The 144,179-nt window shown below is 44.0% G+C and overlaps 1 protein-coding gene across 1 annotated transcript; it reads right to left on the bottom strand.

Annotated features, from left to right (window-relative positions):
- Window positions 1-56,159: 56,159 nt before the first annotated feature.
- On the bottom strand, window positions 56,160-140,918 carry NFATC2 (nuclear factor of activated T cells 2). The gene is made up of 11 exons (XM_068416191.1): window positions 140,768-140,918; window positions 131,581-132,607; window positions 130,298-130,466; window positions 115,612-115,814; window positions 113,326-113,498; window positions 102,614-102,754; window positions 87,431-87,486; window positions 86,370-86,496; window positions 84,094-84,789; window positions 60,615-60,702; window positions 56,160-56,237 (listed from the first exon to the last, which is right to left on the bottom strand). Exons 1-10 carry the CDS (start codon window positions 140,916-140,918, stop codon window positions 60,659-60,661), a joined length of 2,787 nt encoding a protein of 928 aa, XP_068272292.1. The 3' UTR covers window positions 56,160-56,237; window positions 60,615-60,658.
- Window positions 140,919-144,179: the final 3,261 nt, after the last annotated feature.

Below are 144,179 nucleotides of genomic sequence, written 5' to 3'. Positions count from 1 at the left end.
ATTTAATAAAATCTTGGAGAACTTTCAACCCTGCACAACTCCTGATTTTTAATGAAAACTGATGAAAGAGATTAGAGATCTATGCGCTTTTAAATCTCTTTCATAAAGTGAATAGTTTTCTACACATCAGAAACTGCTCCTGCATAAAAATGCCTATGAAAGGCAATTTTTACAGAAATCCCCGTAATGTTTATTCTTGTTTTATTGGATGTAAAGCTGCTAAATCTAATACTTTCTGGATGTTCTTGGGTTCACATTTACACTGGAAAACAGAGATTGTCAAGGCATCTGTCTTCATTTTCTGACTGCCATTGACTTGCTGTAGGCTGTCCCCCTGCTATGAGAACAGCATTACCTCTCTGTGCCGTGTACTTTGAGTCTCTGTAGCACTGAGATACTACTCGGCTATCGCACAGCGCGCTGCAGCCAGGGGTGCTCAGGTCTGTGAAGCACTTTGAGCTCCACAGATTTCAAATGGGTCTGTGGTACAAAGCTACTAGCATCTGTTTTGCAAGTACTTGTTGGTTTGAAGGGGACGAGGAAGTCAGACTGTGGTGTTAGTCCATGGTAAATGTGTATAAACATATTTTCCCCACTTGTAGCTTGGGAAAAGTAGTGTTTATTTAGTCCTCACTGCCCCATCAGTGGTGCTTAGCAACGTCCCTGGGAAGAGCCCTGGCCACGTGCACTGCCTGCCCATGCAGTGCTGCCTGTTCCTAGTGAAACTTCCCTGCTGCACTCTGGACTCCACAGAGTCCTCACATACCTCACTCCTTTCCTATCCTTATGGGTATGAAGTTCCAGGGCCACCTCCCTTTGCTGCGGGCTGCACAGTGGCCCTGGCTACCCATGTGCAGTGAGTCCATGTCCTCTTAAGCATGTTGCAGCTACTTGCAGCAAGGCTTTGCTTTAGCTGGTGTACAGCAAGCGTGGACATGTGTGCTGAAAAGCACTGGAGACACTGCTCCTGCAGCAGCCCGGGGGTTAGAAATGGGCCATACGCAGCGTTTCCAGCCTGCCTATTTCCAGTTCTGTTACTTTCGACAGCTCCAACATCCCAAAGGCAGCTGCAATGTGAAGGTGTCTGTTTCTTGACAGATTCCCAATATGTACAGCAAATTTCTGTCTTTTGAGAAACCTTACTGTGGTTTTAGGCTTAAAAATACATATCATGTCAACTAGTCTTAGCGTAGGCTGAGCTCCTGTAGTGTCTCCATGAGGTACTGCTCTGTACGGGCATTAAAACTTGGCTATTTGTGGAGGGCTTCCTCACACGTGAAGGCTACTGCACAGAGGCAAGGTTTCATCTGGAAGCATGACCTCCCAGATGAGCCATCTCTAGTGATGTGTCTCTGCTCATTGCTGCTGTCCGTACCCAAAGCCCCCAGAAGGCTGGAGGTGAGTTCCCATCTCTGTTGGAGTCAGTGGGAGTTCTGTCATCAACTCCATCATCATTTGTGGAGAAGGACACTTAGCTGTTGTAATAATGACAAAATACATGTCAGAGGCCCTGTTTCATGTCCTTCAGTATCTAAGAGGGTATATGTCATCCAGCATGATGACTCCTGGAACAAGATGTTACTCAGAGTGAGGATGGCAGGCTGAAACCTTACATCATTTTACACTGTTTGATGTCAGTGCTTATGGCTGGCCATCAAGTTTAATTGAAAGCACTTGGCACACTCCTAAATAAAATATTAAAGCTTAAGGCTGAGAGGCAGAAGCACATAAGTGATGTATGAAAATGCTGATTGCCAATTTCCATGTTCCAGGTGTGATTCATGGGGATGCTGCCTGGGAAGCGTTTATATCCAGCCGTAACAAACATAAACAGAATGACACGGTTTATTAAGCCAGAGGCAAATGTAAATGATGAAAGGCTGCTGTGTAAAACCACATTAAACATGTCCCATTACATGATGTAAACCACATTTTGTAGCTGCTTAAACATAATGCTCCTTTCATTCCTTTAATTCCTTGGTGATTTAAATGTCTATATTTTATGAGATAGGAAAATAATAAAATATGAATTGTACTTTGTGCATGCTAATGTTCTGTTATCAACGTAAAAATAAGAGATAAAATAATGAGAGGAATAATGTTGTCAGGAAAGGAGAATCATTTTGCACCCAGAGCTGAATGAGGGGGACTAACCACACCTTCCTGCTTGTAGATGGCAATCATACACACGGGCTTCTCAGGACTGAGGCACAAATGTGGACAGAGAGGGTAAAACTGAACCAGCAGAAGGCTGGGACACTGGAAGGTCAAAAATACACCTCTCAAACTAAACCCATGCTAGTGCATTGCAGGTTTTTGTGTTCTGAGGTAGTTTCGCTGCTTGCAATAAGAGAAGAGGAAAGGAGGTGTCACCAAGTACCAGTTCAGCTGACAAGAACAACTGTGCAGTTGTTTTCTAAGTGCACTAGAGATATCTTTGAACCCCTACAGACGCATGTAGTTTCAATAACATGAACTAGCATCTATTATGGACGCAGCTATGTTTTTCCTGGGGTGGGCTGGACAGCCCAGCAAAGATCACCGTGATCAGTGTTTAAGGGTTTCTTTCTAAGAGCTCTTGCTGTTGAAAGTCCCTGGACCTGTTTTGACCTGCATCAACTCGCAATTTCTTGGTGGACACATGCGATACCAAATACAGAGTGTGACCTTTAGCTGTTCTCAGTGGGCTGCCACAGCAGTCCTACCTGAAAGTTTAATGCCATAAACCCAGGAATGTGAGAAATGCTCAGAGTGCCTTGGATTTTAGCAGAGTAATTTCACTCTTCTGCCATTTAAGGGTTATTGAAAATATTTTGCATAGAGGATTCATCTTTTCTGGTGCAAGGGAATTTAAATGCATTTAACAATTCACTGAGCTTTCACTGATGTTGCACAAAGGGCATGTAGTAGATTTGTTCCACAAACTTTGCTTTCTTAAAGAAATGTTTTTTTCCAGTTTATGGAGAGCTGACAATTTGGAGTCAGATTTTTTCAGAATTTAATGTACGATTCTGAATGCAGAAATCATCCTTGAGTGTGCACGGGGCACTGCCAGGCACCCACTGTGTGTGCCAGTGGGCCTGGTTTGGGTGGGACTGATGGCCTTCTGGGTTCACCCATGCCAGGGAGTGATGGGTGCTTTAGCTTTCTCTACTGCCTTGCTCTCTCCTTGTAGGCAGGTGGCTGGACTGTTGTAGAAAGGAGAAGAGTCTTGTGCCGTTACCTTGTTATTTCTCATTTTTAATGCATATCTGAATTGCGGTTATTGCGAGGTGTAGAGTAAGAGAAACCTCTAAAAGCATGAAGGGGAAGCATTTAGTAGGTGGTTTTGTTCTGACTTGCTGTTTAAAAATGGAGTTGGGAAGGAAATTGATTTCCCATCCTGAAAGAATATTTTTACTTTGGCATAAAAACTATTTGAGCTGTGCTGTAGAGTGAGGCTGAAAGCCTTTCAAAACTTTGATGGAGACCACCCGCTTGGCAAGAGGCAGCATCCCAGAGCGTAGGGCACTCATTTAGGTTGATCCAGCAAGGAAAGGAACGTAGATCAGAATTCCAGACACCCCTGGCTAGCAAAGCAAACATCTCCCACCCCTGGGTTTCTCTGAAAGTCCTCCTGGGGTCTAAAATGTTTCCAGATGAAAACTTTTAAAAAATTTATACATTACTCTGCTTTTTGCGAAATTGGTGTTTTCTGAGGGTTTTTTTTTTCTTCTAGATAGGCTGAAGACAATCAAATTCTGTTGTCAAGCCACAGAGGGGAGAGACTAATTTTGAGGAAAGATATATTACTGCTGTAGTGAAAAGTATTCCCATTTATTCTACAGTATTTATTGTCCTCTCGTATCCCAGTTCTTGTTAGTGTGCGTTCAGTGGAAACCATCAGCCAGTTTCAGTGATAAACTACTGATTTCAAAACATACGCAGTGCACAGCACAAGCAGCATTAAACATAATTCATAGCACCAATTAAAAATATTTACAGTACTATATTTCCTATATAAATTTTAAATATAACTTTTTCATCTTTTTAGAATTCTGTTTTGCATAAATTTGATTACAATCTGCAGTTCACAAATGTGGGGAATAGCAATGTTGTCTAGAATGTGATATAAGGGATTTGGAGGCATCGCAGGTCACTGCTACTCATTTGCCCAAATCTGTTCTTACCCCACTCTCTTATTTTTCAAGCATTTGGGCTCTGTTTGTAAGTAAATGCTGTCAGATGTGGTGGGAAGGACCTGTCCTACCCAGCAACGCACTTGCTGATTACCACGGTACTGCTTGCGTTCTTCATGCATGAGAAAGAGCATTATTTAGGGTTCAGGAATGGCAGAAGGGAGACTGAAGGAGAATGAGGTGCATCCATCTCTCCCTTTTTGTGGGAAGCTCGACTGGGTCTCGTGACAAAATGGATTTTAAAGAGAATTGTCTCAGAAATGGAAGAATTAAATGCATCACAGACAAGATGATGCAGCCTTAGAGAAGAACCACTATATTCATGGTACTTGCAGCTCATGTTTTAAACCAAGGCTGTTTTCTCAAGGATGAATAAAGGGGGGGGGGGGTGTCTTTTCTTTCAAGCATCCCCCGCTCTGACTGCTAAAGACAAGGTATTCTCAGCCACTCAGGAGTCCTGACCTGAGCAGAAAGGTTTAGGACAAAGCCAGTCAATGAGATTTTGGTTTCACACACCCTTGTATTTTGAGAGTTCTTCTTTTAAGATTTCAGCCCAAAATGTCAGAAGTGTTTCCAAGAACAGGTAACCTGAAGTGGTTTTCATAACCTTGGATGATACAATTTGTAACAGAAATTTCCTAGGATTTTTAGCAACAGCTAAACGAATTTACAGGCAGTGCTTCTTATAGCATTTGGCTACATCAAGATCAGACTTGGAAAATAAACTTCCTTTCACTTTAATCCCCGGTCCCTCTTATTATGTGAGTCACGCGCAGGGGTGTTTCATTCATGGTTGTGCAGCACCTCTCCTGGCACCTGACTCACTTGGCTTTGTGGGACTGAGGAGCATCTCGGAGGAGAGGCAGCGATACCAGCTCCAGGAGAACTTTGCTGCCTCTGTGACTTCTTTGCTATCTTTGCCCGCAAGACATAATGAGGGGTCCAGGAGATGTTATGCTTGGAGAAATTTTCAGAAGCTGATTTTGCTTGGCTTCTTTTTCAGTGAGTATTTTTATGCACCTCCCATTATAGTCATTAGAGTTGCGTGGCTGTTCAACCCCTACACGCTCCACGTTTGTGTTTTCCTCCTACCTTTTTAAAAATAGGTATTTCAGCGTTCTGCAGCATCACATTTGTTGCTGTGGAGACAATTGTGATGTTGCCAATGGAGATATGACTTCACTGACAACCTCTGAAGGAGGACAGAAACACGAAGATGTGGTGTGGCTTTATTTCTCTCTTGCTGCCCATTTCCTAATAACCCTGTTCTGCTATTCCCTCCTCCTGTGCTTCTGTGTGCTGCATCCTGAACTTCAACTGATGCACAAATCTCTCTTCTTTCTTAACCTGGGCTATATTTTGGCCTAAATATATACATGTAGCAGATGCAAATTGCCTATAATTAGAGGGTAGAACACGGTAGTGGCATAACGATTTGTTGATTCTTGTGGCACTCCCAATCTGAGCTGCACTGCTGTCTCTTCCTATCAACACCCTTTGGGCTGTAATTCTGTAGGAAGAATCTACCGAAAGTAGCGCACGGAGAAATTGTCTAATATTCAGGGAAAATGAAAGTAATTTCCTAGTTCTTTGCGTGGGCAATCTCAAAGAAAAGTGACAGGTTGGAGGGAGGGAAGGAAAAAGAGATGGGCAGAGTGACAAGCCATTATTGCTCATGCTGCTTATGTTGAACGTCTGGCAAAAATATAAACGTCGTTCCCCACTCTGCTGCTACCCTGTGGTGTTTCTAAAGAAAATTGGTGGGCTTGTGAGAACAGGTTTGACTTAAAGATGAAAGAAAGCCAGGAGAGAGCAGGATTTGGATCTGCAGGGTGCAGGTAGGGTATGGGTAGGGCCATGTGGGTTGTTCTTCTGCAGGAGGCCAGGGGCAAGCTCCCTCCTGCGGTGGAAAGGTTTATGTTTTGGTGATGCTGTAACATAGTGTCATGGTCAATGTCAAATTAAAGTTCTCTGAAAAGGAAAAATCCAGCTTCATCGACTGGTCCAAACCCTGTATAACGGTCCGTGTAGTTTTTAGTTTGTACGAAGTTTTGTAGAAAATTCCCAAACTGTGTAAACAAATGAGCTGCATTTGCCACTGGGGAAAATCAGCGCGTTAGAAATACAGCGGTATTTCTTCCTGGCAGTCTGAGAGTCCGCACCAGAAGTGGTTTGTGCTGTGATGGTAATTGGGTTTCAGCTGATTGCAGCAAAACTATGAATCAACTGCAGCCCGTTTTTAATAATGAAGAACTGAAATATAATCATAAATATATTCACAGTGCTAAAGCTTTCAGTGATTATGTGCAGCAACTGGTGCCTGCAGCCTCTCTTTGGACTCGGATTCTCTTTCTTGCCTTTTTTTTTTTTTAGAAAAAAATCCAATATTTAGAGCAGTTGATTTGGCATGAGAGGGAACAGAATGCAAGAATTAATATTGCTCTTTTCTGTGCTCCAGTGCAGTCTTATTTCTGATGCGCGCTGTTGGAGGAGAGCTCCCTTTCCCTGCGCCTACCCCAGGCCAAAGGAATCAGTGGGCATCACCGGTAGCGCAGAATTTGGCAAGCCGTGACGTGCTTTTGAAATAATTTGTGAAAATGGTGCAGTAACCTTGAGTGCTGATGATGGAAACCTGTATTTTACGCCTCTTGAATAAAGGGATATATCGTGTAGTATTGACAGAAGGATAAGTTACTATGGTGATAGAGGCTATATAAACAGATGGAAATAAATATATGTATAGTGCCTTTTAGGTATGATCTCACAAGAAGATTGTGCCCTATTTCCGTGGGACTTCATGGAGCAATGGAGTGTGTTCACATTGATACTTTATGGAAGTTAGAAGTGATCTATGAGAGACCTTGTTTTCTGTCAGAAAAACACTGCAAGGACTTTGTGTGGTAGAGCAGCGCCTACTGAACCTCAAATTTCTCCCATATTTGCTGCAGGCCTTGTACCCCCTCACCTCCAGTTCTGAGGGCTGTGGTTAACAATTCCTCCATTCTTTTTTTTGTATTCTGCCTATGGACTCTGGGCTTTGCTCACGTCAGCTCACCTTAATAGGGTTCTTCCCTCTGTGACCTTCTTCCTCAGTCACTGCAGACAAAGCTCCAAAACTGATAAATTTCTGGCCTTTGTCCTTTCTCAGATCCTGATATTTCTTTTGTTTTGACTCTGCTGCGCAATGTTCATTCTGATTGGGATGCAAAGTTGCCTCGACTGTAAGCAGGAGGGTATGATACGCTATCACCAGGAGATGGAAAGGCAGGGGATGTTTCTGGTATAGAGGCTCCTGCAGAATAGCAAGGCCAAGCCAAAACCCTGCACAAAACCATGTCCCGGGCCTCAGCTGGGTTTGTAACTGCAGCTTTGCAGACTCTCAGGGGCTCTGGGCGTAGCTTACTTGAACAGGCCAAATAAATGCCATGAAAATAGAAGAGAGGGGAGGACTTTTTTTAATCCCAAAAGATGCAACTTTGCATTTTTTTGGTTTGATATTTTTTCTCCCTGCCCCTCCTTGTCTGGATGCTTAGGTTTCAAGGTAGACAAACATTTTGGGTGGGGGCAAAAAAAAAAAAGTATTCAGTTGTTTCCCCTGCTTTCTCCCTTTCCCAGATCACTGGATCATTTTCAGCTAACCCTCAGTATTGTTTGGCTTTTCTCCTCCCATATCCCCACCTCTAGGCTAAGGTAGTTTGGCCACTTGGACTCTTTATGCCCCTTATCTTTGTCTGTAAAATGCCAAAGTGAGTTATAGGAAGGATTTAGGCAGCACTGATGGTAATGTGATGATTACTTAGATTAATTTTAAAGCCTTTTTGGCTTTCAGAATTTTGCTCGTGACTCATGTCTGTTTACAAGATATGATTATAGAAGTTTTTAGAGCAATGACATGTGTGCAGCTTTGGAAGGCTTGTTGTGTTGATTTAAAGGAGACCTCTCAAATGAGAAGGTAAAAATCAAGCCTCAGATGAGACATCAGGACTTGATTTTTCTACCAGCTGGTATTTGTTTGTCTGCATCTGCCATTCCTCGGGAAAAGCTACTGGCAGCGAGAGCTGTGCTGTGTCTTCGTGATGCACGCAGGGGAATCTGCTCCCTGTGTTGGTTCTGCAGTGCTGAGAAGGTGGAAAACTTGCTTTTGTCAATAAAATAAAAAGATATGACTCAAACAGTGAAACAGGAGCTGAGTAAGGCTGTTCTGCTCTATCACTGTCAGAGCAAGATTTAGAGTGGGCTGTGACAGAGCAGTGAGCGACCGCCGTGCATTTGCAGCCCCCTCGCACCCAGTCCTCTGCCTCACACCCCACTTGCCTGCTCGACTTCCCACAGCTCCCCATGGAAAAAACAACCACAGGTCACTTTTCCAAAAAGTGGGTGGTTGAAAGGGGACACATCAGCTCCCAAAGTGGCTGAAGTCCAGCCCTGCTGATCCAAGTCCAATACCCAACCTAAGGGCACATATTTATCTCTGCATATAATCCGTGTTTCATCTCCCCATTCCGAGTTTTCTGTTCTCACAGAAATGCTCCTGGTATTCTGTGCAACCAACTTTTTATTTGTGTGCTTCAGCCTCACCGAAGGTACCTTCTGCCATAGCTGGTGGCACCAGCTGTCTTTCCACTTGCACCCAGCTCTTCTGGGACCCCCGGCAGAGCTTGATTTTCACATCTCGCTTCCTGCTGGTGTCTGATTCCTGATAGATGCACTATTTGAACCCAGTTTCATGCAAGACTCCCGAATGCCAGAAGGGTTCTCACCAGCCCCGTGCTGAACCTTGGCAAACTGTTCCGTGAACCCAAGGCAAGGTTTTGATTTTAAGACAGAAGACGGCACCAGGCATTCAGCTTTCTTTTTCAATAGTACAGAGCCTGATTCGATAGAAGGTGTTTATTCAATTGTGCGTGCAGAGGGTGTGATTACGTACATGGACTGGTCAGCAGTTGGTGTTTTGGCTGCCTTGTAGCTGCTTTGGCCTGAGCCAATTAACTGATTTATTCCTGCACCAGCAGTCACTGGGCATATGAATCAGATGCATATTTGCATTTCCTAAATTTAGCATGTGCATCTCTGTATCCAATCTGTATGCACAGTTTGGGCCTGCTTTCATCTGCATTTGATCACGTTTAAGGGAGGGAGGTTTGGACCACTCTGAGTTGAGCAGGACCTCCAGTGGGCTGCTATGTCAAACCACTGGTGTTCCCACACCCTTCAACCCTCTCTGGAGGGCTGGCCTGCAAGGGAAGACTTCTCCAGTCATGCAAATAAAGTTAAGTCCACGAAAATATCCCTATTACATGGAGGTTTATACATCAGGTACCTTCACGGAAGGCTGCTTTGGTGTAATCATATCGGCTTGAATTTACGAATCAACCAGTATAATTACCCCGTAAGTAGCCTTCAGCTATCTCTAATACTGTGTTTCCAAAATATCTATCAGTAGTTTGTTCCCATATCTTCCATTAAATGTACTTAATATTGAACAGATGATGTACTATATAGCCATCTAGTGCCCTCCCATGGAGTCACCCATATATGTTGAGAGGTCTGGACCAGTGCGGTGCTGTACCCGCACTGATGAACCCTGCCACATGTGCATTGCTTGCCATACAGTTTTTTGGTGTTCCCATCGCCACTCAGGTCCCAGGTCTGTAACCCCACTGTTTGTTGCTGCACTCCCATGAAGTGGAGCCAAATTTGGCTTTCATGCTGTAAGCACAAGGGATGCCTAGGAGGAAAGCAGAACAGGGTGGGGGCAGTCAAATCTTGGAGCTCTTATTTCCATTTTTATAGACTTTTTTCTGAGTATGTGATTTCATTTGCACCCCTTAGAGTAGGGGAAAGCTCATAGGGGTCTGGGTTGTTTTTGAGGAAATTAATACACAATTACATCCACATTCACTGCTGTGGAAGCTGTTTAAGCAAAGGCAGAATAAATGGCAATGTTTGGGTTCAACAGGAATTTACTCCACTAAAACAAAAGCTACACTTTGGAGTTTAGTTCCAAATTGGGGCAAAGCAAGTTATTTTACTGTGGTTGGCTCTTGATGCTTGTTGTGTTCCCCAGTTTTATTCTCTGATGGAAGGAACTAAGGAGTGGCAGGGTGTTTGGCACACGTCTAGGAGGCTGGGAAGCATCACTCTATCCTACTACTGAGGCACTAGACCTTAAAGAAGATGCTAATGAAGCTTGAAATCACATTTGCATTGCAAATGCCACAATTTGTTCTGCCTTTATACAGAATTAATTTGAACTGTTTGTTGTTTTGTTCCAATTGTGCAGCTGAATAATGCTGCTGCTTTAGGTGGCTCAGTGCCGTAAACATCTTATTCGTAAACGAGGCAGGGTAAATTAAAAATGTGCTACGTTGGACAGATCATCTATTCAACTTTCTGACATTCATTTGTCAACCATCTTCAAATTATCAAGCAACAGAGGAGTCCTGTTCTCCCTCCAAGTCTGAAGAATTGATGATGATTTGTTCAGTTACAGGCAGATTTTTAATTACAACTACTTTAGTTGATCACCCTAAAGGGTTAAACCACCTCCTAAAGTGGTTTCATTAGCTCTTTCAAGTCAACAGAACATAGGAAAGTGTGAGTTTTATTTAGTAACTGATTAACACCAAGTGGCAGGTCTTAGAGGACACAAGTGCAGGGTTCATAGCAACCCCTTTCAGGACTGCCTGATTGCTTGGGCCACCTCGGCAAGAGCTTTTGAGGACCTTTGTGTAGCAATAGCAGGCAGCCAAGCCTATATTTACTTAGTCCAGAGGGAAGAAGAGAGTCTATCCACATCCAGTGACCTTGTTACAAGTCTGTCTGACTGAGAATCACGCTAAGTCCCCATCACTTCGCTGAGCCTGTGAACCTAAGAGTGTGCTCAGGTATATCCGAGAGCTGGGAGACCACAGCATCTCTCTGGGGTCCCACACTGGGTGGCTAACAAGGTCATGGGCAGACAGGTAGTTTCACCTTGGCAGCTATGGCCGCTGTGAAGGTGTTTCCTTGCACGGGCAATCCCCATGTCAGCATCACCTTGCTGCGGGTTTCAGGCTGCAGCCCCCCACGAGAGCTGCGTGCAGCTTGTGAATCCCAGGCTGCGTATCCCGGCTGTACTACCTTAGTGCCTCCCATCCAGGTTTAGTCCAGTCCATTTGAAGGCAGGACTGCTGTAATTAGAATGTAATTTCTTTGTAAATGAGTCCAGAGGCAGGGAAAGCCCTGCAAACTGGCCTTGAAACGCTTCTTGCCCATGTTGCAGGATGTGAATATTGCAAGGCAGAGGCGTTTGAGCAGGTTTTCCCTAGTGCAGTGCACAGGCAAAGCAGCTCCTGTCTGGTTCTTCTCAAATACTGTAACTTCATGACAAATATTTTTCTGGCATGTAGAAAAACTAAGGATGTTTTTTTGTATTATTGCACCTTACATTGCTGAAAAGGTTGCAAGTCTTGGAAACGTGACTGCTCTTCTGTGTAGTGAAATCCCAGGTGAGTGTGGGTGAAAAGAGAGTTTGGAAACCCAGGATCAAATCCTGATCCTGTTGCTTTTATTTCAGAACACATTTGAAATCTCAAGATTGTATTTTCTAGGCCTACCGTGTTTATGCACCCGTTTGGATGCAGTGTTTGTGCGGCAGTGATGAAGGCTGCAGCTGAAGCCCTTTGTGGGTAGTTCACTGCCCAAACAGCAGTGGTAAATGTAAGTGGCCTGGTCAGAAGAAGAGAACAAACCCGAGACCTGGTGCATTGTTGGTGCTTGAGGGTCCCTCTGAATCATGGAGAGATGATTCTCTCCAGTGGTAGATTTAGCAGGCGCACTGCAATGACTTTAGTCCACCTTTTAAATGCTGTTTTATACTCTCCTCATAAATTCAGATATCTTCATCCATTTGCGCATGTTAGAAGAACGTATCCTTAGACAGTGTCCTTCCTAAAAGTGGTGTATCTCTGGCTCAATTGGCATTTCCTGTATTTTCTGAAGAGATTTTTGGATAAGTGTAGAGTGGTTCAGCTTCATCTGCGTGCAGAGACATATCTTTTTTTTTTGGCTCTCTGCAAACAGAGGCTTCAGAACAGTCACATCTACAAATTATTTGACTTTCAAATGCTCATTAAATCTTTGGCTCCTTCTGCAGGCTGTGCAAGTGCCACATACAAAATTCTGGAAGCGAGGTGGGAGGAGGAACAGGATAAAAATTGCTTTTCCTTCTCGCTGTTATTACCCTGCGATGCATTACTGTCTGGCCATGCACTGTCACTCATCTGAAGTGTCCTGTGCAGTGCCCAGGGAGTGCTGTAGCGTGTAACAGCACCCCATAATTAAGTTCATAACAAAGCTTGACTACCAGAAAGGTTGGGCAACGCTAACGAGGAATTTCAATCAACTTCCTAAGTTTTGTTTGCATCAGAGCAGTCTGAAAGGAGGCTGATGCCCTAATATGCTTGTGTGCCTCACGTGGCTAAAGCAAGGAGAATTAGTGCGGTGTCTGATTTAAACCACAATTTTCACCGTCTAAATCTTTTTTTATTCCCGCTGCATAGTTTTAGCAAGAGAAGCGAGTGAAAAATTGCTGTTATAAAAGACTCATCTGCTTTCCATTATACTGACATTTAAGGATTGCACACATTAAAATTCTCCTATGTGCTACAGAGAGTGACAGAAAAAACAGGAGGCTGAAATTTATAACAAATGAGAGATTTTGTAATTCAACCGCCCTGGGGTGGGTGTGGAACCAGGACTGGGAAACGATAAAGATCTCCCTGCACCTAACCCTTCCCATCCCTCCCTACATCTGCATGGCAGGGAATTGCAATTGCATTGCTGTGCATAGGAAAATGTTTTCTCAAAACACCCTTTACTCTCTGTCTGCTTCAGATAAAAAAAAATAGTAGTATTGATATTTTCAGCCCAAAGTCAGTGTGTTGTACTTCCTGCAGTCATAACCCTGAAGTCAGTGATTTAATGTGATCTGGTTTATCAGTGGGTTTTGGTCTGCACTGGAATGCAATTTTTAAGAAGCTATTTCTTTGAATTAGGAAAGCCAATTCCTCCTTTCCTTCTGGGCAGCTTCCAGCCGCTGATATCTTTCGGTTTCTCACAAGTTGAGCAGCATTTTTTGTGAGTGAGATTTCTAAAAATACTGGTTGTTTTATAAGCCAGTGGCAGACAAACAGCTCTGCATTCCTCTCCATGGCAGAGCTGAGGGGTGTCTCTCCGGGTACAGGAGCATTAGCGTGGAGTAAAATATAATCTTACAAACCTGCCTTCCCAGGCATCTTCAGGTGACTCCCTGAAACCACAAGGAAAGTTTGAAAGTCTTGGTTTTATAATAACATCTCATATCTATCTTAGCTTTTGAACCACATAGTACAAGTCCAAGCCTGAGAGTTTTGATTGCAATTCTGAGTGATTTTCCTTCAGATCTCTTTCTCAAAGTTTCAGATAATCATAAAACATCTAAAAGCTATTTTTAAAAAGTTTATTATGATCAAAACACGGAGTGTAAAAGCCCAACACTAGGCTTCTGTCTCTTATTCTTCAGCTGCCATTTCTGTATCAAATTTATTCAGTTTACAAGTCAAAACCATTTTTTCCCCTCTCTCCGACTTCCTGCTCAGCCTGTTTCTTGTAACTTAAGCTGTGTTTGCTCTGTTTCGTGTAACGCTCCTGCTAGCAGTAAACCTGGGCTGGGGCTGTGCCTGGCTTGGGGGTGCTGCTGCCTGAGAGTGAAGAGAAATGCTTGCTCTCCTACTAGTGTATCACTTGTCTTTCCAAATAGAGTAATACCTTAACTTTGTTAGTAAATTATATGTTTTATCTTGAGACAGAAACTAGAAAGAGACACTAACAGGTTTTATAGGATTCGGCTTGCACTGTTTTTTCTGACCCCTAGGAATCTTTAGCATCAGTTTAGCTTTGTATCAAATCCTGATCTTTGGTGTTTGGCAGTTACCCAACCTCAGGTTTCAAAAAGGATGTGTTTATTGATTCGTAGCAAAGAACAAAATAACTAAAAATCCACGTTTGAAAGAAAATATTTCAGCTTCTCATAGAAATAGAGCTGCGTGGTTCTAATTTCCAGCTCCCATCTACTTTTCAGAGTTGAACATCTCTATCCATGCTAAGGCACATTGCAGTAAAGAAATGAATTGTCTTAGGCTCTCTGAAGACAGTCACTCATTGACCCATAAAATCCTACATCTAAAGGCTGAGGAGAGCTGATTCACTGTCTAAGTAACTTGAAGTAATATACAATATAAAGTAGAAATTAGGCAAAGTTCTGCACAGCAGTATCTAATATCAAATCCCAGCCTACATTTCTGTGAGTGAACTTTTGCATCTGCAAATGATGATGCTCCAATTTATCACCCCATATAAATGATGGGTTCAAACACATACCACTGAATTTATGGCTCTGAAAACCTTACAGTGGGTAGCAGGAGGATGTGGAGGAGGGGAAAGCAAGATTTCACAGTAAAAGTGAAAGGAATGAACACTTTCACTGAACCACAAATTGTTGGCCCTTTGTGTCTTGCTGATGCATTAACGATCAATACCAGCTTCCTCCTTATAGCCTGTATCACTCTATGCTGTTGCTTTGCTTGCCCTGTTTTCTGAGGCTGCACAACAGGAGCTCCTGACAGGGGCACAGGGAACCAGAATCAAAATTGAGCCAGAGGATGAGCTGTGGCAATCTAGAAGAGGGTGAACAGCAAGCTCTAACTTTTTCATTGTAAAAAAAAAAAAAAACCCGAAACCCCAACAAATAGTCCTACTTCATCAAAGCATTGATTGTATGCCGCTCATTACACAGGCAGGTAGGTTTGTTGGCTTCAGTGAATCCTAGTGTTTAATATTTTAAGCACATTCCTAACTTGGACGTATCTGGGCACAATGAGATAAGTGAAAATATCTTTGCAGTATCTTTACTGTCATTAATCTTTATAAACAATGTAATAAGACCTTATACTTAGATAAATGGAGAAAATCAAACAGGGAAAAAGCATGTTTTTAAGTGTGCTACCAAAAAAAAGTATTGTTTTTCTAGTTTGGGGTGAGTTCAGGTAAAACTTGGTATGTAGGTTAGTCTTTAAACTGCACAGGAGATCAAGGGTCCTAATTCTAAGTTTGGGAGTAATCTCAATGAATTAATGCAGTGCAAGCCTGATGTGGCATGAAAGGTGTAGATTTCAGTTATTTTGTGCTTGAAGAGGTTTTCAGTGAAGGAAGTGCTACTTTAACCGTTTGACAGAGACTGTGCTAGCAGGTTTTTGCAGGTTTAATGAGTTTCTCCAATGAGAACGTTCTCAAAAAACATTTTTTCCTGAACTCTGACTTCACCTCTCTAGAAGGCTTTGAGGAGCTGTGCTGGCATCCCTTAATGGAGCACTATGGTGTTTTTGTGAGTGGGGTCATTTGCAATTCTCCCATTGTACAGGTTGCATTTGTTGCCCAGAACATCAATTTCAGAGCTCTGAATGGGTTTGCTTCCCAACAAAGCAGGGTGTTTTGGAAATTGTTTATTCTCTCTTTCCCTAGCAGCAATGCTTGCTGCATCATTGCAGTGGATATTGCTTGTTCTAAATGAGTTAGTTATAGAGGCAGGATAGAGACTCTCTTCTGGCCTTTTTGTTGTAACAGGTTCCTCTTGTATCCCTATCATCACAGGGCTCAATATTGGCAATCTAATGTAGCCTGTATATAAAATTCAAATATATATGGAAATTGTGTAACTCTAAAACACATGGACATCAGTTTCAGGGTTTTGGACACAGGATGGCTTGGAATAAATAACATGTTCTCCACGGAAAGGGTTTTTTTATTATTTTATTTGTTTTTATCCACACCATCAAGGTGAAAAAAATAATTTTTTTTGGAAAAATATCCTATGTTAAATGTTTGAGGGTACCTCAAGGTTTCACAGTAAGTAATAGTGTGCATATTGCTACTGCTATTTAAATACTAATTGCTAAGACTTATTGCAGAACTGTAAATGTTAAAGGCCAAATTTGTCCTGTCTCACACCATGCAAGTCTCATTAAATCTGTGATCAGAATCTAACCCAATAAAAAGACTTTTGTCCAGTGATCCTAACCACAGCTTTTAAGACAATTAACTTGACTCAGCATTCTGATTTGATCTTAAACAAGAACCATATTGCTTTGAAAAGGATTTTTTGCATCCATTTGAGTCAATAATGCTGTTAAAAGAACAGTGGGAAAGAAAACTGAAGATATGACTGAGGTAAATCAATGAAAAAAGATAGTAAATTTTATAGAAAAAAATGAGGCAAAATTGACAGTCAAAATCTTAGCCAAGGACTCAGTTCTGGTGCAAAGATGGATAGTGTAAGTGTTTAATCAAAGCAGCTGAAAATCTCCTGCAAGACATAGATCACAGTCATGTGTGAGAGGAGGCAGTGAGGGGAAGGAAATCTCTTGACAGCACACACTGCACTTAAAGGCATTCAGAAGCTAACAGCCTCACTGCTGAAAATATTTATAAAATGTGATAGTGAAGGTCTGAGAACAGAGGCTCCTGTGGCAGACAGACACATCTTCTTTGGGATCCTGCCTCAGCAGTGGAAGAGGTGACAGTCCCCAGTGCTTGTCACTGCCTTTCGCTGCCAGCCCTGTCCCCATTGCTCCCTCTGAGCCTGCAGATTGCTTCAGCTGGGGATCAGCAAGAGGGAAAAGATAAAAAGGGAGGGAGAGGAGGAAAAACACCCCTAGGAGACAGCGACAGGCAGCTCTGGTGTGGCTACGCTGGGGGATAATCGTGGTTAGAGGTGCAACCTAAGAAGGAGGACACATGGTTCAGGTCTGGGGCTTTGCCTTTAGCTCTGCTGCTGCCGACTAGATGGGCAAATTATTTCCCCTAGCAGTGAAATTTTCCTACTCCTTGAAAATGTTAGTAATAATCGTGACTAGTGTGTGGAGTTGTTTAAACTGTGGATGAAAAGCCTCATATATGAGCAGTGAGATGGCATTATTTTTTATTGTTAATAATTACATGCCAGAGTGATCACACTTGCCGTCAGTTATTACTAACAGCCGCTTGGACCCCAAGTCCTCGTCCCTGCGAGTGCCTGCTCTGCAAGGTCCTGCTGTAATGAAGCAAATCTTGGTGACTCGCTGCACACTCTTGCCAAACTCCAGCTCATAGTCAAGAGGCACCAAACAGGATAAAACCTCCAAGATTTGGTTCAGTAATAAAGTTTTGCAATTCCCTAGCCCCAGGCATCCAAAGGCTTCACAGCGCTTGAGTTGTTTGGGTTTGAAAACCCTCTGGATTCAATTGAAGTCCTCTTGATTTCCTTAGCTTATAATTCTGGGCACGTCAGAGGGGCAGGGAACCATGAGTGGACTGTGTGGAGCCTGGCTGGCGGCGGTGGCCACTTCATTAGGAGAAGAGGGATGTGTAACATCTCAGAGTACTTAACTCCAATTAACTGATTAGCTTGAGGTAAAATCCTGGCAAACACAAGGCTGTTTGACATTTTGAAGGCAAAGACTGCCAGCCGTCTTCTGTTTGGAATACAAACTGTCTTTGGGGTTTTTTTGGTGTAGTTTTTGACATGGCTGAGGAGGAAATCCTGCGTTCAGCCTGGCCAGGGCACCAAGTGCTCTGGATTGTGTCCAGGGAAGCTGCTGCACTAGAAGTGACAGCAGATCTGCAAGGGCCACATTCCCACCTTGCCGGTGACTTGTGTGCCTGAGGGTGGGTGCGTATCTCGAGGGAGCTCAAAGAGCCTTCTCTTGTGTTTAGAAGGAAAAAAGTTGGAAAAGAAAACAAGTCTGGTTGGACTTTGTGCCTGGCTATGCCACAGACCTCTCGTTTGACTCCAGATGGGAATATTGTAATTTCAGGGTATAAGGTGTTAAATTGAAGCTGCAAAGATTATAATTCTGATCTTCGTTTTCTGGGGTTTTTTGTAAACTCCTGAGGTTGTGACTCCACAACATTGCCATCCAGCTCAACTGTTTCACAGTTCCAAGTGCTCCTTCACATAATTTGTGCTGACTCATGTGTATTATCAGTAAAAACTGTTGCTCATTTTGATACACAATTAGAGATAGACTCTGAAATTACTTACACCAAAGCATTAATACGATAGGACTAAATTCTGACTTTGAAGATAAATATCACATCTCCTGTTGACTTCAAGAGCATGGCTTGTGAGCCTCTGGATGAGATCCACAGCATGGAATTAGTGTAGTGTAAGCAAAGGATAATTTTTACAGTATTAATTTTACCTGAGTAAATAAACAATCAAATTCAGGTGTTTCTGACAGTTTTTCCAATCACCTGTTTTGTTTCCTTATTCTATTTTCATTTTTTTCCTGTTTTTCCTACCACACTGTGTTGTTAGCGTGGAAAATCTCTTTAACGCTGTCAGTGCCATGTTGCTGCTGTGCATTGTGTGTGCGGGATGGGGGCACCTGCATCCTCCTGTGCACATCTTCCCTGCATCCCTGCTTGCTTAGTGAGCTAAAATAAAGCCGCCTCCCTTCCATCAGAGGAACACTTGCCTTCATGCGAACTCTTGAAAAGGTGGTGAGAAAAGGCAACAGCTGATTTCTGTGGATGGTGGTTTTCCAATTAGTCAGAGTGTCAGACAGCAGGCTGTGCAGCGCAGTCCTGGGGGTGAAAAAGGTGGTGATAATGTTTTTTCCGTGCAGCAGTTTCACTGTCCGAGGGCAGCGTGGGGATGGGAGGGCAGGGCAGGACACTGGCGGTCCCACAGAGCCCTCGGCGGAACAGTCCCCCCGCTCCCTTCCTCTGATGCTCACACAGACTGACACGCACACAGGCGATGCCCACCTGCTCTGTGCCATGGTCTGAAATCCTCTGTACGTCTGCAGCTCTTTCTGAGGCTGGTGAATTTTTTTATGAAGACCGAATTATTTCAGAAATATAAAAAGAATGGAAATAGGTACAAATACGCCAATTTGTGCATTTAGCTCTCCCCTAGCATTTTTGGGTTTGTTCTTCTTCTTTCTCCCACCCCCTTGAGCAACTCATGGTTGTAATATTTCATTTAAAATCTGAACGTGTGGTGAATTCTTCCAGTAGAACGGCCTCACAAATTCTACTTTGGTTCTTCCTAGGCATGACAGGTTTTTAAGTGCAGCATATGGGTTTATCCTTATTTAACCACCCATCTCACAATTTTTGATCTCTGAAGATTGAGATTTTTATATTAAGTGTGATTATAAACCCTTGGTTTTATGATGTTTCGAAAGCCCCGATATAATTGTTGCCTTACTGCTCATTGCATCGAGATCTACAACTTCCCAACAGCCTATGACAAAATGCACGCTTGCAAATGGTAATTAGAGGCACAATTTTATTTTATGAGCCACATGAATTCAAATGTCTGTGCTTACACCAACCCTTAAGTCGCCGAACAGCGGAGGGCTGGTGATAACCTCTGATGAATTCCAGCCGGGCTGCGAGCTCCATCTGCGATCTCCAGCCGGCTCAGCCGTGCGGGGATTGTGCTTTGGGGGTCTGGTGTTCCTAGGCAGAAGGCAAAGCCAATTCACTGATTGCATACTGGTCTGGGGTGCTTTGTGTTTTTCTGTTCCCAGATAAAATACTGTCCAAGTACGGGTATTATATAAACAGTTTCTAACCAGAGAGATCTGCTGTTTTTTCTTTGTTTTCTATAATCTGCCTCACAAATGAGAAATTCTGGAGATCACAGTTCTTTTTGAAGATCAGCTCACTTCTGAATCCAAGAATGTTGCTCTACCAGTTCTTTCAGAACTGGTTCTTTCATAAAACTTTATTTCTAGAATCGTTTTTTCACCTTGAGTCCTAGTAAGATGTTTTAGTCAGCTGCATTTTAATCTTTATCATTAATTAATTTGGTAAAGTATAAAGTAGCGGAAGCAGGGATGACAATATTATTGAAAGTAATAAAAACAGATTAATGACTAAATACAAAGAAACAGAACCCCAGCCTCCCTGCAGGCATGGACATTAATGAGGTTGCCTTTGTTTCTCTCCGAGGGTGGGCAGTTTCTCCCACCCCACTAATCTCTGCGAGTGCCAAAGGGTTTGTTTACCTTGTGCCTGGTTCCATTAGGGCCACAGGCAGAAACTGGTAAATACAGTGAAATATTGTTAGAAGCAGGAATTTCTCACCTGACGGTTAATGTGACAAACCAGCAATCTTAATGGGATTTTTTTTTTCTTGAGTTGACCAAAGAGGAGAGAAGGGCAGCTTTGCTTTTGGGTATTTATGCAAACAGGAGCTCTGAGATTGATTTGCTTGGGTAGGAAAGACAGGCATACAGTTTTCCAGCATCTACCCAACCTATTAGGGGAATTTAAATACATAGAAATGGACGAAGGGAAGGAGGTGAATTAGCGGGATCTGCCACACCAGCTGCTGGCTTGTTTGTCTGCTCAAATAAATAGGATCAACAAGTGTCTTGAGGGCAAATTAAATAGAATCTTGAGTTAGCAATGCATGTAAAACTGCTGCTGGATATTTGGCACTCTGTTTTTTCCTTATGTCTCATAGTTTGTTCCCTCACTTGATTTCGACAGGCAAAACATAGACAAGCCACAGCCTCTTACAGTGATGGTGGGGCATAATATCTCAATGTTGGTCTGCCTGGAGCCTTTGAAAGAAAGTGATGATGGACTGAAAATTAAAAAAAACACTGTAGTGTATATTTCTGTGTCCATGTCTGCGTCCTGCTTAGGGAAGCAAAGAAGGTTGATTTGCAAATTCCTTCTGTTAATGAGTTGTGATCCTGCAGCAAACTCAATTTGTATCCATAATGAAACATTATAATGTTAGTGGCAGTATTAATATCAGTGTAATTAATAATACTATTTATATCATCAAGAGACAGTCACTGATTATGCAGAAGGATTGATATCTAACAGCAGATTAACCTCCTCTCACTAGGCAACAGCTTGAACTTCTTGTCACCCAAGTAACTCCTTGGGGGAGATGCTCAGAAGCGTTGCCACGGGGGGGAGAGAGCTGCTGCAGAAGGGCAGCTGCAATCTGGTCATCATCAACGTGCAGCATCGTGAGGTGGGCAAAGTCTTAGGGCCAAGGTTTCCATAAATAAAGTTACACTTCTAAATAAAGCTCTGTCATGCCTCTAAAAGGAGACCTGTTTTTCAGGAGTAAATCGGTGTCTGACCAGCACATTTGTATTTGGAACAGTTCTTTCTGTTTGAGTTTGTCTGGAGCTGGGTCACTCCTCAGTTATCTCGTATGTAAGGTCGTAGGAAATAGTGGGCACTATGGTAAAGAAAAAATACTGTTCATAAAACCAGAAGGAAGAGGTTCAGTCATTCCCAGCAAAGATATTTCTCTTGATGAGGTGGACTCCACGGGGTGAAAAGCATGTGAACTTTTTTGATTTTTTTTTTTTTTTTCAGTTCCATTACTACATTGATACTTGTTTAAAGAAGTCTCAAACATTTTAACTTGTTAAATTCATTCTCTTTGTCTTTTTTTTTTTTTGTATCAGGTCCTTTGACTGTAGAACTGGTAGGATGATGAAGCAAGAAATACTGTGCAAATAAAGGCTGATCCACGGTGAGGATGACAACTTTTTTCAAACTATTTGAAGCTCTTTGTTTTTTCTTAGTGCTACTTTAACTCAGACTTCTGAGAAACTCTGAGGCATAAGATGTCTTTTAAAATGCAGTACTTCTTTCCCTTTATTTAAAGAAGGATAAATAAGAGTCTGAATCAGAGACTGCTGATGAGTTATATGGGAAGGTCAGAATTGATAGCAGCTGTAAAGAAGAATCAAACCACTTTAAAACCACATCCCTTTCTGGTGATAAATAAAGGACATGTTCTCAATTATTTTTCTCTTCTATGGGCCTGTTTCAAGCGAAGGTTTTTTGTTATATGCAGTTTCTTCTCTGAAAACAAAGTAAATTGGCAATAAAAAATAGTTCTTCCTTTGGGTAAGCTTTAATCCATGAACTCTGACAACCCAGCAACCAAGGCTTGTTTCTTTATCCGTAGGCTTATGGTTTATACTGCACAAAGGGTTGTACATGTGCAGCGCACAGCCAGAGCGATGTCCCACGCCCGTTTGCTATATAAAAATGATGTTGTGGTAAGAAGGCAACGAGGTTCCCAATGAGAGGTTGGAAAGCTGTCAAAACAGCTGCTGAGTCGGCCTTTGCTAGGAGCTGGCTTTCTGAAGGCTGCTTAAACTGCTTCAGATAATTTATGCTCTTGAAATTTCAGTCAGTGAAAACTAGAGGTCTCAGCTATTTCCCCACTGACAGCCAGCCGTGCCTTACCTTGGTCTCTCTAGCAGCCAACAGTGTATATTAAAAGGTAACGGGCTTTGTATTAGATAGTCGTGGTGGAGGCAGTATCACCTGAGACCCGTCACAGCTTGATTCGGACTATTGTAGAGAGATCTATTAGTGCTAGATCGGTGCTCAGTGCTCTATAGAGAATAGCCTTGCACAAAGGCAGAGTGAGAGATGAAAATCCCATTGTATCCCTTCTGGTACTACATGTTCTCTGATTTTTTTACTGAGCTTATCGAATGTTATGGTAACATAACTGCTCTCTGACTCCGCAGCTTCGGGAGGGAGCAGGGAAATGGGAGGAGAGAGAAAAGCTGTCCTTGAAATCAAGAGGTTGAATTGTAAGTAGAATAAAGGGATATAGTACCCAGATACTCACACTACAGCTCTTGAACAGCCAGCAGATAATCCCATTACAGGGACATGCAGGGACATAGCTGGAGTGAAAACACTACCAGCCAAATTCAGCCCTGACACAACCAGAGGCAGTAAATTCATGCCTGGAGCCTCCCTAGACCTTTCCAGAGGTTTATGGTCCCTCACTCTGCCATGTTAACCTCTGCCTGGCTCCACAGAGGACGGATGGGTGCACAAACAGCGGGAGGCACGTTGTCCCTCCCTTGACCCAGCTCCTGGGGACGGTGCAGAGCTTCGAGTGCTTCCCAAGGACTGGCGGCAGCTCTCAGCCGAGCGGTACCTGCAGCCCCTGCTGCTGCCTCTGCTTCGCGGGAGCCTGCTCAAGTAGTGCTTGATTTGATTTGAGGGTTTCAATTTTCAAGGAAAATAGACTGCTCTTTTGTAGCTGGAAAGAAACGTGTTTGCAGAGTGACTAGTACCCAGCGCAGGATCAGACTCTTGCTGCTCTTCATCCTGAGAGACTGAGCTTAGGCTTGTTCGGAGACACAGGCACAATTTTGGGGAACACTAATGTCAAGCTGTGTCGTCTTCTATTCAGAAAATAAAGACATATCTGAGTTGCAGTCTATTGAATTAGAAAAACAATGTAGCTCACGCTTTCCTTCCTTCTTTAATGTTTCATGTTTTCTATTCGTACCTTGGAGCAACTTTCATCTCTCATCTCAGGCCTTAGTTTCACATTCTCCTGGGCAGCTGGTAGTCACCATTAAATCCTCCTTCGCCTCCCTCTGGCTGAGGGTATTGGCCCTGCAGCAGGGAAGGCTCGCGCAGTCTGCGCTGCCTGCTGGATGAAGTTGGGCAGGAATTTCCTGAGGCTTCCTACAACAAGCGGATGATTTTTTAAAATAAGGTGAGCTTGCAGACAGTGGCAGAGTAATGCTTGTGTTTCTAGTTCCCAGCCTTGCAAGCTCCCTCTGACCTGAACCTCAAGTTTTGGGTTTGAGCCTGTGCTGGTTTTAGCTGGGCATCAGCCTTCCTTTGCCACCCAGCTTCTCTCCAAAGGGCCACCCCAGCACCTTCATGGGGTCCAGGATGGGCACAGAATTTGCCGGCTAACCCTGCCACCAAAGGCCACGGTGGATCCTCCAGTGATGCTGGGGCTTAGTGTCTGGGAGCCCATCCGCAGCGGTGGTCAGCTGAGGGCTGGTCCAAGCTCTCTGTGGTCAATGGAGAGATTTAGGTGACCCTGGTGGGTACGGATCCAGCCCTGACTCATTAACACTCAACAAAAGAAAAACATCTGCTCATTGGTGAGTCTCACTCACCAAATAATTAACCTGGCCACGTAAGAGAAGAACAACATGCACAATAAACTGCCGAGGTTTAATAGCAGTTGTGACATTTGAGTCTACAATTAACAAGCTCCCAGTCTACAGCAAGCCCAGACTTTGTCACTGAAGATTTGACTTCAAATTATTTGGCCTTTCAGCAGCAGCCTGTGGATTCCCCCAGTGACCATAACATGCTGAATAACAGCGCGGGTTTTACACGCGCTCTCACATGAGGGAGGAAAAGCACTGCAGACTTCTATATAAATTAATTTTTCATGTAAAAGCCCTAGAACAATGAGTCTTCAACATGCATGTAGAAATAATTAGCGCGGTTATAACTTGGCTGGTTTCTTTTTAATTGACTGTATGTATGTATTTATTGACTTTGGAAATGATGCCAAACTTTTCTGCTAAATCAAAGGAGCTGACTTTCCCTCTTGCAATGGTTTCCATGTGCTGAGGAGTTTATTAACGGCCTTTCCCTGAGTTACAGAAGGAAAAGGCTCCCCTCTTGTGGCTGCCAGGGAAAATGACATCTTCTGCACTATGTTCTTTTTTAGTTATAGAGAAATGTAAATAAGTTGTAAAATTCCTGTCATCTTCCCCTCATAGCACAGGATAGAGCTTTGCCACTTCTGGTGTGCTGTAGCAGTGATTTAGCTGTCTCTTCAGTAGCTGCTGCGTTTGCTTCAGGGTAAAGGGAAACATTTGGGGGGGACTGATTTAGGTAATTTAAGCTATAACTTAAAGTAATGATCTATATCAACAGTCAGGAACGTTTGATTTAAAGAAACGCTGTTTTGCATTTGTATTTTTAAAATACTTTCTTAGTAAATGTTGATTTTTCTGTGTTGGATTTATTTTGCTTGTTCTGTCTGCTCTCGGAGAGAAGACTTTATAGATAAAAGTTTAGACCGTTCTGTAACTCAGGAGGCATTCATTCGGATTATCAGTTTTTCTATTTTTATTACATTAGAAATTTACAGGATGGATGATTTCATTTCCACTTGGTATGAAACTGCTTTTGAATAAAACCTGAAATTTAATTTAAAAGTCACTAAAGCAGCAGCTTACAATTATGAGTTAAAAGCTGCCTTTAAATACTTCGGATGCATCAGAAAGAAAAGCAGTAAGTTTACGCAAGCATGTTTGACAATTGAAATGAATGCATTTATGAACGAAGGGAAGTTTTTCTTAAAGTTAGTAAGCTGAAGCACTTGTCTATGTGTCTGCCCAAGTTTTGGAGTTGACAGGACTCAGCCTCTCACACCTCGTTTTTGTGTATAAATTGGAAGAAGAAAACAAACTTCCTTGCTTTTTCAACTCCTAGCTGGTTTCTCAATGTGGAATGACCTACTCATTGAACAGAGGTATACTGAAACTCAAATACACTGAATTTTCTTTTCTCTGTGTTCCTACAGAAGAAACAATTACTACCCAAAGCAGAGCTCACTTATTTAACTGTCCAGCTCCTGGGAAAATAACTTCCTTTAGGCCACTTACTTCACTTTCTTTACAATATTAGCAGCAAAGATGTGCTATTTGAAAAAGTATATAAATAGTTTATATAAGATTAAAAATAGGTGATATTAAATTTATGCCTCAATATAAGTTGTTATTATTTCAGATTTACTTCTTAAATTTGTTTGTTTTTAAGAGAAACACCCACATTAAATAATATGCTTTTTTTTTCTTAAATCTTTATTTCATCTATTGTAGAGGTACTGAAATTCCAGGAAATAATTTGATTCTGTGATTTGAACTGGACCTACAAGAAAACAGTAAAAGTTTTGGATTCACGGCTATGATCTTGGACAACTCTCAAAAGGAAATATAGAAAAATGTAGCTTAGGAAAAAGGCAGCCTGAAATTAGAACTGTTGTTAATACAAATATAGTAGAACAGATTTAGTTTTTAGTTTTAACCCTGGTGCTATTTTTATGCTATAAAGCAGCTAAAATGGGAAGTCTTTTATGTAATGAAAATCCAAATATAAACAATTCCTTTTTGATTTCTAAAGTAGATTTTTCTATTGAGGAAGACTTATGATTTTCAAATATTCTGCATCTTTATTGTTATTATTATTATGTTTTACTAGTAATGAATTATCTTTAAAATGAGATGCATTTGGCCCAATACTCTGGCACATATAGTAGAACTGTTCACTTTTAATTATTAGTCTGTGGAACTAAACCCTGTCATTTTCCCTGTGTTGAGCAGATCTATTCAAAAAGACATAAAAACGGGATGGGAGTGGAATTGATCTATGAGTTAGGGCAAGAACAGAAGTCGTCACAGCACTTGGGTGAGTACCAGTTCTCATACCTGATGAGAATACGGGTTGCTCTATTTTTGTGCCCCGTCTGCACAACGTCCTGCATGGTACCGTTTTGTACCACAGTGCCATCGATACCGTTTGGACTTTCATTGGTGTCTGTCTGGAGCTGAGGTACCTTCACAGGGCAGTGCCACAGGGGAACGGAGCATTCCTGTTCATTTGCAGAACAGAAAAAACCTGCAGCTTCTGGAGCTGGAAGTATCCCCAAATTCATAGGATGTGTTTGGTCCACATGCATCACGCACATCCTTAGCCACACTGAGGGCTTCTCGGGAGATGCAGCTATAACCACAGTGTAGTCAACTATTTATTCTTCCCACTTATAAAGAAATAGATTCCAGAGAAGGCAATTTCAGCCTGCTGCCTGTGGACTCTCCGCCTGATCTGAGCAAACACTCCACAAGGAGTGAAGGACACTTGAGGGCTCTGTCTGTGCGGTTTGCAGCTCACCAGAGAGCTGTGAAGTTCCCGTGTTAATCCCCTGCCATCCAGATCAAGAGCTTTTCAGATCCTTTGCAGAGGTTAAAATGAGGTCTGTGCTCTTTCCTTGCTCTGTGCAGGGAAGAGCTCGTACACAGACCACCCTTGCAGAGCAGGTCCCTCCCCACCCGTTCCTGTTGCTCAGCATCCACTTCAAAAGCTTTTTTGGGGGGGTAAGCTCGTGTATTTAAACCTTCCAGCTTGGAAGTTTGGTGTATGCCATTTCCATAAGTTAAATAGATTCTGAAGAAACTTCCAGACAATTAATATGTAAGGATGTAGGAGGTGATAGCTGCAGGAGGTGATGGCAGCTGCATGATAACCTTTATCCCTTTGTCCCTCTCCATCGTGTCCTGCCTACATGTTGCTCTCGCTCTGACTCAGTGCCGCTTCTCCCAGCTCACACTGGGCTTTAGCACGAGCCGTGAGTTAGCCAAAACCTGAGCAGGAGTTGGGGGAACAGACACCGAGTGCCGGTGGCTTCAATGAAACTGCTGCCTGGGACTGCAGGGAGGCCTGAGGCTGGCGTGGTTTGGGGAAGTCGGCTTTAAGCCTCTTGATGCTTTACAAAGAGTAGAAGCCGTGCGTGCTTGCTATCTCATTATTGTGCATGAGATAACTGGGGCTCCTCTGGGTGAAAGGAGCTTCAGAAATGCATGCTGCTTTTCTGCTCTACATTTAAGCAATAATAATTTATGAATCTAATTATGCTCTGGTTTGCAAGAATGATGAATATTCACATTCTAAATAGCTGAGAAATATTAAAAATGTATGACAGCTTTATTTGTTCCAGCCCTGAGGATTGTGGGTGAACATTTTCCTGAACGTGCTGAGCTTTCTCAGCATCATTCAAGTGGTGAACTAAGAAAAAAGGCCGTTCAGCCTGATGCGGGGCTGCACCTGCCAGGCTGACCTGCGTGCAGGGCCCTGCAAACGCGGCCGATGTGCCTGTTCCAGAGGTAGCAGCAACAAAATTGCGGCACTGTGGATTTTAGAGTCTCTGACAACTTGTTTCATTGCCATAGCTAATACCCAAGTCATTTTCTAGTATGAGTATTTTTAGGAACTGGATTTCTTAAAAGTGAAGTTAAGAATAATGTTTTCCTGATAACCTCCCCTTATTTCTTACCTTACTGGTAACTTTGGAATTTGTGTATTTGAGCTGGAAGGATTTGGTAACTCCTTTTGCATTTCACCTTTAATTTTGTACCTTTTGCTCTGGACTCCTCTGCAATAATGAAAGCAGATGATCAGCAGTCTTGCTGCCCTTAATGAGGTGTTTAATTTACAAATTCTAAGTTGCCTACAGAGCTTCACATTGTAGGGGAAGTATGTCATTTAGTTTTTTTATCTCTTTCTAATTACTTTCTATATTTTGCTTTGCTAGCACAAGGGTACAGTATTTGATTTGCTTGTGTTGCAGCGATCTTTACATAAGACCTAAACATGATTTTACCATCTAAATGACTAGTCAAGACTAAATTAATACCATCAGCTGAACACTGGTCTGTTGGAGAGCCCATCATGTGAGAATTTAATTTTGAACGCATGTTTGTATTGGGGGTTTTTTTGTGGTTTTTTTTTGGTGTGCTTTTTTTGTTGATATCTATGTAAGTGTCAGGCTCAAGGAACTGAGAAAAAGAGATAGAAACATCTTCTGTAGTCTATTGTTCTGTAGGGATTACTCTTTTTTTTACATTGCTATTGAGTTTGGGGCACAGCTCACACTGAGGTCCCATTATCTGTCATGCTAAATTACCAACTAGTGTATCTGTGGTCAGCCAGGATATAAAAGTCTCTATGTCATGATGCAGTCAGGTTTCTTTGGATGGGATTTGGTTTCCAGTAATTACTTGTGTATATAGGAAAGAAAAACAAATATTTATGCCTTGCAGCTCATCAGCTGGGCAGTACAGAATCAGCACCCTGGGAACTGTGAGCCTACTATTTATGAATGAAAATTAGATCAGACAACCTAGAACTCAGCATTTATAAATTTTAAATACCTTGGACTAAAAAACTGACAGTTGTGGAAACTACCTATCTGCAACTTGAAAACAGAAAAAAACCCTCTACTTTTCCATTTACTGTGTTGTTTTCTATGCTAAATGTACATAGGGCTGAGGTTCTGGATACATTTAAGAAAATTTTATATTTTACTGGCTTTGTCCATTGTATGAACCACTTTCTCTCACAATAGCAATTTCCTCACACTATGGCAGCTTCACTTTGACACTCTGGTAGGGATGCAGCAGCGTTCCTATTAAAAACTGCCTTTCCAGTGTGACACAACTGGTAGCAAGCCCTTTGCATGACAGAGCTTGGTTTATAGGGTCTCAACCTGGAGCAAGATGCCCCCTCCAAAAGGGCTGAGCAATCTCCAAAAGACATGTTATGTTGGACAAATGGTGTTCCAAACTGACCAGGTCCTACTTGGCTGGTCGACACAGGCTGGTTAGTGTCTATGAAAGGACAGGCTCTGATCTGGTGGATTTTTTACCTAACTGGATCCGACAGACAAAATGGGAGCGTGAGGAAGGGTCATTATCCCTGTTCCATGGACTGCAAAATCAAGACACTCACTCATTGAAAGTCACACAATAGATGCATGGGTGCCAGATGCTGTAGATGCCAGAGATGGGATTTAAACCCAGATGTCCTGAGTGCCAGCCCACCGCACTAAATTCATAGTTATCCATCCTCACTAAAATCCAAGAAGGCTTTCTGATTGATTCAGTATTTAGAAAATTTTGGCTGCCATAAAGTCAGTTCAGAGAACCCTCCAATTTACTAATGTAAAAGACTATTTTTATTACCCCATTCATCTCCTTTAGGAATGAATGATTTCAGCCTTCTATAAGGTAAGAGAATAACAATTAGAACAACTTTTCAGAAGTGGATGTTATGAAGTGACTTGCCAATAACACCTGAGAAGTCTATGTTAGAAGAAATAATTCTGATTCCATTCTGTACTGCAGTGATTTTCAGGTATCCTCCATCAATATTTCGTTCCTCAGTTTTCCTCCATTCTCTGATGCATTTTTTAGCTTTGCAGATCATTAAAATTGTATCATTTTCAGACTGATAAAAACACTTCCTTATGCCAGAATAAATGGAGCATCTCTGGTGGATACAATTGATTTACTAGCAAATCAAACAACAAAGGAATACAATTTAACAAGGAAGCCACTACCTTCAAAAAAAATGGGGGAAAAAAAATCTGTAATTCTGAAGACTGCAAGTTTTGGAGTGTATATGATAATGGAAGTTTATGGAGCCTTTTGGATTAAACCAAAGGCCAGCTCCATTAAACCAAATGGAGCATTCCTAATCTGATATGTTGACAAGGACACCCCTGCCTATTCCAAAAGGGAGTTTCAAATGAATCCAGATTTATCTTATGTTCCCAACAGGGGCTGGTCTGGCTCCAAAGGAAGTTATCCAGGCCAAAAATAAACAAGATACACATGAAGCAGTTTGTGCCACCAGGAAACCTTCCAGGGAATATGCAGAGAGGAGAAGGAAAGCCAGCAGAATCACGGCTTAAGATGTCTTTCCTCTCTTTATGTCCTGTCTCTCTTTCTTCAGAGAATGTAAATCAAAATTTCTTTACCGTCACAGCCCTTGCCCCTATATTCACTTTCCTCCTCCTTGCTTCCCCAAGAAGACGGCTCCATGTGCTGCTTCTCCCCAGCACTCAACTCCTCCCTGTCCTGCAGTCGCAAGGCAGCAGCTACAGAGATGCTCAGCGCCGAAGTGCTGAGCCTGCATCTGCTAACGTTCATACTCGGTTATTAACTTCGTCAAGAGCAGGCTGGAGCCGAACAGCCGTCCTTTTCCCAGGAGCGTGTGTACATAACATGAATTATGTAATTCTAAAAAGCAAATTTAACCTTTTCCAACTCCTTCTACTGTGGCAGACACATAGTCACAGTAATTGCAAGTATCAGGACAAGCACCTTTTGCATTTACATTTTGTCAAACTGGGACCAAACTTTTAATTTGCTAAGAGACCCCAGGAGAGCCGTCCTGGTGGCATATGTTGTTCGCTGCACCGTGTCTGACCAGAGTCTGACATGGGCTTTATAATTTGCTGGAGCAGAGTCACTAAATTACATGCTACTATGAGATATATAACCCCACGAGACACAGAACAGCTCCTTAATACAACAGCCTTCGAAGAGGCATGAGCTCAAATACCTCTGCAGAGAACAAAGCTTCCCAGTGTTAGATACAATATTAGAAGTTCTACCTTGTGAAATATTATAGACTCCGTTTTCAGAGGAAATCCAAATTTGTGCCCATGATAATAGTGTGTTCAGAACTTCCTGCCAGAGAAAAAGTCTGTCTAGCTACGTATAGACAAGCTTCAGTGCACGCAAAAAGGAAGGTTGCAGAGTGTCTCCTTTACAAATGCAACCCCAGGGTTTCAGAAGTGCAGGCTGTACGCATGCAGGATGGAGACGGTTATAAGATGTTTGGCAGTGAGGGCCAGAGTATAGAATATGAGTCTCAGAAGATTGTTTTATAGCCTGAACTGTAGATTTTGCAGCAGCCTTAGTATTCTGTTAGCTGTATTTTGGAAGTCAGAAATCTGTTCCAGAGATGCCTGTTGCCTTCCATCTAGTATTAACATTTAAATTTTGTGCGTGAATCTCTTGTCATCAAAATGACAGCAGTCCTGTTTGTCTGTGAATTGTGTCATTTACTGTCCCCAGTGATAACTGGATGATAATGGCCATATTCTTGTAGAGTCTGACACTCAAAGGAAATATGCTAGCAGAATTAAATGTGAAAAATAGATTATTAGTGTCACTTGCAGCAGTGAAACTTTTGCAAAGAGATGGTGTAGTACATTGCTACAGTACAGAAATTTGTTGACACACTGCACATAAAATAGGTAAGTGATGATCAATAACTGTATGTGTGTATTCACCAGAGTCATACTGACTTTAATAGCAGTTGTATGTACACAACCAAGGAAGATTTTTTAATTGTGTGTGTATATATATAAATTGATATATCTGGATCTATCTATATGCATAGATAGATGTGTGTGCATATATGTACAAAACCACAGCTGCTTGGCCTTGTCCTTTTGCTATAATGTTTAAAAAGTCTGATAGAGATTTATTCTGATAATATTATGGTATATTTGCCACATGTACCAAGGCTTTTTTTTTGTTTGTTTGGGTTTTTTTGTAGTTACTGGGAAGGTAATAGGTAGCTGCGTTTTGGGATTCAAGAAGATGCAAAAATCTGAGGCTGGCCAGATCAAGACTTCAGCTTGAGAAGTGTGAAATATATAGATAGATCACTCCAGCAGTTCTAGTGCAATGATTTTGTTCTTGTCTGTCTGTAAGATGTCTTTCGACTTGCTCTCCATCATGGCAAGAAGCTCACATTTGAGGCTTTGTCTCTCCTTCCAAGGAGGAATGAGGCCAATACGGACACTTGAATCTCCCAGTCCTCATAAAACTGATAAAATTATGGGCAAGTTCCATTAAATGATCCTGGAGAGTTTTGTTTTTAAAATTACTTAGAACTAGGTCGTGCATGTGGGACTCAAGCTGGGCATCCCAGAGGGTAAGGAACTTGTGTGCCGGGGTGAGCTACCTGCTGGGTTGGAGATGGGGGGACACCACCCTACACACACTGTCTGCAGCCCAGGGTTTACAAACTGCTGCGAGCTTTGGCCAGCAACATGTTAGCCTCTCCCTGGGGAAGGGTGATGACTCAGAGCGGTGTCTGAATCATCGGGGCTTCCCCTGGGCGAGGCAGGACTCGGGCACACCGCCCTGCTGCATGTCCAGGCAGGGGGGTGGATGGGGAAGGAACTGCTAGCTCCATAGGTCTGCAGCCCCAGGGACAATCCTCCTCCTGAAGGACCCTACACCTGTAGAGTAGCCACAGGTGAGAAACGGGATCAAGGTGGCACATGGCACTTGTAAAAGTCATTTCTATGACTTTTTTTATGTGTATTTGCTTTCACGGTCTGTTTTCAGTTCGTCAGGGCTACAAACTACGGCAGCTTCCCTGCGAAGTCTGCAATAATGTGAAAACAGAAATCAGCGGTGAGTGGCTGTTGCAAACTACCCTGGCCTCCTGGCATTTTCGGCTGTTTTCCACCCACCCTTGAAAATCATCTCTGGCCCAAAATGGAGCTGCGAGCTGTACCACATGCTCTAAATGAAGTGCTAATTAAATACTTCTACTTAATGTAGGCAACATTTCTTTGAAAGGACTGTAATGTATTGCAGATGTCATGAATTCCCTTAGAGAATGATGAAGGGAGCAACATACACATTGCATCCCTCTCTAGGAGGTAGGGATGTAGCCCAAGTGGTTACCACTGATACGGCCTAATGCTGAAACAGCATTTGTCTGATCCAAATTTCCACGCACGTTCTCTCACGGTGAACCTGGTATCAGGAATACTGCAGGTGTTTGCATCTGGATGCACACTTTGATACGTGGGAGATAAATGGTGGAGCCATGGAGCTTGATAGATAGACAGAGTCTAAAAGAAAACAGGTAAGAACTGGCCGATGTTGCAGAAAAGGACCTAAATCTCTCTGGGTGGAGGCCCCAGCCATGCTAGAGGAGCTGGCAAGGGGTTTTTGGCTCAGGCTGTCCCAGTGCAGGACAGAGCTTCACAGCAAAGGAACTGAAGGGCTTTGGGTTTAGCACATTCACTAATGTCCTTTCTGGCAACAGGAGAAAGGCTGAAAATCCAGCTCCGGAATCGCTGGAAGGCTCTGCTGAAGTTATTGCCATTGAAGTCATGGTTGATCTTTAGGCTTCAGGGTCAACAGCCATCAAGCTCAGAAGAGCCAGATCACCCAGCTTTTGGGATATGCTTATGCTGTTAATGGACCATATGTTCAAGTTCATTTCCAAGTCCAGACTTGCCCATGAGCAGCTTGCTTTCATGCAAGCTCTGGCGCAGGCTCAAATCCAGCTCTAGATTGTCTTGAGGGAAGAGTTTGAGCAAAATGGGTGTCTTTGTGCAGACCCAGGCTTTCATCAGTGCAGCCTGGATGGGTTAGACAAAAGCAAGGCTGTGCGTACAGGAGTTCAGCTTTCCAGCATGAATCCCAAACTTGGATTGAAACACTTTGTATGTATACCAGACCCAAATTACCACCAGGCCAATAGCTAGCCAAAGGGACAGAAACTTGTGTGTCATGGAGCTTGTTCCCCCGTGCCTGTGCTCATCACACACACAGCCTCTGTCTGCAGGCAGGCTCTGAGATCAAGCCCTCTTGGGTCATCTTTTGAGGGAGAAGATTTTTCCCATAATCCACAGGATTAGAAATCCAGACTGTCCTTTCTATGACAGTTTAAACCCTTGGGTATCTGAGGGGCTACCTGTGAGACACTGGCACTTTGCCTGAGCTTCAGGGATGGGTCAGCAAGAGGCCCCCACTGCGTGCAGTGGGGCAGGAAAGGGGGCTTGTGGGGTATTTCAGCTGCAATGGTCTGAATACACCCCACACACAAATGAAGCAAATAAGACAGAAAGAATAAACTAGGAAATCCAGTTTTCATGCAGTCATGGTTACTTACAGGGCTGGGAAAGATCTCTGATACTCCGGTGTCAGGATGGGGGAAAGAGCCTGATTAGGCAGAGGTTCTGACACGTTTTCCTTTGAACTGTGGCCAGTGTGAACCACCTCTGCCCTGATCCAGCAGTACCTCCTCACTGCGCTCATGGAGCTTTTCTCCCCGGGACTGTGTCCGGCAGGTCTCCCCAGCAGAAACGAAACTGGGTTTTCATAGATCCCTAACTGCAAATTGAGCTCCCTCTCCTTTTCTTTTGAAGATTTCAGGCTTGTAAAGATCTGAAGCTGGTTTAGAAACTGTTCTCTGCAGCAGGATTGTGCTTATTGTGCAATGTTAAAACAGTTATTTTTATTACAAGACTGAAGCCAGCATGTTTCCTTGCTGGTGGAAGGACCAACGTGGACCATGCTGTGCTGATTCTCTGCCTGCAGTGCCCAAAGTCTGCAGGCAAAATTGAGTCGAAGGGTGCAGAGGAGGATGTCTGGTCACCTTGGCAGTGCTGCTCACAGCACCTTCCACCTGCTGTCCCTGGCCTGTCCCCACCTCAGCAGCTCTTCCACGCCAGACAGTTACCTCTCAGCTATCTCCATGTCCACTTTCACCTTCTCATTTCCAGGTACCATGTGGGAAAAGATGTGTCCTTGTGCCATTGACAGCAGCTAGTAGAAGGCACGGACAACCTTGTATCCTGATGAGGGGAGCAAACCAACCTCTGGGAGCCCCACACTTGGGGCACAGGGAGCAAATTGCTCCTTCACAGGAGATCTGGGGATCTGGGCAGTTTCCAAACAAATGACTTGAAAAGTCCCTCGTGGCTCAAGTGAAGAATTAAGGGTACAACCACTGTAATCAGTATTTTGGAGTAGCACAATTCATTTATTATTCACCTCATGTGGGTGGGAAGGAAGTTTCAAGGTGGGATGTGAGCACACAGAGGGGTCAGAGTTGCTTTGGTAGCTGCAGTACACACGAGCATGAGCCCGCAGGGAGCTGGGGCTCTCGCAGTCATACTGTGTGAAGATATTCTAGGAGATATTCACAGAGATATTCCAGGAGTCAAAAGTAAATAAAATCTTAGTTTTCAGAGTGAGACAGCAATTAATTAGTGCTATCTTTATTCTTCTTTTGCTGGGGCTGATAACAGTGATGGCTGAACAGTATGGAGATAGCTTCAAAGAATTTCTTTATGATAAGAAATATGCAGCATCTTACTGTGTAGAGTATGAAAGCTGCTCCTGTAAAAATTCACAGAATATTTCCACATTTCTTTCAAGATGGTTCTGCAATGTTGTGAGTGCTCTTTGGGGTTGGATACTCTCTTGGGAGAAAAAGGAGGTAGGAATCCAAGATGATGAAGAAACAAGAAAAAGGGGGAAGAGAAAGCAGATGGCTAGGTGGAGAGCTTTGCACGTTGAGGATGTGAATTCAATTGCCTGTTGCTATTTATCGTGACCACATAAAATTCAAAGTACTTTGGTATTTAAATAGTTATAGATTCAGAGGTGACTCATGAAGCAGAGCTGATATTTTATCCGTGGCCATGTTGGTGAATGGTTTTCTAATGCGAGGATCTTATTTCCACTCTCTAATGCTATGTCTGTTCTCAGATTTTTTTTTTGTTGTAGATAAATGAGACAAAATGAAGAAAACAAATGCTTCGGGGGCTATCTATTCTTGCAAACTTAATCATTTTCTTAAAACCCCCCACACTGCTACACAGTGTTGCAGAGATATTCCAAGTTCTCAGTTTCCAGAGAGAATTAATCAAGAAAGAGAGTTACCTTCTGGCTCTGCTTCCATAGGAAACTTTGAGGGAAATTTTTGCTGCTGTTGGTGAGCAGGTCTCTGAGTCAGATCTCATTTTCGGCATCTTTTTGCCAACAGACAATGTGTTATTTGTGTGATAGCCACTGCAAGCATCCCGCACAAGGGAGTGAGTGTTTGGGAGTGCAGGAGAGTGTATCCAGTGACATGAACTTAAAAAATGAATCCTGCAAAGTTCAATTCTGCATGTGGAAATGGATATGATTTTCAATTTTTCAAGTTTCATTCTCTTAGTATTTCTGGGTATGGCAAACTAGAATAGGCTGAAATTTTTACAATAAATAGGATCATTCACAGGAAATTTATTTTGATACAAAATGTCCTCTCTTGCCCAGAAGACAACCAGCTACTCAAGCAGCCCCTCTGCCCCTGAAGGAATTTGTAATGGTGCAGTGGTAGTTTTCTCTTCCCCCAAAAGAAGAGTTAAGTTGGAGAGAAGACAGATCCTTGTCCCAAGGAAAGTGTTGCTGATGTTAGAGTCGGGGACCCCAAACAGAGGCCGCTTTCGGAAGATGCATGTTGAGGATTGTTAATGCTGGAGAGGGAACTGACTCATCACATCATCAATTCGGCTCCTCTGCCAGTACAGCACAAAACATCTTTTATCATCACACTCTCTCTTTCTTCTTCATTTCTTTTTTAAATTAAAGGAGTTTAAAAGTGCTTAGTGTTCTTGTCTTCCCCTTTTCCAAAGGGAAGACTGGCTGGTGGTTACAATTTGGGGTGATGGAGCCTCCATTTGCCCTGGGCAGGAGGACTCTTCCCATCCAGGCATTGTCAGGGACAAGCCAGAGGATGAATTTCTTGGCTTGTGCTTTCACTCCTAGCACCGAGTTGCACACACACCCCTTAGCTGTAAGAAAACTAAGCTTTCCCATCTGAGTCCTTTTTTCTTTTTGCTTGCTGTAATCCCTCCTTTCTCTTTGTTGCGGAAAGGGCTGTTTATCTTGACGGGGACAGCAAGAATGCTCTGGCCACGTAATTGCCACGAAGGCTACAGCGTGCTCCAGACGGTACCAGTTCGCACTGATATTTTTCTGGAGCATGCCAACAACAAGCGGCTGCTGTGAGAGCTGAAATTGCTGCTTTTTTTCTGTTCACATCTGCATTTGATTTTCAATCAAGACTTGGTTGGTGAAAAGCCAACTAATCTACAGTGCTTAGGGTTTTTTTATTTAAGAGGCTGGTTTGAGCCAAGTTGAGTACCACAGAACTAGTTTTTAATAGATTTTTTTTCCCCCTGAATTATAAGTAGTTTTGGATACAGACTATTTCAAATGGATCTTATGGGAAAATTATTATTCACCATTATTTCTTTGTACTAGTATCTTGTGTATGACTGTTATAAAGGGCCAAGACCTTTCTGTGCCAGGTGCATTACAGTGCACAACAAAATGGCAAATCACATACCCAGGCCCTCGTGGTGTTGGGGGAGCTGCTGGGGAGATGGGTGCCTACAGCTTCGTGCTCTGGAGCCAAAGGTTTGTCTTTCATGAGAACTAGAGGAGGAATTTCCACAGGTTTTGCATGAAACCTCTGGCATTTTGTTTAGGCTGGCGTCACATCCTCTTCCATTTGCTGCTGTTGTGGCGGATGAAGAATTGGTTTTGTATTGAAGATACATGAAAAGTCACTGTTTAATCAGAAACTTCAAAGGAACTGGAAAAGGATCCATCTGCGATTCGGCCACTGTAAGCTTTGGGGAACAAGAAGAGGAGGAAAAGGTCTTGGATCACAGAGATTTCACTCTTTTATGGCAATTTTTCTGTGAATTACAGTAACAGAAAGCACTGACCTGTGACTAACATAGTCTACAGAAGGACTTCTAGTATTGCTTGCTGTCCTTTATTTATCTAAGGCTCCACTTGATACATAATACACTTTTAATGGAATTTTTTAAGCTGAACATAACAGTTACTGTTGAAAGGTGCTGAACGAGTAACCCTCTGAAACTACAGTTTCCTCTTAACATGGGGAAAATTGGTTGGGGCACTGGCTGGATGGGGAATAGAGCAAAGTAATCATACTGACAAAGAAAAAAAATTAAAGGTAAAAGCAACTAATAGAACACAGCAGCAGTAGTGTGAACTGTTAACACATCTTGGGGCTGCTGCGGGGTCTGCGGGATCCTTACGGGCCCGCTCCCTATAGCAGCCTCTTTTCCACAGGATTAATTCAACCTTTCAGCCTGGAGAAGTTATACTTTTTTTTTTTATTGTTTTATGCGTATTTTCTATAGCCAGTGATTTTCCGACTAAAGGCGCAGGCTTTAGTGATGAGAATCCATGAGTCCCATCCCTCCTCTGCCTTCCTCTGCTAGCAGGCGTGATGTGTTTGCTGCAATAGTTTTGGCTTGTTAGAGAACCAGTTTAAATAGTTGAAAATACGAAATGACCGTGTGGTGGTAGGGAAAGTACCACCTACCACCTCCAGCAGTCTGTGCTTTCTTCTGCTATACGGCAAAAGCCGAAAGGTCCCGCAGTAATGGACAGCCCAGAGCCAAACTCCCTCAACCTGTTCTGGTTAGCTGTCTTATAGCCAGTGAAGACATGAACTACAGGCTCTGTACGGAAGACCTGCTAATTCATCACCTACCTTCAATTCTCTGGGTCAGTCCCAGTGGACTAGATGTTTAGAAACATGTGATAGTTGGAGGCTGAGTACATGGCTGTGGTGTTTTTGGTTAGCCAGTCAGCTGATGCAAGCTGGCAGCCTGGTTTGTTCGGGGTGTTGAATACCGAGGGGAGCTGGATGCGCCCGCCGATGCCGCCAGCAGCAGTGGCTGTGCGTGCTTGGGGCTGCCACCGTCCTGCGGAGTGACGGGCTCTTCTCTGCCTTACGTGGGAAGTAGAGCACACAGAATTTTAAATCTCTACCTGTTTCAGTCTTTGGGGGCATTTTTAGGGAGCTTGAATAGCTTGATCTGCCTTCTGCAGTGCACAGAGTGCCATCTATTGCTGCCTCCCCTGCAGCACCTAAAAACCTTCCTCTTGCTGTGGTTTGTGCTTACGTCCAGTATATTTGCCTCCATATCTGACCTAGGCACCAATGTAGGATGAGCAATTTTAGGTTTTGAATTGAAATTTCTTTCCTTCCTCCATTCTTGGCCTTCAGAAAGTGGTTTTCTATTTTTTTTTTCTGGAAGGAAGGAAGGAAAAGCGTTGAACTTCTGTTTTCCTCATTTTGTTTGAACAGAGCCCTGTGTGTTAACCTTCCTCCGCACAATGAAACTCTGTACAGTGAAAATTGGCTGAGTGGGTCCTTATTCAGGATCATTTATCACCATGGCACAGCCTCGTGCATACATGGCAGATTTACATCAGTGAAACTGAGGAAGAAAAACAAAAGGCCCATGATCTGAAGGAAGGGCTGGCGTTATTTATGAATTGCCAGTGATGTGCTGAGGACTAGATGAAGATCTAATCAGCCAAGGGTGCTGGTGGCAGGGTGACACGCTGCCGAACGCTGCAGCGGGGAGGACAATGTGTTTGGCATCTCAGGGCTCCTTAAAGCCACGTCGTGGTGTGCATTCTGCTTACTAGACTCTCCCCTTCGGAAGATGGGGCATGCGTATGGGAAGTAAGTCTAATGGCGAATACAGGCAGTAAAATTAGTTAAAGGAAATAGTGTTCCTGTTGCACTTGCTTGTTTGAAGCCTCAGGACCTTCGCCGGGCCAGGAAGCCACAGTGATAGTTTCAGATCCCACTTTGCTCATTTTGTCCAAGCAAAATATATGCTAACAAATATCAGAGGGGATGCAGAGATAAATGGAGAACGTGCTCCTTGGGGTCAGCAGTTCGTCCTCCTTGAGGGCCTCAAATATTTACCTTCCCTCTTGTCCCTTTGCTGTATTTCAGTGAGGGACCAGCAGCAGCTCTGAAGTTGTTACCCAGGAGCCCAAGCCCACAAGCCAGGCTCAGGCCAACTGATCAAAAGCATCGTTAGGATGCTGCTGGGCTGGGTGCAGGGTGCCCGGTGTCAACTGGCACCCGCTGCCCATTCACAAATTCTCAGCTTTCTCGTAGCAATGGCAATACTTGCTCAACAGCCAGCTGCCAGGCCGCGAGGAAGCCTTCTGCTCCCTGTATCTTGGTGGTTTTTGTTAAAGGAGAAATTGCATCTCTTGGCACTGGTCGAGATGAGAGTTGTTCTGGTTTCCGAGGCATTGCTTTTCGGTGAGTGTCTCCAGCTGCTGCACAACCCTTCACTCGGGGCACTGACTCATGTTTTTTGCCATCACAATAAGTCTGTTTTCATAAACAAAATTAAGTGCGCTGTGTTTATTCATTAGGGAGATTCAAAGTCTCTCAGCAACCAAGAAATATGCTTCGTGGGATGAAATCCCCTCCCTCTTCTCCCCTTTTTTAACAGCTAAGGGAAAAAAAAGGTTTAGGAAAACACTGGCCTGATGCTATCAGTGGGCTGATTTGGTGCCTGCTGATGTGCAACACCATGACTGAGACGATAGTATTGACTGTTCATCTGGGGTTTGTACATCTCAGACTCAGTGCTCTGGAGAGGGATGGTTAAAATTGCAAAGATGAACAGGAAAAACCAGGACAGGTTAAGGAACTAGGCTTTAAACAATGCTCCAAGCAAGCCAGTGCAGATAAGGGGTCCCAGCCTGACAGCCAGAGAGAGAAGCTTGTCTGGCATGTGGATGGCTCCATGCCAGTGGCTCTCTTACAGATGGTTTTGGGCAGAGCCAAGCAAGGCAGGTTGCCCAGTGCCCCAGTGCCTGTGCCAGAGGCTGGGTGGCACAGCTGGTCCTGCTGCTGTTCTCCTTGTTGTGTCATCTCACCTCCAGCCTTCTCCTCTCCTTCCCACAGTGGGAACTCAGCTGGACCCAGCCCCTTGTCCTAAGTGGGACAAAATTCAATTTGCCTACAGTGCTGATAGGTTTTGAGCTGGATGTACAACAAGGTGAGAGGCTCGAGCAGCCTCACCATGCCAAGACTCCCTGCTTTTGGGTGTCACTCCTCCCCGCTGCCAGGGCTCCTGCAATTGCTGCCAGCTGGGATTACTGATGTATTGGTGATATTGATGTTTCTTCATTAAGGACTGGACTAATGCCCACAGTATAATTTGAGAAAAAAGAAAAATCTTCAAATGGTTAAGCCTGAAATAAATAAATCAGAAACTGTATGAGTGAGTTCATGGCAACAGGATGGATAAAATGGTGGGACTGAAACAACCCCTGTGCTCTCACTTAGAACAGGTGTAGAGGCAAGTAGCAACCAAGAGATGGCATTAAGCATGTGAAGAGTCAGAATCCAGTTAAACTAATACATAAGCCCCTGTCATTCATCCGAGTTTTAACTCAAGCATCCAGATCAACAGATTCTGCACCTTGCTCAGCTGCAGTACTGCAGAGGGAGAAAGGTAAAAGGCCAAGCTGTGGAGCACTATTAAGATAGATAAATTCTCATGTGAGATACAGAAAATGGACTGGGTCAGAATCAGGAAGTCTGTATAAGGACGTGTCTTGCTCATATCAGCCCACCAATACAGACTTACTCCCTAATGTATGTTGCTTATTACCAGTGTGCCCGTGTGATGGGGTACCCCCTGCTCCCTTCAAAATTTGGTCTATGGTATGGAAGCCAAATCAGAGACCTCCAAAGCATCTCCCATATTGAGCTTGTGCTTCCATTCAGACAGCTTTAATCCTGCAGAAGAGAATTTAGAAGAAATAAGTAATCCCCGAGCCAGTGGGAGGAGCAGGGGAAGCAGTTCATTCGGCCAGGTATAAAGTCAGTATACATGGAGTGTAATCCCAGCCTCAAAACAGCGAGATCTGGGATTGAACATTGATTATTGAAACTATACTATTACAGGATGGAAAATATACCTTGAATTTCTACTCATAACAACTGCCCAGTGACTTCTTTATTAGTATGCAAATTTTGTACCCATTGGAGAGAAATAAATGTGGAATTTGCTGCCTTTGCAGCAAATTTAGAAGGTATTTTGGCCATTCTTGAAATCCGACTCTCTACCACATACCATAACTGAAGTGAATACCTTTCAGTTGTACTTTAGAGGGATCCATAAATCTGAAACAAAGGACAGCAGAATAACAGGGTGGTGTTTCTCCTTCTAGAGCACCAGATACCCTGTGCCAACAGCAACAATGTCAACGTGATCTGTGGTTTCCGTGCCAGACGATTCTGTGGGACCTGAGCGCGGCGGTTGCTTACCTTCCGGTGCATAGAGCCAGCCCTTGCTTGCCAGCACCCAGTCTTCCTTAGGGGTCATTCCTCAGTAAGAGATGCTGACAACCACCTCAAACCATGAATTTGGGGGAGTGGCAGCCATGTGTGTTGATCTGGGCTCAGGCTTTTGATAACCGGATTCTGTCCCCAGTTATCATCGCAGTTGCTGGAGCTGGGACTTTGGATGAGTCCCTTCCCCGTGCCTCAGTTTCACCATCTGTACAAACAAAGTTATAATACGTCCTTGAGAAATTTGTGCTGTGTGGGTGAAAAAACACTGGCTAAACCCAAGGAATTTTGTAATTTTAAAATGTTTGAAATTTTGGAATGTTTTGATTTCTCTGTGATTGACAGCGAATGCAGGGGGTCTTCTGGCTTAGGTTCCCACACGGAAAACTGGATACACTGATATGTATAGGAGTTTATTGGCTAGAAAAGTACCATGCCTTCAAAAGCATAACCAGACGGACTGTCCTGCTAAATAGTCACAAGCGTGTGACTGGGCATAATCCTTCAAAGGAGACATCTTAACCTGCAGCCACTCTCTCATTGGTGTGTCTACAAATACTCTTTCAGTACTCTTCTAGTTCTGTTGCTCTTGGATTCTTTCACCCCTGAAAAATGTTCTGCATAAAGTGATGGGCAGGCAGAATGGGTAAGTCTAATTTTCAGCTCCTGCCAGGTCAGCCTCTGGCTCTGATTGCTTATAAAACACCTGACAGATGAATCTCATGAAGAAGTGAACTGTCCTCTTCATCACCTTCAGGTGGTTCTGCTCCTCAACCTGTACTTCCTCCTGAGAGACGGTGCCAGTGAGCCATCATTGGGTGCTGCTCTTTGCAAACTAGAGGTGTGTGGGTCTCGAAGGACTCTAACACCTTCTCTAAAAAGTCCTGGCTCATTTCAAATTTGCTTATTTCAGAAACTGAAAAAAAACCCCACATACATAAAAGAGATCTCATCAAACACATGATGGGCTCCAAGTCCACAAATAGGTCTGCAGCTGTGTTAGGGGTAGGTTCAAAGGTTTTCACCAGCCAAAGCTTCCAGCACCTTCAGATGCAGTGCCTTGAAGGGTCAGTCTCTAAAAAAAATCGCATTCAAGCTCAAACCCATGTGTCACTTATTTGAACCACCCAGGTTTGGTGGAGAGAGAAGCTTCATGGTTATTTCTGTCGCTGCATTTCTTTCCGACTGAGTCATGATGCTTATCAGGCATCGTTGCTCAAAAAACCCAAACCAACCCAAAACACCCTTGTCCTCAGATTTTTCTTTTCATCCACCAAATCCCTCTTATTTCCTTAAGTTCTCCTGATGGAAAATCTCACTATGGGTAAGAAAAATAAAACAGCTAAGCCTTCATCATTAGTCTTATTTCAGAGGGCTTCAGGTTGGCCAGAAAGATCTGGGTTTGTCTGATACAACTTTAGGAAAATGAATTAGTCCTGGACTGTAACCAACAGAAAATGGATCTTGTTTAGATTTAGCTCCTTAGTTATAAAAAGTACATATTTAGCTTAACCTGTCTCTAAAGAATGGAGGGATAATTTAAAAATGGTTAATTGTTGCCAGACCCACTATGTGCTGTGTGAAACAGAGAAATTGTAGGGGCTGCAGTCAGAGAGTATCAATTTGTGTAGGGTACGACGACTCCATCCTTCCTCTGGTTTCCATACCACCTCTGTAGGCCTGGGCTGGTCCCCAGCCAGATGGTCATCTGCTGTTAGCCAGGTAGGTTTGGTGTGTTTTTTCCAGCTGTGAAATGGGGCGATTGGCTCTTAGAGACTAACGGGAGTGTGCTGTGTTGGGGAACGAAGAAAAAGGCTGGGAAGTCGCGTAGCCATCACAGCAGCTGTGCAAACACTGGTTTAATACAGAGCTGCTGTGATTAATAGAAAAGACGTCATCTATGATCATCACCCGCTGTCCGGCGCGTGAAACACAGGGGCAGAGATCAGCCCAGCAAAACTCTCTGCTTCCTTATGAGGGAACTAGTCAGCACAAGGTGAACCAAGCTGCGTGGAAGACTGGAAAAACAAGGTTTTTCCAGACAAAACAGTTTTCACAATCATGAAGCACTTCCTAGTCTTGGCGTAGCCTTGCCAGAGCTGGGGAGAGAGGGCTGGGAAGCCCCGGAGGTGAGGGCGGGGGTGTCTGCCTGCCTTTGTGTCGGTCTCAGAAAGGCTGGCCAAGTCGCCCCATGCTTGGAAAAGCGTGTGTGTGTGTGTCTGTCTGTCTGTTGAGGGGGTAACTGCTTCGGCTGGCAGCGCTTCTTGCTGTCTTTTGCTGTCAGAGTGGGAGGATTAGGGGAGGCAGCAAACTCCTCCGGCAGCCAACGCAGCCTGGTCACAGGCCAACAGTGCAGCGTGCGAGGGTGTGTGTGCAAGCAAGTGGCGTGCAAGGGTGCAGTGCACGAAGGTGCAACATGTTCCCCCTGTACTCGGCACTGGTGAGGCCGCACCTTGAGTGCTGTGTCCAGTTCTGGGCCCCTCGCTTCAAGAAAGACATTGAGATGCTGGAGCGAGTCCAGAGGAGGGCAACAAAGCTGGTGAAGGGTCTGGAGGGTCTGACCTATGAGGAGCGGCTGGGGGAGGTGGGATTGTTTAGCCTGGAGAAGAGGAGGCTCAGAGGTGACCTTATTGCTCTCTACAACTACCTGAAGGGAGGTTGTAGCGGGGTGGGGGTTGGCCTCTTCTCCCAGGCAGCTAGCAACAGGACTAGAGGATACAGCCTCAAGCTGCACCAGGGAAGGTTCAGGTTACACATTAGGAAAAATTTCTTCACAGAAAGAGTCATTAGACATTGGAGCGGGCTGCCCAGGGAGGTGGTGGAATCACCATTCTTGGAGGTGTTTAAGCAAAGACTGGATGTGGCACTTAGTGCCGTGGTCTAGTTGACACAGTGGTGTTAGGTCAAAGGTTGGACTTGATGATCCCAGAGGTCTCTTCCAACCTGATTGATTCTGTGATTCTGTGTGTGAGGATGTGATGTGCGAAGGCGTGACATGGGAGGGTGCAGAGTGCGAAGGTGCACCAGGTCTGCTGCCAGCGGGGCTCCTGCCCCCCCTCCCCTGACTGCTGAACCCACCAGGGAAGGGTTTTCCATGGCCAGGACATTTCACGCTGCTTCTGGGGCTGCAGCTGTGCCCCACTGGTGCAGGGGTCTCTGTGGGATGAGCTCCCACGGGGGCCATGGGGAGGGTTGCAGGGTCCAGCGGCCAGCGCCCCTCCCCTGCAGATGGCAGTGATATTCTGTGCTGCAGCAAACCCATCGCTGTATTTCCCCATACTTTTTTTTCTTGCTAAGGGAAAAAAAAAACCAAACCCAACCCTCCACGCAGCCTGAAGAGCAAATTACATATAAACTCTGCTTTAGTCCCAGCCTGCAGCCTAGAGGGAACAGTGCCATTGTGAAGCAAAGTATTATATAGCCCATTCCCATATAAAAGCCTAGACAATGTGAGATATGTGGGCATGGTTCAATTACATTTCTTCCTTCCTTTTTTTTCTTATATGGCCTTTTTTAAAGGTAAATGAAGCCAAAACGGTTTCTTGCAAGAGCCCTGTATACAGAGCCAGCACAAATGCTGATTTCTAGAACTGTTTGAGTTTAGAACTGGGAAAAAGACAAAGTGTAAGGGAAGAAAGGCACTCCTGAGCTACTCACTGGAGACTTCAACTGAAAAAAATAAAGGTCTGTCCGCCCCTTTTCCTTTAGTGAAGCCTAACATGAAAAAGCTTAGACATTAACCATCTGTTGGGGTTAGATTTCAGTGGCTTGCTCGTGCTGATATAATCAGGCATTGGAGAAGGCTTTCATGTTACTACTTGTCTTTTAATAAGGTTATATAAAGGGTCCATGAAAATATACTCAGGCCAACCTAAACCTTCAGGGCTATCCGCCTCACCAGTGACCCAGCCCTACCAAGTATTTGATGTATCAAGAGTGTCTACAGGGAGCAGTTCAAAGCTGAGACCTTAGTATCACTCTTAGGGAAAATAACCTGCCAGTCAATGAAGCTTCGCTTTGACTGAGTCGTAGCCAGGGGCATAGAAAATACATGAATTCCTGTCACTGCCATGTTCATGTGCTCTTGCCTAGCACGGCACAGAGCTTGTATGGCCAATCTGTCACACATCGTGGGGCCCAACAGCTGTGCTGCTGTTGAGTCCCCGTACAAGTCCTGAGCTGAGCGCGGTGCTGCTGGCTAGAGACAGTAGAAACGCCTGTGCTGTGAAGCCACTTTATAAATAAGCCTGAAAGCTTTGGGAGTTCACAGTAACACACTCCACAGCTTTCTGTAAGTAAAGTGCACTAATGAAGCCCTGTTTCCCATGGATGTTTTTCTTATTCTGGAAATCCTTTAATTTTAATTTGGGATGGGGAAAGTTTGCTGGTAGATGCAGTAAGCCTGCAACGCAGTCATCCTTCCTGCACACGCTACCCGAGAACAGATGAAAGCTTAGTCCAGCTCCTTCACTTCACTCCAGTTATCACCACTGACTTCTTGTCCTGCCTCAGCCAATTTGTATTTTTTCTTTTAGCTAGAAGAAGATATGTATTTTGGTATATAAAGGGCAGTGTTAAAGTAAGTGGCTTCAGATGCTGGAGTATACGGCAAATGTTGCAACGAATTAGGCAGTAAGATGTGAGGAGGTATGTTGTCATATGGTTGGGGGGGGGGGTTGACACACACTTCTGATTCTTTGATGGCTTTTGATGCCTTAAGTTCACCTGGTGTGAAAAGTCAAGGCACATATTGGTTTGTGACAATTTCTGACATAGCAAAAACTCAGAATTGGCTTCTGTGATTACTCCTAGGCTATTATCATTAAAGGCCTGCCACAAAAAACCACAGTATTCATCTCTCTTCTGCTCTGCAAGGACAGAGGCTGTCATCTTTTCCCCTCGGCTGTGCTGCTTGCTGCTATGCTGATGGCTCCCACCAAGGGCCAGGAGGGCACGTCGGTGCAGGCTGTCACTGCGGCTTTGCTGGAGGGAGCTTTCCAAAAGCAGCCGTCCCAATCCACTCTAAACCTTCAGCAGTATTTTGGAACAGGCATTCTTGGTTGCTGCTTTCAGCTAGAGGTGGCGGATGGACCAGACTGCTCCTGGGGTGACCTTTCAGTCATATTTTGACTGCTCTTTCCTCACGGTGCTGCTGGAGGAGAGGGCTCGGAGCAGCGGCGGGGCTCCCTGCACAGATCCCACTGTCTCTCGCCTCCGCTGGAGGCAGAGAGCCCCGCTATGTCCAGTGTAAAGCCCAGAGGTCTGAGGAGTTGTGCTGTGGTTTCTTACCGCCAGGCACTACCTAGAGCCCGAGGTGCAGCCTAGTCCTTAGGCCAGTTAATATCACCTACAAATAACTTCTTTAATTGCATACAGTTGTGCATAAATGCTGCAATCGCCCGAGGAAGGTTTGTTATGCTTTTTAGCTTGGTTTCTGAAGAAAACAAGGCTGGTATGGTGAACGCTGGCTGTTTGCTCCCTATCCCTGGCCTGAAAGTCCATTTCATCCAAAAATCCCTGAGCAGAGCTGAGCTCTCACAGGTAGCTGGACAGCTAACAGACTGCAATGCTCAAAAAGTTACATCCTTTTACTATTTCTGTTTCTCTATATCTGAGCAACAGATAGAGATTGTTTTTATTTTACGTGCCTGCCTTCCTTGCTCTTCTCTGCCTCCGTGCTCTCCTGCTTGATTTCAGCTTCAGCTTCGGTTGTGCTGACTACTGAATAAAGGGGTGCCTTTGTGCTGCAGTCACCTCTAGTGCCTGGATTTGGCCAATTCGTGTGCAGTGCAGCTCCTGCCAGCCTCCCTCTTCCCCTGGGCTTTTAGGTTAAGTGGTGCCTCACAACCTCAGCAATTTTGCTGTGCCAGCAGCCTTGCCCTTCAGTTTAGCAGGAGCTCAAATCCTGTGCTGTGGCCTTCCCTTCCCCGAATAAAAACAATCCAAGCCCCTCTACAACAGGAATTCACTGGGGCAATAGCTGCTTGCAGGCACAGACAGTCCAACCAAGGCACAGGAGGTGAGCAGGGCTCAGGAAGAGGGGGACAGTGCTGGGTGGGAGCTCATCTTTCCTGTGAAGCTCCCTTAGCAGCAGCCCAGTTGAGCGTGGCCACCTGAGCAAGCCAGTGATGATGTATTTAGAAAAGAATCTGGTATGAAGCTGAAAGGCAGCTTCTTAAATGGAGTAAATTACAGTTGTATTTAAAAAAAAAAAAAAAAGGAACTTGTAAATCGCATATTTACACAATGGAGCACGCGAGCAAGTGAGTTCTCATACGAAACCCAGATGTTCATTAGAAACATGAATTTTTTTTTTTTTTTTTCCTTGCTGCTACCATGAAAAGTAAAACTGGGGGAAAAAAAAAGTCAGCTATGTTGAAGGAGTATAAAGGAGTGAGTCAAGTCTACAAAATCCAGGAAATTTCCCGTTAAGACTAAAAATCTGGGGTACTGTTGTAGTCTTTTAATTTGGACCCAAGATATAAATTAAAGCCAGAGTATCAGGTAGGTGCTTAAGTTCTCAGCCCTTAGCTGTGGAATTTCCAGGTTAAATTTTCCTGTTGCTGAATAAAGCTAAAAAAAAAATCCTGTGTGCCATATATTTGCTCATCATAAAATGTTCTCTCCTAGCCAGTAACAGCTTCTTTGTTGGCGAAGCCTGTCTGGTTTATGAGCTTCCCAGCCTTTGTACAGTGTGCAGGAGTTAAGAACTTCCACATGGCGCTTGCTCTGAGGCTTTTGTGCATAAGCAAAGTAAAGCGCTTGCTCTATGTTCAACAAATGCATCAAATATGGTTTGAATTCTCTGTTTTTAAATGCAAAGGATAATATTGATTTTGTTAAGGTAAATGTCTTTAATTGTAAGCTATATAAACTCAACTCTTACTGAGACATAATGGGCTCTGGGCATTCTTCCAGCACAGCAGTATGAAAATGTATCTTTTAGTGTCTCCAGTAGAGAAAGGCAGAATTAAGATTTAGGTGAACAAAAATTAAATGGAGTACATCCCCAGTCTCTAAAAAGCATACACTGATGCAGAAGGACATTTACACAGATGGAAGTTAATGCTGTATAAAGGCAAAGACTCTGTGAGTACCTGTTGCTGTGGATTGTTTAGTGCTTTTTATTGGGATGGTGCTGGTGGGAATAGAAAATTAAATGAGGAAAAATAGACAATAAGAGAAAAATGAAGCAGTTGTTCATAAAATTGTCACTGTATGAATCAATGTGTATTTCATCTACAAAAACTGAACGGGAGCTTGATGCAAAGGAGTACTAGGCATCTCATTCACAAAGAACTACTCCATACTCTGAAATCCTTAGGCACATCCCGTTTGTGAGTACGTAGGAGGGTGATGAGGACGACACAACTATTGAGTGGGTGACTCACCCACTTGATATCAGTTTATCAAAGGCGAAAAGGTATTTAAGAATAGACCAAACACTCATGCAGCAGATGATAGCCTTTCATTTATTGCTAAACTACCATAGTACAGGCAATATATAAAAATATTTTACAGAGAGCAAAAAATCATTACATTGGAGGCTAACAATGTTGTTGTAGGAATGTGAATGATATAAACCCCTTTTCAATTCTTAAATTTAGGCTTTTGAACAAACAGTTTGATTAGAAAGATATCTGTTAGGATGATTTGAGTGACAATTGCTCACTCGTGTATCTATTAACATACGGTTTTACCTGAACATGCAGGGTGGTTTACCTGAACAAGCAAGGAGGCTTGGACTTCGGGGAGGGGGGAAATCACTTCATAATTACATGCACTCACTCACTCACTCACGCATGCACACACACACACAAAAAAATAAGTAAGTCCCAATTAGGCCACCATTAGTAAGACTGAACTGTACCTTGATTCTCTGTTCCCAGGTCTCACCACACTACCTGTGTAGTAAGGTACGGCTCAGCATCAGTAAAATGATGGCAGTTCAATCCTGGAATAATTATTCCAACACCACCACATCTGTGGATTTCTGGGCTATTACAAACACATAAATCATTATTCATTTTTCTGACTCAGTCATTCTAAAACTTTCTACCCAATTTTGCTATTTTATGAGAGTTATTGAAAAGAAACTCAAAGTACTACCTTTTCCTCAGGTAACCACTCGTTTGCAGCCTATATGATCTTTTACAGCAGCAGCACCATCATTTGAAATTTATTACAACGTGGGTCAGGTACCAATTTATTTTTTTTTTGTACACCAGGAACAATGAAAATAGCTAAACAAATCTTAAACAGACTGTAGATGCTGATTGGTAGTTCAACAAATTGCTATCAGCTGTCACCTGCTGCAGCTATAAAGTAGCAGACATTAAAAAGGACAGATGTCAATCTTATGTCAAATGTTCAAGAAGGTGGATTATTCATTCTGAACTGAGATGAATAAAGAATTATAACTTTCCATGTGTGATGGCAGATAGATGCCTTACATTTACAGGTAAGAAATCACTGCAATGTAAATGATGAGGAAACCAATTGATTTCTGGAGAATTCGCAATTCACCCATTCTAAATCCAACATTGGCATCTCTTCCTATTGCACAGGAATACGTAATATAAATATCAACACTAAGAACTGCAGCTAAACTGGAACATCAGATGATTTTAAGTGGTGCAAAATTTATGAAGATCTGAATCAATTCAAGATTTGAAATTAAGACAGTAATTTTCTTGAATCCCATCTGGCAGATAATTGTTCCCTATTATGTAGCAATTTGGAAAGAAATGCAGGGGAAAAAGTCAGATTGAAATATTTAGAAACATATTTCTGAAGTGTTTAAAGCTGTCTTTGAAGTCTTTGGAAAATGTATCAAATACATGTTTTTTAGGACAATAACAATTCAACAACAATTGCATAGAAAATTAATACACTCAGAAAATGAAAATTCATCCTTTATAAATACTATCCTTAATCCAAAAGGTGTTGCATATTTAGTTAGACAAAAAGCACAGACGCTTTTTTTGTAAAGATATGGATTACAAAATATACTTTAAAAAAACATGCTAGCTAATTTGAGAACTGTTTTAGCTATGTTATTAAGCAGCAGCATTTTATACAATAGAGAATAACATAGTGCTGGTTTTGGAAATATTCTACATTCAGAAAATGCTGTATTCCTACAAGAAGAATGGAAGTGATACATATTTACATGGATACAAATAAAGCAAGTGCAAAAACCATGGCTCTTCTACATTCTTTCTTCCAATAAAAACACATACATTAGCCACTTTCATTCCATCGCTGTTGTTCAGGTCTTACATTTTGCTCATTCTCATGGAGAAAAACAAAAATGGGACTTCATATTTCATTGCATGTATCTTCGCGAGCAGTTACTCTCCTGGCAAACTGTACTTCCAACACTCATAACTGACAAAAAAAAAAATCTTCCTGGTCTGTCCACTCCCATTCCACTCTCAGACTGTTTACATATCATGAATGATGATTTTATTCTATGTATTCATATATTTGATGCAGAAGTTTATAGAAGCTCATCCTGTATTTGCAGCCAAAGCTTGGATGGAAAAATGGAAGTTTAAAAAAAAAAAATGCACACACACGCAAAAATGAGAGAGATGAACTTTTGTGTTCCAACAAGCCCCATGTACTTCTCATGGTATAACTTTGATGGAAAAATGCATTTGAGTTGTTCACCCTGTAGACGATATATTTGGAGGCCTTTGGTACAATGGCAGGAAGGCACTGTGGTGAAACATTCAGATAACTGAGGAAAGACAGAACTTCCTCATGTGCAAATATGGCTATCTTCCAGATAAAGTGAGAACAAATTACTCACAAAATGGTATTAAGGTTAAGCTAATGCTTCTACAGAAAGAGAGCAAGTTGTATTAAGTAACAAAATATTAATACTGGAAAAACACTGCTCAGCAAGAACAGGAAATAATTTAGTACTGTATATTTTGAAGTTCTTCAGCCTAGCTATATAATTTTAACATATTGGTTTTCTTCTTAACAAGAGACAACAATGCGTAACGCTATGTCTGAGGAGACTCCTTTTCTCCAGAAATAAATATAAAGTTGGTTAAAGCTGTATTATTTAACTAACAGTTGCATGTAAAAGCAGACAGAGTAGCACAGCCTGACCTCATGTAGCTGTAAGTAAAAACCACTAAAATGTAGTCTATATTATGTACATCTTGTGAGCCCTCGATCCAGTAGCTGGCTTCATGTGCCTGCATAGGTCTGGCTGACCAGAGCCAATTACAGGATCGTGACCCAGGTTTGTAATGGAGGGTTTGTGTGTGTTCATATATAATAATATGTATATAATATATCCATACATATATATATATGGTTATATTATATAAATATACATGTATATGTACTTATACAAACACACACATACAGATTAATAGCTATGCATTTAAAAAAAAAAATGAGGAAGGAATACAGCTAATGCAAGCATGAGTAAAGCACTTGTAGAACATTTTTTTGAAAAATCCTCTCCCCCTCTCTGCAGCAAGTGCCTGAAGGAACCCATAAGAGCAGTGGAAATCTTGTCTTTCAGTTAAAGAGCGCATGTTTCATGGGTGCATCCTGCAAAGGAGCTTCAATGGAGCATTGCGGGGGCTCCGGGGTCTGCCTGGGTCCCTTTGAAGGACGAAAAGCCTTTGCTATGAGTCCACATTTTTCTTACCTGCTTTATACATTTATGCATTATAGTAAAAAGGGGAGAGGGATGCTTAAATGATCAACGGGGGATAGTGGCAAAAAAATAAAAATATCAGTCCACATCATGAACATGCATACTGCAATGGCTTGGTGCAGGAGAAGGTTGCTAGTGGATTTGGTGCACGGTTATCTGACTTCGAGATCAGCCATTTCTCTGTATACAGAGGACTATTGATAAGCAGTTGCTATGGACAATCACCAAATAAGCAGCAACATTTTTAGACTACGTCAGTGCGTCTCCAGATTTGAAAAGAAGTTCATGTTCTTCTTTGATATTCTGTTTAAAATGCAGCAAGAGAAAAGTTTCTGTCAGTTATTTGGGGATTTTTGGGTTTCTGTGAATGGGTTTTTTTTTTTTTTTTAAATTTCTCCTATACTTTACAGGTTGGATCAGGGAAAATAAATGGTCATTTTTGGTACTTCCAAGAATGAATTCTGTGAAACCGGGAGACATGTTTGGTCTGTTCTTTCACTCAGCTGCAGCAAAGAACTTCTGACAGGCAACTTTTGGCCTAAGGAATTTTTCAAAATTGTCCAAAATGTCAGACTGCATTAAAAATCCATAAGATACGTCAGATTCTGGCAAACTCGCAGTTTTAAACCAATCCAAAATAGCTTATTTGAGGCATGTGAGCCACTCAAAGTACTATACAAGTGCTGTTATGATCAATAATTCCCCTGCGCAGAAGTCATTTCAGCTAGTCCAAGCCTCAGTTTTGGTTCTGTAAGTCAGTAATAAAAAGGCCATTTTCACCTCTGCAGGTAACAGGCTGAGGCTTGGCTATCTCAGCATTCGTACTGATGCAAGATGTGGAGCATACAACATGAGCACCAGAATGAGGCATCCCCAGCCAGTGACTTTTTGGTGTTGCTGAAATGGGATACAGGGAGTCATTTCTTGACAAAAGAGTTGAATCTCACAAAGTGGACCAACGCCTGCTACCACTTACCATCTCGCACCAGCGCTGCCGCTGTGTGTTAGCAGTACTTCAAGGGGAAAAAGAAGCAAACTCCCCAAGCTGTGTTATTAATGCCAGTTTGGGATTTGCAATCGGGAGGGGCTTTGCTCTGGTTCTGGATCTAGGCTGGGTTGAATCCAGAGCTTAGAGTTGCTCCTGTGAAATTCAGATTTTCAATCTAAAATCAGATCCAAGACTATAGGTGAGACCTAGGCCAGGTGTTCTGGGAAGTCTAATGCTTCTCTCTCTAAAACTGAAGACCTTGCAGAGTTTAAAGGCCAGCTTTTACTGGCAGAAAATATATTTGTCTCAGTACTCCTTAAAAGACTGCTGTTGAACTGAGCACATACTCTGCAGGGTTTGTGCAAGATCTTTCTTGCGCTATTGGGGAACCAATTAAGCAGCTGCTTTGCTGGTCTGCTGTATTCAGATAACCTAATTCCTGCTGTGAGCATGTGGACACATTGGTATTCAGCAATGTTTACTGTGAAACAACCGAGAACAGGACAGATTCACTGTGTTTTCTAGAATAGAGCTCAGGCTCTGCACTCCTAAAAATATTAGCATTCCTCATTTACAAAACCAGGAAAGATTACTATATATTTCCTACAAGATTATGGCTACCTTTTACTGTACATTGATTATCCACACATGATGCCTTTTTATCACACTGTGGTAGCAATGACACCAAAATGTTATAAACTTGCTAGCTGTACAACTGCAGATGGCAGCGGTTACCTCTTATCGTGATAAGCCTGTGTCAGTACTGTATATTCTAACACATGAAGCAAAACATAACAAACATACTAACTCACGTGGAAATTTAACCTTTCCAGAAATTGCTGGTAGCTTTGCAAAGCTAAAAAGAGAAGGTGAATATAAGTATGTGTATACTTTTTCTCGAACATATGGCTTCTCTAAGATGCAATTATTTCCTTCTGCAGCTTGTGTGGTTAAATGTTACAGCTGCTAAATGAGATAAGTTACAAGCCAATAGCAGGTTCTATATGAAAAGAAACAGCAACAATTTAGTAGAGAGAAAATATCTAAGATGTGTTCATACTCTGCCTAAGTATTAATAAGGATCAATCATAAAATCTTTGGATTTACTGGGACTCCTATATATTAGTCTCTGTTTTATCTGGGTTTATTTTACCTTGGGACAGGTGTTACAACTGCTGAATTGCTCTTTTCACTGGTTCTCTGTGAGCATCCTTCTCCTTCAAATTCCTATCCAGCCTGACAAGAAAAATGAAGAAAACTCCTGGATTCAGCTGACATCTACTGTTTGAAATACTGATCACAGTGCTCAGAGTCAGAAAAAAAAACGGCTTTTGATCCCAGGTCGGATAAAGGCCAAGCAAGCTTGGGTTGCCTCAGTTTCCTACAACAATAAAATTTCTCAAAAGGGCTTTGAGACCTGGAGGGCAAGTCATTGTTAGTGAACCGCAAAATGTCATTATTCTTTTATGGAATATATTACTCTTTCCTCCCCCGTTTCCCACCCCGCCCAAATAAGCACTAATATATAACCTCCCTTGCTTTGTGCGGTGTTCAGGAGCGACATCTCACTTCTCCCTTGTTACTAAGATAGATCGATACATAGGTAGATATTTTGCAGCAGTCTTGAAGAGTTTCCTCAGTCAGATGCTCTGTTATACAAGAACAATACGATCTTTGGACAAAAGGAAGGGTGTCCTTTTCGATGTTTACAGAGAGAGGTGGTGAGTTGCTTAGTCAAGGCTGTCAGCTTGATGCCAATACATTGTTCCTTGCATTGAATTGGTGTCTTGAGATGAACAGTTAAGGAAGCAGGAGGTTGCAGGGGCATTGGAAGGATCTAAGAGGTCAGTTATGGAAGGATTTGGTAAAAGTTGTCTCAGAAATCTCTTCTTCTATGTCTGATTTCTGGCAGGGAGTCCAGAAAATTCCTTCCTGATAATTTCATTAACTGTGAAATAAAAGAAGAAGAAATACGTTAGAGCACTTTCAAAATCATGAGAAGTAAAAGCAATCCTTGGGCAATTTGCTGTTAAGCTGAAAACGTCCCCTGCATATTCATAACATAATTTTATTAAAACTTAAGACTTTTAGCCTGATTAGCCAGACTACATATTTTTGAAAGGCAAGGGGGAAGGAGCGGAGAGAGGGGGTTTACACTGTGCTCAGCATGCTTCAAGTACCATAAAAACACAACTGACAAGTTAGACCATGTGTCCAGTACACGCTACATCCCTTACGTTCCCTCTTCCACAGACATTTCCTTTACCCAGGTTAAAAAAATAATGATCTGTAAGTATCTGAGCATTTCAACATTTTCACTAGGCTGAAATAAGAACATTTTGAAAAGAGAAAGGCCAGATTTGGAAGAAATATAGTGGACAGTGCTGAAAACACAGATTGCAATTCAGGTGAAAAAGTGCTGGCTTTTTTGTGTTTTGGTTTGGCTTTTTTTAAATCTCACTGTAGACTCTATTTGCTCTAAATTTTTGTTATAGTTTGTAGATTGTAGCGTAAGCAAACTTCCACATACCACTATGATACTCTAGGAGGCTGGGACAGGCTTGTTAGTAAAGCTCAAGAGAAGACACTGAAGAACTTTGTTCTCTGTTTAAAAAATCAGAACTATATTACATGTTATACATAACAGCCATCCTCTCCTGTCTACCTTTCACACTTCTTTGCCTAAAGCACCCTTTGGTACCTCCTGGAACAACAACTCTCTCTCTGGGCTGCACTTTCATTAGGAGAGATCTAAAATAGGAGCATTTTGGTGCAAAACTCCAGAACTGCCTGTTTTGGGGCTCCATTTCACATGCAGCTCCTTGGTGCTGTATTCACCAAGGGGGTCCACAGTTCAGAAACTGTTTATTGACTTTAACAAATTTGCCTTAAAACCAAAAGACCAAATGTTCTAAGGTTTCAGAACCCAGATCTAAATGATTCCTGCCCGTTGATATTTAAGGGCTAAGACAAGGACTAAGAGAAGACCCTCACCCAAGACTCATTAATCCTCAGGTATGCAGTTGTAAGACTCCCCCATATTTAGGCCCGTTTCTAACAAAGGTTTATGAAAAATTTTAATTAACATTGTATTCCACCACTTCCCAACAATTAAAAAAAAAATTGTGCCCGATCTCTTATTGTCTCTGGGAAGGGGAACATGTATTAATTTTTAGCAGTTATGACTAGTAGTTTGAAAGCTCCCTCCACTCTACATGCAATGGAATTTATCTCTGAGAAAGTAAAATCTATGTTTTATGCAAAGCTCCATCTTATTACTGTACGGATGTCTGCTGTGGGGGGCTATACTCCTCAAGGACTAAGTATTCACATAGAGCATGGCACAAGTTCTTGATGGGAGAAGCAGAGAGTCAGCCCTCTGCATATCCAGGTACAGTAAATTCTCCTGAGGGGTCCCCATAGCCTGAGCCACACAAGGCAGGTTTCATCCCCCTGTGCTCAAAAATCCCACCATTAACAGTGCAGAGTTTAGTTCTTTCTAATTCCAGCCAGGAAATGCCTGATTTCAACCAGATTGGTGCCTCTTGGAGAGGGCATGGGCAAAAAAGCAGGGCTGACAGCAGATCTTCTGTCCTCTCCTCCTTCCCAACTTTCTACCTGCCACTGTCACCTGCTGGCTTCTACCAGCCTTTTGGGTGAATTCTTGCAAATAAAGCACATTTGTGGGGTATTTGGCATGTTGGTGCTCTGCAGTGCAAGCAAGCAACCAGTGGGAGGTGAGGTTGGTCCACTTTCAGGCAAAAAACCTCCCTCAGCTCAGTTAGAAGAGCTTCCTGTTTGCTCTACCCAGGAAATGAGAGGAGCAGGTCTTCAATGGAAATTTTTCACAGCCTCAACTAAAAATAGCAGTGAGGTAAAAGAAGTGGGCACCCACTCGTACAGGGTCATTTCCTTTCTAAAAACAAGTGGGCTGAAACTGCAGGCCGATTTATTTATCGACACGTTTGTTTGAGCAGCCAGCGTACCAAAAATACCAGGTATGAGTTTCCTTTCATTTAATACAGCCACCACTTATGGAAATATTGAAGCCAACAGTCATCTTCATCTAGGAAGGGTTAAATATTAAGTGAAAAATGAGCATATAATTAAATAGAGTTTACTAAACATACAGTCTTTTGTGGGGTCCATTTTTGGTTCTGTTTCCCAGCCGGAGCTTTAGGCAAAGTGAAACCCATCGTGCAGTACCAGCAGACCACAAGCCTGGGGGCTGGCCAGCATGGGGACTTCTGCTTGCCAGCTCCGTGCAGGTTGGATGGTGCGGTAAAGGGCTTAGTCAGCCTGCAAACTTCACTTTCCCTCCTGTGTGCTGCATGGGAGGTCAGCAGTGGGTTTTGTGGGCTGAGGTTATAGGGGGACTACAATCTGAAAAGAGCTAAAAAGTTGCAGGGGAACAGTATGAAACTCCCACAGACGGGCTGCAGGACCATGCTCAGGCACAGTTGGGCTCTCTCTGTGAGAGCTCTTACAGATGGCAAATTGGATTTTTGTTGTAAGCATCTGAATGACAAGGGAGCTTCCTTATCAGTTGACCTGAACGTCCTGCAGTCACCCTGAATTTCACCTAAATCCATGTGGTGAGGGGACTTAGGTTCAGTTTAAGCTGGGCAACACTAGTCTGGGTGCTCTAAGGGAAGGATGTGTAAGTCAATGATTGTCCCAGCACAAAAAGTCCTAATCTACAACCAGAGCCCCTAAATCTAATGAATATATAAACATAACAGGAATGGATCCCAAGGCAAGTATCTATCTCCCAGCATGGAGTCACCTCCAGTCTGAGCCTAGTGAAATTACACATCTTTGGTGATCTGCTCCAGATTTGGGAGCACATGGATCCCAATCCAGGTGTAATCTCAGTGACTTGGGTTTCAATAGTAGGTTGAACAAAATCAGCAAACTGAGACATATCTAAACTTCAGAGGAAGCTGAGATCATGTGCTGAACGTGCTATTCTGAACTCCCATCTATCTTTTTCTGGTACCATGGTTAAAATGTATCTCAAGTATCGGTTCTCATTATTTGCTCATTTCTAGCCGAGAGGAAATGGAGATGATGTGATTAATGAATAAAATATTGTTATTTAAGGTGCCTGGCATGTGGCAGCTCTGGAGCACACTGCTATTGATCCATTTAATGAGAGAGAACTGATTAAATGGGGACATGAGGACGTATGCAAAGATAATGAAAGATTAAATCATAAAAAAGAGATCTTGAAATTACAGTTGACGTCAGCCATCCAGAGCAAGGAAATGCCTAGTTAGGCCTGAATCCCTTCAGCGTATACTCTGTTAGACACTGCTGTTGTACAAGTATTACAACAGCCCTGGTGCTTGAAGATCCCCGAGTTAGCCAAATGCGAGAGGCTGGCTGAAATCATGGGAGAATGTCTGCGTTCTTCTAATCACTCAGCTTTGATGGGTTAGAGTCAGTCTCTCAGGCTCCAGTCCTCAAAGACATTTAAGACTCTAATTCACATCCTCTCAGATAGAAATCTGGAGTGTATTCATTTGCGGGATGATAGTGGGTTGTATTAAATACCGAGCTCCAACTAGTAGTCCAGAGACAGAAAACAGTCCCAATTTTAGCTGGCAATGAGTCAGGCTCCTTGTAATTGATTATATACATGCACACACACTCATATGCATGCGTGCGCACACATTCACACATGCATCAGAATAACTTTACTAGCGTTATTCCATGTATATGTCTGGAATAACACCAATGAAGTTGATGTTGTCACAGCATTATAGCTGTGGCAGTGACTGAGCTCTTGTGCCCTCTGGGGATCCTGCAAGAGTGAGGGTCTCACCAGAGGAGGCAAAGCTCAGCTCCAGTGGGCTCCTCCCTGCACCGCGCAGGGATCCCGCACGTTCCCTGTTTGCTCCATTGTCGCGGCCAAGAGGCATTTTACATGCGAAGCCAACACAAGACACGCAGGGAGGAACCGATGGCATAACAGAGGCTGGGGAGGAAAGTTGAACGCTGAACTTCTAGTGTGCCCTCAAAATGTGTCCAGGCAGACCATGGTCCTAACATGGCTGTAGCTGCTGCCTGGGAATGACAGGGTGTTTTAGCCCAGCATGCACAACCCCATCTCTCCTTCCCTGCCCACCAGGCCCCAGCTACTTCAGGACAGCTCTGTGGTACACAAGTGGGGAAGAAAAAGAATGAAAAAAAAATTAAATTAAATTAAATAAGCTTTTAAACCCTCTAAACCCAATAAAAAGGGACATGACTTTCTAACTGAAAAAAAAAAAAGGTCAAGAGAAACACACAGCTGGAGAAAAGGCAGAAAAATACCAATTACCTTTCTTTTTGATTGCTTGGATCAAAGATCACAGTCATTCTTTTTCATATAATGTTTTGTATCCAGCTAAGGTGTGTATCTATCAGCTCTGAAAAAGATTTGCAAAACCATTTTTGAGAAAAAAAAAGTAACTTTTGACCTATGTTGCAAGGCCAAATGTTACAGTTTTCAGCTACTCTTTCATTTTGTGATTTAATTTATTATAAGGACATTTCAGCATATACAATACATAAGGCAGAACTTAACCACTGACCTTTCTGTTTGCTCAGATCCAGCACTAGATTTTACTTTTTTCCCCACTCTTTTCTCAACTGATATTATCTAAAACTAAGTATGCAAAAAATGACACTCCTAAATTGATCACAAAACATATGCAAAACGCTGATGATTTGATCTGAGACTTCAGAGGCACAGGAGGTCCATGCGTCTTGTAAGTCAGGTCAAAGACTAGTCACTGCCTTTTGCAAAATTCAGTTACATTATCATCTTAGTGGCCCAAATAAAACATGATACACTTATGCCAGATCCAAAGTCAGTCCCTTTTAAATAAGAGATCTAACCACAGTGGCCGTGTAAATTAGACTTTGCCTTAATTGTAAAGAACAGGAAAGATGCGCGCAAAGAAATTATGAAAGTTACGGTCTTTGCTTCAAACACAAATAAGGTGAATTTTTTTCTCATAAAATGGCAATATTTAAAATTCTGTTTCTTTTTTTTCTGTCCGATCTTTTTAGATTTCCTTTGAATTCATCAAGAAAGCATTTGGCACTTCTGCAAAACTATGTGGAAATTTAAAAAAAATTGTAATATTAAGGAGGAAAAAGTGCTTCTTAAAAACTAAGTTAGTTTTGAGCGTAAGATTCAGAAGTGTCTCTGCTGCTGGATTTCAGGTGACTATATATAGAAAAGAAATATTTTACTTGGCTGCCTAAGATTGTGCAGCCACGTATCATACACTGGAACCTACCACTCAGTACACAGCCTATTTTATATTCTGCATCCTGGAAAATCAGCTTTTGCATATGCAAGCAGAGCAACTAATTGACTGGTAAATACAAACTTAGGTGTATCAGGCACAAGGAGCCCAAACCCAACAAACTGTGTTGGCGAAAAATACTGGGGGGGGGGGCAGGGTGTTTAATAGACCAACAGCAATGAATGGCTTTTTTTCTGGAAAATGGGGATACATAACTACTAAGAGGTTCTTAGCTGTAAAGCTTTACTTTAATCACACGTTAAAAAAAGGTTTTACTCCTTATTGAAATAATGCCAATAGACGCACCCTGCAACTTTTTTTCCTTGTCCTGTTTGTAATCTATGGAGTTTGTGTAAACTATAAACCTCTTCAATGCCATTGAGCCCAACAGCAATCAGGTCATCTCCATTAATTAAGCCAACTCTTGGAAGAAGTTACTGATCTCAAACTAAGTGGCAATTCAAGTCCATGATGCATTTTTGCAATAATAGTTTCAATAGACTCAAAACCCATCAGCATCTTTCATGAATTTAACATCATAATATAGATATCTGATGGAAAACAGAATCTAAATAAAATGCGTATTTTTGGCTAAAGCCTGTCCCAACTGAAATCAATACCTAAACTCCTTGTGATTCACAGGATATGGATTTCACTCATGACATTTAAATATCTTTCCCTTATATTTCAATATAGTTCCAGAGTGAGGTGCAAAAATAAAACAATCAGTATGTATGGTACTATCCTACCCAAAACCTTTAACAGGAAGCTGGGTGTGCCTGTCTGAAAAGAGAAGAAAACAAAGACAGCATTTCTGCTAAAAAAAAAATTAAGTGTCCTAAACGCACTAGACATCAAAACTATCAAGACGGAAATACTCAAAACACAAATCTGTCTGTGACACTACCCTAGAAATTTTAAGGATTTTCTATGTACTTTCATTATTGTCAGTGGGCTCCCAGAAAAGATTGACAGCCTACCACTACAAAACAACTGCGTTAAAACTGTCAGGAAAAAGCATGACCTAGTGGTTAAAGCAGAAGACTGGACAGTGGGACTCCAGCGCCTGGACCTCTGCTATAGCATCATCTTGCCATATGGCCCTGGCCAAGTCCAAAGTATGCCTGAAGGACCAGATTTATTACAGGTTTGCTTTGTTCTGAAAAATGCAAAAAGACTGTGAAGGTCACACTCAGGGAACTTAAATAATATATGCCCAGCTAATAGAAAAAAGCCTGAAATAATGATGACCTGCATAGAATGAGCCTATACTAAGTGTGTGGATGTAGTAGAGAGCAATCATTTTCAAAAGTCCCTACAGGGATGTTTTAGAGTCCTCAGGTAGTTTAGATCTCAAACTACCAAAGGCATGAGGTGCTGAGCTCACTTAGATTCTCTAAAAATCCTAATAGGCAACAATTTAAGTTACCAACCTAAAACCTTTAAACCTATAAATGTCAGTCAAAGTTGGAGTGCTCAATACCTCTAAAAATTAGGTCCTAAGTATTTCTATTAGGAAATTGAGCCACCATAGGTAACGGAGAGCACTTTAAAGACAGTGACATGTTCCGACTTTGCTGTATAGCATCTAAAGTCAGGAGACTAAGGAGCATCCCTCAGCCCTGGAGATGCCTTGTCCTGGGAGACACTGGGGTACCACTTGTAGAAGCTGCACAGATGCTCTCTCCACTGACTGTGTGGAAGTCTGAGACTGGTGTCCCCAGACAGTTGGTAGCCTGAACAATTACTTTTAGACAAGCAACCCTTTGCTTTTGCTTATTCATGCATTATCCTCAGACAGAAGCTGTTACTCTGCAGTTCGCTCCAGCCAAGTTTTCGTCAGTGATACAAAGCAAAGTGACCAGTTACAAGGGAAGGAAAACAGAGTAGTTCGCAGCAGTGGAGATAATGTGAAACCTGTGCTGCTCTCCCTGTGCTACCTGCCGTGCACGGACCTGTTGGGTGCTTGTCCTATTTTGCCATGCTTCACTTCAGCTTGTTACACAAATGGTTACAATCTTGTAAATCAGTAATAAGTTGCACCTGAACCTGTAAGTGATTAGTAAAAAATCATTACACTTCCATGGCCAGAGGACTTTCACACAGTTAATCAGTTAAGAAAAAAACTGGGTGTTAACTGGTTGTTTAATTCCCTGGAAGACCAGTTTATTGAGACCCCATAGCAAGAGGACTGAAATCTGAAGTGCAAACAATATATGGGAGACTTATATTGCTTACAAATGACATACTCTCCTGGAGAAACAGGTGCCAAATGTTGCCCTGAAGTGAGCTGAAGGGAGGAATTCCAAGGCTGAGCAGGTGCCATTTGTGGTGCTTTCAGTTATTTAATCCATCTGATCCCTGTTTGAATCTATTGGAAATCAATGAGTTAAGATTTCTAGCACCTTCTGCATGAACCAGGAAACTAGGATTATGTGATATTTGCAGGACATACATGCACACACACATGAGCTTTCTCATCCTGGGTTGTTGACTGGAACAGCAAGAGAAATAGCAATTTTTGCTCCAGAGTGTGATTTCCTGTTTGCTTGATGGATTTCAGTACTTAGTCATCAATTTTTTATCAGAAGATTCTAAGATAGGCGCAAACCCTGCCTACGCACCGACTGGAGGAAGAATCCACATCAGCTGGCAATCTGGAAAGTGCACCTTCAGACACAGTTCATGCCCTTTCCCTCCTGCCCTGTTAGGCTTCAGCATATCACTGTGGGAAGCTCTTGGAGCTCATCTGCAGGGTCAGTCCCCAACATGTAAAAAACCCTTAATTTAGAGGGGTTGCATCTTAGTCACTGCATGAGTACAATGGGAAGAGGCACCCCATCAAACTGGGGGGTTTCTTTAAATCTCATTCTCAGCACCCTTTTTCTGCCCAGTCCACAGCGCTGCACATATTGAAACCGAACCTGAGGGATGGCGTGCAGGGTGGCACCCAGTGCTAGGCGCTGCCAATCTCATTCACAGGTTACCTGACATATGACTGGCTCTGAATATTAATGCTGACACTGCTGGGAACTATATGAATATGAAGCAAAAACTCTTGTATTATTAAATTTGCTAAGATGATAAATATCCTGTTTATTTATTAGATAAACCCTTATAGTCTGTTTAGTCACTACACGTAAGGCATAAAGGGACTGCAACAAGATGTGAGAGCTTTGTGCAGTTGTTCTACGAGTGTCAGCAGCCACTTTGGGAAGCGTACCTTGAAAGTGGAAAACTAGATCAGCCTGAGTGTGATGAGGAACCCCAGGCCACCGTGGATTTGGTTTGTAGTAGCTTTCCATAACAAAGTCTTTTTTTAACTGACTTTCTTTCTGCTCACATATATTTAGATATGACTTTCGTTCTGCAGTACTCTCATGCCAGATAGTTTTGGCTGAAATTGTAAGGGAAGGGACATGTGTTTGAGTCATGCGGTTGGCTCTTTCTAGTTGATAGTTAGCAAGTTACTGAGAAAAGATGAAGTTTGTATTTAGTTTTAGTTAACATGCAATGAGACCAAGTAAAATATTCCAAGTGGAATACGCACATAGTAAATAAATATACAAAAACTTATACCAGAAGGGGATGGAGATAATTTTCTTAAACCACATTAGTTGCCTAAACCAATACAGAAATATTAGGCTGATGGACTGAAGCTTAAGAAACACAAGGCAAGAGTCTTCATTTTTTCACTCCTAACTCTTGATGTAACTCTGTGGCAGCTGCCGCTGCTGCAAAGCACAAGGGTGAACTGTGCTCGTATCTATTTTTGTGTGCGTGGTTTGGACCTTATGAATTTGCTACATAACTGCTGAGAGAAGCAGTACCATTTGGTATTAAGACGTATTTCTTTTAGATTAAAAACAGCAAAACCAAAGGAGGTTGGTGATTATTTTTTCCTACAGTAGCTTGCACCTCACAGTTTAAAAGCTTATGAAATTGGTAATAAATACCACAATGCCTCTAAAATAGTAACTGCCGGCAGGAAAAGCACGCAAGCGATAGCACTATTTATTCATGTCACTTTGCAGTTTCATCATTCTCCTAGACTTAACCTATTTACTAAGAGGCAATATGAGTCATTCAGCAACATGTTTCAAAAACAAAGAGAGAAAAGAGAATGGATGGGAGAAAGCTATTTTTTACAGGAAATAATTGGGGGGCAGGAACCTAAGAACAGTTACAGCATGTTCAGTATTAGCTGAAAGTAACAAGAATAGGCAATGCTGCTGCTTTTTTTACTTCTGTCACAAAGGAGCTACCAGAACAAATATTTAATTGAGGGGAAACAAACTATTCAACAAATATTTAATTAAGGGGAAACAAATCATATTACCCTTCCCTTTAGGCAGTTTTGCAGGGGATGAACAGTCAATAATGTAATCTATTTTCTTCCCTTTAGCACTAGCACTTATGTCTATTAATCCACAAAACTATTTACTGTCTCTAATTCTCTGGCATCTTATCTTCTGCCGTGTCTTAACTTCGCAATCGTCCCCGCTGAAGGGCTTGTGGATTCTTGCAGAACTCAGGCCTCTCCAGCAAACTGGGTTTCCCTCCAAACATGTCTGAACTGAATTTTGAGCCTGGTTCTCAGGCGAAAACAGCCAGCAGAAAATCACTGTCCCAAGGTAAGAGGGAAGATGCACAAATGGCCTAGGAACAATTTTGCCAGACAAACCAAGCTCTCCTCTGGAAGAGGCATGCAAATAACCTTCTGCTTGCAATTACTCTGGTTTCACAAACAACTTCGGAACAGCGAGCCTGAAGAAGGCATATGTTTCTTATGTGCCTTGTTTTAAAGAGGATCATGGGCAGTAGGCGCACTGTTCGTAGTGAAAAGCACTGAGCATGGGAACACATGAAATCACTTTTGCACACAGATTACTTTTTTATCATGACCCACATCCTTCAGCAAATGAATGTTTGGGACCAGATTATTCCCCCCTTTGCATTAAGCACTGAGTGGTGAGCACTGTTTTAGGAGCCCTGGTATCAGGACCTGCCTCTGCAGGCGACGGAAAGGCATCGGCACCGCTAGAAAGGTCTGTGGGTCTTGGCAGTGGGAGTCCAGGACAGCTGAGTGACTAACTTTGGGGCTACAGTTACGAGTCCCAAGTTAGCTGGAAAGAATCCAGACCATTAAATATTTAAGTGGTTATTGACAGAGTGTTACAATTCACACATAACAATGTCAAGGAGGTGCCACATACAAGATACTACATGTCTGCCCACATCCATCTGTTTGCTTTTATTTTGTACTTTGACTGTAAGCCCTTTGAGGCAGGAACTCCTTTTTTTTTCCCTTTGGAGTCAACACAGCATCTGCCACAATGAAGTTCTCATCCATGCAAGGGTTTCTATCATAAAATAATGTAATAATAAAAATACTACATAATAATATGGAGTATATGTACAAATTATAGACACAAAGAGAGAGAGAGCGCTAATTATAAGAGAGACCAATAACTAGAAAAAGCAGCGCAGAAGACTATGGTGAGCAGATACTGTAACTGACTTTGCATCTCACCTCCAGAAGGCCAGGAACGTCTGACAGTAAATAGCTCGAGAGAATAAGAAAGGTATATGTATCATCCAAAGACTTCAAACTTTCAATTTGAGTCAATGGCACAAACAAGAAAACTTTTGTTCTCAGTATGAAAAGAAAAGGGGGGATATAAATTACCAGAAACAGAACTGAGCTCCTTGATGTCCCATAGCTGTTGAGGTGACTGTCTTGAGCTGAAGCGCAGCCGGCGCTATTGAGGTTGGGCAATTCCCAATCTCACCACAACAGCAATAACCTACATTTGTTCAGAAATTAGCCAGCAATTATTTGCAGACGTCTCAATTCCAGATCAAGACACAGGAACAACCACCCAAAGAGACTGCCCCAGGGAATCCTTCCCAGGATTTAATGATGAACCATCCCAAATTTTCCAACTGTGAGGTCTGAGAGCTGCGTGCATCCCCATACAACCCAGGCAGGAGGCGAAATACTAAGCTCATTGCGGCGTCTCAGGGGCATGCTGCAAGCACCTAGCAAGACCATCCTAATTACTCCCAAGTTCTCATCCGCTGCATGACAATGTTCTCCTTTATACGCGAGTTTGCACAGCCAGCTCACGAGTTCCACATTTGTAACTCATATTGAACCTATTAGTTTGCATTTAACCATCCATTGCTACGCTTCCTGGGTGAATTCCAACCAAACAACGAGGGCTTTGGAACCACATCGTGATAAAACACCCTCTTGCCTAAAATAAAGATAAAACTTGCTTACGTTTGATATGATCTCATCTGACTACAGAACACATTCAGAAGCAATTGGCAGGCCATCCCCTCAGCTAGGAACGTAGATTGAATGGGAATACTGTCTGTCCTGCAGTTGGGGAACTAGCCACAGACAGCTGGAAGACACAGTAGTAGCAAAGTTGAAGGCCAAGATCACCATAACTCTTTCTGAGTGGTCTTGGAAGGGAAGTGACTGCCAACACGAATGAAATGCCCCAGCTAACACACAGAGCATAATGAAACCGTATGAAGCCACTGGATATCTTCCGCAAGGCCAGATTTTTAAAAGTATTTTGGTAGCTAATTCTCAACTAAATCACTGTGGATTAGACATACAGCCACTTTTAAAAAAATCAAATACACAGAAAGACAATCATGCACCACCTCTCAGAATCTGGCCCAGACTGTACCCAACGTTTCCCTGACAGACAAGATGGAACAAGTGTTGGGGAACACCAACAGAGGATGGCCTACAACAGGAACCGGGGGTTGTCCTTTGGGGTGCCGAGTAGAGATGGGAAGGTTTTTGTACTAGTAAGGGCTGACTCATCAGTAGGGAGGTAATGCTGACTCCTCGCATGCTCCTTGCAGCATCATCATGAGGAAGGCTCACAATGTGTCTATGCAGCACCATGATGTGATTTCACCATCATCACCACCATGGAGCGATACTGCACAGTGCTGCCATAATATCTTCTCTAGGACATGGGAACAGCTCTAATGGCTGACTACCACCTCCTCGTGCTGTGCTTTGCCCCAGGCTCAACATGGAGGGGAAGGACAGCAGAGCACCCATGGTGGGGAGGAACCCAGCTGAAGCAACAGGACATCTGTCCATCCTAACTTGTGCTCCCCCATAATTCATGAGGCTCAGAGACTTGCCTGTGGGCTGCAGCACGTGCTGCAGAGCCTGTCCCGGCCAGCTCCAGCTCCCGCAGTGTTCGTCGGCACTACAGGACTGCCTGGCAGTGAGTGTGGGTGCAATGCTTCAAACCACACTGGAATTACGTGCTGGCCACGGCATCGCTGAGCCCAGCAGCAGCAAAACAGGCAGGTGCCTGGTAAAGGGGAAGGAATACTCTAGGTACTACAAAAATACCACATCAAGAGACCTAAAAATGAAAGTAATTTACTGGTGGGAAAAGAGAAACTATCCAAGCGGCTGGGTCTTCCCCCTCTTCAGCCAAGATGTTAAAATGCGCTCAAGTTTAAGGGGGTGGTTAAGCCATTGTGACTTCAGAGCAGGCTCATGCTACAGTGGGTGCTGGAAGAGGGGAGAAGGAGCATCGCAGAACTGAAAACCCCCCTTTTGTCCTGACAGCGACAAGTGGCCTTGGGAGAGCACCGTCAAGCAGAGCTCAGTTACATCTCACAGCCAAGCTAGCTGCCAGCATCCCCATGGGGCCCGTCGGCATGGAGGGTGAGGTAGGAGAGCACTCTGCCCTGGCTGTGCCATAGGTCACACAACGGGGCTTGTCTCTCAGGGGGTCCCCTCGATGTGACTGTAGTCAACACTAAAAATAGTAGTGCAGTTTATATTTGGGCTGGAAATCACCACTATTAATAGCGACAGCCAGCAGAGTCTCCAGAGAGGGTTTGGTCACTGCTGACCCCGGCTGAGATCTGAAGGATGATCAGGATATAGAGGGCTGCAGCCTTTCGGCCACAAAGACAGAGGCAATTTTTACGGTTCAAGAGGGTGACCATCTCCAGTGGGCACTCCCTGCCTTCTCATCACCTGTGCTAGGTGCCCCAGAAACATCCCCAGTTGCATTTCTTCTTCACCCGCTTGTGCGAGGCGCTCAGCCTGGCCCTGCCGCTGCATGGGGGCAGCATTGGAAGGGGGGCAGAGAGCAACATAAGAGCAGCTGGTTTGGTTTGGGCTCCTTTTTTTTTTTACTTGATTCAGGAATGTCATCTGCATCCAGCTGTTAGTATTTTGGAAATCTGCTGGGTTTTGTTTTCCTCATGTGGTTCAGTGCAGCTGATGCTCCAGCTGCAAAACCCTCGGCAGCCAGTGAGCCTGCTTAAAGCAACTATACATGAAAGCCTGTGTCCTGGCCAGCACCTCCTTTCCTGGGAGCACCCTGGGGCTCCCCTTGGGCAGCCTCCTCATCACTCTAATGGGAACGGTGCTTAACTCCATCGCAACCACAGCAGATGACAGTGTGGTGATCAGGAACTGCACAAATAGGTATCCACATAAACTGATGTGGCAGAGAAAATATTTTAGTTGCAGCCAATACCATCCTGACCCTGACATCTGAATGCACGGCAATGCTTACACTGTGAACTGCAGCATAATAAATACACTGTAAATCGATAAAGTGCCAAAATGCTATGACATTGCTATCCACTTTCAGGTTTTCTGCTTTTTTGTACAGTTTGTTTTTTAAAATCCCATATTGTCATGAGTATAATCTATGTTATCTATAAAAAGACCATGACTCAGCAATAGGGCAGGTTATACATGAATGAGGGCAATGCATTTACCCCTGCACCTTTTCCTTCCAGTATGCTTCTCCCATGCCCATTTCAGTTGCCTGATCTCTCTCAAGGCCACAATAATCCCTTCTTCTTTCCCCCTATGCCAGAGCAGACACCCCTGCTAGAGGTGGAGAATGGCCAGATCCAGAGTGCCTTGAAAGGGCAGGAGAGACTGCAGCGTGATATGGGAGGTCAGGGCTTGCTGAGACTTATTTCCAAGAAATAAACTTATAATGTGGTGTGGGTTATACATGTGAAAACACGGTGATTAAGTAAAGTTAAGGGACAGGGCTGTATTACTTAAATGATTCTTCCATTTGACAGCTGAATCCCAAGCCCCCCATTTTTATCCACACAACTCAGTTACTCAGTGACACTACCCATTACTGAACAACCAGGTAAATGCAAAACACCACTAAATGTGGCCTGATCACGTAATTGGCCTTTACATGTCTTTCCCCTCCCAAGCAATGATGAAAACAATGTTAGGTGATTAATAACCCCTGATGATTATATTTACCAGTTAAGCTATAAAAGACAGTGTAAGCGATATGCAAGTGTATTTGCTGCAGCAGACACGTTCAGTGGTGTGCAGGGGGGTGCTTCCCTGGCAGGGGTAAGATGGTCCCCGGAGGCAGTGAGGCAGTGCAGGGCCGTGCTCCTGCGATCCAGCCTCTGCCTGCCCAAAGCCCTGGGGGGAAAGGTGTAGACAAAATCCTCTTTAGAGAATCCCTAACTCCTGCAGATGATAAGCACATTGTAGCTGAAGTTAAACAAAGAAGAAAAGAAAATACACAGTGTAAGCTGCTTGTAAGGTCACTAGACCAGTGGAGAAGGGATTACTTTAATTTCCCTTTTACCTGGAAAGAAAAATAAACTGAAAAAACAGAATAACCCCACCACCTCTTTAATGGGTTGGAAAAAACCTGCCTGAGAAGGGAGATAGTTGAAAACACCTCCTTGAGCACGGGTTGTTTTCCATCCCCCATAAGCAGGCCTTAGTGTGCCTTTTACCACGGCTGGCCTAGATGCAGGCGTTTCACAGCGTGGGAGAGGCGGGGCGAGGAGCAAGAGGACGTGAAGTTTGCTGTGCTGTCCAGAAGATGAAAACACTAGTGCTGTTTATAGAGGGAAACCCAATTCGTCAGCCCAGATGAATTCCTGTGCTAATCCATGCAGGCTTCATGTTTTCCACCAGCCCCAGCCACTGTAAAGACTATCTTTAGGAGGCGCAGTGTGTTTGGAAAGGAGCAGCTGGAAAGAGGGGACGTTTATGCCAGCTTGGAAGTCTTTCTGGTATGGAAAAAGAGGAATGCTCTCTTGGGTCTCCCCACAAAATTAAAGCATCTTCATCCAGAGGAAAACGATGCCAAGCACAACAAACAAAAGCGGCTTTCCCCAGCTCTCCTGGGCAGCCTCACTCCAGGGTTCACAATGGTTTCCATAGAACTTGTTTTGCTATCATAACAAATTCGATCTATCCAGGCGTGATGGTGTGCACTGTTTTCTAAAGACAAGAAAATTAATTTCCTCACTTATTTGTCTGCTAAAGCATTTTTGTCTACGTGCCACAGACAGGGACTCCCCAGATAACTAGTGCATCTGCCTGTCGGCTGAATGCAGCATACATCCTGAAAAGAAAAATCCTCGAGAGGTTTTGGTCTGTGTACAAGGCATGATGCGAGTTACCTTTGCTGCACAAGCTGGGGGAGAGGCTGCCCTTGGCTAATCACTCTCATTCCTTGGCCTCTGATCCTCCCAAGCTGAGCTAGCCTCAGTGCAGTGTGCCTCTGTGCGGCAACACGAGCTTCCTGTAATAAACCAGCCATCAACTGTGTGCATCTCTCGTTGCATACACGGGAGGAAATGAATGTCTTGTTATATTGACCACAATCTGTTGAAATGCTAGTAAATATTACAGTCTAACTGTGATTAAGGGCTAGATTATTTGCACGACTGGGGTACGCTCCCCAAGAGCGAGAGCTGCACTGGAATGTCACACGGGGGAGAAGTTTCTTCCAGCCTTTATGCAGAGACAGTCACGCTCAGCAGTGTTTTTTGAAAAGCAGAGATGTTTTTCTGCACGACAGAGAAAGTTGGGGGAGCATTTAATGCTACATCTAAACCAAGACCATTATCAGAACAGCCTGAACTTTTGGGAAGTCATAATCTTGATCTAAAACTTGCACTAGTTTTGAAGATGGGAAGAGCTATGAAATGTAATCAAGTACAAAACAAAGCTCCACAGGTATTAATTTCTAAAACAAACATAATAGTTTTGTGTGCTTTTTCTTTTAGTAATAGCCTATAAAATTTATACTGAAGAAAAATTTGTATTAAAATCAATGGCATTTTTTTAAAAAGGAAAAATATCTGGAAACACAGTAGAAGTTATTTGAAGACATGAAGCTGCAGGATGACCTCAGAAGAGCTCTCATGTTACCCAGCCTACCTAGCTGAAAATCTCACCCTAGGGTTTGCCTGCTGGAAATCAGTATCTTGGGATGTTTTCCAAGGAAGAAGACAGCACCCCACTCAAAGCAAATGCATATGCGTGAAGAAGAAACCAGACAAGAAAAAATTAAATGTAACTTTAAGGAAAAAAAGACCCACAAAACACAATGTAATTAAAAAATACAGCTCCTAAAACTCCTCCTCCAATTTGCCTCAGTTCTGGTTTAAACCAAGCCAGTTTGCTCACTGTACCTGCCCGCCTAGAGTGGCCAGTGTCTGCAGACTATTTCCAGCCTTTGCAAACATCAGTTTGTACAAAATTATAATTACTTCATATCCAGGGACTTGAACTGGGGGACTTCCCCAAGTCCTAAGGACAGCTTCCTAGGTTGGTGACCATTTGACTGTAGAAATGCCTTATTTTTAGGTGGCTTTGGCAGACTCATGAAACATGTGATTAAAGCACGGGTACAGCAGTGCCCTGTGTGCCCCCAGCAGTGCCCCATCCCCTGGAAAGCAGCGGCCGAAAGCCCTGCCTGTGGGCAGGCTGGATGCACCACAACCACACAGAGTGTCTGAGGGGAGGTGCCTTTCAAAGTCGAGACCTCCACAGATGCTTTCAGAGAACAGCCCTGCTGCGTCCCGGTAAGAATCAGAAACCCAAAGGTGGCTGATGAAGACCAAGTATGAGCACCGGGAGGTATCTGACCATAAAGGGAATGCAATGTCTGGTACATCATCCAGCTTCCTCTGGCCGTGTGGCTACAGAGTCTCCTGGAACCAAGCTCTTACAAAATAACTGACGCTGTGTTGCTCATAATGACAGATATTTAACCCAGGGAGGTTTAACTGTCACAATACTTTCACCATTGACTCCCATACTTCTGAAGTGGCTCCCCTTTCATTTAGTCATTCTCACTATTTCCAAAGAAACTTAGAAACCACCTAAATAAACCAGCGCCGATTGAGACATCGCAAATGTCATAAGAGTCATTCATGTGTCTCACTATTTGTCCTACATTTGACTCGATTCATTCATGGATGATGAAGTCATTCATCATTAAGAAACCAAACCAAACCAAACCACACTACAATTTGGGAATCTTTGACTAGACTCCCCTGGCAGAGATGATCAGAGGGACTGATTGCAAACTCACACTCCTCTAATTTACTGCTGCTTTCACCCTGGCCCAAATTATTCTTTGCACACGAAAAGCAAAGGTTCAGAGTCCTTGCACAAAGGCAGAGCAAGTTAACACGTGAGCACTGAAAAAGGACTAAACTATGCTGTCACTTTGCTGTGATATCATCTGGCTATTTCTGCAGGACCTCAAGGTTTCCCGGTCACCCAGTGCACACTGCTTTGGTGCACAAACAGGTCTGGCACATGACTGCCGCACTGCCAGCACCCTCCCACCACGCACGAGTCAAAGCATGACCAAAGGCACACAGCTGGGTGGAAGCAAAGGACAGTCCACTTTGACCTTTACTTCCACACCTGACAATTATCCATGGGGAAAAATTCTCCCTCAGATGCAAACCTATCACTCACTTCAGCGTCCACGGGCAGAAGTCAATAATACTTTTCTCACTAAATCCAGTTCAACTACGATTTCACTCTAAAGAAATCGTGTTTGTTCAGCTGAGGGCAGAGTTTAGCCTGTGTTTTGGAGTGCAAAGTTTCCAAATTAAAAACCCACAAAAGGACACGGATGGATTAAAATGGGAACTGTGTGGATTAGGAGAACCTGCAGGAAGATGGAGAGTATTAGACCAGTTTCTCACTGAGTGAATTAGTGTTGCCCTGCTGATTCACATGGGCATCACTGTTGAAGCCCTTTGATCCTCAGTGGTTTTACTCTAGTTAACAGTAGCTGAAGATTTAACTCTTTTATACCTAATACTGGTTAAATCCAACTCAAGATCAAGTTTTCAAAGTCACTGTTATCAGACCATTAGTCATGCGAATATAGAGAGATCAGAGTTTTAATTACCAAATAGATTATAGTATTTCTAGTAGATGCGTACCTAAACTGGAGAATATGAATGTTTGCAAGGTTGGGAGTACTTGGATTTAGGCTTTTCGTGCAGACTCCTTTTAGAGAGAGGATCCATCTGTGAAATTCACAGCTGGATGTACGCCCAGATTTCTGTGCTTGCAAAATTGAAGCATGGGGACTTACAGTGATGATTCAGACACAACTGCATTGTTTATACGTTTCAGGTTGGCTTTTACCTTCCTCTGTTTTTTTCTTGGTACACATAGAAAAAGTTATGTTACAAAATGAGAAAGAGTGTGAAAGCTCATTGAAAATTCAAATTAGGAGCTAATACACTGCAAGGGAGTTTTACGGTCTTCAAGTGTTTGTTCTTCTTCCCCTATTTGACTCTCCTGCTGGCACGACTACAGATGTGCTGCTTGTTTTTCAACTCAGAGAAGTAGGAATGACCTATTAGGTCATCTAGTACCTCTCACAGCCAATGCAGAATTGTCTTCTTGTACATTTGTCCAGTCTGCTTTCAAAATTCCTCTAAAAACATACTGCATCCAGATTAGAGCCCAGAAGTCTCTTGGAACTGGTGAGTAAGCAGCACTATAAAATGACCAGGGAGTATAAAGCCATACCAGCTTCTGCTGGGCAGAAAAGTGGCTTGCACTATTTAGAGTTCTCGTAAGAAAACAAACTTTGATGGGAAATTCAGACAATGCATCCTCAATTATTTATTTTTTATTTAAAAATGGCCAGGGATATATAAATAATAATAATAATTATATTTCCATAAGAAACAGTCTGAAAAGCAGGTGGAAGAAAAATGGATTTTAAATTAATTACCTATAGGTCTTCATTCTTGTGAGAGAAAATATCCATACAGACAAGAAGTCCCCCATCAACTATCCATGCTGCCTGGCAGGATGTGACCTTAACTGGAAAAGTTCTCTTGTGTGAATAATGCTGAGAATCCAGCCATTTTTCTATAGTAGAAGACTTTATAATTGGCTTTCAGTTTCCACCATAAAGAGACTGTATATCTTTAAGATGGTTGTTCTTGCCAGGCATTTTATTTCACAATAGTTAAAGAAATGTGCAGATGTTGTCCAAACTTTTCAAAGCAGCAGGGCTCTTTGCAGCTGCTTGCAAGATTTCAGAAGTGCAGTTCGAAAATGGCTCAAGCTGCCTTTTCGCTAGCCTTCGCAGCAGGAGCTGAATCCTCCCAAGTATTATATTGCACTTTAAGGGCAGAAAAGACCCCTCCCCTTTTCCTACCTTTGCACATTCTTAACATTAACACAATTTGTAACAAATGAAACTGTGAAGAGCAGCAATGCCAAACCCAGGCACTCAGGGTTCATGAGCCAGGCCTTTATTAATCATGAGATTGGTTTCAAAATCATGAGATCGGTTTTACAATCATGCAATCAACCCCCTGCCCCTAAAGCTGCATCATTTTTGTCTGCCTGGATTTTGAAAGACCAAAACAGCAAAGTTCATATTTTTACTGGTTTGGTTTTTGCATCAGACTTGAAAAGATCACTAAGAAGAAAATAACTCTCATATTCTGCTGCAGTCACCTGCACAGGGACTTTGAAATGGCTATAAATATTCCAAGATTCATAATGAAATTGCAAAGAATTAGCAAAAGCTTTGAGCTGCCATGCGGATGTAAGCCAGTTCACTGGTTATACTTACTCAATTACATCATGCTAATCTTAAAGCGGAGATAACAGGATAAACTGTGAGGACAAATACATACCTAGCTGCAGGTTCCATATACAGTTGTCAAGGAGGGTACAACTCCCCGCAGCAAAGCATCTTTCTAAGAAATGAATCCAGCACATTGCATCATCTTTGCTGGAAGTTACTAACACTAGGATTCATTTTGAGGTGGTCAACACACAAAGCAAGCAGGCTGAGCTCGTGCAATTATTGCCCATGCGAAAATTCCTTATATTACGTATGCTGTAGCTACCCCTACAAGTTTAGCCAGCTTAGTGGCACTGGCATCCCTGGTGAAACCCTTTTTCCTATGCAGACAGAGTCATCCCAGTACAAAAGCCTTTCAGTGAAACAGCTGGTGGTGGTTCCCTGACTTGGCATAAGCTGTGCTGATTCCAGTGTTTTTACACCAACAGAGCTGTGTCTATACAAGGGCTTTTACCATAATAGCTGTGTTAGCAAAATAAAAAAAAAAAAAAAATCAACAACCACCTTAACCAGCATAGTTGTGTGGTGAGCTGCCTAAGTGTAAAATAAGCCTTGTTAAAGGTTTCCAGAGGGTACTTCTCTGGTTCAATGCAAAATGGTGAATTTTGCTCTAGAAGGAGTTAACCGCCTTTCCTGCTTTGCAGTTTTGTTATAAGCCATTTCCTATCCACACATTTCTTGCTTCTCATCTCCAAAGCCCCCATTTTTAAAAAAATGTTGTCAAAACAGTTATGATTTTGACCGAACTGAAAGAATTTCTGCATAAAACACCCAGTGTCACCCCTAGCTGGCAGGAAGACCACTGGTTCATTTTCCTTACATCCTGTACTTGCTCATACGACAGCTTTGCTCTGTCTCCAGACTTTGCCCTAAGAAATAAGGTGTTTCTAATAGACACACCTGTTCTCGGTGACAGCTAGTGTATTACTTGCCAACAATCAATCATTCCCTTCTAGGAAGCAGGTAGTATTCTTTGATACATACAGTATGAAAGGAGCGAGTCTGGTGGAAAGACAGAAAAAGTAGAGAATAGCTCTGCCAATCCCCCTCTTTAGTGCAACACGTGTTTTAACAACCTACAGCATAGCCAGCGCTGCCCCAGTTCCTGCACACCCAGGCCACAGCTTCACGTGCCTTTGGTACCCCCACATCTCTGCGAGGGATGCCGTCTGGGATCCCCTAGGCAAGTTACAGTTTTACCAGTGACTTTTTGCATCACCTGGGGCAAGTCACTTAAAAGCCCTGTGCCTCACTTCACGCATCTCTCAGCGCTGGGGAAAAAGCTTGTCTGCTTCTTTCTGCAGTGGAATTATTTTAATTCATTACCGTTTCTCTGCACGGGATGAATAGTGTCACTGGACTGAAAAATGTTATTGTTGTTATCCCTTTAAATTGAAAGTGGATTGAAGGAATAAAAGTAAATGTATGGTCTATTTTGGCAGATGTCTTCCAACAGATGGGTGTCTATGGTCTTCTTTATAAGAGCTGTCTGCTGTCTGTGATTCAGACCGTCTAAGGAATGCCATGAGCGTGGAGTAAATGGACAGCAAGTCTGGGAAAGGACTTTATTGTGGTTTAGAAGCTTTCAATTCCCAACTGCATGAACAAGTTCTTTTTTTTCAAGTAACTCTTTGCCAGCATTTCAAAACTATCATTGACAATTGCTTGATGCCTTCCGAAAACAGAGCGCTTTCTGCTGATAACAGTCCACCCGTTTAGCCTTCAAACAGTGCCATGCCTTCCACCAGCATATCACTAGAATTGGGGTTTATTGTCTCCGTGCACCAGTTCATGGTGGGACCCTGCCCATTGAGGCACCAAGAGAGTGTTCACGTACGCATCCTGCAGTGTCAGTTCTTGGCGGCGGTGCCCGTGGTCTCCTAATGGAGTCTGCATGTTCTTTTGAACAGGAAACGCTTTGTAACACAACTTGCCTGTGGGCACTTACTGCACCAATTAAAGATTCCTGAGCTTGAGAACAAAGAGGTGCCAGTGGAACTATGGTTTTAATCACTTGATTCATTTTCTTCCTTCCTCCACTGCTGATTTTGGATGTATGGGTTTTTCTTTTTCTCGCTTTGTTTTGTTTTGCATGTTTTTAGACAGCAGGACAGCTGCTCAGAGAGACTGCTGGGGAAAGAGCAGTATTGAAAAGGGGCTGGATTTGTCTGAATTTTCAGATAGTGAATTGTTTCTAGAGGTGAAGAACAACATCAGATGCCAGCCTGCCATAACAATACAAACACTCAGTTCTTAATCAGGTATGCAGCTTTTTTTTCTGAGAATCCACGTGAGGTTTAGTAACATGAATGAATTAAATGCTTAACTGTACTAGAGGGAAGGATAACAAGATACTTTTTAATAATGGTAAACTGAGGTACAGGGAAGTTAAATACTTTGCTGAAAGGCCAAGCTCAGTCACAACCCAGGAGACCTTCCTCCTGATATACTGACCTTTGTACTTCCTGCCAACAGACTACAGGTTTTTGGGAGCAGAACCACCTTTTTGTTCTCTTTTCATATTGCCTTTAAAAAAGCAAGACTGGCATATGACTGGGGCACTTAGATCCTAACACGACACAAACCCACAATAGCAGTGATCCAAAAATAAAGCATGTAGTGTACCCACGGAATGCTGTAAGGTCCCAAGAGAGACCAGAAAATTTGGAATAAAGTGAGTCAGAGCTTCAAGAATGAGTCCGATGAACACATAGATTTGCTAGAGTGTTTGAGCGAAATGTTTTGGAGAACGTACATGCTTCATTCTTAGTCAAACTCTGCCTGAGCAGAAATGACCACACCTTCTATGAAAAGTAGTTCTAATTAAAAACAGAGCATGGCTTTTTTTTGATGCAAATTGTTGCTCTAACTGAACCACAGCCCATTTGCAACATTCAAATTCACTCCTATCTAAAATGCCAGGAAATAGGAACGTTTCCCCCTCAGCCCTGTATTGCTATTTTACTCTGTGCATGGACACATGATGAAAAGAACTACAAACCAAACTAAAATATGCCCCTAAAGCCACCACCTTCTGTGCTTTCTGGGGATGAAATAAATACAGTGTTAAGAGAGAAAAGTGGTTTCTCTACAGCCAGGCAGGCAGAGTGCAGCTCCACTGCTCTAATGCACAGAGGGCTTAAAACTGCCTTCACCGTGCAGCTGAGGTTCCCCCGGCACAGGGAAATCCTGAGCTGGCAGCAAGCTGACAGAGCTGGCTTCGTGCCACCCCCTCCTCCATCCACCGTGCAGGGGCTGGGGAGGGCGAGCAGGATGCTCACAACGTGCTCGCACCGGAGCCAAAGCCCTAAGGGCCACTCAGGCTGCGAGGGGGGCCCTGTGTCCTGCTTTCCCTCCTGGCTGTACTGACCCTCTCCTTTCATCCACACACGCCTGCTTGTCTCCCCGAGGAGCGTGTGGGACCAGCGCGGATGCAGAGTGGGCTGCACACTGTGGGGAGGGCGGCGAGAGACCAAAGCTGGCAGGAAAGAGCTCAGTCTCGGACTACTGCTTACTCAGGGCTGACACAGTAGCTTTGCTTCTTGGGTCCCCAGGAGACCCAGGGTTTCCTGGAGGTACACCCTGCTCAGGCTTGTGTCTAGCAGCTACCGGCCTAAGGAGAAAAAAGCTGGTCAGAAAAGAAAGATTATTCCTGAATGTGGAGGAAAAAAGGGATTTGAATTTCATTCCATGCCACTGTGGGGACAGACTGTGGATTTTCTTGTTGAATGAAAGAACACAAAAAGAAAATATAGGGACCTAACACACTCCAAATGGTCTTGGATGAGACCCATGATTAGGGCAATGGTTACTGTGGTGGGGAGCAAAACTGCACAAATTAACACATTGCTCATAACGAAGGGGATCGAAAGTGCTGGGTGATTTACAAGCACCACATTGCACACCCTGCAGATCCATTTTCTAAAGAAATATCTGCTGTGTCTGAAATTTTCTGTAAAATACATGAGTTCACTATAAAACATCTCTGCTGATCGGCTGTCTGACAACCACTACACAAGCATCTGCCTTGCTTTTCTCCTCCCCATTAAAGATTACTGGTGCACCAAAAATAATTTAGAGCTGCTGTATCAGGCAGTCAGTTCTGAGTGTCAGATGTGGTTAGATAGTTACTATTTGAATAATGACAATAATTTTTCTTTGTAAAGTAAAAAGCACACATGACAGCTGAACCGAAAAGAAGAATTAAATCTAAGGCAGGCAAGTTGATAACATTCAAGACAACAGCTACACGTCCATTATTTGTATATGGAAAGAGCCTAACACCGTACTTGACACTCAGTCTCTACAAGGCACTTCCAGATCGTGTCATATCTGAGCGCTTTAGAGTCTGTGATGCATTTATCCTCCTATTGCTCTTGTCACACGATCCTCGTATCTCTGTGTCACAGATGCGGAACTGTGGCACATGGCAGCTGAGCGGCTTCCCCAGGGCTACACAGGAAACCTCTGGCTCCGCAGCATGAGCACGGGCAGTTCAGGGCACAACCGGTGCCCCAAGCCCTGGGTGATCCTCTCTCTCGATCCTGCCCCACCAAGGGATTTGACAGTGCTGCAATTTTTTTAACTGGGTTTGTGCTTTAAATAGCTGATCTGATTGCTCTGAAGGTCCTGGAGGAACTAAGTTCTATTTGTCAACATATTTCTATGGTTGGTTGTGTAACTTTTACCATTTTTGGTGGGTTTGGTTATGAACAATATTAAGATGAGGCCTTGACTGAAACGTGCCGTTTTGGATACACTGCTGGTGGTATTAACCTCGAGAGCTTATAGCTTTGTGAGATATGGTCACACATTTGACTGTAATCCTCCTGTGGAGGTGGAACCAGCTCTTACCTTTACAAGGCAGGAGGTAAAGAGAGGTTAAGTGTGTTAAGTCCCCAGTAGTATGTGCCCTGTGGAGCAGTGAAGGCTCTGAGCAGAGAATAAACCATGGTTTCAGGAAGAAGGACAAATACTTTTTTTTTTTTCAGCAGGGAAGATAAGAAAATAATGAAGGGTCCTGCCAGCAGTGGCAGCAGGAAGCTGGAAGAGGTAAAGAGAAATAGCAATTGTATTAGCTATGAGATGTTATTCTCCGGTCACTTCCAGGAGAGCTCAAAGACTGGGACAGCATACCCACTCTGAGAGGCAACAGCTTCAGGAATGAGGAACCGACAGAGCGGGGCTTGTCCCAGGTCACTCAAGAAGTTTGTGGCAAAGCTCAGAACAGAAGCAAAGTCCAGAACACCAAGGCTGCGCATTAACCGCAAAGGCAGAGGACGAGAGTTGACGAGAGGAGGTCTCAACTGTAGGAAGGGACGAAAGCTGGACTGTCAGCAGAAATGCGGAGAAAAAAGAACAAATACAGGGAGGAGGAAGATGCGGGAAGGGAAGAAGAGTGAAGGGAAGCGAGAGATACCGAAACAGTGATTGCCTAAGAGTCTGTGCATCAACAGCAGTGCAACACACTTATGCCAAGCCTGGCTGGGGAACCATCATCTCAGTATCTACCCGTGAAAAATCACAGCAAGACCTAACAGCTCACTTTATCTCAGAAGAGCTTTCTGGATAAAAGGGATTTGAGGGTAAAGCCTCCATAATCCTTTGGGTTTGCTTTCTTTTAATACTATAAAGCACAAAAATAAACTTTCTAGTCAAGAAAAATATGGCTTTTGTTATGTTCTGAGTCACTTTTCCCCAGCAGCAAACAAAGTGGCTTTTCAATTCAAGTCCTGAACATTTCAGAATGAAATGTTTTGCAAAGTCCTAAAGTACATCACAATTCTCCAGGTCACACTTCTAACTAATGTAAACTCACTGAGGTCAGTAAAGAGACTTCATGTGACCAATCTCGCCTAGCCTGACTTGGGTGGCATAATTGATAAATTAATCTCTAGTTGAAATCAAGTCAGGATGATCCAGTCAGCCAAGCAGAAGCCTGGAATTTCATTACTAACTTGCTGTTATTCTGCCTAATGGCTCCTCTTAGCACAGAGGTTGAGCACATCCCTTGTGAGCCTATGCTATAGTTAGATGTTACTGGCCTGATTCAAAACCTAGTGAAATTAATTTTGCAATCCATTTTGGGAGTTCATTTAAGTGGACTTTGGCTCGACTCTGAAGTTTGCTAGCTTTTTTTTTTATTTCTTTTACAAGGTTTGTACCAAATATTTTTAGAAACGTGGAAGAATCTCTCAGCTTCTCATATTAAAAGTACCTTAAAACAGTGTTCAATTTTACTATTAGAAAGATTATCTTGCTTTGTTATCATGTCCCATTCCCTGAATGGGAAGTAGATTTTACTTAGCTGTTTTCTTGCAGATCCAGCAAATCTCCTAAATCAAATTCACTGTTAAAACCCAGTTCAACACTCCTCTTTAGACAAGGGGACCAGTAAAAACTCTCCAGATTTTACTGTGATGGCACCAAAGCTATATCAACCACATTTCAAACACAGACTAATGGAGAAAACCATCCAAACTCTGCTCTGCCCACAAAAGCAGCAAGGAAGACTGTACATGATACAGCCATAGAGCACTCAGTACTCAAGCTGAAGAAAATAAAACTTTAATGGGCACAATTTCACAACTCTAGGTGAGTAGCTGCAGGAAAAATTCCGAACTACTGGGTGCTTACAAACCACATAACAGTGCACATCCACAAGATCAAACCACGCATGCAATTGCCTACACTGAGAGTTCAGCAGCAGTGAATATATCTGAAAATCAGTTCTGTACTTCATGCATAAGAACCCCCTGTATTTGCAGCAATATATCCAGCATCCTCACTCTGTTCCCACTAAAATCAATGTCGGTTTTGCTACTGGCCTTTATGATTGCAGCGTCCAGCTGCACTATTAACTTTGCACTGATTTCCTCTTGTGAGGAACACACTTAATAAAAGAACCAATCAACCAGATCGCCAATAGCTACCTACCTAAGAATAAGCAGGATACGTTCAAAGAAAGCTTTACTCTAACTTATATTCATTCCTAAAGGCTAACTCTGCTGGGCTTACAACAAAGAAACAGCATTGTTTTACTTATCAATGTCCTACTGTTCATCTAGAACATCTGCAATAGTTTTGCCTGCAGCACTACCCCATTCATTACAGGCCTTGATAGACTGTTCAATGGGCTTTTTTTTTTTGGTACAAAATGTACAAAAGCATTTTACAAAGTGGACTTTGCCCTGATATGAATAATAAAAAAATAATTTAAAAGTGCATTTTGTTTCAGAGTCTCCATTTTCCAAACTAAACTTTGGCAAATGGAAACAAAATGGCAACAGTTTGAAACCTGACAGCTCATTCCATGGCATGAAGCAAGACAGAGGGTTTCTGCAGAACACTCTTTTTTGCTCAGTTGCCACAGTGCATTGCTATCTACCAAAAATGCAGTTGATGAAAGACCAAAATGCAGCATGAGCAAACAGCAAATATCAACACCCATCAAAAGGAGGCCACGTTGGTTTTGTGCAGAGGAACAGGTGGGATTTATAAGTCCTAAACTTCCTCCCTCCCCCCAACAAACCAACCCATACAAGAGAAGAGCGGTGCTTACCGTCATCCAGATATGCTTGGTCCAGATTCTGTTCCTGTTTAATAGTGACTCCAGCTGGTAACACTTCTTTCTGGTCGCTAACTGGTGGTCCATTTTTTGCTGCTCGTTGGCCTGAGGCTGTCTGCTGCTGAATCACGGTAGGATATGAACTTGGACTTAACCTTTGTGCTTGACTGACCTGGGGCTGGCTGGATCTTGCAACATTGGACGTAAAATTTTCACAGCACATGATGTGCTGAAATTCTTGGTGACTTCCACACCTCAGCTGCTGGTTGGTTGGAGAATAGTGAATCACTGGAGAAGACTGCTGGTTGCCTGGAGAGTGGTGGAGCACTGCTGAAGTTTGGCCTGGAGAACCAGCGTGCACCAGCACTGACCTATGGGCATCTGAAATAACAACCGGTGTAGCCATCAAGTTGGATTGCTGGTAGCCCAGTTGGCTTGGGCTAAGGCTCTTGCTTCTTTGGTATATTACAGCGGCCGGATTTTGCTGATGGTATCGAGAATCAGGAGAAGAAAGGCCTGAGCGCAACTGCTGGCAAGGAGCCATAGTGGCCACAAGACAGGAAGGGGATTCGGTGACCATTGTATGCTGTGAATAGTAAGGCTGTGTTACTGTTCCCAGACCACTGTGCACTGTATTGCAGATTAAGGCTGGATCATAGTCATCAATGGGCTCTGTTTTGATTGATGGTACTAGAATAAAGCATGCAAAGGACATTATTTGTAACAGGCTGATGAGAAACAGAGAGGTTTTCCTTGAAGTAAGAAAATTTAAGCCATTTTAGAAGATTTGCATGTGCAAGCTCCTATCTCGCAGGCATTGAGTTTAATAAATCACGTATGTGCAATTGTGGCAGAGTCTCTCTTGAAAGCACTCTGTACTAAGATGTTCTTGAAAATCTTTAATGATCTGCTTAACCACAAATTTCTAAAAATTGAAAAATTCAATAGTTTAGCTCATATTTTAATTCATTAAAGGGCCATTATGGAACATAAGCAAAATAAGAAGCCATAGATAGGTGTTCCATGCACTACTTTATCTCAAAGGAAGACTGAATAAATAGAAATCCTATGACATATACAACTCCATTTTTCTGTCAAACATTTAACTAGTGACCAAAGGCAGAGTTGAACTATTTTAGAGCTTGCTTTTTAGTTCTTTTGCTGCGTGTAACTTCCTCAGTACCAAGACCTGAAGACCTTTCTGATACCATCATTTAAAAGACTGTGATTTAGTAAGAGCTCTGTGAATCTTGGTGTGGATAAATGATGGTCCTCTACAGACAAATTCTCACATTTCTAATGCTTTTTTTTTGTCAAATCTTCCCCAAAACTCAGTACAGAAATACCATACAATGGAAACGATATAATGGTCATGCAACAAGGTTATTTTTTGGAAGTATAAGAATTCCTTCTCTGAAGTGGTCTGTTTTAGGGATTGTATTGACCTAGTATTGTATTTCTCAATACTGTTCCATAGCAGAACGATTTAGCAACTATACAAAACCTTCACATTGATGATACCCTATACAGTTCATAAATTCAGAGAGAGGACCAGAGGTTTTCAGGCTGGAGTAGACCAAAATAAGAATCAGAATGAATGTTTGTCCATCCTTAGAAACCAGTCAAATTAAGACATCATTTTGAAGCTTGCATAAAATCTGGTAGTTATTTTATGTTTCTGGTTTCCACAAACACAATACTCTGATTTTCTCACAGTATTTTTCTCCAGCCAAAGCTGAGAAATTCTGGGAATCTCATTAGTAATCCTATTGCATTTACTGTGACATGGCTCACCAATTCCCAAGAGGAAGAACATCAGAAACGCATTCATATTTTTCTCAACCAGCCTCATTCTGAAAAATATATATTTCTCATCTTCCTCCATACCAAGCCCTTCTTACTTTCCCAGATCTGATGTTATCTTACTGTCATACACATCAGCTGGGGAAGGCAATGCTCATGGTTTTCACAGGGTCACATCATGTCACAGACAGTCTGCTCCCACTGAGGCTGTTGGCACACTTCCATCAAGTGAATGGGGCAGCATCAGCCCATTGCCAAGATAACTGTCCCCTTAAATTTATGGGAAATTCCTGATCATAAATCACATGCATCCTTTAAACCAAACAGTTGTTGAGTGCTTAGTTGTACTCAGCTAATTTAATTAGTAAAATTTAGATCCTCAAATAATGGCAAGAAAACAACACAGCAGAAAATAAAATCTTGCTCACGAGAACTAGGCAACAACTCGCTCTGTCCTTGAGAATTACCTGGGTGATAGGTAAAATGCTGGGGTTGGCTTCTTTTTCTTTTCCCATTGATCACGTAGAAATTCACCTTCACAGCTGTGCGAATGTGCTTGTTACGGTACTCTGGTATTTCTACAAAAAGCATGCTCTGAAACAACGGAAGGTGACAATATAGAATTAGTAACTGAGGCTGACTGCTGTTTCTTGCGTGGATCTTCCCTGTTATGCATCCAGGCATAAAGGAAGAGAAATCTTCCTATTCATCCCTATAAAGAAGGGTATGAGAAGAAGAAAGGAAAAAAAAGGGCAGATGGTGAAAGACTAGAAGATTTTTGGTACTAGGAAGCTGATTTCTATGTACTGTATCCTCTCTTGTACTTGATGTTGTCCTGAACTTGAAGAGAGAAGTCTCAACTACAAATACAACACACAGAATGGTGATAAATGAGGCAGCACTGTTAATAACACTGTGCTTGACAAACAAGTATGTATTGCAGAATTCCCTCTTTTTGTTAGAATAAATGTGATTATTCCATAGGCTTTTTAACTTATACACAGCCAGATCCTGCTTCCATGGAAATTAACAGCAAGTGTCCTGTTCTCTTCTGCAAGGGCAGGCATGGCCCATGGCAATGTAAGTGTTAGCTCCTAAATGCACTGAACGACTACAGTAAGGTCCCATTAAGTGAAGTGAACAAAGAGGCTCATTCCTTTGAAAGATCAATGTTCATTTTAAATACTATAGTGCAAATCCTGTCCTGCAAAGTACAGAGCACCCAAGACTTCCATACAGGTGAAAGGAAGTCAGGACAGCCAGCATCCTGCAGAGGACTGGGCTGATACAATAGAGTCTTCTGCAAGGACACAAGATCTAGCAGTTATTCAATTTGCTGTGAGTTACTGCTAAATGAATAGTTTCTTTTTGCAACACATTTATTGCCGAAGCATTTGACATTTGTTCATCGCAACAATAAGATAGCTGCTCATTCTGCTTTTGAGACGCTCTTTGAAAACTACCCCTTGAATACAACTTGCTCTCTGAGAAGCTGAAGGAGAGGACATCCAATGTTTTGCATACTTACAGGCTGGCTCTTATCTTTGTCCACTGTTGCCTCCATTTCCCAGATCTGCTGCCCATCTAGAAGAATATCACAATATTAACCTCACTGTATTTTTTTTAATCATAAAGCTTGACTTAAAAAAAAAGGGAGACAAATTAAGGGCATCAAGTTAGCAAAGCTCTCAAAATGGACTTAATTTCAAGCACCTTCCCAGTCCTAACCATAAGCAACAGCATTTAATTTAAACACATCATTGAACACTTCTCTCACCAGGAAAAAGCTTACATACATATTAAAATTAAACATTTATGTAGAAATTAGCTGAACTGAGGAATGAAATAGTTAGCACAGGTGCAACGTTTGCTTTTTACCAGACTTGATTTCAGCCAGCTTGACTGATGGAGGGCACCAGAAGGTCAGATAACTCATTAATGGTCACATTCGGTCAGCAACTCCGCAAACTTTCCGCTATTTTAAGCTAAGACCACATGGCTCCCCACCAGTGTTGTAAGCGGTGGAACAGGCGAGGAGGTGGAGATGAAGGACTAGCTAAAAATCCAGATCTCATATGGGGTGCATGGAGATGGAAGCAAGCAAACTGAGCCACTTCAGGGCTGATATTTAGAGATGCTTCACAGTGAAACCGGCAGATGCTCTGAATTCTCACAGGAGCACATGTTTTTCTAGAAGTAGTTCACCAGGGACGGATTCTTACCATTACTGGGAAACCAGCTATATAGGGTGCTTGATTTGTGTTATGCATGCCTTCTTGCTATTTATACTCGTTTCTTATATGTGCAATATGAAACCTCAGCACACGATATCTAGCAATACATCTTCTCTGATGGAGGAACAAGTCCAACATCTCCGACAGTGGATCTGCGCCTCAGCACTGCCACCGTTGCGGGCTGTAACAGAGTGCCACCAGCAGTCCTAAAGTCACTCTAAGCACCAAATATTCACCCTACTCAGCAAAAAAGCACCTCATTGCATGTGCGACAGTCTCTACCTCCGAACCACTGGAAGTCTTTCTGCTCTTAATTACATCCATGCAGCTCATCTCCATTCTGTTACACAAAATTGTATTTATAGAGGAAAATAAAATTTGATCTCCTTGTATGGAATACCATCAAAGCAATCCCTGTGCTATAAGAGTACATCAGCAGTGACAGGACATTTGTACACAGACTGGGTGCTTCATCTGGCTACAAATATTTCTTAAATCTACTGTCGCCCACACTTCCCAGAAACATCTTTTAGCAATGCCTTCCTTATTACTTTTTTTTTTAGATTTTAATCTCTACCCCTTTGATTTTTATATTCTGCTGAGCCTTTTAGCCAAGCAGTTTGCAGAAGAAAAATACTGATGGGAAAAAAATTGCCTCATACCTTTCTGAAAGCTTGATTTTTAAAATGAATAGGGGACACGTATCCAAACGAACCGACGTGACTTGAAATACTGCAGCCTCAAGGCTGGTGTTTGCTTTGGAGAGGGGGAGGCAGCTCCCGGGCGTGTTTCTGCGGGGGTTCCCCAGACTGCACACCCAGGTCTGGCAGGACAGGGGTGGAAGTCTCCTAAAAACAGTCCTTCTCACTGGACTTTTTATTTTTCCCAATTCGTGGAAATTCTGCAAGAGCTGCTTTTGTCCTCTTATTTAAGTACTTCTGCTTCTGGCGAAAAGGGAAATGAAAGAGTATTTTTAAATGCATTTTGCATTTTTTCTGTTGTTTTCCTCTTTGTTCTCCACTCCGCGCAGACAATGAGCTGACAGATGTGCTCAGCTCTCCGGGCAGCCTCTCCCCCAGAGGGACTCGAGCTGCTGCTCCGCAGCCGGGCCGGACCAGGCCCCAACCCCAGGAAGGGCCCTGCCTGCTCCAGCTCCGCGTCCTTCAGCCCGGGGGTCCCTCCCTGCGTGCTCGCTGCACCAGGCAGGACCTCGTCTTCCCCGGCACCCCACACCTGAGACTCCTCTGCTATGCTTTGGCCCCTAAACACACACGAGGGAGAGACGGGTTTTCCCTGAGTCCATCAGCGTGCCCCTTCCTCCCTCCGGATGGCCAGCTGTCTCTGCTTAGCCCGCACCCAGGGCAAAACAATAACCAGTTGTTCTATCACCCAAACCCCCTCTCCAGCTGAGAAAGGGAACTGGGAAAAGGAAGGAGACTCATGGGCTGAAATTTAAACAGATTTAATAAAATAAGAAAACCAATATGGATACTAATACAAAAGACACAAAATTATACTCAGCCCATAGAGTGGTGGCAAGTTCCTCCAGGGATCACAACCATTGAGAAGAGGAGGAAGGAGGGAAAGGAGACAAAAGAGGCCCCCCCCTCCCCAGCTTTCCCATTTATAGTGAACATGACATTAATGTTATAGAATACACCTGTGGGCCAGCCTGGGGCAGCTGCCCTGGCTTTCACTGCTAATGGCCTTGATCACCATCCCTCAGCTGGCCACAAACTGAAACAAAATGTAAGAAACTTGATTCTATAAATTTTATCGCTGCAAAACCAGGACACCGGCTCCCCAGGGCATTTGGGCAGGGTGCCTGGCGTGTGGTGGGGCAGGAGTAGGCACACAGTGCTGGCTGGGCCTCCTCAGCCCTGGTCCTTCCCGCTGGGGATGTGAAGGCAGCTGAGGAAAAGTCTCACGGGGAGAGAGAGCCCAGGCCTCCAACACCTCACACTGCTACTGCCACAGCATTCTGATGCAAGGAGAAGACGCTAAATAATTCTGACTTTTTTTCTTTTTTTTTTTTTTTTTAAGTGTTTCAAGTTCCTCCACAGTGAGTCAGTTGTCTTTTCTACACTAACACGTGGATTAGTGATGGACTGCTGGAGCAGAGAGGGCCTAAGCAAACTGTGTAGTTAGAGCCGGCAAGGCTCTTTAGCCCTCACATCCCAAAGGACCGCTGTGCAAAGGAATGGAAAATACTCCATTATTTAACTATAAGCATTCGCTTTGGCCACTGCTCTGGACTGTTGCAGGTTAAATCTATAATCCTATTAATGCAGGCTAACGCTTCACCGTGGTTGAAATGGTAAATATCTCAGCAAAGGGGGAAGACAGCAAATACCGGGGGTTTAATCCAGCAAATGCATTGTCTGATGACAAGGCAGTAAATACTTAATTCCCCTTCTAGGTGATCTTAGTGAAAAGAAACTATCATAGTATGTCTTAAGGAATGTCCCCACACCCCCCAAGAAAAAAAAATGAAAGAGAAATTTTTTATAGTTCTTTAAGGAAAAAAGGAGGGAAAAGGAAACAACAAAACATATCATAAAATCAGAGCTCTGATAGAGACATACATCGGGAACTGTCTAAGCAATGCAATATGAAGATGTCCTGACAACAAGGACAGCCAAGCAGGAATATTTCACACTGGTTTTCCTCCAGGCAGAATGTTTTCATCTTTTTTTCTGTACTGCTAAATTCAAACAGTCTGTGCAGATACAACAGCACTAACTTCACAAAGAAGGTAGAAATCAAAAGGATTTGTTGGTCCAAAATGCATAAAATAAAGGAGAAACGGGCCCCCAAGTCATCTGCCGTATTCAAGAGGCCTGTGAAGCATATGCAACCACAAGCACAGTGGATTCGATTTAGTAACCAAGCCACTGAAACAGCACTAAAAGCTAATGAAGCAACCATAAAAATCAAATGACGTTTAGGCTGAGTCCAAAGTCTGTGGGGATTAAGAGTAAGAAGGAGAATAAACCCAACCAAACAAGAAATAAATGTATTCGAGGTTATCATTCTAATGATGATAGATGCTTCTGTTTGGATATATTCATGCTCGTGGCAGCTAAACAGGTTTCTAACAAATCTGTCAGCAGCAGCAATCTCTGTTCTTTAAGCACCAAAGCCCTGTTGAATATAACCACTCTGCAGCTCACTCCCTGACCTTTATGCTTAAATATCATGATGTGGCTCCATCTGTCTCACTGCTTCACTTTTATAGTTGCAAATGTACAAACTTTAGTTCAAGACAATCAATATTTGCTTTTCCTTTAACCCCTCTGGATGCGCACAGTACGGTGAGCTTTTGGCAGAAGGATGAGGGAGGCCATGAATAAAATAAAAACACAACCTCGTTCAGAAATCTCCCTACTTTAACCTATCCTTCTTGCTGGTAATGAAAAGAAATCTTTTGATTATATACACTCAGAGAGTTAATGGAGAGCAGAAGGAATAAACTGAGAAGTCTAAGGCCCATCTGTAGGACAATTCGAGCAAATTTTGAACAGAGAAAACTCTCACCGAACTGTCAGCACATTTATCATCTTCAGAATGTGAATAAATGAGAATTTTTTGAGGAGGAAATTAAAGTGGATGTTTGAAGAAAGTCATCAGCAAAAATGGGATTTTTATTGTAAGAATGTGCTAAAAATCACAATGCTGATATGATGGTAGAGCACAGCCCCCAGTACAAAACGTGACACAACCTGGGTACTCAGGAGTAGGCCCTTTTCTCCAGTGCCAGTGTTGCAACCCAGGTGGTGTGTAAACACTGTGGATGCATTTTGCTTTGAGCAGGAGGTTGGGTTCAACGACCTCCTGAGGTCCTTTCTGGCCTTAATTACCCTGTAATTCTGCCGTGCCACAAACAGAACAAATGACTGGTCCCCTCTTTGCTTGCACCAAGAAGATGAAGCCCCAGCTTGACTGATAACTCAATCTAAAGTCTCCAAGTACAGATATTTGTTTATTGCATATAATTAAACCTGCTTTGACAGGGGAGAGTAAGAAAACTGCAAAAGAGCAACTGCATCATTTTTGCTGAAGAGCATGAGTACATGGATGCAGCAAGTATGTGCTCTGCAAGTCGCAGTCAGTGCTGGGCTGTCCTGGCAGCGATACGTGCCAGCCAGAGCACTGCAAGGATGCCCCAGTACATGCATGGATCACACGGCAGCTTGGTGCCAGGTCCACGTGTGTGGTGTGTCTCAAATTCTACCTCCACAATGGGGAATTCAATCCGCGCCTCTGAAAAGAGCAGCAGTTCCACGAAAGATGATAAAATATTTTTGGATTGAGACCCTGAGGTCTTACCAGCCATGGCTGCCTCATGCAATATTTTTACTGTTGTGGTTCCCTGCTCATTTAATGGTTTGTCTTAGTTGGCAACTCCTTAACACCACAGGTCAGTGAAATGTTCAGGAAATAGAGATTTTTGTGCTGCTTCAGGGCTATGAGACTTAGCATTAAACCCTGATGAGAGATCTGATTGTGTCAGCACTCTTTGGAGGAATGAATGAGTTGTTGGAAGAAAGTAATTCTACCCTCTCTAACTCAAACTGTGATCATACCAAAAGTCTTGCTTCAAACTTTGGGGAAAATCAAAACGTCAGTCTGCATTAGGAACATTTCGGGTGATTCTCTGCAGCCCCTTATAGAGCTTTTTTTAATTAGCCAATTAAAGGTTTTCTGAACCAGTTACAGCTCTTACACATTATTCACGATATCTTACTCATGACTTTGGGGTCAGTAACTAGCAGAGAAACAAACTTACTGCTTTATTTGAACAAGCATGACTGATGGACTGAGAGGTTCAGGAAATTTTCTTTGCAGCTCTCTCCCGTTGAAGACTAAGTATACTATTGTGTTGATTCAGTATGTGATACTGTGCCTGCTTGTGATTTTATGCTTGAAAATGTACACTGCTTTTCAGTCAAGCATTACACAGATTACTTAATGAACAACTTGTTACCTTTTTCCCAGGCATCAAACCACACTAGTTCCCCAAAGAAACTGAGCCTGGTAGCTAGTGGGGCAGCTGCCCTGACTACACATTTCTGCAGAGTTCCCTTTGGGCTTGCAATGAATTGTCCCTATTCACTGTGTTTCTTGGAAGGTCTTCCAAAAAAGCATTATTACCTCTGTCAGCTTTTATCAGCAGATGATAGGCATCTCTGGCAAACAGTCACGATTCTTTAGGGCCACCCCAAGAACAAAGTAAACAACAATGAACGCTTTCCAGCAGAACAGACACCACTTCTGGGATGAGGAAACCTTATGGGCAGGGGAAAACTCACACAAAGTCTCTACCGCTCTTTTCAGGGACAAATTCTGATTTCTGCTGGGAAGTTACTCTGCTTCATGTCAGTGCAAGGTTGCTCAGCATCTCGTCCTAAGCAGTTGTCTTCTTCTAAGCTTTTACTTAAGAATAGTTTTCAAACTTTAGAGCAAACATAGCATGAATGAATTTAAAACTCACAAAAGTAGAGCTACTGAATTTTTCACTGAGCTTAGTTTCTATGGATTTCTTTTTCTTTCTGAAGGAAGACTGCCCACTGCAGTTAATGCAGCTCTGTTTATGATGAGCTGAGGCCAGTGCCTTCATTTCACTGACGACCTAAGTTTGAGTCACCAAGGCCAAAGACACAAGTCAAGGTCTGGGAGGTAAAAGGCCAACAGATTAGTCATCCGCCATCCAGCCCAGCCCCAAATCTGACATTTTGCACAGTGAGAACAAGTCTAGAGAAGATTTCTCCCCATCTATTGTTGAGGAATTCAATTCACGCTAAAATAAAACATAAATACAGTAGTTGAGTAGTGAAGCAGCAGGGGCAGTCTGTCATTCCAGAGCTCTTCCAAATGATTCCTTATGCCAATTCATCAAAATAGATTTGTTTTTTTAAGATTATATGTGTGTGTGTGTGTGTATAAATTATTAAACAAAAGCTCCTCTCAAAATAAAACCACTGGGAACCTCCATGTAATAAAATGAGTCACACCAGGATGCGATGACTAAGTGGGAGAATAGGGAATTCCACTCCCCATGCCAACTTTTTATATGATCAATTTTCTGTCAACAGGTGACGGGAGCTTGTCTCTCTGCCTTTTGTTTATTCCAAACATTATTATTATTATTTAATATTCTCTTTAAACAATTAAGATTCAAAGCTGAATAATCAGGACCAGGCATACTTCCACTAGGCACCCCCATAGTAAACAGTGAGCCAGGGAATCCAGGCCAGTAGTGGCTGCCTGTGTTAATAAGGATTTACCAGCTGTAAAATTCCAAAATCTTGTGTCATACGGGGAAACCTTCCAAAACACTGGATTCCACCCTGTCTCGCTGAGTCTCTAACAGCTATGGCAACTCCGTTTCTGCAGCCACACTTTTGCATTTTTGTATGTGTGATCCTTAGATTTTTTCCTGTTTTGCAGTGTTTTTCTGGGATCCCCAGTTTAATGTCTGACAGTTGCCCAGTGGGATTACAAGAACACCTGGACAGGCAACACATTTCAGTCAGGGGGTAAACCTGTGGGGAGGAAGGTTTGCTGGGTTTTCATCAGCAATGACAGCAAGGAAAAGCAGGTGTCCCATTTACCCTGAAACATTCTAATCTGCACAGCAAAAAAGGGCAAATTCTAATCCACCTCTTTAATGCTTGTTACTCTTGAGTGTTGACAAATAGTGGGATTTGCTGAGATGCCTTCCTCTTTTACTTAGAACAAACAAAACAAAAACCCAAAAAGAACAAAACTTCCCTGATCCTCCCCAGTTCTGACATCTTTTTGCAGAGAGAACTACCAAGCAGGACCTGTGCGCTGCTTTGCAGCCACCTTACTTTGGTGCACTGCAAGGCATGAGGAAGGGAGATTAACCTGGCAGGTGATCACCTTTAGCTAATGCAAAAATCAGGCGGGCCTCCCGACAGAGACCTCTATAATTTATTCCCCTGGTTCATCCCATCGCTCCACAGATTTAGGGAAGATGTGCATCCAGCTTTAAATGCTGGACTCCAGCCACAGACTGCATGGAGCAGAGAAAGTGCTAGGGCTTGTGCACTCTTTCTAAACTGTCAAGAAAATAGCAAGATAGCAAATTTATTTTATATACTCTCTGTAGAACCTCATATGTTGCAAACAAATTGAATCATTTAAGATTACAGTACCACTCTCAGTTTTGTTAACTCTATAACTGATCCCAGATCTTTGTGCTTTTTGCCTTGGCCTTTCCCATTAAAAAAAAACAACAAACAATAGTTTGTTTTTCTTCCCCAGATGCTGGGCTTTTGTCTCAGGTTAAGATACCTTAAAAACCTACAGTGTAATGCATGATCAGCAGTGGACTGTGTCTGTGACTGAGTTATGATCCCAGTTCTAAGATATGTCCTGTTGCCCTCAATTCTCCATAACTTAAACCATGTATTTCAGTTCATTAATTTAGAAAGTCAGCGAGAGTACTGTTTGCTGGGGTCAGATAGCAAACATCTCTGTTGGATGGATCTGGGAGAAAACCTGAAAGTTTAAAAAAAAATTTTGATGTCTTTTTTATCTTTCCTTTGCCTGAGAAAATTGCATCATTAATTTTGTATCATTAAGTTCAAAGAGATAATTGCTGAAAATAGTTTGCTATTTTTTGCATTCCCTGGGAGCTTTTTGATCATTCATGAGACTGTCAGACTATTAACAGGCTTTTAGTTGCCTGTTTGGGGCACAGTGAGAGAGTTCAGACTTGACACAACAGAAAAGGGGAACACCGCTGTAGCCAGTCTTACAATTTTCTTTCACATCTCCCACAAAGGACCATGATCCTCAGCCCTGGTTCCTCACTATCATCAAAAGCAATACATAAGCCACCTTTTATTCACATTATACATGCCATAATGCCATCCCATCAGAGTTTTCTACAGTGAATTGTCCTGGCCAGAACACTCTTTCATGTTTCAAGTCATTTGGCTGATTTTGAGCAGATATACATATCTCTCTCTCAACTTATACAATTACAACACATATGGGCTATAAAAGGCATAGAAGAGCACTTGCAATAGTGGCTTTACTTAATGATAAAATGTCAGCCAGTATGTGCCTCAGGATTCATGGGTCTGGGGCAACACTTACCATGGACTCAGCCTCCCCAGGAGCTCCTGCTCAAAGTAAAACATCACGCCCTTTAACTCCTCGCTTGTCAAGGCTGCCCCACTCTTGCCGTTGTGGCCTGGTAGTGTATAGCTGTTCGTTGCTCCAGAATCAAAGGCTGAGGAGTCCCACACCCCTTTAACAAAGGATTTACCCTGTTTCACTGAACTCTCTGACTGCTTTTCATAAGCAAGTCCCATGCCCAAACACCCAGAAGTATTGAGCTCTTGCTGCAGCTGCAGGGCAGAAGGGAGTGATATAAGAAACTATAAATTCTTAATTTTTTAAAATCTGTTGTGCATTTTAACTATATCTAAATATATATTTAATAAATCATCACTCTCCCCAGCTCTAAGTTGTGAATATAAAACCTTTCTAGGGAGCTGTGATTTCCTTTTAACTTTTGCAGTGAGAGGTACAGGAAGATTGATAGCATCGTTGGGTCCAACTTATTGTGCTTTATAAACAAGACTTTCTGTAGAAAGTCAAAATTCCAAAACCAGAAAGAACTGCTGTGCTTATTTGCTAGCTTGCCATGCAGCAGGAATATTGAAAAATGCAAGTCTGAGAGCAAAATCGCTCTAGAGCCTGCTTGTTTGCTTCTAAAAGTGAAAGCAGTATGTTTCAAAGAAATAAAATTATTTGCCCAGAGTTAAAATAAAGCACATCTGCAATGAGAGGTGTACAGAAGTGCTGGAAATCAGACAGGCACTGTGAATTAGTACAGCTATCATCAGAATAGTTATTAACATTATTGTTATTCCAGTGACAGACAAGCCATTGCAAGGGATGTAAATTAATACAGTGGGATAAAACAGGTACATGTGGCCATGGGTGCTTCTCAGCACAGGAGCCGCTGCAGTTAGCATAGCTGGATGTGCAATGAGAGCCCATCTCCTACAGCGGTCTCTGACAGACAGCAACACATAAATATATCCCCAAGAAGCAGAGAGCCCCCAGCCTCAAAGAGGATGGGCACAGGCTGGAGGTCTGATGCACACCTCAAGCAGCGTGATGCTGCTCCTGCTGTGCATGAAGGCATGAATGCTACTGCCCCACCTGAAGCAATAAACTCTGTGAATCATATTCCAGATATTTTAGTAAAGCTGCCAGGTATGCCAAAGGGGGTACAGGATGGAGCCAGAGGAGGTACAAGATGGAACAAGAAAGGCTCGCGGGTCTTGGTGTTCTGGGCACCAGCACAGGCCCCGCGGTTTGTTTCTGGGGTACGGAGGCAAGTGCCTCCATTCAGACACAGCATTTTGGGCACTGTGCAGATGAAAGCCTCAACTCGCCACAGACACACTGAACGCAATGGCCTTGATCCTGCCCTGAGGTGAGCTCTTCTGAAACCAGCAAACATTCAAGTATGTTCAAGCTCACTTGCCCTAGCTATTAGCATCGTAAGAAACCACTGTCCCAAAAATACCACCAAGGTGACAGACATGCAGAAACTCAAGGGAAGAAGAAACTAGAACTCCGCTGCTTGAATCTAGAGGTGGAAAGATAAATTTTTGTCAAATGGACTTTGAGCATCCATGCTTCAGAGGCCGTGACAGCTGCATCAGTTCAAAGGGCACAGAGAGCACCACCTCCTCTCTTTACAGTGCGTTGCTGAATTGAAAGATTTATGGTGGATCTATTCCAAAGATGTACGCTTTCTGTTTGGGTTGTTCCTCCACCACCCACGTTGTCCAAGCGATGATTCATGATGTCCATGTGGCCACCATAAGAGTTTGGCAGGGGAAAGCACAGTCCATTTGCACTTTTCTCCCAGAGAAACATGAAACTTCTCTATCACTCATAGCAGAGCAGCAGTAACCAGTACACAAATGGGAGTAAACACAATGCAACCAACAACATCTGACTTGCAAATTATTACATGACAATTAAAACAAATAAAAAGGGGAATTCCAAACCTTTTCTTTTTTTAACTGCATTGTAAGATCTGGGCCCCAACCAAACACTAACACCCTTGACCTTTAGCATATTCCAAATCCTTGATAGCTGTAAGACTGCTTTTCAAGCTCCCTCTTCCAGATCAAAATTAAAAGAATACATGCACTTCAAAAATGTCGGTCTGTACAATCCAATCTAGTTGCTTCCCCTGACCTATTTTTATTTAGCTGGGCTCAGTTATGTGTCCCTGAGTTCAGATCTTAAAACTCCGTCAGCCAAACTCTGCTTTTGTGTGCTGGACAGACTCTGCCAAATTCATGAGTTACCCTGCCTTACAGCACCTACAGATTACAATCTTTCATCAGGAAGAGATAACCTTAAAAAGAACTCAAAACTATAATGCTTGCATGTTGGTAAACCTTATCATTAAGAAAAGGAATGCTATTTATGCATCAGCGTTTCAAACGCAAGTACTTTATCCCCTCGCTTGCACACAGAGCGCTGAGCTCCAGCCCCTTCAGTTCGCTTCCTGCTGCCATTTCCTGTCGCAAGCCTAAAATGAGAGACTTTTACAGGCTTCTCATTGGCGAGCTCATTGCAATAGTTTGTAGTTTGCGTAATACAACAAGGCAGTTATTTTCATAATGACGTCCCAGCATAATTTGGGGAATATTATTAATTTTCCAGGTATTTCTAGGGAAAAATTTACCTATCTGTAGTGCTGCGTAACAGAGAAGTAAAAACTATTCATTATTGTTCTTAGAAGCATGTTGTATTTCGGTCACAAATATGAACAGTTCTATGTTTCTCTGCGTTGCTAGTAGTGAGTGAAGAATTGCCTACAAGATCCAGAGGAAACTGAAATAGGTTTTGAGTGTCTGCCTGAGGGATAAAACCTAATTCACAATTGTGAGCCTCAAGAGCAGCTTCCTCAGTCTTGTAAGGCACGCTGACTGCCACCTTCTCAGCACCCACTTCATTGCAGACACTGATCCAGACCCGATACAAGGTACATCCAGATTTTGGAGTCTGTGAAACAGTTACCAGGAGAATATCTCACTGCACAAAGATACCTGCACAAAGGTTTTTGGGGAAAAAAGAGTCTTGCTACTCTCATCTTAAACACTGGAGAAACAAGCCAAGTCAAGAAGCTCTACAGAGTACGGCATGCCGAAAGCTATTACATGGTTATTTACACTGCTGCTCTCACCCTTGTTGTTACTACTAGAGCTAAAACTGGTGGCAAAAGTGGGAAATCAAATACCACTTGCTAGCACAGACAAGGCTTGTGAGCTGTTAAAATGAAACTCAAAGAAAACCATGTTTCCCCTGTGAGCTGGTGCATCTTCCTGGCTTCGCAAAGGTGCGATTCTTTCACAGGGTCCCCAGGGCAGCATCACGCTCTGGAAGAGAGTGCAACAATGACAGGGTCACGCCAGTGATGCACTATCCACCCACTGGGATGTTTATTGTGGCTTACTTTGCTCCTGAGCAGCTTATCAGCACTTTTTGCAAGGTGCTGTGCAGATCTGATCTGCCGAGCGAGCTCCCAGGGGTGAGCGCGGGATCCACCTCCTCTTCCTTCCACCCACTGACATTTCTAATTGATAAATCGGGCTGCAGAACTGGGCCTTTTTCTTCTGTGTGCATGCAGCCTAATGCAACAACAACTAAGCACGGACATGGCAATGATAATTAAAATTGTCTACAGTTTATAAAGAGGGGAGACGAAAGTCACAGGTGCGTAAGATCCTAATTTTCAGGCAGGCTGGGACACCCATTAACCTCTGACAACCCAAGCACAAAGGCTTGATTCACAATCTGCTGCAGTCAGCCAGAGTCAGATCAGCCCCTGCGTGATTTGCATATCCAGCTCTGTTCCTTAACCTTCCTCACCTTAAGATATACCTATTAAAGAAAGCAATATCCACCTTAAAAGCACTTCAGGGCATAACTGTAAGAGGTATCGCTGCATTATAAAACAGTGCACAGATACAACAGAGAACAAGCTCGCCTTCAGCACAGAGCATAGTCCCGCAGATAACCCACTGCAAACTACACAAATGTCTGATTCAGACCAAAGATTTGACTCTGGGCCCCCCCATCCTCTAAATTTCCCCTCTGCCAATCATTTATTCAAAGTCCAGCAGACTCAGATTGCCTGCAGAGGCCGAGGGGCGGCAGGGGAAGCAGGATATGGAACGCCAGCATGCAAATCCCTGCTCCAGACTGGGCACTGCCGCTGGGATAAGTCATGCCTCTCTGCTACCAGGAGGTAAAAAAGGAAGGAAAAAAATGCAGTTTGGCCAGCAGTGAAGAAAAGCTTTAGATTTAGTGTGGAAAATGTTGTTGATCTTTTTACTTTCTAACATCTATTCCAGCCAGAGCCTTCTCTGCTCTTATATGGAAATAGGGGCAGGGCATTTTGGATGTTTCCTCGAAATGGCATTAAGAGCCACATCCTTTTAGTGTATCATCTCCTTTAGTTACCGCAAAACATTCTTGGGACAGGTACCGTCGTGGGCTGTCAAGCATGTTCCCATGCACCTTCATGATTTGCTGACATCTACGGAACAGTGGCAGCACAGTGGGAAGGAATTAATACACGGGCTTAAAAGGAAATACAGGGTGCCAAGAAAATTGCTCTCACTGCACAGGCTCATCTGAACCTCCACAGTTCAGAGGCCCAGAGCCTTTCATTCTTGGTGTAAAACAGCATGGCTTGCTGGTGATGTGGGAAGAAACTGGGACACACAGCATGCTTTTTTTTCACCCACATCACCAGCTGATGCCCACATACATGAATTTTTGGCTCAATTCTTACTTTTTGCCAAAGGCATTACGCCATAAGTCATGCACATGCTGTTCACTTGGGTGATGCAATTTGTTAAATCCCTTGCAAGTCACTAGATACACTGCTTAAGCTGCCTCTACCTTAGTTTACCAACAGAAAACTTAGGAGCAACATGTTTTCTTAACAGCACAAAGGGAACACAAAGTTTACATAAAACAGGCTGCTGCTTTTTCATACTGCAGAGTCCTTTGTCTTGCTGAAATCAACAGGAGTAAAGGATGGTCGAGTCTGGCCCTTTATATTTGCAAAGTGCCTTTTTGATCCCTGGACATTATTATTATCCTTGCAGAGCACATTATTTAGAATGTAAAAATCAAGCCTAATGAAGGGTAAATTAAACAAGCCCAGACCATTTACAAAGAAACAAATGTCCATTTGCAAAAGCCTTAGAAAATCCAATAAATTACACATACCGCTTAGTGAGGTGAGATGAAATGCCTGCATATGTATGATACTAGAAAAGAAACAATTCAGCTCTGAAAAAACAGGTAACTAACTACGGCAGAATGCATTTGTTTGCATTTCCTCCTGTAAACAAGAAAACCTATATTTCTGCTGCCCACCTTAACCATTAGATCATACTAAGCATATTTTCTGGGGTCAGGTATTCTTTGAGTTAGAAATCAACTGATGTTTATAGCATGTTTAACGCAACAAAGAGCTCAGCAAAGGCAGTAAAGGTGATGCTAGGCAACTAAATAACTCCCAGAAACCATTTTTTTATTCCTATTATTTATATTCATCCAACACCAGTCAGGGTTTGGGACCATCTTGTACTGGCTCTGTGCAATTCGAGCAAATAAGTCGACAAGATGAAAAGAGAGATTCTACAATCTGCCACTCATTCCCCCTTCACAGTTGCTCCAGAGCTAGCAAGATTATCTGAAAACTTTGGCAGAATATGTTTTAAAAGAAGCAGCTCTACTGGGGAAAAAGTAGCATTGGGCTGTAACAGGGGGCTTTTCTCTTTGGACTGAATTTGATTTGTTTTGCTACAGTCTGAGCCTATATAAAAATATCTGAAAAAATATGGAAGATGAAGTGATGTATTCTTGTATCTCAGTATGTGTATAAAAATAATTTACTTTGATATAAAAATATATATTATGCACATTTTTCCCCCACAGACTTTTAAAGGGAAGAAAATGCAACCTTTGTCTGTAGCCCACATCAATAAAAAATGTTAATTTCAATTATGATTTCTACAGTAGCGTTCCCTAAACACGAGATTAAAAGAGCACAGAGGAACATGTAACAGTCTTCTCATTTCTTTGATAACATATCCTGTTCCTGCTGATTCCCAGTGTCTGTATTCTGGTGAACTTTCCCCATGACATGGCTTTGATTTACTCTTCAAGAGTGCCTGAAAGGCCAATAACGCAAATATTTGCTCCCAAGTCTAATTTTACTTACATCGTTAAGTCAAGTGATTTGGTTTTACTTACGTGAACTTGAATGGGATTACTCACTTGAGTAGGTTACTCGTAAGCACAAATCTTATGATGAGACCATGAGACACAACAGCACTATAGATTTGCCTTATCCCATTAGGTACAGTTAGAAAAAACTGCCTTACCTGACGTTTTCTCTGTGAACACCACCTTGGACTCTGCTGTGAAATTTTGTCCGGTCAGGATCATCTGTTGTCCTCCATAAACAAGGCAGCTATCAATATCTTGTCTTTCAACCATTGGAAGTTCATGAGCAGACCTTTGGGCTGTGGACAAATTGCAGACATGAATGAAACCAACTCTATTTTACCAGGACTTTCCAAATCTTCCCAGAACTATCCACAGATCGATCTTGTCATCGTTACCATCCGTTGACTGCCAAAGCAGCTTCTCCAGGGTGCTAAATTTAGGTTTCAGAGGGAAAAATAAACTTACTCAAGGCATTTTATTTGGAAACATTCAGGAGCTGGCTGCAGCGTTTCAGCTGTGCTGGCCTTACTCCTTGTCCTTGAGAAAGGACAGCTTGGATGAATGAGCTGGAACTTGCCCATCTCTGTTTCCAAATAAATGGCCAAATTTTCAAGTGCAGGCACACTACAGCCCTGGAGCCCAAAAGTTCCACCTGCAGAGAGGATTCCACTGAATAACACTGAATTCCTTCAGAAAAAAATTAAAATAAACCTCTTCTACAAAAGCCCACTGCCTCCTACTGAGCAGGGACTACGCTGGGCCTGGAACAGTCTGTTTGCCAACAAAAGCACCATCTCTTTGTGTAGACAACAAGCCTTGTGCACGCAACAAGAGGGGCAATCACAAAGCTGCGTTTGTGAGCAGGAGGGGTCACACCAGGACTCTGCTGCAGCCTGGGCTTTTTGCAAGCATATTTTGCAGAGGCCTGAACATCTGAGGAGCAGGCCCCTGTGTTGCAGACTGAGTTTGGTTATAAAAGGCAAGGAAAGAAAAGGTAGGGGGGAATCCAGATGTGCATGTACGTGATCAAGGATTTCTATGGTCTTTACTGTTCTTGGCCACGAACTTGGAGTGTGACTTTGGCAAGTTGTTCTCTCTTTCCCCAGCCAGAAAACTAGGATAGCACCATCTCTCCACCTACTTTCCCTTCATCCTATTAAAACAGCCATTTGCATGGTCAGAAAAGCTTCAGAGAATCCTGATCACCATCCCTGCAAGCCCATTCCAACTGTTTGCTAACAAGCAGCAGGAGCCGAAGAAAGTGAAGATGTGAGTATTGTTCCCTACAACGCAGACAGCTGGAAAATATCATGAGCTTCCCTGTGACCAGACCAGGTGGGCAGCAGTTCGGGTCTGGTGAACTGCGAGTTCATGACCTGCACTCAAACTCCTCCAGATTCATCCACCCCAACTGGAAAGGCCTCTAGAGGATGCCGCTCATCTATTTAACAGCTGCCTTGGCTGGATTTTAACTGTCTCTGACAAAGAGCCTGCTCCCAAGAGACCCTGAGCACTTGTATCTTCCCTTCACTGAACACCGTTAGCTGCTGAGCCAAAAATAAGGAAATGTTATCCTATACGTTCAGTCCCGGCCCTCCACTCGCACACAGGCAAGGCTGTGCTTTCCGTGACCTGGTCCTGGCACCCTTTTACTGCTGTGCAACCTTCAGAAAGCCAAAAACCCAACAGCTCTTGGCCACGGTGAGAGCCGTACAGATCCTCTCACCGCATGAAGGAAATGCTATTTGGTAGGAGAACACAAGCATTAAACCTTTCAGACAGGTGTCTGTAGAAGAGGGGGGCAACTTTTCTAGAAAGGACAAGCTCAGCTGAACCCTTTCTGCCAGTCATGACACAGAGTTTTTGCTCTTGTTAAAAATATAGATAATTCAATATTTATAACTTTCTTGTGCCATTTGAGAGGCATTTTTTAAACTCTAGGTAAAACACCCACATGACTCATTGTTTCCTTCAAATATATAACAACAGCTGGGCTAAGATACTGCCAATTAAGAACATATATTCAGATTATTTTCACAGAAGCTGCTAATTTCTTTCACATGGCTGTATGATTAATCCCTTTCCCTAAATACTCAGGTTTTTGATGAGTTCATAATTGGATTTATCACAAAGACAGATTTGTAACCTCAAAGGCTAAAGAGTAAATAGCAATCATCAAAAACATCTCTACAAGAGTCAAGAGAAAATGTATTGAAGCTTTGCCCTGGACACTCATTATTTCTATTCAATTCCAAATTTCACTTCCAAAGCATCCCAAATCATCAAAATTCCAGATTAACCTACGTCTCCTTCAGACTTCAGTGTGTTAATAGAGAGCTTTGTACCTGACATCCCACAGATGAGTGGTTTCTCAAGGCTTTTTCAGGACGAGGAAGGATAAATTTTAGCCTGGAAATAACCGTCTGACTCATCTTAATTACATTTGGATCTCAGCAAGTTGGAAATCGCCACTGCAGACCAAGCCTCTGTCCAACTTCCATAGAGTGCAGTGTTTGTGTACGCTGCGACCTACCAGGGAGCCGGGGAGGCCAGCCGGTTCACCGGGAATGTGCATCCCGGCTCTTAGGCAATGCCAAAAACCCTCCTGCCATCCTCAGCAGAGCTGGGCAGCCTCAGCAGCGCTGCCTGGAAGCCTGCGGTGGGCAGAGGTGTTCTGTGGGTACCCCGATGCAGCCACGGCCAGCAGCAGCCAGGCTGATGCAGACCTATGTTCAGGCACAGCTACAGCATGAGCAAGCTACAGGCACCTCCAAAACAGCTTTCGCCCTGACCCAGACTTGGTCACGCCTGTAGGTGTACAAAGCCCATGTGTGCTTTATCTGTGCTGCAGAATAATACCATTAGGAAGAGTTTCAGTTGAGTTTCTCAATGCAGATAGCATGCGAAGGGGAAAGGTAGAGGAATGCAGATACCTTCTGAGCACCAGGTTGCCTCTGCCCCATTTTGCCTACACTCTTCTCCCACTATGTGGTTTGCAAACCCTTTTCTAAATAACCCACTTTCCATTTTCCAAGATCTTTCTTTTTTTTTTTAATGCAGGCCTATAAGAAGGTTTCACCCCAGTCCCCATTTCCACCAGTAAGGAGGCTCAAGGTTCAGTGTGGAGCTGCCTCAATAGGATTACTTTTTTTTTTGCTCTGCAAGAAATATTAATTGCCAATAAATCCCCTTCCTCTAAGGCTCATGATGGGTGGACTGCATGCAATAATTTCACACTACTCCTTCTCTTCCCCCAGGGGTTGGCACTTCATAAAGTGACCTACAGCTACTGGAGTTTATGAGCTTTGAATAAACAAAACACTGTTGATTTAACCAGTTGAGGTGTTTACTTTCAATAGCAACAGTTACTGACATAAGGCAGCAAAGCAAATGCTATAGAAATACTCACACTTGGCCTGAAGCAGTGTGTCAACCTATTAACAGGGGACATTACTTTTCTATTTTATTTGACTGTCTGCAAATCAAGATGTCATGGATGCATGGTGCCAAGAAATACAATGTGCGCAGCAACACAAGAGAGAAAGGGAGCTGCTGTCTCGGAGCACTGCACCACCTCCAGCAAGCCCCAGTCTGGGAGTGAAGCCACCCCAGCGCTGTCCCCCCTGCCTGCACCACTCAGCAGGCTCGCTGCTGACCACAGCCCACCCAGGCTCGCGTGCACCCGCTGCAGGGGCACAGGGTGCTTCTCAGGGGTGAGCCTTTATCCCCTTCCCCATGCCAGCAGGTGAAAGAAAAGTTAATACAGAGTAAACCTCTGGGCCAGCAGCCTGAATGCGTCACAGGGGATGCACGAGCCTGGAGGCTGACTGTAAGGAAGCGTGCCAAGGCAGGGCAAAGATGATTCTTGCTTCCCCACCTGCCCGCAGCATCTATAACCATCCCTTTTTCAGCAGAGAGGCTCTTGGGTTTCTAGGAAGAAAAAGTGATATTTTGAGACAACTGACTGCCTGGATAAGTCTGTTGTGGCTCCAAATCTCTCCCAGAAGAGTACCGCTCATAGCTGCTAGCAGGTTCAAGGTGACAACCTCAGTTGTTTTCCCTACCGTGCTCCTTAGGTGATCCCAACTCCACCTGAGAGCCCCTTTCCCTCCACACTGCCCAGCTCTCCCCCCATCAGCGCTCCTCCTGCACATATCTCCTGGGATAAGCAGTTCTAGCCCTGCCGGAGCATCGTGTTTCCTTCCACCAGCTTGGAGGGCTTCCAAGAGCTGCCTTGTCTTGCCCAAAAGCTGACTTGTTTTATGAGGAGTCTTAACTGAAGCTAAATGTCTCTTAACAGCCTCCAGAGAGGAACCGTCTTGGCAATCTCTTTCCCTGCATGTGCAATAAGAGCGAGGGCTGGATCAGGTAATGTAGGCAAAGCAAAAACACAAACGTGATCTGCCTCTTGGGAGGAACAGGCTTGTGAACTCTGCGCAGAGCAGCGCAGGTCTGACCATCACTTCCAGAGCAGAGATACTCTACAGCCTCTGCGTATCAACGCACTATCTCAGTGCCTTCTTCTGCAGAGTGGCTGAGGCCTCCATGCAAACATCCCCATAAAGAGAGACCAAAGAATAGCTGCTAGAGTGAAATCTGCTCCGCATTGTCTTTCTGCTGCCTGCAACACTGGATCCAGAGCACAGGTGTACCTGTTGTCCCCATAGCTGACCACAGTTCAGGAGAGATCTTATCCTGGGGGATCACAAGGAGCAGGATTGAGGCTCACCTGCAGCTCAGTTAGGACAAAGCTAGCGTTATGTCTAATTACTTCTAACTGCCATCACAAGCCACGTCAACCAAAAAATGTGACAACTTAAAAGAGGTGGGGTCATGACCTGCACCCCCAGTGCAGTAGTCTCCCCAGGCCAAATGTCCAGGTCCCTCTTTGGACTCCCCTGTCCTTACCCTGCCCAGGGCAGCCCCAGCTCACCCCAGCTTGCTGGAAACCTTCAGGCCGTGACTCACAACTCCTGATGTGTCTATCCAAAGCCCCAAAGGGTCTTGGCTCCCTTCTGTTGGATTTGAGAAGAGTAGATACAGCTGAGTGTCTGATGCTAAAAAAAATCCTGATCCCTAGAAGCAACAGCAGAGGCATAATTTGTTGTGGGATTAATTCTTCCACCTCAGCGCAAACCTTAATGAGCCAAAGTAAATATCTCGTTCCTCCTGTCACACTGTGTTTATTTACCATGAGCTGCCTGCCTGTGGTAGGATTGATAGGGGCAGAGCTCCTGTGCCCAATGCTTATCCAACACATTAATGTCCTGAGAGACTTTGATCCCATCCATCACACACTGAAGCACCCTGAGCTCTCTGGTGGGAGGAGAGGCAAAGGCTGGGGAGCTGCAGTATGGGAGCCAGGGAAGGGCCAAGGGCAGGAGATGTCTCTAGCAGGCAGGCAGACATCAGTAAGGCACCCTAGAGAGCAGCAATCTTCTAATTGGAAGGATGGGATGAATTACCTCCTGGTAGGAGTATGGGGCAGTGGAAGGCTTAAATGGGAATCAAGTAAACAAAGCAAATTTCCAACCCTTCTGATTAGACGGGAAACCTTGAAAATGTGATCTAAATGGTACGAATAGAAGAACCCAGTATGAACGACAACAGTTTCCAATTTGTTGCCAGCAAGACTTAATCAGCAGTTTGTGCAGAGCCATCCAAGAAAAAAGCACCAAAAATAGAGGGCTTTTCTCCACCTCCTTCTCTGCACATAATTTATTTTATGATGTCCTTGCGAAGGAGGAGTGACAAGCACTGATGGCAGCAGTGTCAGATAAGTATGATACTTCCTATGAACTGCAGCCAGCTCACCAAACCAGCGTGTGATTAATGACAGGAAAACCATGGCCCCGGTTCACTTCTCTGTCGATCATCTCTGCGGGTATGCACAGTATTTCTCTTTAAGCCCTTGTGGAGGAGATCTGCTGAGCTTAAATTATGCTCAGAAATACACACTCTGTGTAATATGCTGGGCTGCTTGCTTTTACCAACAGCAGTATTGCAAAGACAAAAAATAAACAGGAGTTTATCCTTGTAACAAGGCTTGCAGCCTGCAAAAAGGGCGGCATTTTCCTTCTGTCTGACTCACACTTTCCAGATTGACATATTTTGGTTGCACATTAAAAGTGGTAAATATTGTTAGAATTAGCTTTTAAATTCTGTGCTTTAAGCGGAAGAAAATTTTCACTTTAGAAAAAAGCACCAGTTTTTGTGTCAGCTATATTTATGGCAAACTATGCGACTGTTTCGAAGTTGAAATGAAAGGGGGGGAAAATTCCTTTAATTCAACTGGAAATCATGCTACTCTCATAATGACCATGAGTATGGTTTAACTTGCAAATGGGGGTCTCCCAAGTGCAAAGAGACCATTTGTTTCTGCTTTTTTATCTCCATAAACTAGGGCTCCTTCTTGCCTGCCATTGTGTTCCAACCAGCACAACTCCCGGCCGAGGAAAAGCACTCGCTGGTTTGCCAAGACAACATTCTTTTACATGACTAGTTCTTTCCTCTGTAGTTATTAATGTGTCAAATATCATAGGCTCAGATTGTCTAATATTATGGGAAAATCTACTAGAAGGAGAGAAAAATAAAGGAAACTTCCAGGGAAATTGATTAAAGGGAAATAAGATATTTGACCCAATTTAGTGGAACAAAATACGGTCAATAATAGAAACTATTTAAATTCCTCAGATGGACACACAGTTCTTTAGCAATAAGTTTTGTTTGTTTTGTTTTTTTACCACCTCGGGATATCTATTATAAGAACAAGATTTTAGGCTCTTTCTCTCATGCCAAGTGCAATCGTTTGCATTTTAAGGGATTCACGAGCAGAACTTAGTATCAGCAAACACAGATTATACGAAACAAGAACTGTGACACGCTTTGGGAAGGTTTAAGCAGGATCCATTAGAACAGAAACTGTGACACAGCGCGGATGATACTCCTAAGCCTTACACTCACATCTCATAGACACTTGCATAAAGCAGTTTTTCATTGCTGACAGCATGGAGTAAAACAAGCTGCCTTGCGGGTGCTTGTGGGGCTACTCTGAACTCCAATACTGCTTCTCTGCTCCATGGATGGTTTAGCCTAGTAGTAGAAACACAACTCTAGAGATCAATCACTCACCAAAAAATGAGTTTCAACTCAAAGCAAATGAATAGAACTAATGTTACAGCAATTGTCTTAATGGTTTGAAAATAATTACCAGGCCTGCAAATATCAAAGCCCTCCATGGGTGATTCACCGAGTGCCTTGTTGTTATCAGGGATGTATTTGCAGGGACAAGTTGACTCAGTAACCCTTCACATCTGTGATTTCACACAGCTGCGATAGCAGCTCTGCGATAGCCCTGCTGAGCCCAGCAAGAGCTCACCTATGTGAGCTGGCTCATGCCTACGCCTAAAACACAGACCTGCACAAGCAGGGATGGACCCTCGGGCACACACAGCTGCAGCACAACTAGCAGCACGGAGGTGGGCAGAGGTGCGCAGGCAGGGAGCGGGGCCAAGCCGCACGCTGCTGCACGGAGCCACGGGCTGTGGATCCCGGGGACATCTCACACAGCGCCTGTGGGGCTTGCTGCCATTTCAGGGCCTCAGCGTGGAGCAACACCCAGGAGAAGGGATTTTTCTCACCTTTCCAGCACCACACCTACAAGACAGTGGCTTTTTATCCCTAAGTAAGTGATGGCCTGTTGCTACAATTACCAGAGGGCTTTCAAATGCCTTTGCCTCCTCAGTGGCTTCAGAACTAATCAATAGGCAACAGGAGAAAAAAGCTGCAAGCTGCTGAATGTGCAGGCTTGTCTGGATATGAGGTCCATTTTGAGGCATAACTGATCATTTAACAACATTTCACCTCCTTGGTCCTCCCACACAGCTGCTTGGGGAGGAACTTGCTCCGGATGATGCTTTGAACCTGTGAAATCCCCTCCTAAAACCTGTCAAGTGCTGAACATGACACAGATGAGGTAGAACCAAATCGCCCCGTGAAAAGCAGAGACTTCACAGTTCTTGCTTCATTGCAGCTAATGATCTGCTGACACCAGTGGGAGCTTTTAGCCCGGATCGGCTTCTGCTGAGGAGAGCACTCAGCTATTCTGTTGGTAGCAACAGAGCTCTCGAGGGAACCCCACTGGTAGGGAAATTGCCAGTTATCATCTTCAAGCTGCTACTTACTAAGGCTTTCCCGGCGGGATATTACTAACGGCTACCAGACAGGAGAGATCTTAAGGGAGAGTCCCTGGGGACAAGGGTTCCCATGTGGCCATGTCAAAAAAAAATGAAAAGCAAAGGGAAAAAAAAAAGAGAATCCCAGCAGCACACGAAGGTGGGAGGTGGGACACGAGGAGAAAATGTCACAGACCCCCAGCATGGCCCTTCTCGGCAGGGCACCTGAGCTTACCTGAGGCTGTGAGCTCTGCAACACGTGCAGATTGTCTGGGAGAAACTGAGATTATCATCTGCAGTGTGATTTAGTCTGCATTACTAATGCTGGCTGAACCAACTAATGTTTTTAACCATCTTCCCAGAACTGGGCTGAGATCAGGAAGTGCTACTGAAACGCAAAAACGTTGCTAAATACGCAAAGTACGTTCTAAATGGAAGAGGCTTATTACTCCAGATCACTTTATACTCTATTTCCACGAGTTCAGAAAAGCACAGTCCTTAACATATCTCTCCAAATTGCCAGTATATCCAGTATTCCAAAAATAAAGCTTGCTTTTTTTTTTTGTTGGGGAACAAATACATTTTTTCTTGTCGGACCTTTGCTGTCTGCTATGCAGCCAACATTTTCGTATTTTAATTATAAAAACCATCAAAATAAGCCACTTATACTGGCATCTCCACTCTTGGCTTTTTTATGCCCCTAAGACTCATCAAAGCAAACACATCTCAGTATAAATGCCTAGACATCTTAAACAAGCCCTTGCAAATAGCAGTCATTGCACAGGCAAATTAGGTGTGCGCATACAATTTGGAAAAATGTCATCTTATTCTGTGAACCGTGACCAGATTTCTGCTCGAACGCTCTTTGATGATGGGCACAAATATTACGTGCAATTGTGGAAGGGTCTTAGAAATGCCTGGCTAACTCATATTTGCTTTTCCTGTAGGAGAATTTAAATAAGTGGGGTGTGATCTGTGGGGCTACCTGCACGATCCAGGGACCATCCACCCTCTGCTCTGGTCTTGTGCTGTTTTTTTCTGTACAGTCAATGTACAAGTTACACCTGGATTTTCCCCACCCAAGTAGCTTCCCAGGCAGGAATGGGCTGTTTCCACTCGGAAAAGAAGTTGGAGAAGCCAGGTGATCCTTTGCTGCAATTCCCTTCCCATCCACAGAAGCTGCAGTTTGCTAAACGTTTCCTTTAGCAAATGGGCCTTTGTTTCAGCAGGGACACGTTTCGGGTGGAGGCCACTATTGTTTCAGCCATCTGGTCCCCTAAAGGATCGTAACTGTTTCCTATGGACAAAGGTGTTGGCTACTCCCACTATTCTCCCTTCCCCATCACGGTGCCCAGAGACTTCACTCAGCTGCTAAAATACTCTGATAGTTGGTATCTTCTCATAAACACTGCCGAGAGATCATACATATCCATCATCCTCTCCTTAGCCTTGCCTTGTTTATTCATTTCTACTGTTTTATTCAAAGCTGCCATCAATAATTTACTAGCCACAATTTATCTTGATTTCCCATCCAGAATTGGCTCCTCTCTTGTTCTAAACAGTTGTTATTTAAGTAAAGCCTGCATCTCAATAAATAAAACTCACACATGAGAAACTCTTCAATGACTTTCTTCACATGACTTATGGCAAGACAGGTTCTGCTAAAGGGGTGAGTCATTCAGCAAAGGGAGAGGAAAACTGTTCATTATGTATTTGTGAAATCCCCAAACCGCTGAAAAGGCACCATTTACCAACAAAAAGCATCACAGGATGCACATGAACCAGCAAAGTGGGTGGAGCCCTTCCAGAAATGACTGCGACGTGAGGGGCACCTCATCAGAGGCCTCTCTTTCTCAGGATCCAGTACGTTAAAATGAGTGGGAGGCGCAGGTTTCTCAGCTTACACACTTATAGGATTTGCCCCTCAGAAATCAAAACCGCAAGTTTTCTTCTGTCCCTCAGGGGAATACCAGAACAACCCGGGCTTTCCCTGCTTCAGCTGCAGCCTCCTGAGCTGTACACCCCTTAGCACTGACATCTAGAAAAAACAACAACCAGGATGTGCCTGAGCCTCAAAATTAAACCTGTTTCTCCATTTCAGTTGTGTTCCTGCCACAGCTCAGATCAGAGGACTGAGGTCACTCCGTCGGCAGGCAGGACTGGCCACAGTGCTAGGATCCAGCCCAGGTTTGAATTCAAAACCTCCGACCACCTGCCAGCTTGTGGATCATAAGTTCTGGTTGTGCCTCCACTCAAAATAAAACCACTCCCAGGAAGGCAGGCTGCTTGCACGCTCGTGCACAAACAGCGAGGATGTATATACGGCCCTATACGCACACCCACACTGGCTCCCTGCTCCCAGAAAAGACCTGCTAGCCAGAAGGATCCAGCAGCAACACACTAATAAACTTTGCAAAATCCCCAAAGTCCCTCGCTGCCCTCACAAGCTCTAAGCACCGTGAAGAGCCACCTGCCACCAAAGCTCGTTTCAGGAAAGGAAGAGCAGATAGGTAAGAGCCGCAGGTCACTCAAACAGCGGCACAGACCCAGCCAGCGCAGGAAGAGCAGAGCACATTGCACTTGCCTGTCTGAGCATGTGGGGTTTTTCCCCCTCAGTGCTGGTCTGGAGCAGGGGAACAAGGCGATCGTTGTTGCAAGAGATGGAGAAGGAGCAAATCTCAGGGGATACTTACAGCATTCGATGGGGTTTGATGCTGCTTGCAGAGAAACGATCCTGCCGTTGGACTCGGGGATGTGCACGCGGAAGACGAGCCGGACACGGGTGTTCTTCCTGCCGATATCCGTCTCTCCCTTCCGCAGCTCGATGTCTGCGTTCCTCAGCTTCAAAATCCCCGCACAGTCAATGCTGCCAAACACACACGCCATTTAGCTTAATATTTCTGCTCTCAAACAGCTTGGAAATAGATGACAGTCAAGAGGATTAAGCTGTTTTAGTTCGATCCCTGGGTTAAGAGCAGCTCCAAATACTTGCTCCGTTTAGGACGTAGATATTGCCGTTTCGGCAGTTACAGGGGAAGAGATCCTAGACACACAGCGAGTGAGGGATGGTGCTAGAGCCCTCCCCAAAGAGTTGGGGCCCAGTGGCTCAGTGTGTCCCAGTCACATCCCAGCTGAGGGCTACGGGTGGCCTTCACTCTGGTGACAGCAGAAGCCAGTCTCCAAACATTATAACCCCGAGGCTTATTTCCCTCCTGTGCTAAGCATGAGAACGCACATGGCAGAGCCCACCCCGGCACAGCGGGGCAGGGAGAGGCAACCAGAACAAGTGCACACTGGGGCAGGCAATAAGCTGAGCCTGTGCCACAGCCCTCGGTGAGCTAGAAAGCATTAAAGCCTCCACCGCCAGCTCTCCAAACAGCTCAGTGCCCAGAGACTGCACAGCAGCTATTGCCTGCACATAGGCAAATTAGTTCAGCTCCACAGGGAGTCACAGCAGCTGAACCAGCTAATTGCATGCACCATCCAGGCACGTTTTCCTCACAGTCTGTATGGGCAAGCACTGAATTCAACTCCAAAACAGGAACCAAACTGCTCTCTCCTCCTTTTGCTTCTGCTAGAATCGGGCTCTCCAGCCCTGGCCCAGGTCACCATGTCATCCTCCAAAGCCCTGGGATGTTGTAACCTGCCAATAGCCTGGCAGCGCAGAAAACGGTTCCCTGCTCCCATTCACCGTGTCCCTGCGCAAAGGGAGGTTGTAGGGAGCAGGATGGGGCTGAGCAGCAATGAAACGATTAGGATTGCTTAGACCAGCATTGCAACTTAATATTGGTGTAAGTGCAGGTTAACTTCTTACGAGTCCAGTGTAACCTAGCAAACATGCCTGTCTACATTAAGAGAATGTGCAAATTAATATTTACAGAATCTGAGATCTTCAGCTCAGCAATAGTCCTTGGAGGGTGCAGTGAGCACTGTTAGTAACCGGGCACTACCAACCCATTTTGATATCAGTTTTAAAAACACACAATTTTTCTTCTTTTGATATGAATTAAAATCACATTTTGGGAGGCATAAACCCCAAGCTGTTTCCTACACCCACACTGCTCCTTGCCATTGCATGTGTGCAGGGGTTTATTACTCCAGGGTTACTTGTTAGGAACAGACAATCGTCTTCCATTCAGCACTTGGCTGCTTGAGATGTGGACTTTTATTTATTTCCTTGGGTGCAGAGGGAAGGAGAGGCTTGAAGGAAAGGGAGGAATGAGGTATATTTTCTGAAAAAAGATATATAAAGAAAAAATGTGGATTTTGCGATGAAGTAGGGGGGCTTAAAAACATAGCTGCTCTGCCAATTTTGTTAGTATTCTCTGAAGAATGGAGATACAGCTCTTCCCTCTGCAGAGCAATCACTCTCATCCTGCCTGGCACACATTCAAACCTGAAGTTTCAGACTGGTGCCCACTTCATCCCTCTGCCTCCATAAAACTGGAAGGAGTAATACAGAAAAGATGTGCCTGTACTTGCTTTTCTGTTAACCTATTATAAGAAGAGAGTGCAATTTCATGGCCAGAGCACTTGGTTTAGTTCAGGAGAGATGTTTTCTATTCCATTAAATGTTGTAAAATGAACCGTACACCTTTCCTCTGCTGTCTACTGCAGCACAAGGACTTGAGATTCGAGTCTCGCTTTTGTTAGTGCCCTCCAAAACCATTCTGACTTTGAAGATGACAGATGATTATCATATAGTCACCGCAGCAATTGGAGTAAAGAGCAAAAATGCCTGCATGGTCAGCTGAGGAATGGTAACTCTTTAAGCAGCTTTAACCCAGGTGCTTGTAACTGCTGTTCGTCGTTTTGTAAAAAGGGTCTTACAGTCATATATCATCCCGATGCTTTGGAAAGGGGAGTCCCTCCAGAGCAGACATCATTATTCATTTAAGTGACTCCTTTCCACAGGAGAAAGAACTTCACATGCCAATTTAATCCTCCTCAACTTTGCTAATAAAAAGAAATATGCTTACGTTGCTTTCATGTTGTTTTTGGGTTCCAACGGGATCTCTAAAACTTTGGTGTTGCCAATGATTTTTTCATAGCTGGTGGTGGTGACAGTTTTTCCTGTAATGCGATGGACTTGATAGAAAGCGTGAGGTTTAAGTATCCGTTCATCTGCTGTGCCAATGAAGATCTGAAGACCCAAGGGTTTGTTCTCCATGTAACCGTGAAGCTGGCAAGACATTAAAAATCTATTATCACACACAGGGCTTACAATGCCTTCATGTCAGGAAACCAAATACATCTACAGACACAGATACAGATATGGAGATACATATAGACATAAAGATATGTGTAGTACAGACTCTTTCCTACTCCGAGGGATAGACATCCTCTTAAGAGTATTCGCTGGAGTCCATGATACATAGGGAAGGGAGCTAATGGGAAACATGTAATTATGGTTATAATACTAAATCTATCAAGAAGAAAAAATTCCAGACAAGTTCTCCATTACCAGAAATTTGTTGGTTGTCTCCAAAACAGATTGATAAATCCCCTCAAAAGGTACACTTTTGAGTGCACTTGTTTAATTTGCAGTGACTGATTACTAAATGAGGTTCAAAAGATTTTTCTCTGTGGGCTGGATAAAGCTGCAAAGCAGAGCTGACTCCCCACACCTGCAGCCTTGGGCAGCGGTTCCTGCTTCCCATCAGCAGGAAACACAGCAAGGACAGAAGAAAGTCTATCGCTTGCATTTTTACACATGGTACTCCCATAGGCACCCTATCCAGATCTATCAAAACTAATGGAAGATGCCCATTGACATAGGGGGCTTTAAATCAGTCCCTATGTGATGTCCAACTTGCAAACCCTAGTTTCTGTCCCGCCTAACATTCAGTAAAATGACTTTGCCTTAGCTCAGCTTGTGATTCCTACTTCAACTGCAGTTACAAAATAAGGTTTTTTCCCCCCTAAACAGGAAGTATCTAGTGAATGTGTCTGCAATTTTGAGAACTGAAATGTTATATGATGTATAAACATTTCAGAAATTAATGATCCCTGCCACATCTCTTTCTCTGGCCTTGGCATGTGCAGTCTTGCCACAGCTCACACCCATTTCAAACCCAGCTGGAAGGATTGTCCTTCCAACCTCTCACTTTGCTCAAGTCACCCTGAGCTTCACATCTCTCCAGCTTCCCCTGTCTCCCTCATACCACACATAAGCTGCCTGCCTTCATCTTCAAAGCTCTGCTCCTCTCTTTGCCCTCTCACCTCTCATCTTCTACCCTGTTATCAACACCTATTCCCAAACTTCCCAAATCCAGCCCTGAACACCTGCATCAACTTCTGAAACACTCACAGCATTGCATTTTCTGCCCATCAGCCTTTTCCCCCAGGGAGGATGTTCCCTTTCAATATCTGCATCTCCATCCTCCAAATCTCCCTGTCTGCAGAGTTCTTAAATAGTCTTAAAAGGAAATATGTGCTTGTTCTCCTGAAATCACTTATGTGGACCGGCGTTGATTCACTGCTGTTTGAAACTCATCCTTCCCCCAGTGGTTGGTTCACCTTCAGCCATTCCTCTTGCACTGCATTAAAATACAATCTGCACAGGTAGAGATGGCATTTTGGGTCTGTGACTGTACAGTACCTGGCACAAGGAGGTCTTAGTTGACCTTAGAGACTGGGGCCTCTAGGGTTCAAGGACATAGACTCTTCTGTACTAAATAACATTTTTATAAACAGCATTTGCTTCAAGAGAAGCAAGAAAACCAGAATGCCTCCATGGGCCAGGAGACAAGGAAATTTCTCCTTCTTTATTAACATTCAAAATTACAAATCAAACCATTCTAAATTTCTCACATAACCAAAAATGAAAACCAGACATTTATCTACCGCATAGCCAGTGATCTAGCTGAAAGGGAACTTTATGGTCTGAGACATGCTAAATTTGTTTTCAATTATTCTGTCCACATACAAAACCTTGATGAAGCTATACAAAGCAAATAGTACTGGAAGATCAGAGAAAAGGAAGATTAAGTTAATGGTATTCATGGCTAAACCGTTTTTGTTTTTTTTTTTCTTTTTTTCTTTTCACCAGTCAGCAGGAGGCATAGAAGGATTAATTCCCCCCTGGAAGGGGACCACATGCAGCATCAATGCAATCCTGGCAACCTTCCTTCAGTATGGCAAATGTAAAGCGACACTCACTCTTCTGAGCTATCATTACTCATCTAGCACATATTTGCAAGGCATACAAAGACAGGGTCTATGCCCCAGAGACCTTCCAACCCAAGGGCCCAAATTTGCAGCCTTCCCTTACATGAATAGCTCCATTGAAGTCAACAGGCCCTAAGTAGGGGTTGTGCAAGAAAGAATTACAGAATCTAGCCCAGCTGCAGCTCAGACACCTACAATAGTTCACTCGCACAAGCGCTTCAGGAGATTGTGAGGAAGGAAAATAGGGTACGAGGCTTTGTGCAAACATGCCAGTTGGCTCTGGGAGTGATGTGGAGGAGGAGTGGAGCTGGACTCTGAGCACAAGAGTTGGTACTGGAGAAGGAGCGTTGCCAAGAATGTGATAAATATGATGGCAGCCATGGGGAGATTTAGAAACATATAGACTGTATAGAAGATTAAAAGGCGATGGAGTCCAAAATGAGAGATCTACTGGGAACAGGCATGGATGTAGGAATCACCCGCTGTTTATCCATGGAGGCCCATTCAGCCCAGGTTGTCTGGGAGCCATACTGAAACTCATCCTAAGGATGGTACTTTCAAAATTCAAGATTTCCTGGCCATCAATGAAAAGCCGTTGTATGACCAAAAGCCATCTTGTCTTTATAAGGGGGGAGGGAGAAGAGAAGAGTAGTTTTTAAGTATGGAGCATGTTAATTGTCATGCCTGACAGAGTAATTCTTTGTGGATCCACCTAAGATGACGAGAGGATCCTTTGAACTGGAACGGTTATTACAGTGACAGCAAAGCAGCTTTTGCTCTACCCTCTGTCTTGGCAGAACAAAATCCCAGAGTTATAGGTGGGAGACTGGAACGGAGGAAAACAGATAATAAATTACAAAAGAAAATTTGCCCCCAGTGAGCACAGTCAGTAGCAGCTGTAACAGAACTGGCTACGTACACAGTTTTTAATGCTGGCCACCTTTAAAAGTAATTTAAAGTTGTGTTCGCTCATGTATAGAATGAGTTCCCAAGGCAAAACTATTCATGGTCTTCTAATAATATGTATGTCTGTGGGTGTGTGTCTGTATAAATATATACGCACTTATAGAAAAGAGGAATTGATTGTCTGTTCATATGGCAATGTTTGTATCATCTGCTGGACGAGGGGGTATAAAACACAAAGTAAGAGTCCTTCAGGTCCTCCACAGGGCCAGGTTTTAAATCAAGTGTTTGATCAGTGGAAGAAAGTAACGTAATTATTTGGTAATTTATGGCATTATGGCAATGCTTTGGGATGACATCACTGTAAAATCAAAACAGCATTATAAAATGCAAATACAAAGAGAAAAAGATATGTAAAAGAGTCAAGTATCCCTGTTTAAAGGGTGTGTCCTTATCTTGAGTTAATTGATTATGTTTTAAAGGATAATATAGGTGATCATTTACCATAAGCATTTCCATCTACCCTTCACTTGCTAAGAACATATCAGGATGACTTAGGAACAAAAAATGAAGATGGACAGCCCATAGAAATGCTCCAGGAACTTTAAAATTAGAGTTTTACACCCAGCTCTGCCACCAATTTACTAAATAGCTTTAGTCATGTCATATAACCCCTCTGTTTATCTGTAACAGCGGAAGAGTGATACTAACCCTACTCTGCAGGGACAGAAATGAGTTAATATTTTATGCTTCATTTTTCTATATAAAAATTCATTGTGAGCTAGAATGAAAGAACACATTAAAGTTGTGTTTCAAATATATGTCTCTCCTCAAAATTGAACTATGAGAGACTGTTACTCTCAATAAACACTCTCCTCCGCTGTGCTAGGCAGCTGCTTTAGTATTTAACCATAACACTGATCTTTTCTTTGGCTGAGCAAAGGAGTAAAGAACCTTACAGAAAAGTGAAGACTTAAAACCTTTTTTAAATAATAAATTTGAAATTCATTTTTTCCTCCTGTAGCAACAACCAAGCCGCTGCAAAGCCTCAGTTTTTCAGTCCTACTCTTCTTCTCATCACCCAGGAAGGGAGACGGCAGCTCGCCCCGCAGCTGCCCGAGGGGAGGGCGCAATGCCCTGCAACGGGAGCTTCAGCAGAGACGAGAACAGAGGACCAGCCCCGCACCAAGGTGTTCCTTCACTCTTTTTCACTCTTCTTTCCATGATGAAAACGAAATCATCTGGATTTCAGTTTCAAGAGAGTGAGAATCGAGAAAGATTTATGCATACAGAACTATGGAAGGAAATATTTTTGTGTATTATAAGGTGACCTATTCACAATAAAACTCCCCCAAACTGTATACAGATCGAGCTGGAAAAAACCCAACTCCTTTGAGTCACATTTGCCACAAGGGGAAAGAGAAGCCAGACATGATGTGTACCTTTCCATACTCTATTTTGGGATTTTAAGATCCTATTTCTTTCAGTTGAAAGATTTTTCTTAAACTTTGCTTTTGCATAACTCTTATAATATTAACATAGCCAGACATGGGCTGGTCTGTGACCTGAGGAAATGCAAAGCACTTTGGCAGATAAACAAATAACATCATTCAGAAAACAAGGAGACTTTTCTTGTTTAGTTTGCTGCTATGATTGAGTTTCTAAACAAAACGGAAATGTGTGGCATGATTAAAATCATCAGCTCACCTCTGCATAAATAAAATTCATTCATTCTGCACTCCATCCGTGGAGTCAAATGTGGGAGAAGGGGGTATTTAAGTGCCATTTTCAGGAAAGTACATGTAATTCTGCATGCAAAAAATGAGCAGACGTGCCTTTAGCTGCTGTGTATCGGCAGTCCAGTTACCCACCTGAACACAATTCCTGTGACGGTACCAGCAACTGCAGCCATTGAGACCACACATTAGGCATACGAAACAACACATTTTTTTTTTCCTGCGCTATTTCAAAACCCAGGTCTTCTTGCAAGCTGAGACCTCAGCTCCAAATACACAAGCACTTAAATCTGGAGTTTAAAATTCACATCTAAATCAGTCCCTACCCCAGTGTTCAGATGAACCCAACCCTGCATCTGCGCAGTTGGCATTGCCTCTGGCTGTGGGGATTTAAAAACACAGGTTCACCTTTGCTGTGCTGCATGAATAGCAAATCTCCTTGCACAAGTGCAGCCTGCAACACCACTTAGTTATGCTGTCTGGTAAGCAAGTGATAAATTGACAGCGGAGTCAGAAAGAAAGGCAAATTCCTTAAAGATTCTGTAGGTGGTCACCTGTAGATACAACATATGCATATACAGAGGGAATTTAGTTAAACCTTTGGAATTTAGATCTCTGAAACTTGGACACATTTACCTGAGTATAAATTTTATTATATTTTATATAGAATTACATTATTAGCAAGAGGAAGGAGGATTCCCAGGAGACAAGGAAGATAACTTTCTTAAATGGGGAAGCCAGGGCAGAAAGGTGCAGTGATTTGCTGGGTCCCATGGGGACAAGCAGCCAAAGCACAGCGAGAAACCAGAGGTCCCCGTCCCCCTGTGCTCTGCCTCGCTTCAGGGGTGGCCAACCTCATTCTGCAAACGGCACAAACGTGCAGTAACATCGCTCACCAGTCGCAGCACCTCAGCTTCCACTAGTATTGCCCACTCCTGCCTTTGCTTTTTAATTGATGGGTTTCAGAGTGAAATTTTCTTGGAGATTTCTAGTTTGGGTGTTGCACATCTCTAAAAGCCTGCATGCAAACAGTGATGGGCTCTGCAAGACAAAAGCAGGAGCATCTGCAGATCTTACGGACACCTTTGAAGAGCCCCAGTGAGAACTTTGCCCTGTGCGATACAGATGATGATTGCCTTAGAGAGTAGAAGGGAATAATTTGTTTCCCATTCATGCCAACAGAGCTTTGCTTGTCAGGAATTTAGGTCTTTCTCCCCTGGGAGGTATAAAGCTGCATCTTTAAAGCTGATTGCACATATCTTCCTGTCTAGACAACGCAAGCTACTGCCAGAAGGAAAGTATAAAACTGGGGAACGAATTCACTAGTCTTTGTGATTTTATTTGCTTGAAAGTAATCAGCTCTCTTGCTTGTTTCAGCTCACTGTAACATGAGGCTTAGTCCATTAACCGCTGCATATTACTTGCTATCTCCCCATGGAAGCCACTCGAGCTTCCCCCCGAACGGGGTGTGCATGTGTGTGGTCAGCTTTGAGAACAGCGCCGGGGTGATTCAGATGGACCATCCCGGGCCGGCAGTGAAAAGTGGGAAAACAGAGCTCGACTGGCAACGCTTAATTAGAAGCAAATACAAAGCGCGTGAGAAATCGCTTCCTCCTACTGCTTCCCTTTTCCTGCTGTACACAAGGAGATAAGAAAGCACTGAGAGGCTCGCCAGGAGCAGCACGTGGTTGTGGCACTGGCTGCCCTAGGATGGAGCCCCAGCTCACCCAACGCCCACCTTCCTCTAGAAACAGCGAGAGGCTGCAGAGTTAAACCCGTGTCTCAAAGCTTTTGACGCCGCAAACTATTCCCCTGCTCAGGCTCTTCATCAGCCCTTAGGCTGTTTTCTGTGCCAGCAAGCATTTTCGGACACTCCGCAGCGGACAAGAGGAAGATGTGCTTGTCGGAATAGCCCCTGCTTGGCACAGTGTTTGTCGTGCCTATTCAGCTTCCTTCCTGTTGGAAGCAACTTTGCATCTTGGATTTGATCATTAATTCTCATCATTAATACCCTTTGACTGCAACAATTTCAAGAATTTTTTGGGGGGTCTTTACTCAACAATGCTCCTACCAAGATGGAAAATTTCACTGTATTGTCTCAGGGAGAGCGGCATATCAATAGCTGTCAGTAACGAAGACAAAGACCTCATCCAGACACCGTATCATGTAGCGGCTTGCCTGCCTGCTTCACTTAGAGCTGACGTTGAGCAATAAAGTTGAAACTTGTCACATGGTTTTGTTCAATTTAATGTGCTTGGGACACAGCAAAAGAACACAAACCAGAAGGAAATCTCTGCCTCGGTTCCTTTTGCTCCTTACCGAAGCAGTCTAAAAAGGCCTCCGAAGATAATCCTTTGAACATCTGATTCTGCTAAATGATGAGGTTTTATTATACTCAATTTTAAGTGTTTCTTATTTTGGTGACAATTTTGTCAAAATTCCAAGGACTGAATCTCATTTGCTCCGCTGCTCCTTACAGCAAATGACAACCAGACTCCCAGTGTCTAACTGGGATTTCTGCTTCCGCATGGGGTTAAAATACAGGTCTGAGACAGAGATGTCAGCTCTTGGGAGAAAGCAGTTGGGGTGTTTTGTTCCTGACTCTCCTGACACCGATCTTACATTGCAATGTAAGCAAGTTCTTTCCTCTCCATGCCTCAGTTTCCCTACCCCTATGAAGAGCTTATCCTGTTTTCAAGATGCTTTGACTATCTATCTCAGCTGAAAGTTTAAAAGAAGAGGCACTATGCATCTGACTACCGCACATGTACAGATATGGAGATGTGGAGATCAGATTTTCATAGCTGGGTGAAAATATGATTTTTTTCCTACTAAGAAAACCAGCTGTGTCATTAAAGAGCTTCCATGCACATTCATGACAAAAGATTTAAACTTCTCCCAGCATGACAAAACTCTCTCTACCACAAGTAAATCAGAGGGTGCAAATCTGCTGATTTTGACTGAATTGCACTGGGGGAGTTCCTCGGCACGGGGCTCTGCCACCAGTTAGCAAAGTCATTCCCTTGCTGGCTGTCGGAGGCACCGTGGGAACCGGCCTCAGCCCAGCTGGAGCAGGATGGTGGCAATCAGAGATGTTTCCTTATCACCTAACCTCGCAGCTTCCTCTGCCACAGTCAGTTCATCCTTCCTGGCACACAGTCGAGGCAGTGATGCTTCAGGTGCAGCCCCAGGAGCACCGTGCTGTGCAACCAAGATGTGGCACAAAGCTTGAGAGCACCATGCTGAAAAGGGGCAAGATGGGACAGTGGTAGCAGCAGCAAGAGCACTTTGTAGTTACTCGGTTCAGCCTGAAATGATTGATTTGACTGCACTGAACGAAATCCCCAGAGCTGAGCCAGGACTTAGTGCCAGGCCTCCTCTGAGGTGGGTTTGGGGTCCAGGAACCAGGGCCTTTGCTAAGGCACTGGCTATTTGACTGACTGTCAGCCAGATTTTGGAAAGGATCTTGGCCAAAAAGCGTTTTTGGGAAAAAGAAAAAAAAGAAAGAAAAAAAAAGAAGGGAAAAAAAGCAAGCCCCAGAAACCTCTCTCCTCCCCAATTTCTTTCTCATGCTGAAACCCACAACATGATGCATACTCAGAGAGAGAATACTCCAGTCTGCTGGAAGCACCAGGGCTTCAACAGTTGTTTCAGAATGAAATAGAGACCCTAGAAGATTTTCACCGAGCAGCAGCAGGCAGGAGGAGTCCAGTCCCTTTCCCCCGGAACAGCCATTAGCCTGGCGAGCATGACGCTCCCCCCGGACACGAGAGACCCAGGTGCGAGTCCTTGCTCAGCACGAGGCTCTTCCAATTCAATGGACATTGGTCTTGAGAGAGGAAGGGAGGAACTGGAGGCTTAGCTGGACGGTGAAGCCCATGAACAGAGAGCTCAGATGTGAGTTTACAGGACACTGTCCACGCTGCATGAACTTCTCCTGCGGATACTTGAGTGCGCTCTGAACAGGACGAGTTATGTCGGAGTTACTGCTGCGCTGGAAGCGTCCACATTCATGGCAAACAGCCACAAATTTGAACTCTGGTTTACTGCACACCGACTCCCCCATGTACTCTTCTGCAGGGAGATCACACATGAAAAAGTAGCCTAAATTTTGCATCTTCTAATCCAGGCATATTCCTAATAGAAGGAAAAGCCAAGGCCGCCTGCATCTCACAGGCATCACCCTCAAACCAGTTGGCATAGTCTCCTTCCCCTCTCCTCTGCCAAAATTACTTTCTATCAAAAGCAATGTATTTTGAACTGGGCTCAAAAGTCTCGGTGAGAGCTCTTCAGTCACCTCTAACTCAAAGCAGGTTGGCACATGGGAGAATTCCCCAGCTCCCTCGAGGTACACGGTTCACTGATCACCTGCCCTGCACCTCTGCACCCCAACCATACCATGGAGCAATCCTGCCTGCCCTTCTCTTAGAGGCAAGCTGCACTCGCTCAGCCGTCACATCTGGGTGATAGTGCCCCTTTCACACAGGAGGATGCAGACGCAGCGTAAAGACTAAGCAACAGAGGATGCAACTTCTCTCCCGTTAAATTCTCCCAGTAGCTACTTATCCTCACCGTTATCCAGCAGTTCTCTTCTTGCATTAGTGTTAGGGAAAGCATACAGGTCAGCTCTTCCTCTAATCTTGGTTTATTAGGTATCATATTTGATATTCCCTGTTACTCAGTCCAGTCCTGCATCTAAACAAAAGCAAATTTCAGGCTCATCCTCGTTTTCCTACACTACTTTTGATTTGTCTAGCAATTTCATTTCCTCAGTGCCTCCACTGAGCCTTCAGATGGACAGATCTCAAGATACAGCCACGCTATCAGCACGCTAGCAGTACAGTGTGAGGGGCACTGATTGACCTACCCTTACATTCAATGGAATATTAGTTTTGAAGAGAATTTCCCAGACATACCTAAAATCTGCATTTTCGGCATTGCACATCTATCCCTGCATTAGCACATGTAACAACAGTAAATACATCCACGACCCAACAGCTCAAAGCTGAAGAGGCACCTACAACCATCACAGTTGTGCAAACAAGCCCGGTAGTCCTGCAGGTAAATCAGGCATGAAACGTGCAGTCAATCTGTCACACACCGTTCTCAACTTGGGGACAGAAATCCCTGCAAGCGCCAAAAGCCGCCGAGAGCCTGCGCGAGTCTCCTGCTCGTTAGAAAAGGGAAGTGAAGGCCACCAGAATGGTACAAAGATGTTGCACAGCACGAGCTGGCTCTGCTGTTTGAGTCCAGCACAACCTGCCCACGGAAGTGCAAACATGCAGGGCTTCGTCCCGGACCTTGGACTTCCCCTTTGCTGAACAGAGCGAAGAGGTGGGAGTTCCTAGAACGATTACTGAAAATAATGCTGGGAGAGATCTCAAGGAATCATTTATTTCATCTCTCCTGTCCCAAGCAGAATTCAAACATATCCACGTCCTTCCTAGCAGATGTTTGCCTAAAAGCATGCAAAGATGGAGATTTTTACCCCTCTGAGCAGGGCGTGCTACCGCAGGGTGAACTTGGACAGAGCTAGGTTTGTGTTCGGATTACCACCTCTATCCCAATCACATCCATAAGCTCCTTACACAGGAGCAGTTACTGCCTTTCCTAATGGACAGTCTCTTCCAGAGGCTTGACTGGAGGAGTTGGATGCAAATAAGCATCTGCCCCTCAACTTTGGTGAAAAAGAGTTGGAAACTGATCATGCCCACCCCTCCTCTGTGGTCTCAGTGACCAGGTGGACCTGCAAGATGGTAGGTGCATGTAAACTTCAGCTTTGTCCTTGCTATGCAGGATTTTCTTGCTGTTCTCAGTGACTTAACATCTAGGGGATACTCACACTGGCATTCAACTTACATCCCTAAAATAGAAGCCTGAGTTTCTCTATAGTGAACAGCAAGCTGTAGTTTCCTCCCAAGAGTGACTCAGAACACCTAAACTGGGAGCCTGCGCTTCTCCATGTGACTCTAGATGGTCCCTGAAGTTAGATGGTGTGAACATTACATGGCATGCATGGTTTCCCTCTTCCTCCCCCAGCCAAACAAAGTAAATGCCCTCTTCCGTGTGGCCCATCTAGCCAGAGGTTTTGATTAACCAGACTCTTCTCCTGCCGTACTTGGAGTGCACAACTGGTGCAGAGCCCTGTGCACAAACTCTCGGGGCTAGACACGTGAAGAGGAGGAAGCGGCATCAGAAAGATAAACCACAAGATAAGGCCTGGAGGATATGAGATCTGCTGGTCTGTAGCTTCAGAGCACCCAAAAGAAAAATCTTGCATGCAAAAAGCAGTTTTCAAAAAATAAATATTGCAGGCCAACACCATGCTGCAAAAACTAGCCAACATCTCTTCTTCCAGAAGGTTCAGCTGGATAATTAGTCATGAGGAGGGTTAATTTAATGGGAAAACTTTTTTAAAAACAGATTTTTTTAAAAAGAGATTGTATTTTAGAAAAGGTAATCAAAATAGTGAAAAAGCAGTATATCAAAAGTGGTTGTAAAATGTATGGGACATGAATGGGACATTCAGCCTCAGCATAAATCCCACCGCTTTGGTGGGCTTCTCCCACTCAGGGCAAGCTTGGTTTCTCAATATTTAAGTCCGAATGTCTAAGAGAAAGCACTGGATTCAAGAAAGCTGCTATGGAGATGCCCTAGGGCTCCAGAAAAATCCCAAGGGTGGTGCGTTCATGTCTGTCATTTGAGAAGCGCTGAGGGTCCCCAGCGCCAGGTCTGCAGCCCACAGGAGAACCCCAGCCCTGTCACCCCTGGGTCAACACTGTCATTCCTGCTCTGGGGCTGAACACAGAGAGAACCTGTTGAAAACAATTTCATTTAATTTCCTTGCAACCAGTTGCCTTCAACTCATGCAAACTTTCCTCAACACAGCACACACCTTTTAAAAATCTCTCCTGTTTAATTTTTTCTGTTTCTGTAGTGTTTGCATCTGACAAGAACACAAAAGTTAAAATTCACTCAGGGGAAAGAGGGGAAAAAAAAAAAGAAACCTTGAAGCCAAATAACTTATGACATGAAAGCTTTGGATTTTACTAGCCTTCCCAAGTTTCAGATGTCATAAACCATACAGGTGCAACTACCTCATTGCTCAGCACCCATATGAACCTTGTTATGTTAAAGTGAACACAAATCCAACTAATACTTCCAGGTTTATAATAAATCCTCATAAAAAAACTGTCCATATTTTCCCCATATGCAGGCACAGCTGCGCAGAGGCACATCTGCTCGGGAAACTAATGTGGATCTTTGAATTTATAGTTTAAGATCCTTAAGCTTGATGGCAAATTATGATAAAACTAGGAATATCAGTTCCTGTCTCCAACAGAAGATATAAATCCCTCTTTGATTGATATTGATTACAGGAAGGAAACAAAGCACTTATATTTCCCCATGTCATGAGAAACTCCTTCATTGCAATAAACATCCGGTCGATAGGAATATCTTGGGAAGGTAAATGATACTATATTTGTAAGCAAACTGAGAAAAAAGCAAGTGCTGATTGGCCACATAGTTCATACATCATACATCCACGTAGCTTCAAACACACCACAGCGGGTTAGGAGTTTGTCAGATTCATAAACTAAAAAGATTGCATATATTAAAGTATGTCAAATGTGATTGCTATTTATTATTATCCTGCGCCCTTTACTCAAATATCCAGTCCATACATGTAAGTCCAGCTTAACTGAAGTAAACAAATTCATTGATTTAACAATTTATGGCTTGATTTTAAAAGGGAGTGAGCCTGCAGGGGAGTATCTAACATATGTTTGAAGTTAAGCACAAATGAACCCCGTGAAATTACTGGTATTGATCACATGCTTAAAATTAAGCATAAATGTCAACATTTTCCTGTTCACGCTTGCCATAGCAAGTGCCGAGTGTGATAGGAACATCTGCAGGGTGCACCCCAACTTTGCTTAGTGAAAGTTGTAGCTGTGCCTGATCTGTGCAGCTGCCACACATCATTACCAGCAATACGGCACTGATGCCTTGCAACCCCCACCAAAAGCCTGGCTTTCCTTCCTGAATGGCACTGGCTGAAACGAGGAGGAAAGGAGTGAAAAAGACTGATGTGGCCCCAAATGGCCACAGTACAACTACTCAGCCATTATTTTACGTTAGACTTTGAAAGGTGAAAGAAAAGCCTTTCACCCTCCACAACAGAAGAAGGGTTCAGCTCATCCACCCCTGAGGTCAGCAATGGGCCAAATTTTGTTACCTCCATCACTGTCAGCTTAGATTTCGTTCACGGGTTTCAGCAGGTGACATCCCTTCTCGTACGCATAGCTAGGACCAGAACTGGGCTCTTTAGGGCAATATAAATGACACCTCAAAAGAGATATAACATTTTGTTTCTGTAGTGACATCAGCCCAAATCACGAGGGAGCTCCTGCCTAAACTCATTCACCCTTTCTCTATAAAATTGCAAAGCCGATAAACATGTCCTCTATATTCACAGCTTTATAGAGCCAAACTTTTTCTCGAAATCATCCCCACTGCTATGTAACTATCTTGCCCTGCTGTCTCCTTATCACACGGCTACTACAGCTAGTACAGGTTTCCCTGCAGTGGTGTACATCCAGGACAAAAAGCGGCAGCGTTACCACAGATGACAAGCAGAACTGCATGCAAGGTGGGACACAGCATCAGCAAGTTACATATAAACCAGGCGCTACGTTGAAATGGATGTACTGAGTGCTTGAATTACAGGACAAGGGGCAATGGGTGCAAGCTGGAACACAGGAGGTTCCACTTAAATATGAGGAAAAACTTCTTTACGGTGAGGGTGACCGAACACTGGAACAGGCTGCCCAGAGAGGTTGTGGAGTCTCCTTCTCTGGAGACATTCAAAACCCGCCTGGACGCGTTCCTGTGTGATATGGTCTAGGGAATCCTCCCCCGGCAGGGGGATTGGACTAGATGATCTTTCAAGGTCCCTTCCAATCCCTAACATTCTGTGATTCTGTGATACACACAGGTGAAATTCACTGACCTAAATTTAAATGGGCTTAAAATTAGAAGTTCTACCACATAACCAGAGGACAGAAAAAAAAAGAAAAAAAGAGTAAAATCGCTAAAGAAAGAGCAAATGCATAAAAGACATTTCTAGCATAAGGCAGCTGTTAGCTCTGAGGAAACTCCATTTTAACATCGATACCTTCCTAATCCAACCCCCACAGAAGTTAATGAAGGTTGCTTTGCCTTTCTTTAAACCTCAAGAGAATCGTAGTTAGGCTGTATGGACCGGAGAGGAGCCGAGGTTAGACACAGCCAGGAACACGGGCAGCACCTCTCTGCACATGGACTTGCTCTGCAGGAGCCTTGGGGAGCACGGCTCCAAAGCCCTCGCTTACCGCTGGCAGGACAACGTGGTACTGCAGACCTAACGTGATCTGCTAGTGATTTTAAATCTCAGTTTGGTAGGTCACTGAGCTGCACCGAGTTTGAAAGCCAGGCTTGATGTCTGTACATTTTGCACCTCACAAAAAGCCCTAGTTTACACAGAAGGGTCTGTTCTCAAGAGAAAATGGGTTTAGCTGGAATTCAGGACAGCTGGACATCTTATGACGGAGCTGGGTCACAGAAGGTTTAACATGTAGCCCAGAAAAGGTGGCAAATATTTCGCCTAAGTTCCTGAGCTTTCACAAGCTAATCCAAACCGACCTTCCAAACATCTAGGACTTCATCACAGTTCAACTTCAGACACTTCATGCACATCTATGAGCACACCCAGGTTCACATGCTCCCCCTCTTTCAGGGACAGCCCTCAGCAAGACTTCCAAATACGAACTCACCCCCCACTTTTCCTCTACGGAGTTGGTCTCCAGTCCCTTACCTGGACGACAGGGTGGCCTCCAGTCGGTGCCTTGACGGCCCCTCGGCTTCCCTCCGTCTCGTAGTGCGCCCGGTGGTGGGGCTTCGGCTGCACCTCGATCCGCAGCTCGTAGGAGCCGGACTGGCTGGAGAGCGGCCACTCAAGGGGCGGGAGCGACTGGACGGGCAAACTGGGCAGAGAGAGACCACAGCAGCTGAAACTCTAGCACTTTATTTCTCAAAGCCCTGATACCTTCCTCCTCCAAGCACCCCACGAGGGCTGCTCTTGATGAAGCGTTTAGGAGTCTGCTGTTAATTTCAATGAGGATATGCTGTCCTGCTCACATCTGATTACAAACTCTGATGAAATTCAGGGTGAACATAATAATTTCTGTGGGCCTATCTCCTTGCAGAAGAGAATAGAATAAAATATTTCTATTTCTTAAATAGAAATATCTTTAGCGGTTATTTTTTCAAAGATCCACCTCTTTTATCTAGCTTTTGCTGTGCATCTTAAACTTTGATCACAGAACAGATATTGTGAAATATTAACTCCGTTTATCATTAGTTACTGGTTGTGTAAATTAATAATCTTTATCATTTCCATAAATATTAAAATGCATACAAATAAAATGCTAAATATTCTTACCTGATACTAGTTTTCCCGTTACCAAAATACACAAGGGTTTATAACATGAAATTAATACATTGAAATGTACAACTAGAGCTTGCACTGGATTTTAAACAACTCTCAATTTGTTAGTACAAACTGCTGCCAGGACCAATCTAACAAGCCAAGGAAAGTCACGGCCCATGTTCTTTCACTCGCAATTTGTGTTTAGCAGGTCAGGAGCAGCATGGGATAACATCAGTGTGGGGACAACCTCGCTGTCGAGAGGGATGGCAGGGCTGACAGGGTGCCAGTGGTGACTGCAAGTGGAGTCACACATTTGGCAACCTCTGTTCTGGCAGATATGCACCGCTCAGGGTCCAGACCTGCCCGCCGCCAGTGCCGGACAATGGAGGGGGTTGATGAGGGTAGTGCCAACTGGAAATTATGAAAATTTGGATTTGTCGTATGCTGTGCTATCAGTGAACCACTTCGATGATGTTTCTTCCAAATACAGATTTTCTTACCTCTCGCAATCACAATGGATTGGGCTCTCATTAACCAGTGCTGTCCCCGAGCACTTAGCTCTGGTCTGCAGCAGGATCTGCCCAAGGAAACACTCCCTACGGATCACTATGCATGACAGAGGACATCACGCCATGAGAAAACACACAACCACAAGAAGCATTACATACCTGCAGATAGGTATTGCAGGCACCAGTTGCTTTGTCCAGGATGGAGGTACCAACAAAATTGATTCTGGGGCTGAGTTTCTCCTGTCCTCCTGCTCGCAAGGCCCGTGGAAGTCAACAGTCTGAAAGACGTGACATGGAATGCTGTTTTTGTGGGAAGGCATTGATGAAGGATCAGGGCTGGTTTTCCAAATTTTCGTGGGAACACCACAGGAAGGATCCGTAGGAAGGCTGTTCATAGCATCCATGGACAGAGAAGCGCTGGGCAACTGCGTGTAAGTAACTGCAGAGTTGTCTTCTCTCAAGGGGATGCGAGGAGAGGATTGTGGAGAGGGGGTCCTTGACTGTCGTGGAGAAGTGGAAGGCAGCTGAGTACTGTAGAGCTCAGTGCAAGAGTACCTCCGTTTTGCACCAGGTGATGAAGACCTTGAGTTGGGACAGGGTGATGGTGAATGTCGTCCCAAGCAGGTTTCCTCCGTGATGCTTGTTCGTGGTGACATTATTGGAGAGGTTCTAGGAGAATAATGAGTATGGATGTTTTGAAACTGTGGACAAAGGTCATCACTAGGACCGTTATTTGGTGAAACACATGGTGATGTGCAAGGAGATACATTTGTCTCTGAAATGAAACTTGCAGAGGAGCCGCTACTAGCTGGGCTCAAACACAGTGGTTCTCTGTAGCCCTCAAAGCCAGGGACGGGCAGGGTAACCCTTGGGCTAGTGGTAGCTGAGTTTGACTGATGTTCTACCAAAAGAACATCTGTGTCTCTGCTGCGGAAGGGACCCCCTGAATGAATCAGTTCATGATATGGAGTAATTTCAATCCTAGGGCTCGGAGCAGAGGCCCCTGCAGCGTTGGCAGGGTGTGTAGGTGCTGTCCCTATGCTATCTGGCTGTCCATATCTGCCCATGGGATCTGCAGAAAGGCTAGAAAAAGGCAGGGGGCATGGCTTGAGGCCACAGTCCAAGACATCATGAGCGTATGTAACTCCAGAGGGTGGGCTGTTGGTTTTATGTGGAGTCGGTTCTTCTGGAAAAAGAAGGGTCTCTTTAAGACTATAAATATTATTACAGAAGCTGAGCAATCACGGATTAAAAAAAATGCATATTTATAAACTGGTTGTGATCTGATATTAGGTAAATATTTGTTTAATTCTTTTTAACTGCAATTAATGTTTGTGAGAAGTACTGGATTAACAGCCAGGGAAGCTCAAGTGCTCAGATCAGATGCAGCATGGACAGAAGCACTGCAAACACCTCCACACCGCCTGGCCGGACTCCCTCTACCTGAGCCCTGAGCTAGAGGGATCACCTGGAAGGGTCGACGCCACGTCAGCCCCTCTGCCCATTTCAACACTGGCCTTCCTACTCGTTCTGCCAAATACACCCCTTAGTGCCAATTGGGGTGTTGTGACTTAGGTCAACTTTTGTCAACTAGGAGCTGGACTGAGACCATCACGTCACAAAACCACTTCCAAATAGGTCTGTGTAAAACCAAAAGGTTGAGGAACAGCTTTTAGCGAAGGGAGAAAAGCCTTTCTTACACAGCAAAGTCCAGCCAGAAAAGGCTTCATGAAACCAAAGCTGAGCTCAAGCTCTTAAATTAAAAAGACAGTTCTGTGTGATGATTTGTTTGGCTCCGTAACGTGTCAGCAAGTGTTGGTGACAGGTTTCACATGAGAAAGCACCAGATGATCAGAAAACACATTCACAAATATTAGAAAAGAGAGAGAAAGGATCCAGCCCCATGGTTACAGGCAATCACTTTCCAACTTCAGCTCAAGGAACGTTTTGGCCAGAGAGAGATTATAAAATACACAATAACATGTAAGTATTCAGTGCAACCCTCTCTCCTGGTGCAAAAAAATCCTCAATTTTCAGAGATTCTCAGGCTTGCAAACTATCCCCAGGCTGCAGAGTACAGGGATGCTTCTAGGCAACACAGAATTCCCACCAGCATCACTGAGCCCAGTTCTGATCTCGTCCCAGCACCCCATCGGGTGCTTAATGCCAGTGGCATCCGAGAGAGCAGAGTCATGCCAGGTACTCCCAGGACAGACCCCTCGATGTACATCAGCTCCTGTAGCTTCCCCAGCCTGGGAGCTGAATATTATTTGTCATTACACAAAAGCATGCAAAATGCTACCAGGATTTTTATATGTTTTTAAAAATTTCAATGTACCCAGCAGGAAACATCTGAAACAGCTCCACGGTTTGAGATTAATTCTCACTATCTGCCCACTCCTGGGCACAGATTGGTACATGCTACAGGCGAAGAGGGTTTCATTTAAATATTATTTAAATAACTGTTCCAGCATTCTCTCTAACTCCTACACTACATGAGGCAGCATTTCCCACGAGCAAATAACATTGTATATAAAGCCAGGTAGGAGCTGACTGCTTTCTGCAAAAGATTGTCGTGAAACTTTTGCACACAGAGAGATTGTGATTTAGTTTCAGGGGGTTTCTGTTCGTTTTCAGTTTTAAATGCTTCTTAGTGTGAAAGCAAAATCTTCCACTGATTTTTGACTACTACTTTTTGTGCTCAATGTTTTGCACAACCTGGAGAAAACTCCACAAAAAGAAAAAATGTAGCAGGAACTGCTGAGCCTTTGTGTTTAGTAGGAAACCCCGACAGCCGACCAAACAAACCAACACACAGAATGTCTATGTGACGGGATGGGAGGCGACTGGGAGAGTCCAGCTTGAAGATTTCTTAAGGTTCCCTCTGGCTTTTAATCCCAGCACACAGCTGTTTTGGGGATGGGGAAAACGGCAACAAGTAACTGAATTTTGAGCCGAACATATTTTTAGCATCGTTGATCTCGGATATCAGAGCTTTGGCATTCACAGGAACAGTGTGTCATTCACATCACTCAAACTCTGACGCATCAAGCCTAGATATTGATGCTACGATTCACTTTGAATAAAACTCATCACTCCTTCGGACTCAGTAGAGCAACACACTCCTCCGCAGTCACACAAAACATCACTCCCACCGCTTTCAGGAGAATCACTTCGCTTTAAGCTCATGCAAGGAAGCAAAATCAGCACCAAGCAGAGCGAGGCTCGGCGCCAGGGCTTGGGGCAGGGTTCGTACAGGGACCAGCAATTGCAGAAAAGCTCTCCAGGCTGAACGGCTTCACATCAAGGAACGGGCGACCCTTTCAGTTCCCCATTCAACACACCTACAGTGAGAGCTGCCCCCACCGCACACGTCAAACCGCATCATCTGTGCCAGATACACAACAGGTAAAAAATTACAACTCCTTACAACGCGTGTCGAGCAGCAAAGCTGGCATGTGTAGATTTGTGTTGAGGGGTATGTGGAAAGCAAATGTGTATTTGTATGTAAACACGGAATTTTTGAAGTCTTCTGAATAACAAACACACACCACCACGTACACTTTCTGCCTACCAAAAACTGGGCTTTAGATAACCCAAGTTTATTTGCTTTTCTGTGAAATGTTGCATTTAAATGAGCACTTTCATCCTTGGCATTCACCCTCCAATAGGATCCACGTTCCAGATACTAATAACAATGTTTACGCACAACAACAAGCTGTGACGCGCCCTTGCCTTCACACAGCACCCTCACAGAGCTCCTCTGCAGAGCTCCATGGGCCGCGCAAACCCGCATCACGCAGAGGCAGCAAGCGAGGCAGGAGCCCTTTGCCAAGCAGACAACACCCACAGCCTTCTGTGGAGCAAAAATATTTAGTTTCCCCCAACGTGGCAAATTATCAATACAGCAGGCAGCAGCACCGGAGCATGGGCAAGGCTGCAGACCAGAAAACCTCGGCTCGTTTGAAGAGTGCGCGGGGAACCACGCCAGGTGGGGATGCCCAGGGGCTGAGGCTGCGTCGCGGGCAGGGGAGAGGCTGCCAGCCCTGACTCATCGGCTTCGTCAGGACCCGGGGCTTGGGGGGTTTGGGGAGATCTCCTGACCGAGTCCCAGCCCTGCATAACTTCAGAGGTACAATGAAGTCACTGTCCCGGGTGCTATTGCCCACGCGTGTGACGACACACGGTCTGTCGCCATGGAAATGCCGGTGATGCTGCAAGGCACGGCGCTGACCTCACCCGGGAGGGAGAAGGGGCGGCTGGGTGCAGCAGCAAGCGCTGCGAAGCAAACGGCCCTTCCATTGAAATCAGGAGAAATTCTGCTTTTTGCTTCAGTAGGAGGGGACTGGCTGCCCCGTTCCCGGCCAGCTTGGCTAAGGCAGGCTGGGGTTTGGCATCTGCTGGAGGAAGGGGCAGACCCGAGCCAACATCCCAGCTTCCCCAGGCGAGCACCACGGGAGTTGGACTTTGTAAACAGAGGCAAGCTGCTGCCTGTGAGAGGGGCAGCGGGGCACGGGGAGAGGTTGCTCCCCAGCAGCCCGGCTGCTTTCTCTGCATTTGCAGAGACCAGCGGGAACACGGAGCAGCCCAGGGCATGGGAATGGCTCCAGGCAGGTGGTCCCAGCAATACCCATGCTTCTCCCTGAGCTGCCAAGGTGAGCTTGGTTAGGGTGGCAGGAGCCAAGGACAGCAAACCTCACACTGCGGGCCCTCCGCCACACTGGAGCTGGCAGGGAGCAGCCCTGCTGCCCACCGGCTGGGCTCCCCAAGGAGGCGAGAGGCCATTGCACCCCCTTACAAGAGAATAATTATGTGACGGATCAGCCCAGCAAAGGTGTTTTTCAAGAACTGAGGCAGCTTTGAAACCTTTCTGCAGATGCCCCAGAGGTACAGCTTTGCACCCAAGGTTGTGCCACCTTCAAGGGTTCATCTGTCCCTGCATATAGCATCCCAGAACACAAACCGAAATACTCCTGCAAAGGACTGTCCTCTCCACTGCTTTTCTGACGGACATCTTGGTGATCAGCACAGCAGCTATTCAGCACAGCTCCTCTAATGCTGCATAGGCAGTTACAGTGCTTCCCCACCTCCCTTCACTTGAGCATTTCCCAGCCTGAGGTTTCACTGCTGAATCATCCTCTGATTCAGTACCAAAAGATCCTTCTTGTTTGAAAGGGGGTTAAAAGAAAGCAAGCTTCACACCCAGACAACACTAGCATCTCCTCATGCTCTCAGTCAGCTTCACTATCAGCAAACAGCCTACTCCCGTGTGTCACCCAAGGCTCACGACGAGGGAAGTCCTACCTCCGATCCCACCCAAACTGCCTCCGAGCTGCCAGCTCTTATTCCCTCCTTTTTTCCACAGCCTTTACCCATTACTAGTTCACAAGACCATCTCTCCCCTTCCCACAACAGGGAAGGGACGCAGGGCTCTTCGTGCTACCGTATTATAAACAAACAGCAAACCAGCTCCCATAGACAGACTCACCAGTGCTGCAGGCAGCTCCACCAACCCCCCGGGGCTGGGCAGCCTGCCCAGGTGGGGACCTTCAGGACTGCCCTTAGCGCCAATTAGCTAGAAGAGTTAAAACCCAGGTGAAAAAGATCAAGGGATTTAAGTTTCAAAGGACTTAACCCTTGATTTAAAAAACTCCTTTTCACACACCTCTGAAAGGAAAACCCACACCGGGTCCTGCTGGGCTCCAGAGGTTTCCCAAGCCGGACGGGACGCACAGCAGCGCGTGTGCGTGCACACAGGGCTCTGCAAGGGCCCACCCGCCACTGTTTTTAAAACAAGGCAGTAACTTCAAAGCCATTCACTCAGCCAAACGTGACCTTGCCAATTAGCATGAAATTAGGGAATAACAGATCACCCCAGCAACTGCATTTCACAATGGGTTTATACAATCAGCATCTAGGAAAAGCTAAAGATAGCCACGTGCGGTACAAGGGAGGGCAGGGGGAGAAGCTCAGTGTTGACCTCACATCCATTTGCTCCTGGGATTTCAATGGAGTTCCTTATTTGCATAAGTAAGAGACTCCAAACTTTTTAAATTAATTTGCTTATTGTCATTTGAAGGGGCCAGTCCAGAGCTTTTTTTGCATTTTTCAAAAGCCGAGTCGTCTGTTATTTACACTAGCTGCTTGGAAGCTCAAAGTGAAAGTTGGTTTCCTGAGTGAAATCTGGTACTGTTACATGTGCTCTGTGCTCCCCCGCGGCAGGGCTGCCGCTGAACACTGCCTCCTGTGTTCCCCAGCCGCTCCCAGGACTGACCTGCAAGATTTTTTTTTTTTTCCTCCTTTTAATAGCTTTGTATTGGGGAGAAAAAGAAGGAACGAGGCAAATTATACAGGGCTTGACACCTACAAGACATGGCAACATCCCTGGGAGCCTGCGTACATACAAACAAGCATTTAGCAGAATATTAATATTTATAGATGCTCCCTGCTTCCCCTCTCTATATTATGCATACATAGTCCTTGTACATTCGTACCATCATATGCAATGCAAGAGCCTGCTGAGCTACAGCAAAGGCTTCAGCCTACAAGAAAATACTCCTTCCAATATCCATTCTCACCTGCTGTCTTAGGGCAGGATTTGTTTGGAATCTTATTTAAAGATGAGTTTTGTTTGGATTTTAAGTTTCTAAACACCACTCAGAGGATCAGTCCTCAGAAGGGTTAACCTCAAATATTAAAAACTATGCAGCAGCTTTACCTGTCAGTGAATATTCAGCACCTTTCAAGTTTGAAATAAGCTAAAACTTGGGATACCACTAGCAAGACCTCCACATGTATCTCTCAGGGGAATGCATCTAACACGTACCTTTAAAAGGACAGAAAACATCTTCAATGCCCAAGTGAAATCAGTTTCAACCTAACAGCCCAGGATACCCGCTTTGCAGAAATCTCCTAAAGCCTGTTCACCTGGGCACGTCTCTGAGCTCAGTCTGCTGAAGGCAGATGTTTCTGGTTTGCAACTGCTGAGAAGAAGATAGCTAATTAAAGTCTGGCATGTAAGGGTAAAAGTAAAAGGCACATGAAAAATGGCACTTTGTACAGCACTCCTGCTTATGGAAATGGTTGGCTTAGAGAGGAATATCTGATATTAATAATATTGACCGTAGGATTTTTATTTACCCTTTTTTATCCTGTTGCTTTTATAGCAGTCCATGTTCCTGTTGTCTCAGGCACACATAAGCACTACTGAATGCCAACCACTTTCAGTAAGGGTATTTCTGGCATTTCCATGGCAACAAGTTGTGATATAGATCCTACTTTTGAAATGCAAGCTTAGATGGATACTGTCAAATCCCAACCTTTTAAAAAATTGTTTACCAGAAACAAACTTTCATCCTAGTCCATTCCTAGAGCCTCAAATTTACATTTTTTTCCCTAAAAAAATATGTATATATTTAAAAAAATCACTATAGCATGTTTACAGAGATTTGTTATTACAGGACTTGTTGTGAGCTGTGGGTGGAGCAGGCCAGACTCTGAGGAGACCAGAACCTCTTGCAAACAGGCTTTGAATGTAGGCACCAGACTGAAGTGCTGGGATCCACAGACACTTCTATGGTTTTGGTTCCATTTTGAATCCTCCACTGAAAAGGACTTGTTTTCCCAACTGCAGTTCAGATGAGGCCAGAATCACACATGAACAACGAGCATCGTTTACCACCGGCATGTGGATAAAGCCCTTCCTCAAAATTTGAACATTTTCTGCTCTCATGTAAACATGCTTTAATCTTTTGTACATTAAACGTCACGGATGTATACTGGATTGCTTACAGACTCTAGCTGGTGCCTTTTCAAAGCGAGGGAGAACGTTCTCCAGATTACAATGCTAGTATATATGGTTGTGATTTTTTTTTTATGCTAATGATTTCCATCTTTGGAACAAACAAAATTACTACTAATTATGGTTTCCAGCCATTCAAATGTGGAGAAAGCAGGCTCAAGAAGGAAGTTACTTCTACTACAAGCATACACTGCTCTGCATTTATGCGGTTAGAACATTAAACTTTCTACCCCCCACCTACGTACTATTATATTCTGTGGAACTTCCCACTTAAGGCTTCACAGCAGTACTCTCCACTATAAAGATGTGAAAAAATCAGCATCTGAAGCTTTCACTGAGATTTAATGTAGTTTCACTAAAATCACTGACCTCTCCCATCGTGGATTTATTTTAGCATGGTTTGATCTACATTAAACCTTGAGAGAAAATTTAGGTTTGTACATTTGATGACATTAACCATCCTCACTCAGCTTTGATGCTAATGCACATCTGTATATTTAAACACATAAACAAAGAATAAAACTCAGTAACAACTCTCTGTTTTGCTAATGATACCACGATTCAGGCCTAACAGGTCTCCTTCGCCTGCACTGTCCCCTAGGAACACAACATCTCTTTCTTCAAGTGCCCTAGAGAAATGTCACCTCTCAACTGTGCAGAAGCAAACCATGTGCATCTTAGAAACAATATCCCAGCAATTCTTTCCTCTGGGTTCTGTCTCTTTTGGCTTTGTCAGGTTTACACAAATTCATATTTTATGGGATAGGAAGTATCGATTTTTAGTATCACCAACAGAGAGAACTATCACTTAGAAAGTCAGGGAACACTTGTCACAGTGCTTTTGGTATCACAGACTTGCACAAACTCAGAAAAGTAGGAGAACAGTCTGCAAATCTTTCTGTTTTTTTAAATTTTAACTTAAGCTTATGGTGTTTGGACCCAAACTGGAAACTAGATCTCCCCAGCTCCTTGCCACCCAAACAGGATGGTCGGACTCATCGCAGGTAACTAACTCCATGGGGCTCCTAGACCTGGCACTCAGGCTGCCTTTTTGGGTTTCCAGAACACCCTCTACCATCATGATGATGGTCACAAGGAGACCGACCCAGCTGAGCTCTTCTGCTTCGTCCGTCACAGCTGTGCTCTCCCACCCGGCCTCCTTCAGATACTCCATCACCAAATGGGGACCAAGCCACTTGCCGCCAGTGACAGTGACCGTTCGCCAGAGCCCGCTGACCAAAGCACCACCGCAGACCCGAAAGCCCAGCCCCGAGCACAGCCTGTCGAGCAGCACCGCTCGGCACCCACCGCCGCGCCGTCCCGGGCGCTCACTCCGGGCCACACGGCTGCAGACGCAGTGAGGGGCGCCGGCGGGGCTGGCCCCGGGCAGGGCAGGGGCCCGGCAGCACCCCGGGTCTGCACCGCCCTCCGAGGGGCTGCTGGAGGGCTCAGGCAGCGCCCGGCCCGGCCCCCGGAGCCGCTCGGTCCGGCACAGGCGGCCCCGGGGCGCGGCACCGGCTCCTGCTGCGGCGGCTCCTCACCAACCTTCGATCGGCTTCAGGTAGTCGTAGTCGAAGAGGATGGAGAAGTCAAACTCCTCCTGCGGGCTGCCCTCCCGGGCCGGGCCGGGGCCGGGGCCATGCCCAGGGCCCCCCTCCTGCGGGTCGGGCTCCGGAGCCGGGGCGGCGGCGCTCATCGCGGCCAGAGCCCGCCTGGCAGCGGCGGGGCGGAGGGGAGGCTCGCCCGGGGCTGGCCGGCTGCCGAAAGGAGCCCGGAGCGCGACAGCCGCCGCGAAACCCGTCGGTATCTTTCCAAGTGCAAGTGGAGAGGAGTTGGAGGGAAGAAAAAAAAGAGGGAAAAAAGAAGGGAAACAAGCACAAAGGTGTCCCGGGGGTCGCTGAGACGGGCGCGGCTGGCCCTGAGGGCGGGGGTGCGGGCGGCGAGCCCCGGCGGCGGCACACGAGGGGGATCAGCGCGACGAGCGGTGGCGGCTTCCTGCTCCCGAGCAGCACCTGCCGCCGGGGCCGCCCCCGGGAGGAGGAGCCCGGCCCGGGCCGCACCGCACCGGCACCGGCCCCGGCCCCGCGGCGGGACCGCGGCCCCGGGGGACAGGGGGTCCCGCCGGGGGGGATGGCTGCAGGGGTCTTGGGGGGAGAGCGGAGGAGGGGAAGGGGAAGGGACAGGGGAAAAGCAGGGCTGCGAGGGAAGGAATTGCCTTGCACAGGGACGGGAGCCTCCAGAAACCCCATTCAGCCCCCGCTGGTGAGCCGACTCTGCCTTGTTACCCTAGGTTGAGCATGACTTGCTGTCTTGCACGCAGCCTCCTCCATCCCAGCAGTCGGGCCCCTTTCTGTTGAGGTTTCCAGGCTCTCCAGCAGCTCCAGGCAGCCCAGGTGCTGCCCTTGCCTTCTCCGGGCTTCATGTGTCCCCCGCCACGTTCTCCTGCCTCTCATTGCAGGCTGCTGCTAAGGCAGCAGCAGGCAGGTTTCTGGGTGCATCTCGTTCTGCAATCACAAGCCAACCTCTCTTAACTGGAGCACTTTTAGAAACATCAAGTCCATCATGCACAAGGCCTCTGTTCTCCTCCTGCCTTGCTCACAGCATTTCACAGAACAGGCTGTTGCCACGTTCCTTGCTGACCACACGGCCAGTGCTGCCAGCTTCCCCAGGTACCCTTGCCCACCTTTGCCACATTGACTCTATTCATCAACATCTTCCCCAGACCCTTCACAGGGTGCTGGTCGCTGCCTCCTAACAGCCTTCTACCACTCCGATGGCTGCTACAACTAGCAATGACTTCACTTGTGGGTAACTGGAGATCCTAAATTTGTGTGCTTAGAACATCTGTGGTCAGAAGACTCTGTTCCCTCTCTTACCTGTTTGTATGGTCCCCTTTATTAGTGTACGGATGGCTGTCACCAGGTCTGTGAGTTTGAAAAATGCTCTTAGTCTGTAGACAGGGAAGGGAGGCAAAGGCAGAGGGACCAAGATCATTAAAAAAGTATTTTGGTGTTTGCTTCAACATGTTTTTATTTGCTAAGCCTGTTAGCGTGACAGCATTAACTACATTACAAATCTGACCCTAAATTACTTGTCTAAAGTCACAGAAAGTCTGTTACATAGCACACCCAAACCAGCATCTCTACGTTTAGGCTTCTACCCTCTCACATTTATCATTAGTGTGGCCAGCCAAGTAATGACAAATCACCTTCTCATCACACCATCTTGCTCCATCCTTTGCCAGTCCAGAGTGCAAGAACTCGGACTTTCCCTGCGCTTTTGAAATAAGTTTCTCCATGGAGCTTCTGAAGAAGCCCAGCAGCCAGCTTTGTGCCAGCCGGCCACCCCGCAGCAGCTCCTGGGAGCTGTTAGAGGCACCTATTGGCGAGCAGAAACACTGCACAGCGCGTTCGGGCGCAAATGGGGCATACAGGGATCGGCAAAACCTGACGCTGTGGCTGCAGGAAGGCAGGAGGGGAACCAGCAGACTGGAATTAGGCCTTTATGGCATTAATTTGTTACTGGAAAGTGCCAAGGGATAGAGAAACCAGAGCTGCAGAAAGGACAGGTGATCCTGCAGACTGGGTTTTTACTGAGGTATTTGCAGAAGGAGATGGTTAGCTGGAAGTACCGGGAACCCTATGAGTATATTCGCTCTCTATATTTCCCGATGGGGTGCAATTTAAACGGAGAGGGAAAAGCCATTATTCCATATTCACAGCCTCTAGATTAACGAGTTATTTCACTGCAGTCAATGCCATACTTTAACTCAGCAGAGACTAAAGGACAATATTTTTTCTCATTAATGCATAATATACATAGTAACACAATAGCTTCCTTGGACTAAACTATTTGAACTTTCTCCTGCACATGCTGCCAAAACAACCAGGAATGGTGCTCTCTGGGTTTCCACATGGTCAGCACACAGCCTGTATGTGCACACACATGTAAGTGGCATGAAAAGGTCATAGGCTTCCTCTGTCTCCTCTTGTGCAACACGATGATGCTGCCTGACCCGACGTGGCTCCTTGCTCGGTGCAGGGACCGCTGAAGCCCATTTTGAAAAGGATCCAGTGCTCACTCTGTGGTTGAGCTGGAGACCACAGTTAAAGTCTACCTCATCTGCTGCAGTGATTCTTAGTGCTAGACGAAGCACTCGCTCTCTGTAGTCTCGCAGTGTCTGGTTCGGCCAGAGACAGGGCTCTGCTGCCGCCGGGCACAGGCGGGGAAGCCAGAGCAGCCGGTGATTAGTGGTCTCGGCTGCCAGCATTGAGGCCACCCCAGAAAGCTGCAGATGGGGTTGAGCTCTTACCCTCAGGAACGTGCGTGGGGAATGGAGGCTGCTGGCCCTTGGCGAACATGTGCTGCTCTGTCTGAGGGCTTGATTTGTTCTGAATTGTTTAAATGTGAAGAAAACATATATTAAATTGGCCTATTTATATATCTGTTCTAAAATGAGATGCTTACTGTTTGCTGGAGCGCTAGCCTTTTATCATTGGCCCTTCTATTTAAAATTCATTAGAAAAACCAAATATACTTGCTGATCTTGGCTTAGCACTAAAGAGAGCTGTCATCCTTGCAGCTAACAACACATGGAGCATGATTGGATAGCATCATTTGTATTAACCATAAAAAGAGAAGACACGAGCAATAACATTGGCCTTTTTAAGTAAGATATGGGTGATTGGCAGGAAAGCATGGGGAAACAACCCCAACTTCTGCTAAAACTTTATCTGATCCTTTATCCTGTATTTCCTAGCTCGCCTGCAATCCATTAAGCATGTGAAGTTTCAAACTTATCCTCAGCTACTCCTAGAATTAGTAATACTCCGCAAATGGAAAATGTACCTTTTGCTTTCCAAAATGACCATGTCATTCAAAATAGTTTCACCCCTAATACATGTAATCATAAACTCTGACACTGGCGAGGAATTAGGGTGACAAGACAGCAATGAGA

The sequence above is a fragment of the Nyctibius grandis genome, chromosome 19 (genome assembly GCF_013368605.1).
Source record: "Nyctibius grandis isolate bNycGra1 chromosome 19, bNycGra1.pri, whole genome shotgun sequence".
NCBI classification, from domain to species: Eukaryota; Metazoa; Chordata; class Aves; order Nyctibiiformes; family Nyctibiidae; genus Nyctibius; species Nyctibius grandis.
This window is presented reverse-complemented; position numbering and strand designations above follow the sequence as displayed.

What these genes read in the sequence shown, in the direction of transcription:
- NFATC2 (XM_068416191.1), bottom strand. Translation starts at nt 140,918, where the DNA reads ATGAGCGCCGCCGCCCCGGCTCCGGAGCCCGACCCGCAGGAGGGGGGC. An exon ending in CTACCTGAAGCCGATCGAAG is followed by an intron (nt 132,608 to 140,767) that starts GTTGGTGAGGAG and finishes TTCTTTTTCCAG; the next exon opens with AAGAACCGACTCCACATAAA. An exon ending in CCTGCAATACCTATCTGCAG is followed by an intron (nt 130,467 to 131,580) that starts GTATGTAATGCT and finishes CTCTCTGCCCAG; the next exon opens with TTTGCCCGTCCAGTCGCTCC.